This window comes from Cygnus atratus, chromosome 5 (assembly GCF_013377495.2).
Source record: "Cygnus atratus isolate AKBS03 ecotype Queensland, Australia chromosome 5, CAtr_DNAZoo_HiC_assembly, whole genome shotgun sequence".
Lineage (NCBI taxonomy): Eukaryota > Metazoa > Chordata > Aves > Anseriformes > Anatidae > Cygnus > Cygnus atratus.
Window position 1 is genome coordinate 39,198,380 of NC_066366.1, and position 101,524 is coordinate 39,299,903.

General features: G+C 39.9%; 1 protein-coding gene and 1 long non-coding RNA gene across 3 annotated transcripts in view; both read right to left on the reverse strand.

Annotated features, from left to right (window-relative positions):
* Positions 1-903: 903 nt before the first annotated feature.
* On the reverse strand, positions 904-62,751 carry BAZ1A (bromodomain adjacent to zinc finger domain 1A). Its single transcript, XM_035539455.2, has 27 exons — positions 62,612-62,751; positions 61,768-61,918; positions 54,504-54,782; positions 41,581-41,724; positions 37,700-37,801; positions 36,303-36,390; positions 35,448-35,582; positions 34,738-34,840; positions 32,083-32,249; positions 31,234-31,329; positions 29,318-29,456; positions 28,718-28,864; positions 25,744-25,839; positions 25,392-25,616; positions 24,602-24,767; positions 24,228-24,341; positions 22,927-23,051; positions 21,371-21,976; positions 18,433-18,596; positions 18,093-18,247; positions 15,335-15,483; positions 7,533-7,780; positions 7,204-7,430; positions 5,549-6,033; positions 4,392-4,537; positions 2,373-2,460; positions 904-1,904 (listed from the first exon to the last, which is right to left on the reverse strand). The coding sequence occupies exons 2-27, from the start codon at positions 61,878-61,880 to the stop codon at positions 1,714-1,716; spliced, it is 4,698 nt and encodes a 1,565-aa protein (XP_035395348.1). The 5' UTR covers positions 61,881-61,918; positions 62,612-62,751; the 3' UTR covers positions 904-1,713.
* Positions 62,752-91,287: 28,536 nt separating this feature from the next.
* The window catches only part of LOC118244584 (uncharacterized), a 14,708-nt gene continuing 4,471 nt past the window's right edge, over positions 91,288-101,524 (reverse strand). Inside the window, exons 3-6 of one of the 2 annotated variants that reach the window (XR_004777586.2) lie at positions 99,281-99,341; positions 98,612-98,722; positions 97,167-97,257; positions 91,288-91,859 (exon numbers count right to left, since the gene is read on the reverse strand). This is a non-coding gene — a long non-coding RNA (uncharacterized LOC118244584). The remainder of the gene's footprint in view (positions 91,860-97,166; positions 97,258-98,611; positions 98,723-99,280; positions 99,342-101,524) is intronic. The other variant, XR_004777587.2, reaches the window with a different exon arrangement.

The following is a 101,524-nucleotide window of genomic DNA, read 5'->3' on the forward strand; positions in this document are numbered from 1 at the left end:
AAGGAGCTTTCTGCTACTCACTTCCTTACAGTATTTGGCATTCTTTGTGGTCTGAAGGTCAAAAAAACCCTTTATGGAACAAGAAACATGTCTATGATCTGGACACAAGAGAGATGTCAGCTACATGCAAGGAGCAGCTCGTGTACAAACTCTGAAGCATTAACATGAATCTTTAAACAATAAACCCGCTATTCTCATTCTTAAGATTCCCCCACACACTTTTAAACTTCAAACTGGTCAGTCTCCTATCACCAACTGTTCCCCAGGCTCAAGGGAATGCCTGCTCTTGCCATCTCTAAGGCAAGGCAAGCAATATAGGCATAGAAAATCCACAGTTGCACGGCAAGTAATTGTGCAGGTCGGTAGTGTACACAAGTCTTCATGAGGATGCAATATAAGCTAGCACAGACATATGGAGAGAAAAGTTGCTGAAGCAGCAAACCTCATCTTTCAGTTTTTCCTGCCCTCTTCACCCCCAGACTTGTGCTCTACGCTGTTTCCTCAGAGTACGGCATACTCCCTGCAATGGAGGTACAGACCTGAAAGCCAACAACCTGATAAAGAGACCACTGCCAAGAATAGTAAGGATGCTTTACAGAAGCTGCTGGTCAGCCAAGAGCGGTGAGATTTTACACTGACAGAATAAAGATCCTAATTAAAGAACCATACTTACAGAACAATTTATACACACACTTGCATCACTCCTCACACACCAAACACTTGCATCGGTCAAAGACCAGATAGCACAGTGGCCGCAGCTCCTGAAAATGCTCGTCAGGGTACTTTGTGGTACTTGTGCCGAAACCAAGTTCTGCTGTATTCTCTCCAGCAACATGTCCTAGTAAATGAATGGGGAAGGTGGCAGAGCAGTGTAATCAAAAAGCAGATGTCAGAAGCTCAACATACTTTGAAAAATGTGTCATTTTATTTGTACACTTCGAAAGTTGTACATAGAAACTTATAATACAGTCCTGTAAATTTACTCATTGCTAGAACTGCCAAGTAGAGGGGAAGATATTTATTGATTGATCATCAAGAAGTTAGAGGGGAATAAACAAAAAACACAGAAAATTAAAAAAGTTATGGAACTTTTTTTTTTGTTTTTAATCCCCAGTACAAATTTTATAAATACAAAACAAATTCACAAATTACTTTGAATGCTAAATAAATATCTACTTAATAAACTCAGACTGAATACCTCCAGCCAGCACTGGTACAGTACTTAAAAGATATGCAATTGTACTCATTCATGTGTAGTGTTGAGAAGATATGCTCAAACAAGTTTTAAACATGCACAGTTTCTTCAACTGTGCTACAGCAGAAGATTTTATCTGAGTTGATAAAGCCCTCAATACCACAGCTCCTACAAAATCTAGAGGATGAAACAAGTCATTTGGTGCAGGAAAAAACAATGCATTTCTGGAAGATATTTGGACACATGAATGTATTAAAAATGTACAAAACCTCTGTAAACCAGTACTGTACCCAGTACATCTATCAAAATTATTAGACACTGAATAAAACTGTAGCAAAGGTAATCTTTCCTACGTTCTCCTGAGTGCTTAATATTACATTGAGAATATAGTGCAGGCCACACTTCAAGGTGGTTAAACAGTTGTTATTGCTTTATACAGGTATGATGACTGCATGATTTAACATTTCATTTTAATGAATTTAACAGATTCCCTCAAAAAATCCTTTGGAAGGCAGAGGTTAGATTCGTGACTTCTTTGCCACAGGAGCGGCATGGTCCACATTACCAGATGTGATAGGAAGTCCAAGCTTTTGAGCCTGAATGTGGAAGAAAGCCTGAAGTCTAGTTCCAGCTTTTGCTTCACTTGTGTTACGAGGGTTGTATTCAAAGCAGTTTGAAAACATCAGCTCAATGTCTTCAATGAACTCCGCTAGTAAATAAAAAGTAAATAAGTGAACTTAGGGTGTCTCATGTCATCAAATGGCAGTATAATAAAGGAGTATGACACCGCTGAATGAGTGCGGAGTTGCTACCCTAAAGATATTTTTACACATGCATCAAGTATATTACCATGTATTAGTGAAGAGCCACGTAAACATTTCTTAAATTCCTCTGATAATCAATGGAGAGAATACAGAACAAGGAACAACTGAAACTTTTCTAAGTATTTAATCAGTGTCACACACACTGACATCAAAGGCTTGAGAAATTACCTGGATTATCTCAGATGCTCATTTCTTACCATGTACTTTGGTAGTAAAAAGCATTTTTAAATAAGATTTGTTGAACATGAATCATGTTATTTCAAAAAAACAGATTTCAGATGCCAACACAGCTCTATTTTAGGATAATTTATTTTAAAGAGAGAAGAGGGTTTGTTACTTTTATTGATACTTACATGCAAGCTTGTATTCACATTTATTCACCTTTTCACGGATTATATTTAAGGCAATAGGTTTTTTGATGATATCATAGTAGTCTGGTACCTTTAAAAAAGAAGAATTTTATTCATACAAAAAACAACAGAAGCTTAAAATTCTACTTAGGTAAAAAAAGGAAGTCCTGCATTAGCAGAAAGCATTTTGGTTTTGTTTTTGAACAAACAGAGGAGTCCCAAGCAACAACCTACATTTCCTGAGATGAGTGTCAGTTTGTGGGTATTGCTTTTCCATTTTTGTACATCATTAAAGTAGCAGACCACAGCAAACATCAGCCAGCAACTTAACAAATAAATCTAATCCTAAATGCCCTGTGAACGACTGCAGGAAATAAAATTACATGAGCAGATAAGCATTAGGGTGTTACAGCTACTCTGATCAGTTGAGAGCAAAAGTTTTCCAAGATTTAAAGATGTTTCACTTTCCTGTAACGTAATATTAAAGGCTCCTTAATAACGAGTAATGGCCATTTTTACTCCACTGCTGTTCACCTTTTTGCAGTGTTCCTTGAAATTCCATTTAGTTATGTTGAAAGGAAGGTAGTGAACTTTCTGTAGCAAGCAGGATGCAGTGTGCAAGTACCAGAGATAGTGCCACTCAGAACAGTGTTTGTGTGATAAATGTTAGAGGAGAAAAAAGACTGCTTAACCGTTAAGGGTACTGATCACTTGGATGACAGGTTTTGAGGTCCAAGTAAGCACCAACGTATGGGTGCTTTCTTCTCACCCAGAGTAAGAGAAAAAGTGCTACTTTTTAAAAGCACAATCTGCTCTAAATATTGCTTTCTTGCAAGAAATACCCCTGTGCACCATTATACATGTTCAAAAACCAAAGTTCTTTATTATTGCCTGAAACTTTACTGTATCAAATACAACCTGCAAATGAACCTAGAAGAATTAGCAGAGAAACAGCATTAGATCAAATTCTTCATTCTTTTCACTTTCAAAGTGCTGTTTACATAAACAAAAAAAAAATGTAATTTTCTCTTTCTTGCATAATGAAGAAAATTTGGGACACTCAGGTATGGATTTTTCTTTCTGAACTGTACAGACTGTCCTTCAGTGATTTATTTGTGCAAACCTGAATGCACTGAACTCTCATAGTTTATTCTCAGGATCTGAATTAAGCTGAGTTCTCCATCCATCCTCCTTAAGAAGCTTCCTTGCATTCACCAGACTTAAGCTTCCCAAAGAAATTCCACTGCTCTAGTAGCCAGATGCTCGTCCTGAAATCATTCATTCAAAACTCCTCTCCTCCTCCTCTTCATTTACCACTGCTAATTTTAAAAAAGCACTTAAACACTGAGCTCTAACTCCTGCAAGACGACTATTACTGCTGTCTGTGCAGAGTTGCCAGAGTTGCTCCAGAGGGACTGAAGAGGACTGGCACTTTGTTACTGAAGAATAAATACAGCAGTGTCTTACAACTGACAAGCTAGTGCAGCCTGCAGAAAACCAGACATGCTTTGGGAACTTTTACTGAAACAAGTCTCTAAAGCAGTACTAAGGATACCTACTTTACCATCAGGCGTTTTATAATCTACATCAGGAGAAAATTAAATTAAGAACTCAGCTAAGAAGTCACCTTATTACTGCATCACAACTAACATCAGAATGAAGCTGTTCTTACCTTGTTATTTTATTGCAGATCTGTTCTGAAAATACCCTTGCTTAAATTGAAGATCAATTGAACTAATTAATAACCATACACTTACCTTTATCAGTCCACTGCTCTATTTTTTTTTTTCCATATCAAAGCATTTCAGTTATACACACTTGATGCCAAGCATATTTAAAATTTGCATAATACCACGTCATTTGGAAAACCTAGTTCTGGCACCAAATATTTGAGCTGAAGTGTGAGAATTCTCCCAAATCCCACTGTATTCTCCTGTTGGGTAGTACTATAAAGTCCAAGTTTTACTGACAACAAACAGGATTCTCTAATGTTATCATTCCCTCCACAGTTCTATCAGTTACCTGGATTTTGGAAACCAGTTTCATGAAAGGCCAGCTGTCATCATGTCGTACCAGTTCCACTACAAGTTGTTCAAAAGCTGAGAGTTCATGAACTCCCCCTTGACGTCCTGAACTTCTCCTGTTCAATGAGGTTTGAGGAGATGATTCTGGGGAGGAAAAAAACAAAAACATCCCGCCAGATGAAAATAAAAGCCTGACGTAAAAATCAAAAGAAAGTGAAACACCATTATCTTATTCTAAAAGAAAACAAACAAAAAACAGATAGTACAAGGTACAGATGGTTAGAAGATGCAACGTCAAGCAGAGTTTTCAGTTCCTGCCCTTTGAGCCCCTGTATCTTGTGAGCTGGAGGTAAGACAGATTTTTCTTTTTGCTTGGCTGTCTCATCCTACACCCTACTCACAGCCAGCATGGGTAGATTCCAAGAACAGCTACATTACACTGAGAAGAGAGAAAAAAGTCAAATTTTAAGCTACAAAAACCTGGAGAGAAACTAAAAGATAAGCAGATATTTTAATCCTTAGACTTCTGTCTAGCACAGTATCATATATTGATTTCAATTCTGTGTTACTGTTTTAATTGGGAAAAAAAATTTACTTAGTGTCCAGTAGCAGTTTCTGGTTCAACTGCTCATAATAAAGTTAACAGCTCCTGCTTTTGGATACCTGAGGTATTAAAACTACTAATGCCATAGTTTAAGGCCACAACTCATGCAGTTTGGCCTCAGGAATTAACAAGACTACAGTTTGTTATTAACCACTAAATGTCTCCTTTGCTACATAAAATGCTACCTTGCCTACATCTGTGTTCTTCACCTGTTCAACTCTTTTTAATAAAAGAAAACTCTAAAAGCTATAAGTAAACATCCGCATGGTTTAAGGCACATATATTTTCTATCTGCTTATTAGTGACTGTTCCATACTGCATGCAAATATGAAAATTCCAACATAGATATGGTAAATCACGTATTCTTTAGATGACTGAAATGTCTTTAAGGTTCCCTCCCATCACTGCAAAAAAAGGGAATGTTTTACTGGAAATGGCAAAGATGCTTTCAGCCACCATTTCTCACTAATTCTAGTCTTTGCTCTACCATGCAGATATTTTAACAAGCAAATGAACTTTGTTTTCATTCCAGATAAACAGATTTCTCTAACCTGTGGATTGTCGTTTCCTGCCTCTTCTCTTGGGTTCGCTAACAGGAAGAGAAAGCTTTGAGGCAGCAACTGGATACTTTCTAACCCGTTCATTTGAGTCTGCAGTATCAACAATTCTAAATCCGACAGAATTGGAAGGACTATTTTCCAGTGTGTTATCAGCACTCTTTCTTCCTCTTCGTCGTCTTCGAGGACTGAGCAATTCCACAAATACATCTGCTTGCAATGAACTTTGGCTCTGACGAGTGGTCCGACTACTCAGTCGTAAAGAAGGCTTCGTCACTGATGGAGGGGCCGATTTTACCTTTCTTAGACCCCTCCTGGTAACTCTAGATGAAGATCCAGTTTGCTTAGGTGTATTCTGCTGACTCCGAGAAGCGTATCTTGCCTGACGGTGGCTGTTCCGACTTGAGAAAGGATTGTTGAGTTTGGCTGCTCTCATTTTTAATGGAAACTTGACCTGTGGTCTTCCTTGCTTTGATGGGCTACAAGAAGTGAATAATTAGATTTATCCTCAAATTCTATTCCCCTCAGTTTTCTAATTCAGCATTTAAAAAAAAAAACGAACAAACATTCAAGGCTGGCAGGCAAGAGACTTTCGCTGATGCATTCACTCAACCACCAGTCTCTTAAATGCTGCTCTGAATTCTTTTAATCAAATATTATGTGCCGCACATACTTTAAGGAAATGCTCAGAATTTTGATCACTGTGGCAGCTTGTGCAATGCAGATGCGTTACCTGGAGCACCATCTATCAGTTTCTTGAAACTGCCTACTTAGTTCTCACAGCAGTTCTAGCTACCATGATTTCTGAACACTGTCAGCTACAGAAATAAATCACGGTTCTAAATAGCTAAATATAAATGTTACACTCTAGTCAAAGTTTATAACTTTTATAAATTCAAGCTTCTCCTGCCATTACAGAAAGATCCCAGAGACAAGTTTACTTATCAAGAAGATACAACTTCTGTCCTACTATTGAATCTCAATTTTTGGAGCTAGATATAGCTTTGCTTCAGTCAATTCAAACAATTGTACTGAACAGACAAAAAGCACTCTCAGATTAGAAGTTTCCTTGAGCATTTTATACTCCTGCTCTGTATCAAATCCACCACTTTCCTGAAATTATCACATTGGATTATTTATGCTTTGTTTTTTTTTTTTTTTTTTTTTTTTCCTTTCTCCTTTTCTTAAGTCTGCTATTGCAGAAGTCCTCAGTCCTTCTAACGTGACACGGGCTCGGATGAATGATCTTGCCTTCCCTACTGTTCTAATACTTACTGTGTGCATGCACCTAGTACCCCAAAATTCAAAATTGGATGAAAGCAACTCCATGTTTTCTCTGGAAAATCTTTACCGTTTGAAGTGCTCTCCACTGTACATTCAAGCAATAGTTGTACAGAACCCCAACCCTGATGGCCATCCCTCATCCACACACCTGATGGTGGAATTTTCGTTCTGAAAAGTGAGTCCAAGTCCAGTGGAGCTAACTTTTGTTAATTTTAAACCCCATTAGTAAGTGCCAAATTCATAACAAGCTTCCCTCCACCCCACCCCCTCACTGGATTTTCAAGACATGTGCTTACACGAACAATTACGCCACCTAATAATCAAGATATTTCAGTAGAAAACCACTTTAATGGGTGCCTGCTTACCTCATCTCTTCATCCTCTTGAGATTCATCATCTTCCTCTTGCTCTTCTTCATAATCCTCTTCTTCACTTTGTCTCACTTCATCATAGTTTGCATCTTCCTCCCCTTCTTCTAGTCGTTCAGCAGTCTCCTCATCACTTTCCACAGATGGTCTCTGTCTGGAGGACAGGCGTCTAGAGCGCTGCTTTGGTCGGCACTCTGGACAAAACCAGTCTCCTTCAGGAATGACCTACAAACAGAAGGAAAAGAGGAAAGCAAGCATTAGTAAGACACTTAGCTGTAAGAACTACTCAAATTTTATGTGAAAAGGAAGGTATTTTTCCTCAGATACCTTAAGCTTGGGCCTGATACAGTAAGTATGATAGCCTCGATCACAGCCATCACACAGCACCATGCTTTCCGCATCACCTTTCTTTCGACACACTTTACAGCGAGCATTGAGGATGGACTTGGACCAGATGACACTTCGATCCAACGTAGAGAGATGAAGGAAGACTTGGGACAAACTGGTAGAAGAAAGAAGTGACTCTCTCCAGCGATCCAAAACTGTTTTATAGGATCGTCCACCATCACTGGCATCTGCCATGAGAGAAGAAGAGAACAAAAAAACAGGATCAAACTTCTTTTTCAAACATATAGGTTGCTCCAGACGATGAAGTAAGGCTTGGTATTTTAAACAGATATGCAATAGCAAACTGGGATAATAATCTGTCTTATCTTTTCAGCACTCAAGTATTTCCTTATTAGTTTTCCAGCTGCTGAAGCTGTAGGATTTTATCTTTCACTATCAATTCAGCTGCAAACTTGCACATAAATAAGACAGAAAACTCTTACTCAGTTGTCAACCTGAAAACCTAATGATTTGCTTCAACTTCAAGAAGTCTTTCTGTATAATTTCTAAGATCAAAATCACACCTTTTCACAATGTTTTCACCTAAATGAACTGCTTGACACTGAACAGAGACTTTGTTGAGGGGGAAAAAAAACACACACCACAAACCACCACCAACCAACCAGCTCAAAGGGCTCTCACACCTTCCCTTGTCCTGTCCTGGTGTAGTTAGCAGAGTGTTTTGCAGCACTCTCCCTGTGCTTCAGTACCTTTATTCCTATCCTGCAGTCTGCCTTCACAGGAACTTGCACGTCAATGTGCTCATCCAGACTGGGTGACTGATCTGATAGAAAAATACCTGTTTTCTTGATATTTTATAAGCAATATAGCACATGGGAAGCTGTGGCACACACCTAGTAGCAAAACAAGTAAGACCCGGGATCCTCTTCAGGTTAGAAATAAATGGTGGGGAGAAGTCATATCACTTTTTCAAACAGGTTTCATTTTCAAGTCCAGGCTACTGAAGTGGTCACACAAATACACATGCAGAATAGCGAAAGGGATGGTACAGAACAGGAATGTGCAGCTGGGAGTTGCAGAAGCAAATGGGTTGTTTGAGGAGCTAAAGAAATGAGAAGGTGTAAGTTACACCCTGCAATGCTGCTGCTAAGTAGTAAGGAAATATGAGTATTGAAAACTATTTCTTGCATTTTAAAGCAAGAAGGTTTAAGAAAAATATAGCAGTACCTTAAATAAGATTTAATAATAGAAGTGTCCAAAGATATCCCTTCTAAAAGTGATATTCCAGTTATTACTGTGTGATCTCTAGCTGATTAATGATGCACCCAAGTATAAAATGCTACCTTGCCTGCTCTACTAGTCACAGTGGGCACAGGAATGGCCTGCAATCCTGCTGTCTGCCAAGTGATTTCTCCTCAGAAACAGGAAGAGAAAAACATCTAACAACAGATAAAATGAAAGAACAAAAATGAGACTAATTGCTCTCCTGGCAAGGCCTTTCTGCCTTCTCATCTACTGTCTGCCAGGATTTGCCAAATCTTGCACACATTTGCGTTAGCAGCAAGCAGCACAGGAGAAACAATGAGCAAAGGCAGAGGATAAACAGGCAGCACGGCTCCCTAAATAAAATTTAGCCACTCCTGAACTGCAAATACAAATAAATCTGTATTTCTCATCATTTCTATTACTTTGTCCTTAAAGTTTCCTTCCTCAAGTTCAGTCTCACTACATATAGTGCACAAGCTCCACTTCGCAGCGCTGCAGTACAGCTCTCAGTGTATTATTTAAAATTCAGTAGGAAGAAAATGACAACTTGTCAGGACACTATACTAGAACTTGAAACCCAATTCAGTTCTCAGTTCTGCCACAGATGACTACTGTAACTCCGGCAAAGATGATTCATCTTATCTGTATGTATAGTTTAGCAAGCATTTCTTTTGCTGACAATGGCAGCTTGAGCATTACCACCTTTATTTTTATTGGCAACTATTTGTACCCTAGATGGTTCACCAATGGAGCTCACCACACAACGCAACAAATATGTGCAGTACAAAACTGCAGTTGCAATACAGAAGGAAATCACTGACCACTACCTGCTTAAACATGCCCTAGCACTGAAAGAAAATGTGCCAAGTGACACCTGCTGTTTCAACCCCCAATTTGGGAAACACAAGTAACGCTTTCTTCTTCCATCCGTCATTTTTGTCATTTATATTGTTAACTCGGAGGGAAAAATGGCCTCTTCCTTTGTGTCTGAGAAGCTCTACATGGCTCAGTGGGATACCCCTCTGCCAGCTAAGCCCTCCAAGCCTTGCTACAATGCAAATGAAGTTGTTTGACAGATCTATGCACTCATCTATCAATAGCTAATTGAGTTCAGGGAAGGGTTTTCCATCTTAGTATTTCTAGAAAGGATATGCAGTTGCACAATGCTGCGAAGTTTAAAAAAAAAGGCATTAAAAAGAAGGGGGGGGAAGGATTATGTGAACATGCAGATTTCTGTCCCAAAGTGATAAAAAGAAAATACAGTTCTTTATCTCTGGGTGCAGATTTTTTTTTTTATTTTAAATCTTTGAGCCGTATTTGTTTTACTTCCAATAAAGCTTAAACCTTTTAAGCATTTATACTGCAATTCCTTCAGCATAAGGAACTGGCTACAGAATTAAAGTGAAAAAATAAATAAAAATTAAGTGCTCTCTAATTCTTAGCAATACGAGTAAACATTTAAAATTTACCATCTCTCTGACTAGTCTTGTCTTCCGCTCTCTTCCTCTTTTTATCCCCCCTGTGGCTTCTTTTATTATCTTCTGCATTACTTAACGTTAAATTCATACAGTTATTTCAAATACATTTTTGAAGTGTGGGGGATATTTTCAAATTAATTTTTATAATCCATATTTGCATAATCTAAAAATGTAACTAGAACAGTTGTTACCACGCATGCATACAGAAGAAGGTAGGCAGGGAAGGGTAAAGAATGCTGTGCGTGGAGTGATTGCATAGCCCAGGATTCACTTTGACTCCACTACGAGCAAAAGGCTTAGACCAAAGGCTTCGTACATTGACCCTCCCTTACCTTTATGTCCATCTCTGGTACGAATGGCTATAGAAGGACCTTACTGAACAAAGGTTTTTCTCTCAGCAAACATGTCTGGTCTGTGCTGCCATGAACATCCTAACACCGCAAAAATATACCTGCTTCATGGTCACAGCCCTCAAGGACTAAGAAAACTAGCTTGTCTGTCCACATGAAATGACCTAGTTATGATAGTTGGGTGAAGGAACCTTCCTGAATATCAGAATGAAGTTACTCTCCCAAGAAGAGACAGAGTAGACCTTTATATGATCCACATGCAAGGTACCTTCTTTGACTGCCTTTTCTGAAGAATAAACAAACAAATCACTGCTGGAAGATGACATGTTATCATGAGGAGGTCTAATTATAAACAGAAAGCAAAAACAACTTTGAGAGTAGAGGAAACAAAAATAATCTGAGTCTAGGAAAAAAGGAATGGAACGTAGATGAGCAAAAACCAGCAAAAAAGATGTATTTTTTATTTTTCTTTTTTTTTTTGTCCCACAAGTGCATGGCAAAAATCCACACTGTATATGACTGTACCTGAAAGATGTTTATTGACTGGAGTCCTGCACTAGTGCAGAAAGCAAGTATTTTTTCTTTGCTGCCTCACTGGACACCAGGGTGACCAAGTCACATCATCTTAAACCTCAGTTTTCACATCTATGTAATAGGAATGGTGAGACTTGCTTCTCCACTACAAAATATTTTGTAATGTAAGAAAAAGCAATTTATACTAAAAAAAGCAAAATCCACAACAAGAATTGTTTGTATTTCTTTCCTCTTTTTTTTTTTTTTTTTTTTTTTAAAACTAACACTTCAGTTTCCATCAAACAGCTTAAGTTTTAGGACAAAAAGTAGTAATGGCTTTATTACATGTTTCAATTCAGGATTTTGCAGGAAAAAACGTGTACTGCAAGCTATACCCTTACCCGCCTTTTTGAGATTCTCCTCAAACATTACTTTGGACTGAAGGAAGAAAAGTTTTCATGGCTGATTCGTAATGAAAGGATTTCTAAAAACACAATTCATAATAAAGAAATGCTTACATTACAATTCACGTCAGGTACTGTTAAATTTTATCACCAAACAACAGAAGATTATCAGTCATCTAGCAGTTCTGCAAGGCAGAGGGTGCTGTTTCTGGGGTTTCTATATCTCCGTTAGCTTTACTATCTTCTGTGTTAGCCTTTTCTTGCTCTTCAACTTTAATATTTTGTATGCACCTCAACTCTAAACTTATCAAAATCACCAGCAAGGCTCTTGGCAGCCTGATAGAGCCTTAGAACAAAAAAGGAGCAAAGAGGAGCAGCTGGTCCTTTTATTACTGTGCTGGGTCCCTTTGTCTGCTCTGCACCCTGGAGGCCACCGGGATAAACTTGCCAGTGACTGCAGTGAATTTCACTACGCTGTCTTTAGTAGTGCAAGCTGTAAATAGAGTGAAAACTAAAAATTGTTAAGTATGGCTCCAATCCCTAATGGGAACAGAGCACACTGTGAAAAGGGGCAGGGGGGATGGGGGAAAGGCAATGCTACAGCGAGGGCAACAACTGAAATAACGGAGACAAAGTAAGGTCTAGGTTGGTTTAAAGCAGAAATGCAATAGTACTCATTTTATCAAATGTGCTCCCCTATCCTGCTACCAAAACAGACCTCTTGCAGACTTGGCATGTTCTTACTTCAGTGGTAATTAAGTCATCTAAAAAAAGATGGGTTTCTCAGGTTTAATATTAAAAACAGATATACAGGCATTTTCTCTAGGGCAAAGTTTCAGTAAGCAGTTGGAATAACTATTAAAAAAATGTTAGAAAAATTGAGCGTACAGACAATAATCCATGTAAGAGCAAGACAATAAGAAGCCTACAAACCATGTGGTTACAAACTAAAAACTAACTTCTGTCCTCGTAGTTATCTTGGCTGTTTCCTAGCGGGGTCAATGAAAGACAGTATCACAGTTCTGTGACAGAGTCAGTCCCAGAGTAAGCAGCTGTATCCACTTTTTATTAGGATGTTTAGTAACACACCTAATGTCACCTTATCTAGGAGAAGAGAGAGCTTGGCCTGTTACATACAAGCAAGTTGCATGCTAAGAAACAGCATTTGCTTTGGTGACATACAAAGTCATTGGTTCCACATAGGGAGTTTAAGCTGAATAGAAGACTTTGCAAATTTTATAATATTTTCTTTTTGTTGTTTTGTTTGTTTTAAACAAATCTGAAACACTGAAGGGCTATATCCAGAAAGGGCTGCATCCACATCTGCTGCTTGACCTCTGGAGTACCTACATTTGCCAGAGACCTCTCTAGTACACAGGTTTCCTCGACTCTGCAGTTTTGCCTTCTGGTCACGTCCAAAAGCTCCCAAATCAGAGCACCCTTCACCTAACTAACTGCCTAGAAGTCAGAAAATTCAGCAAGAAATAGTAGTGTGTTTTAAGCCTTCTTTACTACAGAGCTGTTCAAAGCCGTATCTCCTCAGATCTTGTTTTCATTCAGACTCATCTCCTGGTAAGAGCAGGCTATTAATGCAACCAAAAATATGAGACGCTTGGCACCAAAGGTAGAACAAAGAAAAGGGAACCTGACACTGCAGCTTAATGGGTATGGCAGGTATGGCAGTAAGCCAGCATAGAGCCCGGGATCCCTTCCCACTCCCTGAACTGTGCAGGTTACCCTATACATTACAGTAATCTCAAAGCAGAAGAAATCCCCAGGCAGTATGGTAATATAAATAAAGAGGAGATTTGAGACATGTAGACCATATAAGATTGTTTTCCCTATATACTTTTTTCTGTCACACAGTACAGTATACAGCCTCTAAAGGAAAAGAGGATTACTGAGTTAAAAACAAACAAGAAACTACATCGTCATCAAAAGGTCAGACAAAAACCATGAACCATCATTAGACTATGGCAGAGTTGGGACTACTGAAAAAACAATGCATGAGGATTAAAGTATTGTAAGTTTTTTTGTAGGGACACTTTTCTTTCAGCCCTTTTCATCTAACTCACGATGTCAAATCTATAACCTCCTAATAGCCATTTTTTCCCCTTAAGTGCAGACTTGCACTTAAAGTAAACTTAAGTGAACACAGTAAACTTGCAACTGTCAGCAAAATGCTGTTGCCAAAATACTCAGAGACAGTTTGGAAATGGAGGCTTATACTGCACAATGTATTTACAAATAGCACATGCAGAATGAACATGACAAATGCTAGATGTGCTGTCAATTAACTGCACCACATGCACGGTGTAAGTCCGGTCATAGGGCAGAAAATAAACTACACCATGCCTGGCTTAGAAAGAGAAGACATTTGAATTGACCAAACACTTAACCCAGTAAAACTTTTAAACAGCTGTAGTTTTAGCTACTCCTATGCTTTACCCTTTCATCTCAATCATGTGCTGCATCTTCTTCTTCTAGAGGTAACTGCACCAATAAAAAAAAGCTTGCAGAAGGGACCCCTGCCTGTGTGTCAGATTGTCCGGCGTAAGTCTAGCTCAAACTCATCTTCAGTGGCAAGTGATATTAAGACAGACTCCATGTAGGGGCAGCAGAGATGCAGAAAGTTTTAGGTCGACTGTGCCATGGAGCAATAATGTGAAGTGAAAATGCAGGTTTCATTGTATGAATGTCTTGAACTGCTGCAACAAAAACTGCTGAAGCCGACAGATTTTGTATGCAATCATTAGCAAAGGGAGAATACCATGTGTAATAACAGCTCGTGCTCTGGAATATCCACGTTATGCACTGCACTGGTAACCCTGCTACACTCCCACTACAACGACAGCCAGTCCAGCTGGGGCACAAAGCACAGCTCCTCAGTGTGACATGAGGATGGGAAGCTTGCTGGGACAACTGCCTCAGGAAGGATACGTATCTTCAAGCAAACCTCCAGTATTGAACTGCAAAAGGACTCAGGTAAGGGACCTGAGTGATTAATCACCAGAAAACAGAGCCACAGTATGTGCTTTGGATTCTGTCTCTCACCACTAGAGTACGTCAGAGGGATTCAAGGAAGGAATGTGTGCTAAAGTCAAGCTGTAAGCATGCTTTAATTCTTCTGCAACCCTTTTTTTCCAAGTTTTACAGCACAAAATAAAACCTAAGGACTGGAAAGTTTGCGATGTAAATCATTACTACATTTTATTGTAAATATTCTATTATTGCTAAACAGGTGATCCAGATAAACCAGGACTATTTTTTTCACAGAAATGGTATAAAAAGGAGTGTAAATTTTACAACCTAAAGACGTGCAAAACTCATAGTACAGTTCTGTGATATATTACCTTCAACAGCAGTACTGAATTATGGACTATTCACCCAGAAAGCTCACTCTCTGCTGCCTAAAGGTGCAGCTTATCTCCCAGTGCATCAGTGTAACTGTGAGACCATGTAAACAAGATCACTGAAGTGATCCAAGTTAAATAGGTATGTATTTAAGTAACAACGTATTTTACGCTAATTTTTATGTTCCTTTTTTTTTTAAAACATTTTTCTTTCTGCACATCCTGAACTACAAATATCTCCTCGTGATCTAATGTGTGTTGATTTTTTTTTTTAAACAATGGTACCTAGCAATAGGTTAGCTGTTTTTTCTTTTCCCCAACCTCTCTCTCTAAAACATTTAGTCTCACAAAAGAAGCAAAGACTAAAGAAATCTGACACAAAACCGGAGACATGCAGTTTCAAACCTGAAAGCTTACCAAGAGGTGCTTTGAGAAACCTGCGCTCAATTCCTTGTTCTATCTGGAGCAGTGCAGACGCCAAGTGGTGGACCACATTATTAACTGGCTGAGGAGTACTTGTACTTGTTGATGCAGCACTTGGAGCTTCGGTTTTTAATCCGACAAGTCTAAAATAAAAGCATATTAAGCACATTTTAACATATTTTGAATTCAACACCATGGATATCTGCATGCATCTGTATTCACAGGAGGTTTTTTTCCCTCCACTTAATTTATATGCATAGAATACAGACATGAACAGATACTGCTCAGGTGTGATTAGTCATCCCAGTTCTCAAGTTTGCTAATTAGTCCAGTCAATTGAGATAAATCATCCTTAGGTAAACAAAGATATCTAAATTTCAGGAAACATGGATGCTTGATTTTGCTACAGTTAAGATTTTCAGAAGATTCCACCAGATAATTCCACCAGAAAATGAGAGATTCCTATAAAGAGCAGTTTTAATAATTCTTCCAATAAAAATAAATGAAATAAAACCGCAAAATAATTTTAGAACGTTACATTGAAAAGTCTTAATTTATATTCTCATCTTTTAAGAACTTTTTTAAAATACTAACTCTTCCTGTAAGTTAAAAAGAAAAAATCCCACAGCAATAAAAGAATCATGTTTACATACATAGCAAGTCACTTAAAAATATTTCCAATCTTTTCATTATACAAAGTATCTCTTCAAAAGTTTAGTATAAACAAATGAGCAAACTACATAATTTCAATGATAAAGACGAAAATAAACTAAGCCAGTATTTCAAGTATATGGTTTCTCCTAAGGATTAATATTAGGAGCTTGAGCCTCAGAATATAAGGCACCCAAGATCCTGGCCTCAGCAACTGTGCTGAATAAAACAAAACACGCTGACTTGACAGGGATGTGCTGTGGGTGTTTAAGTTTAAACATTTTATTTTTCATTTATTTTCTTTTAAATTCTCAACCAAGAATTAAGGTAGGTTTGCAATAAAACAGTCTTTGGTCAAAGAAGGCAGCTAAGTAATCATTTCAAAGTGCAGTTAATCTTCTCAACCACAAGAATAAGTATAGTGTAGGAGAGCAACTCAAACTAATGAAATAAAATTCAATTTCTACTTGGGGTTTATCAAAAAATAACTAATTAACACCGTCTGGATTGTGCTTTATTCTGGTGAATGTGCAATGCTTTTGGTTGTCCCTCTTCTTTTTTCACACTTAAAAGCTGTTCATTATATTTTGCAGTCACACATTCAGAGAGCCTGAAAGCAGACAGAAAAAAAAGCTGCATGCTTATTTACATTTCACTAGTCAAACCCCACAGTCTTAATGAGATGTCACTTACTCTGGGTGGATAAAAAGCCCAGCATCAAAAAGAATCTGTCATATGATTGCAGAATCCCATAGTCTGTTTTAATATTCAAGACTTTAATATTAGAGTGGCAACACTTCAGAAACTTTGATGGAATCTGTATCAAGCGCTAAAAATGAAGCAACAAGCTTCTGCCACTGAACTGAGAGCCAGCAATAGAAGCAAGTACCCAGGGTAACTGGAGACAGTCAAATTTTAGCTTCTTGATAAATGAAAACAGTGGCATATTTTTATGTTACAGTTCTCAGGAAGCAAATATCTATAGATTGTGTCATTCATATAACGGAGATGACCCTACGTGTTTTGCATAGAACTGGAGAACTCAGATTCAAAGGAGAGTCTGACAGAAAAGTACTTATTCAGCAAACTGCAATAAAAGGAGAAAAAACAGAACCTTAAAAACTAAATTCCCACACTCAGTATAGTATTCAAGAGTCTATCCAGGAATACTGCCTTCATAAAATAAAAATTTAATTGCAAAAAACCTCACAGAATACATAAGCAAACAGTACATTAGTACTAGAATTGCTTCCAGTGAATCTTCTTTCCCTGCAATATTTTAACATTCACATCCTTTCAAGACACAAGATAATATGTATTATGTAAATTAAGGTATAAGTTTATTTCTGACAAGTATGCAACTTCTGAGAATTAAATATTTACAAGTTTTCACAGAAAAACTTTAGTCACTATGGTTTGATTTACAAACGCTGATTTGGTGAAAGTCTCCCATCTCTCTCAAAAGTTTGTTTAGAAAAAAAGAAAACGCTTTTGTAGTTCCAACGATTTTTTGAGGTTTCATCCCTTTTTTTTTTTAATCTAGGCTGCAGTTTGCTCTATAAAAGGATCATCATTATGAAATTTTAAGGTCGTATTGCAGTTTTGCCACAGTGCCAAAGGCTAATGCAGACCATGGCCTGTTGCACTGATGGTTCTTACCGTGACTCACGGAGAGGTACATAATACATGACTATTACCAACGTTCCTTTTAAACACTCCTACTCTTTCCACAAAGCTTTTATTCTGGTGGTTTTCTCATTTTCCAGAATATTTCTTCCCTGCATTTTAAGTGATTTTTAAATTTGGCACATGTGATTTCATTCTAAAAAGGACATTCACTTTGAGCAGCACAGTACCTGAATGGTAGCACTTGTCAAGCTGGCCTGCAGCTGTCTTTGTTTTATCTGGTAATAGAACTGCGCCATTTACAAGATATAAACCAATGCTAGAATATCACATTTTACAACTCAAAACTTAAAACTTATCTTTTCAAAAATATCAACTCATAGAAATTAAGAGTAAAAACGGTTTGAAGGTGGAAAACCAGAGTACTGTTACAGAACTCACAGAGAAGAGTCATTATTTAAATAGCCGTTCTTACCGGTCTTTCACAATAAACTTATCTTGATCATCAGTTTCCATTTCTTCAGATTCTTCATTCACAGCTTTAATTATACCATTTTCTTTGTTTTCATCATTTAAGAATTCATACCGCCCATGTTCTAAGGCTGCTCTCCAAGACTGTCTGTCTATAACCTGAAGCAAACATACAAATTCTAAGTTTCTGAAGAATCAAAGGCCACAAACTTCTAGTGCCAATTACTGTCTACACTTAATTATATTACATTGTCAGTGAAACCCACAGCATGCAAGAGTTCTCATTTAGGTTACAGACTTGACGGCACCACTGTGCTCCTAGGTGCTCTACAGTTCACAAATACCTTAATAGCCCCCAGTGTTCCTTGGTAGATCCTGTCTTCAATGTCCAAAAGGAAGTCTCTAAGTCTCAGTTCAAGCTGCTTTTCTGCAGAGATGTGGGATGCATCATGAGCATTCTGCATCCTTCCACGTCCTGAAGGAGGTCTAACATCACTTTGAGGTTTGTCTGTAATAATACCAAATAACCATTAGCGAACTTTGCTCCTTCTAATAGCTGGCAGTGGAGGGAGCAATAGGTTGTACAAGGCAGAAAAATCTAAACAACGGTTCAGAACTCCCTTCCTATAGCAACAGTTGTCAATACCAACATCTCCATGCCAACTAAAGCATCTGATCCAGCCAAGCAGAGTATCCTTTTAAGAGAAGACCTGAAGACTAGCATCTGTGCATCCCAACACACGGGATAAGAAATTCTTATCAATTTAAAAGACATTGTTTTGCATTTATCTACTACTTTTATCTACCATGCATGTTTATCAACAACTCTGCTATGAATGCAAGAGGAAAAATCACAAGACAAAGAATAAAGTCACACTTCTGGTATTTTTTTGTATTGCACTATCCTTACTTTGCAGGACAAGCAGAACTCACTTTTCCTTTGTGCATGGATCTTTATCGTAACATTTAAAACATGCACGTGCAATTGTCAAGTCACAGAAACCAACAGAACAAGGTATAGTCCCTTTTTAAAAAATTACTTTGAAACCAAACAGATAAGATGCCACAGGAATGCACTAGACTAACTGTGCCCTCTAATTAGAAGAAAGTGGAGCTAAAAAAAGGAACAAGCCAACAAGATGTATTACGAAAAAAGGAAGAGCCAAACAGCTGATGATGTACTGTCAAATGAAAAGGCCTCTTCAGTGGAGAACCAAACATTTATGCAACAGTTCAGAAGCCACAGGAAAGAGCTCAAAGTATGCACACATCTTAAATTACTGTTTGTAAATCTGCATAGGTGGCAAACATCTCTTCACACGATTTACCTTAAATCCTCCAAATGTAGTGATGAGGAGAACATTCAAGAACTCAGAGGTATTTAATCAAAAGTTACCTTAGAGCTGCTGTTGAGGAAGTACAGGACAAGTTTCTAAGACACTCAAGTGCAGAAATAATTCCCTGTAACTGAACGTAATTATGCAAATATTCTGAAAATGGATACTAGCACACTCCGATGCCTGGATGTGGGAAACATCCTTTTTGGTTTAAGGGAAAAATCAGAAAAGAAACGTCTTTTCTTGAGCAGAACTAATACAGCCGCAATTGGCTTGCAAATAATTGATATGGAAAAGTAATTCCAGCATCCATTTTCTTTCATGCTTTTTCTTTTCTTGTTTTTGTGAGTGGGAAGTGGAAAAAAGAAGAATGGTAGTCTAGAGAATCGCAGAATAGTTCTCAGTTACTTGAATCTGCAAATCATGTGAGTTCAGGAACTTAGGCAGCAGCTCAATTCCATTGTAGTAAAGCTCCCTTTAAAGGAAAGCTACATCTGCTTATTATTTCTTATCACATTAAACAGGAAGCATTGGTATTGGGCCACTGCATTTTAATTTTCTTGTTTTACTACAATTTGAAGTTCAAAGATATATACATTAAGTTAATGCTATTCTAAAATTCTAGCATCAACAGAGAAGAAAAATTTGTGATTGTGGAAATCAAGTTGCTTCAGGACAGAGCAACACACAAAAATGTATATAAAGGATCTTCAACTAGAAAAATAAGGAAAACTCCCCCAAACACACACACATACATGTGCATAGTATAAAGTCAGATTTTCTCACCAAAACCCAGGAAAATAGCTATAAGACCTCCAAATAAAGCTTCATTACTATGCAGGAACTCTGTGCTGTGCTAGCTTCCACCAGAAGAACGGTAGATCAGTTATGGATTTATTAGTACCTGTACCCAAAGTGTCAGTGGCATGTACAATCCAGCAAAAACAGAATTCAGTTCTGCTGTAAATAATTCTCCCTTGCCCATGTAGAGATAACAAAACTATTGTGAAGATTTTTGTGTTACAGTACAAAACAAAGTGACATGTCTTGAACATTACCCTCAGGAGTTTACTTTTGGTAACATCCTCTACCCATCACCATTCTACAAATAAACCAGGTGCAAGCTTACATATGCAGGATTTTTATCAGCAATTGGAGCAATAAATGGAAAAATACTTGGCCAAGAGAAAACGGGGGGTGGGACGACACAAAGTCCTAACTTTAGCATGGTTTTACATTTCTACTCTTTGAAACCCATAAGAACATTACCGTTCTGCATATGCCTCCTCCTCTTGTAATAAGTATTTGCCAAAGGAGAGAGGGAGAAAAAAAACACAGCCCAACACAGAATCCACAGCATTAATGTTAAGTGACATAACAACCAACACAGCTGCAGTTTTTTTCCTCCCCAAATGTTTTAGTATGACCCTGCAATAATGCTATCTTTCCCTTGTTCACAATACCCAGTCCAGCAAAGGCCTTTGAATAATTTCATACATTGCTATGAAAGAACGTGTCCCACCTACTCAAAAATCAATGTGACAATAAATCGCCTCCCTTTGTGAAGTTTCCTTCTCCAGTGTCACACCTTGACTCTCACCACATTGGAAACAAGGACATCAGATGATCAATCTATGACTTAACCTTTAACAGATATTTATCTCTATCCCCCAGTAATCTTTTCCCAAAGCTCAAATTGCTTCCTCATGATGAAAATATTGCCTGTTTTTTTAAGCATAAAGTATCACAAAATTAATTCTCAATTAGTAAAAAACAAACCAAAACAAAAAACACACCATATTTTCCATAGAGCAAAACAACGCTTAAGAAATAAAAATTATTCTTAGGAATTAATTATAATTAGATGAGAGTTAAGAGGTTTCTAGTATAAAATATACGAATTACAACTGCGGAAGCAAATTAAAATCAGGAACCTTTCCTTTACCTGGAATATGGAATTTTTCCACAGGAAAACTGCTTAGTTGTTCATATATTCTATTTTTCTCCTGTAAAAGAGTTTCTTTTAAGGCACTCTCCCTATGTCCTCGGGAATTGAGAGCCTCCAGAAGTTGGTCCAGTTGTTCCCGAGAACTGTAAAAGCACCAACGGTTTGGTTTATATACTGGCCTTGGCACCTCTACAACAACACTGGTGTGTGAATCTTGGTCAATATTGGAGGTAGATTCAGAGGATTTCAAAGACTCTCCAGTTTTACTGAATACCTGAGGTTCATTTGTGCAAGACTGTACACTATTCTGAAAGGAAGAGGTTCGAGGCAACAACATGTCTTCTGTGAGACCAGAATAGTCTTCTTCTATAAACAATCCAGGAACAGAGGGGAAAATCCAGTAGCGTCGGTACATACGGTCACGACCTAAGGGGGTAATATTTGTGCAGGCTGTTGCATTCTGAATCTTTTCTAGTAGTTCCTTCTCTTTCTTTTGTTGCTCCTGTTTTAAAGCTTCTTCGTCTTCAGCAGTAAGTGGTTCACTCTTTTCAGAAGTCTCTTCTTGTCTTGTAAATTCTTTATATCCATTTTGCCCTCTCCTTCCTAAAAGTTAAAGGAAAAAAGAGTGGTAGCAACATGCTTAGATTTATTTTAGCTAACAAAATAATTTATAAGGGTTGGTTTAATTTATCTCCCTTCACAACTATCTAAACTTACACTGTCAAGAACTATCGGCTTAGTCAGGAAACAACTCCAGCTTTATTAAAGAGAAATAAGTGATTAACCCACTTCCCCAATAAAAAAAGGAAGCCATCTTTACTGTATTTTCTCTCATTTACCAAGATTGAGATTTTTAGTATTATAAAAAAAACTCTAAGAACTTAAAAGAATGTCATAAAACTGTCTTATCACAATAAAGTAAAACTCTAGCAATTGAATTCAAACTCTCTTTTGGACTTTATTTACTATACTCAAAATAATGAACTTAAATTCCCAGAAAACCTCAAGCAAAAATAGAAGTCATCAACAATTCATCTTCCTCTGATGAAACCTATGTCTAGTTACAAGCATTAGGCTATGGCAATTACTGTACCAGAGCTTCTATTAACATACTGCTTAGGAAGCCTGGGAATAAGTCTGATTTCATTCTTATACAAAAGGCATACTGCTTCATTAACAAAAGCAAACTAAATACAACCACTCAATGTAACATTTTCTTTTAGAAACATGTTGTTTTTGAAGATTTCTAACAAGAAGAATAAAAAAACACATCGTATCTTATTAGATGAGATTCTTTCAAAGTCACTGAGGTACATTACTTGTAACTGTAATTGTCTGTCAGGCAAGTATACAAGACAAGATGCAGGAGAGGAAAAGAACATACAGCTGGCAGCTAGATCTACATCAGGCCAGCTAAACTCACTTAATAGCCCACTATGATCATGATCTTTTTTTTTCTTTAAAAAGTTAAGATTGATGTTTACTGAAAGTTTAAACAAGAACTGCCCAGTTGTGTGCATGCATTCACACAAACACACGTGCACACGTATTACCTCTTCTTCCTTTTTTGTTTGGTCCCAGCTCTTCTTCATCTTCTGTCACTGTGTCTACATCTTGCTCTTTACGTTCAGTTTCCTTGCTCTCTGTACTAGTATCAAGGTCTTCCCGTTCCTCCTCCCTGAGGCAATTAAAAAAAAAGGTGACAGGCTGAGCAACCACATATTAAAAGCTGAATGGAACGAAAAGAATACACGATATAACATGGCATCTTTAACACAAACAGTATTTTCCTCTCAGAAGTACTTAAGCTTGTCACAGATCTATAACACTGCATTCTTTCTTTAAAAAAATGAACAGTCATAAAATATATTAAGAAACACCGAAAGAAACTCACTGAACTGAAACTGGGAAGTTCCATATTAAAGACTAAAAACAGCTCTTCGGTATTCACTCTTTCATTTAAAGAGCATTACTGTAATCAGACCCTGTTTCGCGTTTTCCTAAGGTACTTCTACTACGCCACATTATATTTTATCTTTAGTCATTAAAAATATACAGATTCCCTCATCAAAATATATACCACTTTATAAAGTGTTTATTACACATTTTTCTCCCTAATCCAACACCAACAAAACTACATGCAACCATTACAGGATAACATTTTACACAAAAACACACACCAATTATAGCTTCAGAAACATAGCACAGATCTGTCTTTGGCCCATGCTAACCTCTTGCAAGCAGAGTTATTTACCTAACTACCTTCCTCAAGCAGGTAAGGATACAGTTTTATGTACACACTTTTTTTTCCTGGAATCAAGACAGTTGCATATACATGAATCTTACCTTCTGAAATCATGCAGTTTTAATAACAGGAAAAAAAAACCTATTTTTATGGAAATCACCCGGGATAGCACAGCATTTTTTTTAAATGCTACTAAATTTGATTTATAAACAGTTATGCAGGGTCAGTATTTAGTTCAGATCAGACCAATTCTTCAAATTAAAAAACAAACTAGAATGGTTTATTATTAGGATATTCATAGATACGAAGCGAGTAAGACAAGTAGTGCAAAAAATACATATTAGATTTTGCAAGTTCCTCCTATCAGTAGGTAAAGTTGTCAAGCTTTCAACAAAATTATACATATAGTGAAAAATAATTTTAAAAATAATATTGCTTTCATAAAGTAATTCTAAAACACCAGGAAGAAAAAACACTAAGGGCTATATACTTTAATGAAAATATACATTTATATATGAACAAGTCAGTAAAACTACATAGGCAAGATCTGGCCATGTGACTGAAAAGTGCTATATCATAATTTATCACAGTAATATCACATTATCATACCCAACAGATACTTCTGTGGCAGGATTTTTTTGCTCTTCTTCCTTCAGCTTTTCTTGTTTCTCTTTCATTTTTAACTCTTGTTCTTTTAACCTTTCTTCTTTCCTCTTACGTATCCTAGTAGTATAAAAAACAGAAAATCAGTTGCGATCAATCTAGTATCTGATCTGGCTACATCTTTTTCCTTTACTATATCATCTAAAAATAACAGTAAAGTGGAAAAGCACAATCCTAAGCACAATGAAATTTCACTGCTCTCTAGGGTCTCAAGAAACCAGTATAGAATACAAACACTTAGTTTTTTTATATGCCTTTTGCAACTGAAGATTAGTCTAATTTGTGTCAACAAGGTTTAGATTCCTGTATCCCAGTTCTACCTTGCCGCTGCTGCCTCTCGTTCTTTGCGATGCTGTTCTGCCTTTAATTCTCTGAACTCCTGTTTTGCCTGCCGTAATACATCAACAGAGTCCTCAATGAAATCTCGAGTAGAGACGAGAGTCAGAAGTTTCCCACAGAGGGCGTGAAGGATCTTCATCTTTTCTCCTAATAAAATTCAGACCAATGTTTACATTTCATTATGAAACTGATAAATAATCCTTACTCCTATACACTTCAGACAGAAGTATATAAAAACACTCCCTCAAAGAAGCGAGTAGTCAGAAGTCAAACTCTTGTAGTATAATAGCTGCACTTGCAAAGAGGCTTTTCTTGAAATGGCAAAAATATCATCTTTGCTCAGAAATGTAAGTCTTAACTTTTATTTTATCAACTCCTATAGCATGGAAAAGAACTAAAATGCAATATTGCTTTCAAACTAGAGATAAAAGGAACAGTAGATAATCATTTTTCTCCATTCACAAATAAACAAAACCCAAAATAGAAAGAATGGCAACAGGGGATTGAATCAAACGCTCAGGTGCTTCTATCACATAGAGCCCCTTATGACAAATAAAACTAACCTTTTTTATAGGATTATAAAAAGGTTCTCAGACATAATGAGATGCTATCTATGCGATCGCTGATCTGGTGAGACCTACACGACCCCCAGAGATCCCTTCAGACCTAAAATATTCTATTACTTAGTTAACTGACCACTGTTGATCTGAAGTTACAAAAAAAGCTGATCACTTGACAAGCAGCCTAATCATCCCTAACATTTTATCTTACCTGGCAACAAGTCATACACTGAGGTACTTGAAAGTTTCTTCAAGAGACCAGGATTACTTAATCGCAGCTCCATACAAGCATCATCAGTAGCATCAAACCCTCCTCGTTTCTGGTAGCGGTATTTTGCATTGGCTGATGTTACATCGGCACCTGATGCTAGAATGTGAAGTCTGAGAATCTCAGAAAGAGTGCAGCTATCAAGATCCAAGTTTTTCAAATTGCAGCCTATAGTTGAGAAGAATGAACAGTTATTTTATATAGACATTTAAATGTATACAAAAATAAAAATGTGCTTTAAAATACAGAGTAAAACAAGAACAGTAACAAAACAAGAAGTGAAACCCACACATACCCTGATGTAACTGGGGCCATGCAGCTGCCAAAGTTGCAACTGCAGACAGTGCAGATTTTGTGGGGTCTGCATCTTCATCCAAAGCCTCTGTTAAATCTTTAAGGAAATAAACACTTTATTCTAGTGCAAGTTAAAACTTGTACTGTGGAAGGGAGGAAAGCAAGCCATTTTTTAAAGTTGCAGACAAAGCGAAAAGAGGCCCGATATTTACAAAAGCATGAATATATTCAAAAATCAATTCAACATCCAAATTAGAAGTAACATATCTTTAAATGCAACTAAAAACCCAACTAATAACTAAGGACATGCACCACATGCTACACACTATTCTCCCAGTAGTATATATGTAAGCTGCTAAAGCAACCACAATGCACGAGACATGCACAATGGCAATATAAAAGGCAGTGAAGAAATGAAGCAGGAAACACACTTGAAAGCAAAAAAAAAGCAAAATGCAAACACCTCCACTTTGTTCCTTCAAATGAACTGTTACTTCTTATCATTTAAGTTTTAAGAAAGACCATCCAAGCCAATTACCATCCAAGCCAATTAGACATTTTGATGCTGGTTATCACCATTCACTCTACATTTTTAATATGCAACTTATAGATAACCTCACTGTTTCGCACAAATATGATTACCAAGACTTTAAAAACAAACAACATTTCGCCAAAAGCAGCAGCTGCAGTTAATAAGTAGCATCACGTATTAGCAAACTGACAAGGAAAGCAGGGGAACTAGAAAGCAGAAACAGCAAAATTCCTGTCTTTTAGACAGAAATTTCCTTTGCACTTACAGGTATTTCTCCAGAGGGCTGGCAGATTTGTTTTCAGCGTTATATGCTGTTTCAACAATTTCACTTTATTCAGTAACTACTTAATGATTTGGACCTATGTCACCAATTGACCAAAGAGCCACAAATCCAAACTAAGACCACATAAAAAGCAAGTCCACAACTGAGTCTTGAATGGTGATTAATGTTGTTTGAAACCTGTTACCAAGACATCGCAAAATGAATCTCTCCATTTCTCCCTTCCACCTTACCCATCTTATAACACTGTTTTAGAAGGTACTATACACCTAAATCCTGCACCCATGATGTTTTCTGTCATGGAAGCACTGCCTGCACAGAACTTAAGTGAGCAAACATTCATGCTGACTACTAACAGTTTGGTTAGCCAGAACTACAGAGGCGAAAACATCTTATTCTTTTACATGAAAGAAGCTTCTAAACAAGAATTACAAAAAATGAAAGTTCAAAGGTTTAAAGTAAAAGTAGAAGATAGAGTGCCCTGCCCACAACTCTGCCAAACTAAAAATGACACTGCATGTTTTTGCAATTGCCAGCCCCATGTAGTAAAATCAAACAAGTTTATTGGATTTTCTTCTACTCATTCCTGTGAACAATATGGAATTTAATCAACTATTCTACAATTACCTCATAATTGAATCTTTGCTTATATTGCCCAACTTGTGCTCCCAGTATTTAGAAGAAATTTATATAATTACTATTGAATTTAGCAGTTGTAGAGCAAAATTCTTAACTCTGCATTTAATCTGTAACTTTACCCAATTAACAAGAGCTCTTCCTGAATACAGCATCCATAAAGGTATTTTATAGATTGGACATAAGTACAAAAGTATTGCACAGTTTTCAAGGGAGGAATTAAAGGAATCATCAAATCAAGCATGAAATGTTCTTATATTCCCACCTAACTCTAATGACATAAGACTAGCAGGAAGGATCTTCTCTTTTTTTAGAGCTTCTCTTTTTTTTTTTTTTTTTTTAAACTATACGCCAAGTTTGACAGTCCATAAACACAAGATCTACTGGACAACAGCAGTGTGGCAATAGCTGTCATCCCTTTCTACCAAGCACTGCATGGAGCAAAAGAACTGGGAAAAGTCTGAGACCTTAGATTCAAAACACAGAAGGTACATGCTGCAGTAACATATTGAATATTTTCCAGGGTCCAATTCTGGTGCTTCCTTCTACCTCCTCAACCATATTAACACATTGTTTGATAGACCATCATCTTTGATATGTTTGATAGATAGGATGAGCATAACGAAGAGTTAAGATCAGTTCCCTGATCCACAGCAAGGCTTTAAATAGCTGAACTAAAACAAGCAAGGGAGAAGCACCTTGCAAGGGCATAATCAGAATAAATCTGTGTTATTGACAAACCCTTGGAAAGCACCCTGGGTAGCATCAATAGAGTACAACGCTCTGCAGAATGAACCTTAGAGCATTCACAGACTACTGGCTGAATCACTGACCTGGCCCAACACAACACAGAAACAGCTTAAGGATGCAGACATAAAATGTTGTTTACTACATACATTTGGAATAAATTCTGTGCTTCCTTCTGATTAATGTTTATAGTATACTGAATTCCTGTAAAAACATGTGCAACTTTCAGCCTTACCATGAAGCCTAAAGACAGAGTGACATTGGAAATCTACAAACATGTATTTCATCACTGTAACTTTACACTTGGATGTCTTGAAGGATGATGGATATTGAAATCTCCATTATACATTAAAAACTTCCCAGCACAAATAATTACCTAGGAAAAAAATGTCTGTATCTAAAGACCTTTGAAAAGATTTATGTAAATGACTCTTTTTCCTGACCCTCAGGAGAAACATCTAGCAGTGCTGAAGGAGGAACAGCAGGAGGACAAAGGTGAACACAAAAGTTTCCTTCACCTCCAAAGCGTAAGCAGTGCTGTTAAATGCTTATTATGCTTTACTGGACACAACTGAAGTAATAATGAGCTTGCTTTTTCTATATTTTCCTCCATGCCCAGTTCAAATCTTTAATTTCAGATAAGTGAAAAAACAAGACCATTTATATACAATATCCATGCATAATAAGACGAGGTTAAACAAGGAAATGACACAAATCATGCAGTTTAAAGTTAATTCAAGTGAAATTTCATTTTTTCAGCAGTAAAATTAAGGATCTGACCTTTGGTCTCAGCATCAGCTATTTGATCTTTGGCCACTTCTTCCTCCTCTTCGGCCATTGCCTGAAAGATGGCAGTCAGGAAGAAAAACAGCAATTCACATAGTGGGCCTTCAGTGTCATTTCCTACAAGAGCTTCCTCTAAAACTTCTGTGAATAAAGTTTAAGAAGCGTCACTTTTGCCACAAAGCTGGAAAACAATTACGTACTGAAGAATGTAAACATTTTTTTAATCTTTCCTTCAGGTATGACAATCAAGTTACTTTTCCATAATTTACTGCAAATATTCCTAAGGCGATGCTATCAGAAAAAGTGCTGACCGAACGAGGTTATTTTCTTAATATACAACTGCAAGAATGAAGTACCAGGAGACATTTATAATGAGTAGATTAACAGCTTCTAATTGAAGTTAATTTTCTTTTTATAAACACTGCAGAAATTGACTGTGAGGAGAAAAATTGATTGATACGCATGTGTAAGCACTGCTTTATCAAAGCTGCATGAACAGCTTTGTACTAGTGGTATAAGGCTGCACCTAAAATGGTCAGTAGGAGAAAGGACACCACAGAATTGGGGCACTTGGCCACATAAATGACAACTTGCCTAAAGTCACTCCTTCAGGAAATTCATCTTGAAGATCAAAAAGTTCACCAAAAGCATACAAAAACTCCAAAACCATCAGAGCATCACCAAAGATCTCAGGAGGAAGTCTTGTCTTCACTGGCATCGGAACAGGAAGTTCCTGCAATCCAAAAGGAACAACTTAATATTTTATCTGGTTCCTGCAGAATACACAGGGTGATTAAAAACAGTCTGTGATTCTAAGGAATATATCTGTTGGACTTTTTTTTTTGTTTGTTTACATTTTACTGGAAATAGTTCTGCAAGACAACCTATTACCATGGTAACATCTGTGTAACATTTGTAACAAAAAACAGAACAGCATGCAACTTGGACATAAATCTTTTGTAGATACGTAAGTTATTTAACTTCACAAACAAGTAATTTTTTTATCATTGTTTAGAGGAACTCAAATCCACAAGTTAAGAACAGTGTGTATAGACATATTTCCTTTAAACTTGCAATATTCCATACGAGTTTGACTTTAAAGTTTTATGGAATTGTCCAGACAAGCAAAAATAAACATATTCTGAAAAAGCTACTCATCACTGCTTGCAAAGACAAGCTAACAAAAACCCAACACATACATATCAAACACACCCATCTAATACTAGGATACGCAAGGTCATGCCCAATGACTGCATGTTCTGGTATTTGTCTTTTTGCATCGGTAAGGCAGTTATGATACCTGAAGACACTTCAAACGGAGTTGATAAAACCATGTAACAGGACCACTTAAAAGATACTACCAAGAACTCACAGACAGTGTCTAACTCTTTGACCTTCAAGTTACTATCTTGATGCAACTTTTCAAGGTTTGTCTTCACATAACGGTTCTCAGTAAACAGAGAGAAACACTTTCCAGAAAGCATGACTTCTTTCCACAAAAGTGGTAGTTCACGAATATGAATGAGAACAATACTTGATATTACGCTTTCAGAAGAACACACCAAGCATTTCATCTGTCTCCTGAGAAGGGTATTTTTTGAGAAGCAGTCTGTGGATAGAACTGTCTTATTGCTTCCTCAGCCAGGCTCATCTTTATATTCTTCTCAGTTTTCACTTGAAACAGCAGCACTGTTTTGCACAGCTTCCTCTCATTATGACAAACTCCTTCACTTTTTTTCAGTTTCTTCTTTTTCTATACACTAGCTAAGTTTTCACTCCTCTTCAAAGGCCTATTACAACTCAAACTGCAAACATATTCAATATGTTTCATATATTCATATATTCTTCCCAACACATGCTATCATTTCAATTAATTTACTACTTTTCTACTATTACTTGTCCTCTTTGCTTCTATCATCTTTCCCTACGTATCTCAAACTCACCCTTGTGTTTTTGACAATTTTGCCTCCTTTTGCTATCTCCTGCCAAAATTTATCATACAAAGTGTATGTAAACGTATAATAGCAGACAATCTTCTGTTACGCAGAACCACATTACTCTTGTTTAGAACGTTACCTTTGGGAGGTAAATTCTTTTTACTTCCTATAGGTTTCCAGTATTATCCAGAAAGATTCATTAAGTAAGCATATCTCTAGAGTTTAAATCAAGAGTGTACTACAGGTAGTAATGAACTAACATCCTTTTTCTTTTCCATCCAAAAATGTGGTTTCTTCATTACATAAATCTTTAAGTAACTCAGGCTTACTCTAGGTGAACTCATGTTGCATAAATTTAAACAAAAAAATATTAGAAATATATCTGTTCCACAATAAGACTAAGAACAGCCTATTAAGTTTTTCTGGAGTGTGACAACGCAGATACACACCATCCTTGTAGCATCACCATTGGGAAACATAACCACAGCTGATAACCATCTACCTCTGTATAAAAGAATCTGGCTTGCGGTCCCGAAGAAGCACGAGTTTCAGGTATTCCAAATTCAATCATACCTTAAGATCATCACACTCCATATCCTCTCTAGGCTTACTCCACTGTTTAAGGTATTCCACATATCTTCTTTTTTCTTCACGCAGCTTTTCTCTTTCCTGAAAAAAGTCAGAATTGTATTAAGATACAGTTGGATCGCCCTACTACAATTTTTAAAACTACGCCATTTACTGTTTCAATCACACTGAAAAATAAAATTAAACTGTATTTCATTAAAATGAAATAATCTGTTCACTTATTTTGTATAAGATTATATTAACAAAATGTTTTAAAGTGAACTTCAGTAATGCTTTGTTAAACTTTTTTCATTTGTTTGATATTAGAAGGAGGCCAACTGAAGGAAAAAAAACATCTAAAATAAGAGTATTCACAAATGTTGCCAAAAAAAGACCATCAAAATATATACTGATGTGGCTGTGGCAGAATATAGTGGCATAAACAATTTATTCACATTTAAAGTGACAGAAACTTATTTAGCAATTTCAATCCAAAGAGAAACCACGAGGAAATCCACATCTAATATGCTGTGAATCTGACACAGTATGGTGTCTCTAAACTGAAGACAGCCATCAAATCAAACACTATCATGCAAAATTGAAAAAAATCAAAATATTTCTGAAGTATGTACAAAGTAACTTTCCCTAGTTTGTAACATTAGTTCACAAAAAAGTTTATCTAGAAATGCAGTTCCCTGGTATGTCTTACAAATATCCATTCTTCTAAAGCTGCATTTCTAGGAACTCAAAAACAGTTAATGGAAAATAACTAGAAGCAGATAGCAACTAAGAAACAAATAAGTTAGAAAGCCACTATGCTGTTCCTATATGAAACATATACTGCAAATGCATTACTTTTTCCTTTTCGATTTTGAGTCTCTCTTTCTCTTCTTTCTTCTTCATCCTTTCTTCTTCGACAATCTTCTTTAATTCCTCTCTCTTTTTCTCCTTATCTTCTTTCTCTCTTTTCCTGGCTTCTATAGCATTTGCCTTCTCTCGTTTTAATCTAGCTTTTTCAAAAGCTATGCAGGAAAGAAAAGTTATTTACAAAGTGTTAATTTTATTTAGCTGTGCTTAAATAGACTGTTATAATTACCACATGAAAAAGATATTGTTTTGAAGACTGAATTGTTTCTATACAACCAGAAATTCAATCACTTGAAAGTTCTTTAGAGAATCAGAATTTTAGGGCTTAAGTATTATACATGTTTTACAAGGTTGTCACCACTGTAATAAAGTCAACTTTCTCTGTTCTTAATGAGTATACAGATGTTTATTACTTATTTTTTTCTATCAAAAAAACAAAGATGACAACAGATTCCAACTGCGTATAATTACAGCAGTATATTTAATAATGTCTGCTTAATAAAACCATGTCATAAGTAGGAATGACATATAACCATGAAATACTTGTGATAATAAAACACTTTAAAGTGGTTTTTAAATATTTAATATAATTATTACTGAAAAGTCAATACATTTCAAATCTAGTTAGTACTTGAGTGTTTTTTGTGCCAGTTTTACTTCTGTTACACAGCTTAAGCTGAACTTCAGTTGTTAATAAATGTTATTGCCTGAGGAGATCCAGATTTTCTTGTAGCTGACTGCAGGAAAACAGCAGGACACATACTTCCACTTTCTGTGGACAGACAGTATCTGTAAACTGCCACAGGCTAACAAATAAAAAGGGATCAGCAGGCTTACCATTTTAATTGAATAAGCAAGATGGCTAGAATCACAAGTGAAGAAAATGAGAAAAGATTCTTACTTTAACGCAGAGTGTAACACCAGAAAAGTTTCCAATTCAGTTTTCGTGTGAAATTCTGAAAATAGGCTAGATCGTTTTTACAGCAAGGTGTGGGACATAACAGTAGTGACTCTCACCCAGAAAATAAAAGCAATGATGCTCATTCCCTGCAGTCTTCTACATAACAAGAAGGTTGATTTTCCAAGGTACTTGGTATTTTGCTACACCTTTTCACATTACTAAAGCGCTATAAGCAGCTCTTTTTAAGACTTCATGAATCTTACTAATTACCATTCCAATTAAGTATTATTTACAGGTAAAAATGTTTAGTTTAATATTCAGTTACATTAACAGTGCATTTGAAAGTGTACGTTTAAGCTTATTTTACAAATGGGATCATACTTTTCAAGAAACTGGTATAATGTCATACCTGTTTCAACAAGAAAAGATGCAGTTCTTAAAAAAAGAGTTTATAGAGTCATGGGACAACAGTAGGCTGAAAATGAACACACACAAGCGTGACAACATGGTTTTTAAGATTTTTTTTCCATTTGATTCCTTCATTATTTTGTGTCCCCAACAAAGATGAGAAAGCTTTTTACCAAGTTTGAATATCAACCTGCTCAAGAGCTTTTTAGCCAGGTGGCAGAAAACATTAAGAATACATTTAGATCTCCGTGCCAGGCAACTTATTACAAGACTGGTTGCTCTTTCATTGTTTGAAACCATATGTTCTAAGAGCTTTGGGTTCTAGCATGCAATCAGATAAATGTAAAATTAAGCCAAAGCATATCTTAACTAGCCTTCCAGAAGCTGTAGTGAGTGCCACACAAGAAAGGAAGCAGCCTTGATGGTGTTCCATTATGACCTTATTCCATGCGATCAGCTTCAGCACATAAGAAATAAATGCCAGTTGTGCAAAGATGTGGACAAAAGACTGCAGAACCCCTTAAACCCTAGCATCCTCATCTCCTCAGCAGGAAAGGCCCTGATCAGCCACATGCAGCTTCGCAGTTAGTCCAGTTAAAAGCAAATATTGGACTACATAATTTCCCAAGGTCCCTTCCATATTAAAATATTGTATGGCAGTGGAAATAAAAGAGAAACCACAAGTTCACTGGACTATGTCCACAGATGAAAGCCTTATGAAGGCAAATTGTGCTTATAATTCAAAAGACCATCTCTTTGTTTGGGCAAGGAGACGGTCTTTACCATGTCTCCACAAGAGGACATGCCAGTTTACCTAGTTAAACCCACAGAACAGCTATGTGGGTCCTCTTATTGCATTTGAAACCAAGTTTAAATAGATCAGAAACATCAAAATTAAGCCAAGAAATACTTCTGAAGTGATTTGTGCTCTTTTAATTAGAAAAGTGTTGGTAGTTTTTCTATTTACAGATCTTCCTCAAATCACGTATCAGTTTGCGTTAAAAGCCTGTGCTTTGATACACATTCAGCAGATAAAATTTGGATTCTGAAGATATGTATAAACTTCTGCAAAACTTTATTTTGCTCCTTACTTCTCTAAGATAGAGACCAACATAGCCGGACTGCAAGCCTCATCCCCTTCCACAGTTTAGTCAAATAAATAGACTCAGGGAACAATTCTAACCACTGAGGTACCCCTTGCAATACAACTGCAGCAGTACATTCTTATTACTTTCCCCCCTTGAAAGGCGCAATCCAAAAATACTCTAATTATGGCCAGCTCTCAGACCTGCAAGAACAGGTTCTACCAGTCACAAGACTAAACCTCAACTTACCCATGGCTTGCATATCTTCTTTTTGCCTTTGGAATCTCGTCTTTTCCTTTGTTATTTTATTTTTGTTTCCTTGGGTATTTTGTTTAGCTGCAATATTGTCCTCCTGATAGAGGGTTGGGAGGGGGGAGTGGGAAGAAAGAACATAACATGTACAGTGAAATGACCTACAACAAATATTCCCATTTTTTCCATCTACTCTCTAAAACAAAACTGTAACCATTTCTCAAATACACTGACTATTCGGAGATCCTGTCTTGTAACAGAAAAAGAAAACTTTCATCCATCTTTCTTTTTAAATAAAAAGATTAGAGCATTGAGCTTTGATGTGTTTAATTACAGGCAACTGACGAAATTGTATCTGAGAGTATGAATTCTGTTTTTTAGCAGATTATTTATTAATCATTCCCAGAAGGGACAGGTACTCCATATGCCTTCACAACACACTGAAAAGCTAATTTATTGGTGGGATCGCAGAAGTAAGAATGACAAGAATGAGAAGATAAATACAAAGTTTGATCTCTCTCACAAGGTTAAATTCAAAGCAAGCTACTTCAATAACAATTATGCAATATTTCCCAATTTATCCTCAAAGAAAAAAACAGTGTCAATCTTGAATTCCAACTGTTCTGAAAGTTCACAAAGAAAATGGAAAAACTGAAGTCTACACTGATTTGTCTTGATCTGAAGTTTAAAATTTTGTCATTACTTACATGACTAATGGACGCCCTCTTTGGAGGTCTCCCTCGCCGTCTGCTTGCAGGACTGAAGATAAATGTGGGTGGATCATCAGGAAAGAAGTAAGAGAAATGTTGTTCTGCTAGATTATATTTTGCAATTGATGTTGCCTTAGTAAGAGAGGTGAAAACAGATATTCACTGTGAGACTGTTACCTTTTCATAAATATAATTAATGAATCATTCATTCAAAAGGACTGTAAAAGTAACTAGATTCACAAGTGGTTATCTTAGCATAAGAAATAAAACTCTGCAATAGTATAAATGTAGAGTTAATCCATCAAGAGTATAATAATGTAACAAGCACACATTTGAAAAACAGAATTTGACCTAATTTGAGACTTAGTTCAGTCTACAATATTTCCAAAGATAAAAGCATCACAACAGAATAATATTAGTGTCCTGTATCAAAACTGAAATAGCTAGTTTTACGTGACTCAGAAATACTAGCTGCATACCTTGATGAATGTAAATAGACTAAGTAAAAAAAAAATACATTCTTTAATTTTTGTATTTTTGTTAATGTAGGTAAGAGCTGCCATTTTTATTCAGGATCTTTTCTAAACTGGTAATTAATGAAGATCTTAGAGAACTAACTTCTGCCTGGTGTACAGGAAACTACTATCTTGTTTACACGCAAAAGTTAACAAAAACCCATTTCTAGAAAAAAATACAGTATTCTTCATTTTGGAAAAATACTAACAACGTATTATACTTATAATAGGTTAAATTCAATGTAGTTTAAAAACTGAGTAACAAGTAGAGAAGTGCAAGAAAGGACAAAAGATTAAGGTCAGTATTCTATCACATAAACCATTCCATCTTATTTACCTTAGTTTTAATGACTCCATCATGTGGTTCACAGTGTTGTTTCAGAAAAAGTTTAAGTCTATCACGAGAAAAGAGATGTTTCCTCCGGCTGTTTTAGGAAATAGAGTTAATATTATCAAGTAACAATGCAATCATTGTTTAAATGAAGCTGACAACATGTGCAAGAACTGATGTAACCAATCATATGATTAAGCTTTTTGCCATTTTCTTAATTATAAACTACACCCTTACTATTTATGTATATTTAAGCACAAATATGCATCCCTAATTTCTGTTTTGAAAATCCTAGTATGTCCTCTGTCTTACACATACACACACCTCCACAGCCTATTCAACCTCATTAGATCCTCTGCAAACATTCCATACAATCGGTGGGATTTATAATATCAAAATAAAAGGAAAATCCCATTGCTTTAGATGAGAGTACAAAACAAAGATTAAGAAAAAAGAGCACAAATGCAGTATTCACAACTCACAAACGACAAGGTAAGGCACGAAAGTCTCAAGCCAGCAAATGTGAGAGGTGAATTCTCAGTTTGGTCAAACTGTATAACTCCTCTCTAGAGGGAAAGTGGGCATTCTAAATGCTTCCTGGAATGTCAGGGAATCTGCACTACTTCATAGAAAAGAGAAAACCAACCAGGAGTTGCTGAGTTTATAGAAACCATCTGGCTGGAAGTACCGTGTTACCATAAAGTTCAGCAAGCGCTTAAGCGCACGGAAGAATATAGACGATTACCTGAACAAGGACTAATTACATCAAGTGACTTGCCCATTACACGGGAATAATACATGAAAAAAATAATCCTGATTTACGCTGGAATAAAATTACTTGAAATCCATGATATTTTTTTCAGAGCATCCAGATTATAGAGTTTTAATGCACAATCTACTCTTAAAAAAAAGTAAGATTTTTGTTTCCAACGAAGTTCAACGAAAAGTTATTTTTAAAAGAAGGTCTTTGCAGCTTTCTATCTTATAATAGTAGAACAGTCATTGATAATGCCACCTTCAACACTTCAAACCAGTATCATTGTAACACAAAAAGATTTCACAATGCCAATATTTAATAAGTGTTACACAGTAGAATTCTCAAACTTGTTCACCTACTTCAGTCACAACAGTAGGGACAGGTAATATTAGCAATAGCAGGTCTCATCCTTATGCCAGTGAAAGCACAGAATTGAAAAGAATTGGTTTATGCATTAAAACTAGTAAAGCTTGGAACCCTTAACACAGAAATCTCATGAAACACAGTAGTTTGTTCCAGTGTCTCTAATTAATAATTCTAATGTATTATCATAAAATGCCATTTTACATCAAAAACGTCTTCTCAGTGATACAACTCACATAGTTGTTGTAGAGAACCATTTTAACTTTCATATACTAATTTTTACCTTAGCTGAGATGCTTTAACAATAACAGATTCATACAGTTCTTTTTTAATAGGCTGGACTTTGTATTTGAACAAAGAAGGATCAATTATGGCTTTCTTCTTCCTACAAAATGTTAAAGAAAAGTTAAGTAAGTTAGCTACAATCACAAAATATTCATTTTTATTCTACATGTTATATGTATTTGTATACATACACAGCAGACCACTCCAGAATACCCAACCAGATTTAACAGAGACCATTAGTACCAAACTGGACCTGTTCACTCCTGCCAACTTTTCTGCTACTTGTTTTAACTCAAAGTCAGTAGAATCGCCAGAAACAGGAAAGAGAAAGTTTTGTGGACTGTACAGATGATTTGTTGGGATGATCAATTTTGCTCTTCAGGATGTCAAACCCATCTCTTCATACTTCTCAGAGGTTATTTTGAACCACTGGCAGATACAAATCATATCAATCCTTTGATTGTTTTGGCATCAAACCACTTGACCCTGCTGTATTATATTCAGACAGCATAACCTTAAGGTAGCCATTACCACAAAACTACTGAGACAGACTAAAACATATTCAGTCCAGGACGTGACTGTCTCGATATCCAGTCTGAGTCTGGTTGGAGCTACCTATATGCTGCAGTAGTCATGGAACTACAAACGTTGCAAGGGAAAATACTAAGGGTTAGAGGATCAGGAATGCATCTAAAACAAATGCTGTCATCCTTTTGGAAACAAGGTAGGGGAGTTTCTTCTTCTCTTTGACTAAAAGAGCATTTGGTAATGCAGAAAGCTCACTTGGAGAACACCAGCTACATGACACAGTTTGTTCTATTTGGAACTCTATTTTCTGGAATCTGACAAAACCTTCAACATGCAAAACCAGCCACTTGAAGACTGATAGCAACACGCTGGTTATACCACTCTGGGGACAAGACAACTGCAGTTAGAAACAAAATCCTGACTTCGAACATTTTGGTGAAGGCTTTAAGCTGCCTTAGAGCCAGTACTTCAGTTTTTCCTTACAGTAGGTGGTAGACTTAGACCTACCATCACTATTATTAGATTCGGGATGAAAGAACAAAAGAGAGAAAGAAAATAAGAATTGAAGATGAAACAAGATTAATGCTACTGAAGATACTGTATAGCTTTATTGACAAGCCATAACTATACCTTTTAACATATTCTTTTCATAATTTTTTCCCCAAATAAGGGCAGAAAACTAGGATGAAGATCATAAAAGAAAAAAAAAATCAGAATGCTGAGGTTCCATTGGCATTATTTCCAAAAAACTCAGTTACCTCTGTTTACATTCCCAAATTTGGGAAAACAATTAACCATTCCCCAAAATAAAGATAATATAACCACTTCAGATTGAATAAACAACCAAATTCACTGCCACAAACTAGCTGGCAAGCCAGTAAGATTTTCTTCTTCTAATATTTCTGATGTTGTTGATGGTTCATGTTACCCATAGTCCTTCCAGAGGGAACGCCATGAATTAAGTGCAGCTGATATTGTATATAATCACCAGCACAAGCCCCTTGATCTCCTGTCTGCTGCTGACAGGAAAGCAAGAGTTCAGCCTTACCATTAGCACACTGTGACAGAAGTCTAGCAGTTTGAGGTATGAACACAGCTATTGTATCACCACCACTAATCTCCTTTGTATCAGAGGATTCCAGGCCATAGCATCAACAATTTAAGAGCTAAGAGGGCTGCTACCTTTTGCTTTGTAACTCAGGCCTTGCAAGGCAGCCTGTTTTTCTAAGTACAAGAGTGAGACTGTTCTGGCCTCTTTCTCCCCATACAACCTAAGCTTTTACTGCAGAACACACAAAAAAAAAAGCCACCAGGAAATTCCCCCGTTTCTCCCCCCGAATACTTGACTATTTTTGCCCCAAGCAAACGCGAGTCGGGTCAGAGAAAGGTTGGGATCTCTAATGACATCTATTTTCAGTTAAGATTCTCTAGCCTTACAGATTCTTTAGGAAAAATATTTGCAGATGGCCCATCAATCTGTGCTGTGCTCCCCTCCCCTCCCCCCCCCCCCCCCCAAATACACCCAGCATCTGCTGCACCATTGTTTGGAGGCACTGCAGCTTTGCATGGAAGGTGGCTCTCAAAACCTGGGGATTTGTCTGCAAATGGAGGCTGAACCACAGTCCGAGTACATTGAACTGACATTGGTCCCAAGGCTAACAGCATCCATATTCTCCACATCCAAGATTCCCCTCAAACAACAAGATACAGTCTCACAAGGATTAGATCTGCTAAACCACATCATCAGTAAGGGTTAGATGCTAATATACAAGATCTGACAACAAGGCTCTACTTTCAGATATTATTTGCCAAACCTGCAAAACCTATTTTCTAAGTTGCATATAACCAGAAACTAATCAAAATGCTAATGCATTTGTTATTAAAATACTAGCTCAAAACTTTTCAGTAGGCATTTTAAAGCTGTAAGATGTTTACACTTTAAACTCATAGCATACTTTTTTTTTTTTTAAGAAAAAAAGATATGGCACAGAGCAGTGCCTCAAATATGTATTCTCACAATGTCTCTTGCTAAGAGAAAAATTGTTTTTTCCTCCCTTCTCTGCATTGCCAAAATAAGTAATCAGGTGGGGAAAACCAAAGACTGAGAGCACAAGCTTACTAACAACTCTGCACGCATTAAAATGACAGCAATAAAGTGATCAGTCCTGCAGTCAGCTCTGTGCGTGCCTGCAATATTCTGACAACCTCCTTTCAAATGTCACATGCCTTGTGGAAGAGAAAATGCGTTAATTTTCTCAAAGATGTAGGACCTCTTCATAAACAACTTGAACAATGCCTTCAAATAACAGGAGAGAATTAAGAATACATATAAATTAAAAAGTTATCCCACACTACTTTCTTAGCCAAGTGAGGAATTACACCTTAGTTATTCAAGGCATGTCAGGCCATGGAAGTCTTAATGCAGCAATCAATAACAGATTAACTTCTGCATCCATGTGGTATCTCGAAGTCTGTAACAGTTTGGGTGAAACCTGTGTATTGCTAGATACAAGACTGGGGCCCCTTTCAAACACTCCTCTTTCATCAACATTGTGCTTGTGAAGCCCAGAAATCTTTCCTCTCACAGTGCCATGATCAGCTAGACATGAACTCAGTTACTGGTCAGTAAAGGGATATTCCAGTTTTAACACTCCCATCATAGGCCAGAAGCTCTCTTAGTCAATGTTACTAAGCTACTGCAGCATATACACAATTCCTTGATACAAGATGCATGCTTTTTCATTGCACCTAAAATTATAATCAAATCAATGAAATACAATGGTACAATATTTACACACACAAAAAAAAGAAGAAAGCTTTATAGACTTTTATATTTTGGACAAACACACGAAGACTATGAAAAGACTTTTCACAGTTATAAAAAAAATCACGTCCTCTAAGGCAATCTCAATATTGAGTCCCATTATGGAATATTTACAGATAAAGTAATACATCATGCTAAGTAGTACCACACTGTAGAACTGCAGAATATAACCGCATTTTCCAGAATATAACAGCACAGGTTCTGTACCACAGAGAGGACCAGTGACAGGCATACATGGCTCTTCTACCATCTTTCAACACAAACACTATCATTCCAAACTGATTAACAACAATTATTCTGTAGGTACTCAATTTCTCATAATACACAGCTCCCTGGCTGATTATACGTGGCATAACTGGCATGACAGTGTAAGGCACCTGCAAATGTTCAGCTTGTCACTTGCAAGCTGCCTGAATACTCACGATCCATACAAATGGAGCAATTTGTTTCAATCAGACCCTGCCACATCTGCTTTAATCTCATTTCCACCCAACCCTCATGCTTTTTACTGTAAAAGTATCATTTACCCATTTTGTGCAGAACTATCATGCATTTCTGAATCATCACTGTCGCTGATGACAATGGTGTCTCCGTCAGCACTGCTGACATGGCCGTTCGCCATGCCGTTGTGATGCACTGGAGCAATGACTTCCAAAATCTTGCACTGCAACCTGAAATAAAAACACAGACATTTAGTACTGCTGAAATCTTTCACTAATGGAGGAAGTTGAAAGTTATAGCAGCTGTTATTTTAAGACTACACCTGTAACCGAACATTATATTATCTACTGAATAAATGTTTAAGAGTCTTGCACTGAAATACTAGGTAAAATATTCATTTCATAAGTTCCATCTAACAAACAAATAAACTCATCTGCTTACACAGCTGCCACCTTCACTAACCAGTACAAATTTCAAGTCATTGGCAGAATTGAGTAAACTTAGCGCCAAAATGAAGCTCAAATCAAGTTTGAAAAAATATATTAAAAGTTAATGTGTTACTTTACAACCAGATACCACCAAGTCTTTTATATTTATCTTTGTAACAATTAAAGAAAAGCAAAAGACTTTTTAAATACCAAAATGTTTTTACTTGTAAGAAAGAGATCATGATCTACCGTTGTTGATGACCTAAATAAACAAGGCTGAAATGATCATTATGCATCTAATCTTAATAATGGCCCATTTATCTGCTGACACATATTAAGGCTCCATCTGGCATGCACACAATTGACAAGACAAGTCTATCCCTTTGCCATCCTGAATGTTAGTTATAAAAAAGAGACAGAATTAACTATATATCAAAAAGTATAATTAATCGACACTTAATGCTGGATAACTACCATAGCTGATTCTTAACCACTTTCACCCTTTCCTGGAGTTCTGTGGTTCTTATTTTTTAGTTTCATCTCCTAAAGCCTTGTCTGCTTCATGAAAATTAACCGTTGCAGTCAATGGATACTGTCATATACTACCACTAAAAGCTCAAAAGGTCGGGGAGGAAGAAAACAATGATTCTCTTCTTCTAGGCACCAAACACTACCCCTTGAAATGAATAGGGAAGAACACATGAAGCACAGGACTTGAATTAGCTTGGCGTCATGCCTAAATTTAAAAGACACAACAAACTAAGCTAAACTAAAAGAAAAAAAAAGTCTGCAACATACAAACTCTAAGGGCCCTTCTATCTAAACTGAACTAACCACTTGCAGAAAGGAAAAAATGTGAAATTATTAAAATATTTCTTCAAACCAGCGCTTCTTTCTGAAAGTGAATAGCACTGTCCAAAAACCTGCACACAGAGGAAAAATACATATGGGCAGAGGGAGAAAAGTTGAAAACATTAAAGTACCCTAAGTCACATTCACTTGTTAATTTAGCAAGGACCAGTAAAGCAGTTAGTGCCTGCAGGTGTTCTCCCCAAACCTCTATCCAACAGAGGGAGAGCTCTGAGATGCTCCAAAAGGGTATGTCATCAAATAAATAAAATCTATTAACATCCTTATGTATTCCTAGAGTAAAGACAACAATATGTTTAATTATCCATGGGGACACCAGAGTTGTCTTCGTGTACAGTCAGCTTGAGTCCATCAGACTTATTAACCCCAGGCACTCTGCCATTTAAATGCAGCTGGCCCCATTTCCAAAGCTAGCTGGTTTTGGTCTGGAAGACACATTTTCCTGATGAGCAGAGCTCAAGTTAATTAACTGTGCAAATCTAAACAGGCTCCACATAAAGAACCAAGAACCAAGTGCACCCGACTACGTAGCACAGACAGATCCTAGTGGCTGTTCACAACATAAGTTCAGGTCTAAGGGGGCTTAAGCACCCAGCACCAGACACTGCCTGACTCCTAAAAGAAAAGCCAATCCCATCAAACACCCTGTTCATTACAGTATCTTGTTTTTCCAATATTTAGAATATGACAGCCCCCTCCCACCAATTCATACTGAATAACATGGAGTTGAATGGATGGCAGAATGTATATCTGGCTGTTTTTTAAAAACAAAAAAAAATTACCAGATTAAAAAAAATTTATTAGTAAAACTATTTCTTCCACGTTAGGAAATATTTTTCCTAGAGAGTTCAGTACAATTTGCTCAGTTCAATTTTAAAACACATAATGACTTTCTAATGGAAAAACAATCAAAAGCGTCAATGTTTAAGGCTACTTACACTTGTCCACTTTTCTAAGTTGTTTACTATTTGAACACCACTAGAGGGAGCGCATATACACTGAATTTGCAATCACACTAAAAACAGCCACATGAAAGCTTAATCACAACCTACACTACCCAGTGCCATGAAAGGACAAAGAGTCTGAAACACACATACACGAATCAATCATCCTGGACAAAGGAGATTTGAATATTTAGTCACAGAGTATTTTACCAACCATTTTAATTCACCTGTTTATCCATCAAACAGCCTTGTAATTTACAGGGTATCACATCTTCTCTGAATAAAGAAATTATACATTCTATATGCTTGATTCAGTAAGTAGTAAAATACCCCAAACAGCTGCTTTTTATTGTTATTATTAAGCAGGGAGAATACTAATGGAATAAGCTAGCACAGAAAGCAAGTGACTCTGCTTCCTCTATACCTTCATTCAAATTATTACCTAAAATCTTTGGGGAAAGGAATCAAATGAAACACACAGTACTCAACTCAATAAAAGCATAATCCAATGAAATTTAATGGCTAATGATAGACAGTAGATTAAAGAAAGCAATGCAACCATTCCTTCCAGCACTAAAGAAACAATCTACGAATGAAGACTTATTTTAACCTTGTTACAGTCAATTCATGGCTAGCTGCAGCCAAATTCCCTGGACAAAGACGCTCCACTTGTAATGGGAATGAAGGTCTGCTGCTTCAAGAACTTGAAACATTCCTAGAGTTCATTTATAACACTTATTTTATATCATAATGCATATAGAAGAGCAGAGCTGAAAGCTGAAGCAAGACATCCAGGTGAAGTACACTAACTTAAATACTTTCTAAAAAGGATACCTTAAGATCTTTAGAGAGCTTATGTCAAAGTCAAACAGATCAGATTAGATCTCCTCTTGCTGAAAAACACACACAGGAAAAAAAACACCTGAAACAGTGCAGTTTACTTATGTTCAGTACGCCTGTTTCTAAAAGTTACATGATGATAAGCTCATGTTCTAGCCAGAGACATTACAAGTTGGTCTCAAATCCAGCTACCTGCCATCACAGACAAGCACTTTATGAGACCATTGATTGATCAGATTGTAATTCATCAGATTAATCAATTAATCAGATGTAATTTTAAGAGCTTCTTATGAATTTCTAAAATAGATGCCTTCAGTACCTTGCATTATTCAGAGTAAAAACCTTTTTGCAACTTCCCAACCTATTTTGTAACATGTCCAGTTTCAACTCACTTGTTGCCACATAACAATCTTTAGATCAGCCTTCAGTTGCTTGCTCCAATGTATTTGAAAAAAGAATCTTATTCAAGTCAAGGGAAAGATTACGGGAAATAAAGAGTATTGCCAAATTAAGAACTGGGAACCTCATCCTAGAAATACAGCAGCATTAAATTTTTTTTTTGTATATACACACACCACTCAGTCAAGTAGCACTTTCTTCAGAATAGCAATAAATACTGTAAAAAACTTACTGTCACACTAAGTGAATCCCAAACGTATTCAGAGTCTGAACAGATAAAATGAGAATAGAGCCATCATGAACTTTTACACAAGAGTCCCAACAAGTCTAGCTCAGAGAATGACAGACAAAATCTAGACCAGAAGATCTCGAAAACAACTACTCTACACTCAAACAGTTTTGCATTCTCTTTCTGCACTACAGGCTGATATCAACAACAGCATATAGGTCCCAAAGATGGCCTTCATGCTCACAACTTTAGTTTTTGCTCGTCTCTGAAAACAAGCTGAGGTCTCTTTAGATAGGTCAAATAGATGTTACAGGAAAGAGGAAAGGTTCCAATAAATGCTTGGCCTAGATGATTAATTTTTTTTAAAGGAAGAAAAGAAGAAACAACACAGGAGCCCAACAGTTTTAAATAAAAAGCTAGAAGATGGATCACTAATGGTTTTTTTATTATTATTATTTTTTATTTTTAAATACCAACACACATCTGTCTCTGAGAAAAAAAAAGATCTATTGATTTCCGTGAACTTCAGGTAAGGCTAGTCAGCTGCACAAGTAGAAGAACATAACAGACCCTAACAATCTAAGAGTTCTAGAGACCTCAGAGAACACAATATTCAACACTTCCATGCTGTAAAACATAATCTATCTACATACAGAGGTAACGAGAATTTGCTGCAAAACAAAGGAATTTTAAGCATACACTTCATAGAATGGTTTGGGTTGGAACAAACCTTGAAGATCTAGTTCCAAATCCCCTGCCATGGGCAGGGCACCTGCCACCAGATCAGGTTGCTCAAAGCCCCATCCAGCCTGGCCTTGAACACTACAAGGGATGGGGCATCCACAGCTTCTCCGAGCAACCTGTTCCAATGCCTCACCACCCTCATAGGGAAGAATTTCTTTCTTGTATCTAATCTAAATCTACCCTCTCTTAGCTTAAAGCCATTACCCCTTGTCCTGTCACCACATGCCCTTGTAAAAAGTCCCTTTCCAGCTTTATTGTAGGCCCCCTTTAAAGCCTACTGGAAGGCTGCTATAAGGCCTCCCCAGAGCCTTCTCTTCTCCAGGCTGAAGAACCCCAACCCCCCAGTCTCTCTTCATAGGAGAGGTGCTCCAGCCCTCTGATCATCTTCAAGGCCCTCCTGTGGGCTCACTCCAACAGGTCCATGTCCTTGTTATGCTGGGGCCCCAGAAAACAGTACCCCAGGTTGGCCCTCACAAGAGCAAAGTAGAGGGGGAAAATCTCTTCCCTCAACCTGCTGGCCACACTTTTTTTGATGCAACTCAGGATACGGTTGGCTTTCCGGGCTGCAAGTGCACACCAACTGCTCATATTGAGCTTGTCATCAACCAACACCTCATCAACCAACCTGAGGTCCTTCTCCTCAGGGCTGTTCTCAATCCATTCTCTGCTCAGCCTTTATCTGTGCTTGGGATTGCCCTGATCCGTGTGCAGAGCCTTTTGCCTGGTCTTGCTGAAACTCATGAGGCTCACCCATGCCCAGCTCTCAAGGTCTCTCTGGATGGTATCCCATCCCTCCAGCGTGTCAATTGCACCACAGAGCTTGGTGTTCGCAGCAAACTTGCTAAAGGTACACTTGATCCCACCGCCCATACAGCCGACAAAGTCACAACACCAACCCTTGAGGAATGCCACTCATCACTGGTGTCCACGTGGAGATTGAGCTGTTGACTGCAACTCTGAGTGCAACCATCCAACCAATTCCTTATCCACTGAGTGGTCCATCTGTCAAACCCACTTTTCTCTACACTGGAGAGGCGTATGTCATGCGAAACAGTGTGCGAAGTACTTGACAAGGCCAGGTAGATGACATCAGTTGCTCTTCCCTTACCCACCAATGTTGTAACCCCATCACAGAAGGCCCCTGAATTTCTCACACATGACTCACCCTTAGTGAAGTCACGTTGGCTGTCACCAATCACTTCCTTATTTTCCATATGCCTCAGCATAGTTTCCAGGAGGATCTGCTCCATGATGTGCACTTAAAGCTGTACAGCTACAAAACTGTATTATATTTTTTGAATTCCATATAAACTCCTCTGTAGTCATATTGTTCTGACACTGAGACAGATGTTTGGTGCCTATGGAGGCACAACAGGCAAGAGATACCTACTGGAGCCTGTGGCGCAAGGCATGGTTACTCCAGAAGCAAAACTCCATCAGTTTCTCTGAAGAATGATTCTGGGATGTATTTTGAAGAGCAACTTGACACAACTAGCAGAAAACCTTAAGGTAGGACTGAACCTTGTCATTCCCAGAAGAATGGCAAGGATGTGGCTGACTGAAGGTATACAAAACCAAATTGCATCTTCAGCCTCTGACTACTGCTCCAGGAAATGCAGAGATGACTTAACACTTTGACAATGCCAGAAGAGGGAAATCTTCCCTTGCCATTACACCTTCCAGCCACATGTTTACCGTGGTGCTTGCTTTTTGTAGCTCTGGCATTCAGTATAATTTATTAATTACCATTAAATTGAATTCACTTAACTGACCAAAAATAAAATAAACCTAATCCAACATGAAGAGCTGAGTAAGTGTTTCATCAGCTACTTCCAGTGGCTCACTGAAGGATCTGATGAGAATCAGAGTTTTTTCTGAACTCAAAGGCATGTACACAAGCCATTATTACTTCAGGAACAAGCAGGTATTTCCACTCAACTCTGCTGAAGCAGTGGAAGAACACAATTTGAAGAGGAGAAAGAAAAGCTGCATTCCCCTAGGTAGCTGGCCAGTAACAGACATCACAGGATGTCAAGCTTAAACCTTGACCCTGCAGCTATATGCAGCTTCACTTACTCGAAGTTCTTCCCAAATGCTCAGTAGGCCTTCATGTGAAACCAAAGTTTGCAGTTACAAGATCGATAGGAGACAGACCATTTCTTACTGCCCAGCAAGTGTTCTGCACAACAGCTTTTGATCTATTTGATACTACATGTTGCTGTGATACAAATAATGGTCTGACACTCTGCTATGTCCCCATTTCAAGTCAAAAACCAAGACCACTCTTGAAGGCCTAGGTGAGTAATAAAGGTGCCTCTTGAATGTGTTACAATAAATGGACAAAAAATCCCCTTTGAATACAGGACATTTATTTCCTGGATGCAGAGCTCTGTTTCAAACTGGGGGGGGGGGGGGGGGGGGGGGGGGGGTGGCGGGGGAGTACTTTGATGCCTACGTTTAACAAAGAAAACAACAATTAATAAGTCAGGAGCAAAAGGAAATTCACTTTTTAAAAACATACCCCTAAATGAAAGTACAGCTAGTGTTTCAAATAACAGAATTATAAAAGCATTTTTTCCAATACAGCAACACCACTTTGCCTGCCCAACATTCGCTTCACAGTATTGCACTGATTAAAAAATAAAAGTGAGAAAACAACCAAAACCCATACCTTAAAATTATACAGTTATATTAGTAGGGAGCGTGCACAGAAATGAGAGCTAACAGAAACTGGCAACAAAAGTAGTTTTAACACCCTTTTGATAACTTGTAAGAAATGAGTTGCAGGTTCTCTCCCACATATCATCATCTCAGCTTCCATTAGTCAGCTACAAATATATTTATTAGTCAACAAATACAAAGATATTTATATGCCAAAGGACTTAAGGGCATCAGAAAGTGAATTCCTTAAACATGATTTTTCCAGTCCAGAAGTTGAGTGATCCTTAGATGGCAATGCTAGAAGTATGCAAACTATATTTGCTTTATGAATAAGTAAGCATATTTGACAGTACTGGAGAGCAGCTATTTCATAATCTTCACATTAACTTTGCTACTGGAACTCAAATTCAGCTTTTTTAATTGAGCAGGAAACTTTCTTTGCATGCAGAAGTTTCTTAAATCTTTCCAATACAAAAATGCACTATAACTTTCTGATTCTACAGACATTAACTCCAGTGCCTCTGCATCCAGACAGCTTTGAAAACTATATATCAAAGTAGAAAATATATCAGTGGACTAGCAATCGAATTAAATTCAGGTAACTCATTACAACCTGAAGGCTTTGGAAGGCACTTTGCCTTTTACTTCTTGGTGGGCTTACCAACTTGTCCTAGCTCTCAGCAGTCAATTACATATATAACCACGTATAATAGCCAGTTGTCAGGTCAAATGAAAAAGTTCGAAAGTTAGTTATAATCACCTTCTACCATGCTAACCCCATATCAACTAGGCATAGTAATGGTGGAAACATGCTACCATGCATCCCAGTTAAGACTTACAGAGAAGAAAACGGTATGCAAGTTTTTAATTGTCCAAACACAGTGGTTAATCCATGATGAACAGGCCCAAAGCATTAGGACACTAGCCAAACAATCAATGAGTTTAAAAAGTTTCACTGCAGACAAGGTTGTTCCATGATTATCTACATTTCCTGTAGCTTAGCAGCGGCCAACACCAGATCATTCAGAGCAGAGACGGTATATCAGCCTATACCTCAGATGTAGCAATCTTCCTAACAGAGAACATCTATCTACTAGTTCTGTAAATTGTGTTCATTTTACAAATGCTACAATCTCTTAAAGCATTCTGGTATGGCTTCCTTACAGACACCAAGCAAGTATTCTTCTGCAGTGGTGTCATCTAGTGGTCACATTAAGTGAAAAAATGCATTCCCTTTTTATATCTTTCACATTCTATATGATTTTTTTTCCTTCTTATTCACTACCTCTAAGCAACCTATTTCAGTCTGCGGGTAGTCAACTTTTTAATTAGGTTCCATACTAACTGCTGGACGACAACTGGTTGTCCCTCAACCCCAGCAGGGAAGGGAGGGCATCATCCCCTAAGCTTTTTTTTTTTTTTTTTTTTTTTTTGGGGGGGGGGGGGGGGGCAGGGGGAGGTAATCAAAGAGTTAGTAAAGTAGTCCAACCTCAAATCTCAGATCTCTTTACTGCTCCAGCCAGACTGCAAACTTACAGATTAGTTAACTAATTATCACACTGCTCACTTGTTTACCCTAATAAAGAAAGCCATTATTTCTTTTAATACCATTAAATCTCAGAACACTGATGATAAATCGCATCTGGTTGTTTACACATGCTTTAAATCTAGTTTTTCCCCTGACAAATTAAAAAACACTGCTGACCTCAAGCAGAAAAAAACAGGTCCTACAGCTGAGAGAATCACAACTGTAGGTTTTATTTGGTTGCTATTCTGTCTACTAAGGCATTCACTGATGTTATTTCAGGTAGGCTTTCCCATACCACAGAAACTGACTTCAGATTCTAAAATACTGTAAATCACTTTAACAAATTTTAAGCACTAATAATACAACATGGTACTAAGACAACAACAAATGAACAGATTGCTGCAAGATATGCCATTTTCTGTGGAAAAACAGAACAGACAGACTAGTACATATGGGTCTTAAGCTCCAGTTCTGATGCGCAATAGGAGGCAATTACAGTGACATGATCAACGTTTATCCTTCTGCTTCAATAGTGTGAGCTAAAACATTAACTGCTTATTTTAAATCTTAAGGGACAATGGTTAACACGAAATATTACTGTTACCCTCCCCTCTCAATAAAATATAGAATAATTTCTGTGTCATTATCAATAAAATGCTTTCCATAAACAGTAATTTGACATTATAAGTTAACAGTATTTAATGACAGCTGTTTTCAATGCGTTGGCAACTCTAAAAATTTGCACTTAATTTGAAATTTTCAGTCTATATTATATGATGTTTTCTGACTGATATTTCAAAAAAAAAGTATTTTAGGAAAGGAGTACTAGGAAAATGTTACACAACTCTTACAGTTCTTTACCTTTGAATCTGAGCACCTCCTTTTTAAAGCATGACACAGCTGCCACTTTGGAGGAAAGTCAGCCCACGTTTCGCCAGCAAAGCTGAACACATATATACAGACACACAGTAGCCATTTTTAATCCATACATCACCATTTAAAGAGTTAAAGAGCAAGGAGAATTACCTCCTTGTTGCTTCTACTAGATTACCAAGTTGCATGCATCACTTACACTGACTGCCTGACCAAGCCACACCATAGGAATTGGGGCTCTCTGCAATTTCTTGTTCTGGTCGATAAGGACTGTTAAGGCACCAGACACACCAAAATAACAGGAAGGACAAAATATCTAGCAAACTCTCCAAGTTCCTCCTACCAGACCTCAGCAACAAGGCAGAAGCAGCCAAATTCAAAATGGAGCAGTGCAACAGAAGGCTAGAAACTGTGAGAGCCTGAAAGAGACCAGAAATGTCACTGGGGCATGAGATTCTGTAACAACCAAAACACGCAGGTAGAATACAAGAACCACAAGTCTCAAAAGTTGTCTTCTGCCTACCTTCTCGACAAAGCGTCTGTCTTCTTACCCTTCCAGATCACCTGTCCATTACTTACTGTCCTATAGACTGCTTCTTGTACTCAAAATAAAAAATATGTACATTAAGCCAAAACACTAACTCTTCTCATCTTTGGGTTCCTGTCCATTAATTTTGTTCAACATCTAGAAAACCACATCAAAGTCATCCATCCTACAAGAATATTACACGTGCAAAGTTAGGAATTATAAAATATTAATACTTAAATTGCTTGAGCAGCCTTTATTTACCCTTGGTTACACAAGCATCATGGTATGAGTTTCACATTAAATGATGCATGGAGCTCAGATAATAAACAAACAATCTCTGTGTAGAAAGATTCATACCTAAATGCAGTGGAACTGTTTACAACAACACTATGAAAATGAGTTCTCATGATCTGCCTAACTCTGTTGGTCTGATGCTACTTCACTGTAGATGGACTGTGACCATTTTTGCCAGAAAAGACCATGAAAACGTAGCTAGTCAGGACAGACACCAATCACTTTGTTGAACAGCAGTGCTATTTACAAGTAATGAGTTGGTATACTTAAGCCCCAACAGTCCTTCAAAATACAGGTCAAAGTCAACTGCTAACTGGGCAGAAGAATAACTACGTCTCACCTCCTCCCACTTTATATTCTTTAATTATTTATCTCCAAGCATGAAAATCCCTCTGCAGTACCATGTTATTTGCACTGTTTCCTGAAGTTAGTATTAAAGACCTGAAGTAGCTCCCTGCTATACATTTAGCTAGAATATCAGTGGCATACAGTCAGCTATGGAGAATTTTTCATGCTTCATTTCAACAGGTACACTTCATGCTCATGCAGTTTAAAGCATACAATTTCTAGCAGGTTAGTTTCTGATGGAAGTAAATTTTATCTGAACCTCCAGTATTTTGAATGATTACCTAGCCTACGCCAAAGGCTGAAGAAATTTAGCTTAGACCTTATTAATAAATTGCTCTGTGAAACTAGAACATAAACACAAAGTTGTTAGATATGTATCTCTACACAATTTTGAATAACCAAGAAGACTGAAGTAAAGGCTGATAGAAAAAATAAAGATAGCTCTATCTTCATGAGATAGACTGATATCACAGCTTTATCTGAACAGAATTCAGCCCAGATGGTAAGTAGAAGCCATTTTGTTAGGACAAACTTAAAACATGATTCATGATGGTGCGCAAGGAAAAGTGAAACAGATTCTGAATTTCGTAAGATGAATAAACAAGAAAGATGTGTATTTATGGCACATAAGCCTACTTTTCATGTAAGCTTTAAAAAGCAAAGATACACAGTCGTAAGTATTTTAGCTAAGAGTTTAGAATAGCCATTAAAGATGAGAAAGTTGTTCTTGGGAAAAAAAAAGTTTGATATTCTCAAGTATTCTTTTCGTTAATAGTTTGGAAATTGACAGTAGGCATTGCATTAAGCTATTGAAAACCAACAGCTGAACTACACTTACATTTCTTAATATTCAGGTTCCTGGTAAAATAAAATCTTATTCACAAAGCAAAATTAGTACAATGCTAAGGGTGACATGGGTCTATCCACTAGACAAGCATAAAATGAGAAAGATAGAAACAGACTTTGGATTTAGGTTTTCTATACTGGAAGCAACAACTCTACCGAAGCTGTTCTTGTCTAGGCTTTGCAGACTGAGACTTTACTGGTTGAAAGGAATAGAACAGGGAAGAGATGGAAAGCTTTTATATTAAGTCCCATCCCATATCAAGTACGTACCCATACAAATTTCCTTACAAATTATCTCCTGCAACACAAACAGATTTCTCCTTCTGATGTAGTACAAAATTTGCCCTTAATAAGATCTAGATCAGCCACTAAGAAAACCCATACAGAACAGAGATATACTCCGATGACCACACTGAATCAGCCCACTCCTACCACCCAATACATACAAGGTTATTATGAATCCCATATTGCCCAGGTTATGCCCTGTCTGCTCTGCACTGTAAACTGGCACCTTCCTCCTGGCCAAACAAGAACAGGTGAACCCACAAAGGCTTTAATGCACATTCTGCAGGTATCTCCAAGTTCAGCACATTTAAGTCTTTCCACTTCATATCTCAGTTACATGAAACTGCAGACTCATTAGACAAAACAAAGACCTTTTCTAACCCTCTCCCAGAAGCTGCTTAAAGAAAGACTCAGGCTACCTAGGCGTTGTAAGACAACTTACTTATACTACAGAGCATATGTACTAATGATATGAAAAAGCATCTGAAGCTGAATATTCTTCCAAATTTTATCAGTTTAAGATAACAATAAAAATGCTTACAATATATAAATCAGTGTAAGTATAGCATTAACCCTGAGGGAAGCAGAATTGCAGATAATCTCCTATTACAAACATTTTACAGTTAATTCCTAACTTTTCTGAGAATATACTTACAATTTTAGTTACCACCTAGAAATCAAAAAACCCAACTCTAATCAATTCTTTAAGCTTTCTATAGTTTAGCCACTCTGGATACGCAATACACCACTTGATTAATTGTATCTGGATGATTCCATCAAAACTTCCATATGAATTCTAACTCACAGCTTCCCCTAGTTCCTAATTAGATCTCATTCTAGGAGCAGCCCACCTTTTTTGCACAGACGAGCCGAGAGACTGCCGTTCGTTTGCAAATCCACCACTGGGACTGAAAGACTGCTGCGTCAAGTCCTGAGAGAACCCTCCTGCCTCCACACCTTCTAAGCTAAGGAATGAGAAACCAAGCCCAGCAATACAACCCTACTCTTAATTAAAGCAGTTAGGAGCAGTAACAGTATCGCTAGCTTAAGTATCACACCTGACTTCTGTTGTGTTTGATGAAGTTTATTTTCCTGGTTTTTGGCTTAAAAGTACACATACACAAAAGGGTGCACACCAACCCAAAAGAAACACAGATACATATATTTCAATACACACACACACACACTTACCTTGCGCCATTATTTCTAACTACTTCCACCATTTCACCAACAAAATACCGATCCTTGACATAAGCAAAGATTTCATCACAGATCTCATGAAGTCGTGAGCGATGGGTAAGTGTGGCCAAGTAGAGAACTGGAATGATGAGTGCCTCTGGAAAACTCTGTAGATTATGTCTGGCTTTCTTCTCTGACTCCAGTGCTTCCTGATACGTGAGTCCTGGTTTACCTGTGACAGCACAGCTCCATACGAGGCTGTTACACAGAATGGTGCGTTCAAAAAAGTCACTGAAAAGAAGGGGGATAGGGGGGAGAGAAAGAAAATAATTACATTCTAACATCACGTTCAGTATGGTCACAATTAATACAGCAGCAACTTTCTCTTACGAGCTTGAAGTTCAAAAATAGCTCTACTCCTATACAGGTTGCAGACACAATCAAAGGTTATTTATCACTTCTTAAGCCAAGGTTTGGTAAATTGTTACTGTAAAACCAAGGTCTCCTCTCACTACAGACTACAGTCAGAGAGCATCAAGACCTACAAGTGCTGTAAACACGCACATTCACATGAAGTAGCCTTATGCACAAGAATAATCACACTGAGTTTAATGTGTCATATCCTCATTGCATCCCCTGTATTTCCTCACATATTTGCAGGAGGAGGGTCTAAAGTTGTATAAACACAGAACAACCTTAGGATCACAGAAACATGTTGAAACTTGAGTAAGTTTCAAATTTGGAGTGCCCTAGCTCACAAATGAAAAGATGGAGAGGTAAAAAAAATTAATGTCAAGTACGTCTCTAAATAGTTTTTATTCCTTCACTGTTTGTACTGCTCTTAGAAAAAGCACTGAACTATTTTTTTTCATGCAGATTCTTCTCCTCCCTTGTTCCATCAGCAAATATTTATTCTCTTCCTTCCCTGTATTTCCAATTAATGTTAAAATTACAGCATTGTTATTGCTTACTTACTGGTTATTACACTGGGATTGAGAAAGAAGGGCTTTCATTAGTCAATAGCTGTCAATTTTTGACAGCTATCAGAAACAGTGATTTTTTAAAACACTTTCTAGATGATATAGATAAGGTAGCTACTCACAGAACCACGTTAATACATATCACATACTATGGATCAGTGATCTGACAGCAGAGCAATGTTTCAGTGTGCCCCAGTTCAGACATTTATTTGCCTTCTTTTCCAACTCTTACCAGACTAGTATTTGTAGGTATGCAACGTGACAATTTTTTTTTTTTTTTTGCCTTGTACCAGTTTAACATAGCTGTTTCGAGGCAGACACACAATACCTACAGAGTGTTGCACGCTACTTGAGACCCTTACACTGAAGTTTCATTTCTTTAAGAAAAGCTACACAGTGCAACGTTGCCATTTTTATAGGGATGGAACTGCTCAAATCATTTCTCCTAACATGGTTAAAGAGCTGTACAGTTCACACTTCAAGTTTATTGCAGGCTCCCTGCAAACTCAAGCCGACAAACGTGCACCAGTTACATTGACGATGATATTCACTGCAGCTGGACAGACGCAACAATAACATTTTGAAAATGGAAATTCCAGATTAAGGACAACAGAGGGTCCTGGCTCAGATAATCCTTTCTGTGCGAGCCTCTGAGTGAGAGAAAGATGCTTTAAGAAGAACATCAGCTGTGACAAGAAGGGAATTAGGACAGAAAAGGAAATACACATTATATGAATAATAACTAACAACTACAAAGTTACAGAATTTTTATATCATTTGTGTCTAACTCATACATCTGACAACACCTGTAATAATGAATAATTTCAATTTGCCTACTCTAAACAAGAAACGGAGAACAAAGGAGAGAGAGGAGATGGATTGTTCTTCAATACATGAAGAACGGTTGGCTGTCAGTCATTCTGTCTGTGGATAGGCCAGAATATTGCCTTTTTGCTGCCAACCATATTGAATACAAACAGGTATTAGCAGAAAATAAACAAACGAGTATCAATAAAGCACAGAACAGTTAGTTAAACATTTAAAAAAACAAGTTAGATAAGGAGGAATTGACAGATTTTTAAGAAAAGGTAACAGAATAAACACCACACAATTCCTTCAGGTCTGTTTCTGCCCTGCATCTCACTACTTCTGTATGAGATTGAAAATAATTGAAGTAGCCTTGCTGACCTCAGTGGATGAAGTTATATATTTACTCAAATCTTTGTACTGCTGTCTCTCTACATACATTTCTCACTTACCAAAGAGGTTCTCAGCAATTACCTTTAGCCAGGAAGCACGAAAGCAATCTAAGACTTATTCAAAAACCCATCAGCACACAGTTTTCAAAAATTACCAAGGAAAAGAGAACGTGCACACAGAGGCAGGGAGAGACAGAGGCAGACGGTGCCTTTAAGGGCTGGTGCTGCCCTCTGCGAGGGGACACTGGGCACTCGGGCTATTTAAAGCAGCAACACTGAACTTCCTAAAAAAAAAATCCACACACACACACACACAAAAAACACCCTCTGAAGTCTCTTTACTCATGATTACCTCAAACACAAAATTCTAAGATTACTTGAACTGAAACATATTTGAGGAAAACATTTTTCCATTTGCATACAATGCTTTGTGTATCTAGTTTCATTGCAGATCATTTCCTCTTTTGTTTTGTGTGGATTTTTCCCCCCGTAAAGTCACAGGGAAGAAAAAATTGTACCAAAAAAAAATTTGCTTTCAGTTTTGAAGGCGTTATTTGTCTGTAGCTAGTCATTACACAGAGCACATCAAAACCATCTGTGGCTTAGTCTGTTAACACAGTTTTATTGCAATGTTTTAATGATCTCACTTTAACTCGGTTTGAGAACGAGGAAGAAAAAAAGAAATCACAACAGCACGGCAGCAGATTTTATTTGTAGCACTCCTCCTTTCCCTGTCTCTGCGGTACGTTTCGGTTATCACGAGTAAGATTTCCAGAGCGCGCACACAGCAGCTACCAAAACAACAGCCCAGCAGCAGCAGCGCTGTACTTTCTCCTCCCAGAAAGAGCAGCCATACACTTGATCATATTCCACACTCGATTCAAATTCACAAAACCAAGTGCATCTGCTGCCACGTCATACCTAAAGCCTTATCGACGTCCTTATCTAGGGATTACAGCCTGTGGGGCTTTCTCGCTGTTTCAAGACCCATGCAACTCCCTACAACACGGTTCTCACGAGACACGAGGGCTTGTGCAAGCGCTCAAAGCTCACCCACACGGCCCCACCAGGCCAGAGGTGCCCATGTTGCACCCAGCTGCAGGCCATCGAGTAATTAATGCTGACTTCTCAGCTGGGCATCTTTTTACATGTATGTTATAGAGTTCGTTTGCCATGCAAGGTAAGCTAAACTGCAAAATGATCAGCAAATCATTGAGCAGTTTAGTGCCGCTGCTTGGTAAGTATTTGAAAGGGCGCAGTTCATTAGTAGAAGAAAATAATTCTGGAGATAGATTACTTGCAGTTTCTCTGCTGACTGCACTTGCGATGGATATAAAAATAAAGAAATCAATCAAGCCTAGCAGCAAGAGATGGCTTGCGCCCGAACTAACCAAGTATTGCCACCGAGTCTAAGTTCTACTGTATTTTTAGTATTTCAAGCACGTGCTTGTCTAAAGCCAGTTACTTTCATTCATTTTTTTTTTAGCGTATGTTAAAAAGAAGTCAGGGGAGGGCTTGATCTTGTTTAAACAGAAGAACTATATGCTGGAGAATGTAAAAAAGGAGAAAGTTTTGTTATGTGAGATCTAAGAGAGAGAAAAGCAAAAAATTCTATTTAATGGCTAATATGTAGACATCATAATTTTTAATCCTGAAGCCCCTATCAAAGTGTAACATACAATCTACATAGGCTATGGGATATGTAATCTACATAGGCTATTAGGATATTCACAGCAAACAAACTTTGCCATCCAGTCCATGGCAAACAGGAGCGTTCATGTACTCTACCTGTTTCCAGAAGTGGCCAACAGTACATACTACAAAGTAACATACAAACCAAAATCTAAGAAAAAGACACTTACTCCTTAAGGTTTACAGATTAATTACACATCAAGAAACATACTTCCAATTTATGGGCTTATCTTCAACAAAATAGATAAGTCCACCTAATTAAACTAAGGGTACTTTAAAAAGCCTTTAAAAGAGACCTCTTTCTGACTTTAACTTATAATCCCACAGGTCAATCTATAAATAACTTTTTAGTAGGTTTTTAAGATACGCAACTCCTTCCACCCACCAAGTCCCTATGTTTTAGACTGAGAAACATTCCTTCAATGGCCTCTTAAATGGGGAAAAATAAATCAGACTGTCTTCATGAGCAACACTTCCCATAGTTTCCTAGACAAGGTGAAAAAGACTGGCAACTACATCCCACTGTTTTATTGTGCACCCCCTTACTTGCTTTTCCATCTACTACTCTTCCAGCTCGAGACACTCTTTTGTTGATCTATCCCCAGATCCACCTCCCAATCAGGACAACAATTAAGCATTAAAAACATCGATTCCCTCAGCTCCTCATAACACAACTGAAGTTTGCCACCTCACTGTGCCCCCTTTTAAAGGATTACAAAATTATGTGATAGTATTTCAGATCAGAAAGGAAATGCATTCTTAACAGGAAAGTCACTTTACAAAACACTAGTCTTGCCAAATTCTCCTTGCATTAGTATGAGTTCTTATGGAGAGAAGAAGAATACAATGTGTGATTCGTACTCATCTCTACTAGTGCTGCTGTGAGCATGAAAGAAGCTTTACAATGTTCTAAATTTGTACTCTTAAAAAAAAAACAGCTTAAGTGGTAGCGGTTTGTAGTAATTAAAAGCGTACATATATATTTGAGGAGGTGGGGGTGAATTCAGGTTACCGTGCATATCGATACAGCCTGTTTGATCTAGTCAGATTCTGCAATTTTTAAATTCCCCCTTCAAAAAAAATCCAGTTATGGCAAAAGTAGATGCAGAGAGGACTGATTTGGACAACAGTTTTCTTTCATGAAAGAACTAATACAATTTTTTAAAAGTGGGCCCTCCCTATCATTAGCCTAATTGCCCTTGTTTAGACAAAGAAAAGGGAAGTGCTCTCAGAGGACAGTAACTATTTGAAGCATCGCTTTGCTAGTAGGAAGAGTTGCAACCAGGAGGACAGATCAGCATCTGTAAAACTTGCCAAAAGGTGACCCAATGTTCTTCAGCAGATTAGATTATTGCGGGTTGTTTGTGGTGTAAACAAATACAGTCGTGCCAGAAGAACATGCCACGTAAAAAAATACTAAGCTTGTCAATCAAACCACCAATTTTATCCAAGGTAGAAAAGCACCAAAGACCAGGAAAAATATAAAAGTGAAAGAGAAAAAAACAAGCAGGGATGAAGTTTCTGCAGGAAAGGCAACAGTATTTTCCCAAATACCATATTCTAGCCCTGACCTCTGAGCTAACCACCCACTGACATTTCTAGGGATAGCCTGTGTGAACACAAGTCTAAATTCATCCCTTAATTCATGAACTTGGGTTACATACGGAATTTGGTCTTTCGGCTTTTTCTTAATGGCACCATCCTCGCAGCGTAAATAAGCCTGTTTTAAAAAAGATACCTTTCATGCTAAAATTTATTCAAAACTATATATACCTGAAGCACATTTCAGAGGTGTCAACAAACACAAGAGTCATCTGATTACGTGATAATAATAATTGTAACCAGAAAAGCAGCTTTCAAAATATTAGCAGCTGGGGGAGGGGGACTTAATTCCTACAGAAACACGAGGCTGTCAGCTCTCGCTTGTTACCTTCTCACACGCCCTATAATGAAAACACTCAGCAGAAAATTCCCAACGAAATGTTCAACGCCCCTCTCCCCCCACACACATAGCACATTGCCCAGGAAACAGCGAGGCATTACCCTCCGGAGTTACCTAATCCAACTTCTTCAAGATTTTATTAGGTGAAGTGTATTTGAGTCGGAAAAACAAGCCTAAACATGAAAAAGATCTAGGTGTGCTCTCATTTCATATGCTGCAAATGAAAAGTATTTCAGATACGATCTCATTAGTCTACACGTCTTTTTTTATTTTTTATTATATATATCAAATGAGCTTGGATTTGGGGGACTTTTTGTAGGTGGGGACGGTGCTGGATGAGGCTGTAGGGTCCGGAGACACACATGCAGCAGCTTTAGAAAACCGTCTAAGTACTTTCCGTCCATTGTTCTTGCAAGCACTCAAGTACGTGACACTAACTTAGGGACTACCCATGCCTTTTCTCCACCGCGCCGTGTTAACGACGCTGTCACAATTTCCATCGGTCTTTTCACCGACGGGTAAAAAAAAAAGGAAAAAAAGAGAGGGCCGTGACAGGACAGGGCAGCCTGACCAGCGGCGGGGACAGGTGTCCCTCTCGGCCGCGCCGCTCGCCTCCCTGGGGCCGGTTTCCAGCCCCGGGCGCTCCCCGCGCTGTGAGGACGCCCGGCCCGGCCCGGCTCGGCGCGGGGACCCGCGGACAGGTGCAGCGCCCCGCGGCCCTCCCGGGGCGGCCGAGCCACTTCCAGCCGGGCCGGGCAACGGCTCCCGGGCCCGCGGCCGGCGGAGGGCGGGGCGAGCGCGGCCATGGGCGGCGCGGCGGCGGCGGCTCTGACACCCCGGCCCGGGGGAGGCCGCCGGGAACAAGGGGTTAAGCGCGGCGGCCAGGGGCCGGCCGGGAGCCGGGCCGGGCCGGGCGCTCCCACAACAATGGTGCCCGCCGGGCCCCGCACGCCGGGGCGGCCGCCGCCGTTGTGCAGCCCGGGCTCGGCCCGGCGGCCGTTGGCGGCGCGTCCCGGCCTAGCGACATGCGGCGGGGCAGGGGCCGGGGCTCGCACCGCCCGCCGCCTCAACTTTCACTTCCTCGCGGGGGTGTGCAGGAGCCGGCGCCCCCTGCCCCGCGGCGGCGGCAGCAGCAGGAGGAGGAGGAGGGGGCCGGCGGGATCCCCCCGCCAGGAGGGGAAGGCGGGCAGGGATTCCCCCTGCCCAGGCCGGGAGATCCGCCCTCTCCCCCCACCCCTCGGCGGGGCACGGGCTCGGCGCCAGCACCCCCCCCCCCCGCCGCCACCACCACCAGCACCGCCGCCACCTCCCCTCCGCCCCGCCGGGCTCCCCGCGGCGCTGCCGGGGAATCCCCCGGCCGCCTCCCCGCCCAGGTGTCAGCCGTTGGGGGCTCCAACCGCTCCTGCCCCGCGCCGCCGGCGGAAGGGCGCGGGGGGATCCGGGGGAAAGGGGCCGCGGCTTACTCGTAGTCCCTGAAGATCTCGTTGGTGACCCTGCAGTGGAAAACGCGCTCGTCCGGCCGCAGGTCGGCGGGGGGCTTCTCCCTCACGAAGGGCTTGCGGTGCAGCAGCGGCATCGCCCCGCTCCGTCGTCTCCTTCCTGCCCCGGGACCCGCTTCGAACCGGAGGGAAAAAAAACACGGAGGGAAGGCGGGCAGTGAGTGCGGGCGGGCGGCGGCGCCCCCGGCCCGGGGAGGAGGGAGCGGGCCCGGCGTGTCCCTCCCCCCGGGGGGGCCGGGGAAGGAGCGGCGGAGCGCGGCGGCACGGCACGGCGGGCTCGGGCGGCGCGGCGGCGGCAGCCTTTTGTGTGCCTGACACGCCGCTGCCTGCCTGGGACTGCGCGGGGAGCGAACGGCGGCTCCTTCCTCCCCCGCCTCCTCCCGCAGCCTCACAATGGGGCCATGACGCCGAGCGCCGGGCGGGGGCGGCGCCCCCCCGGCCCACCCCGCCCCGGCTGCGGCCCCGGCCGCACACAACGTGCTCGGCGCGGGGATACCCCGGCCCCGGCCGCCGCCGCCGCGCTTTGTCTCCGCCGCCCCCCCGCCGCCCCCGGGTCACCCCTTCCCCGCCTCTGAGCCGCGCACGCCGGCCCGGACACCAACTTCCACTCCTCCTCCTCCTGCCCGCAGCGACCGCTTATCGCCCTCCTTCGCTTCCTGCCGGCCCGCTGCCCTAGCGGGGTCCTCGCCCCCCCGCCCCCCCCGGCACGGCTCGGCTCGGCTCGGCTCGGCACGGCTCGGGGGGCTCCCCGCCCTCCGGCCCCGTCGCCGCGGGGGGCTCGGGGCTCCGCTCCCCCCCTGCCGCCTACCTGGTGCTGCCCCGAGCCGCCCCGGGGTGCGAAACGCGGCGCCCTCCGCTCGTCCCTTCTCGCTGCCCCCCCCCCGCCCCAGCTCCCGGGAAGTTTTTGATCTACTTCTCCGAGCCCTCAATCAGGAAGAGCGGCGGGGAGGAGCCTTCCACTTCTCTCCCCTACATCTTTATTGGCCGCTCGGTGCCTTCCAGCGTGTGTCACACAGGAAGACAGCGAGCTACATTATTAATTAATGGCTGAGAGGGCTCATCCTCCATTTTCGAATTATCAGCCTGCGATCTGCGGCGCGCCGAGCGGGGGGGGGAGGCCCGGCCGGCCGGGCTGCGCTGAGGCGACGGCACCCCGGGCACCGGCAACCGGGCACCGGAGCCCGCTGCCCCCGCCGCCGGGCCGGGCTGCGGATACCGAGGGGCTCCCCCGAGCCCGGCCCGGCCCCGGGAGCGCCCCGCCAGCGGCTCCCCGCCGGCCGGCCCGGGGCGGCGAGGGCAGGGTTTTTTGCCCTCGGCCAGGTTGCGAACGTGTCAGATGGGGCCCTGCCCGCCGCTGCCTTGCCTCCCCCCCCTCCGGTTAATCGCCAACGTCAGGATATTGTTCTGCCAGTGAACTGATTTTTCACCGCTTTTATTATTTCTTACCCCGGCGCGCTCACCGTGCCGTGGGTGATTAAGAGTGGGATGCTAATCTAATTGTGTTCTCTTAAGTGCCAGCCGGCTTAAAGACATAAAAACACAGAAGGAGGTCCCCATCCATCGCAGTTCAACAGTGCAAGGTCCAGAGCGTACATGAAAACGTACTGCACAATTGTAAAAACCCCACAGGACGACTTAGGTGACTGGTATCTGAAGGCTGACACAAAGATACAAGTTTACAACCTCAAATTCTGTTCGGGCAAATAAAGATCCTGTGCTGTTTCCTGCACCTGTGCATAGGTTGTTTTTCATTAGCACTGCAAGTAAAAGCAACGAGCAGCACTGCGGCAGCCCGGATGACTAAAACCTAGAAGAATGTTTACACTCGAATTCGTGAATTACTTTGTTTAAGAAGTGATCAGGTCTTAATCAAAAGCACCGAGAAATGCCAGTGCTCCCTTCTAGTTCGGTTTACAAAATCTGAAGGTTGAGCTACAAAACAGGTTACTTCTGAGTCCTACCAACTTATTTTCATTTGCCAGTTGGCTTCACTTTCAGTTTTTAATTAATTTCTACCAAAGGGCACGAGTGCAACTTCAGTTAATGCACTTTTAATGCCTCCAACATTTCATAAATTTTAGGTTTGCATCAAAACCGTACAGTTTGCCACGGTTATTACATTTAGTGTTGGCAACTCTTACGATTACAGTGAGATTTTGCAACACTTAGCTTTGTTTTAAGCTCTGGCTCTTCAGCAGATGTGATTAAATTGGAGCCTCAGCTTCCCCTACAAATAATTACATTTCTAAATCTCAAGTTTGAGAGAAGAGCCTGAATATGTGATCTCAAAAGGTTCACAAATTAGAAGGGAAATAAAAGTCTTGAGTTTATAATTTTTGTGAATCTCATTCTTTCTAAGCCAGTATCATGATATTTGGGAGCTTGGGTGTGTGTGTGTGTGCGCGTGGATTGTCAGCACAGCATTATTTCAGAATTAGTTGGTATCCATGAAAAATGCATGAGTTGATAGAACTGTGACATCAAAAGCAAATCCCCTTTTCCTTTTTGCTCTCTCTTGCCCTTTTTCTCTTTTCTTCTCACCTTTTCCTCCCTCTCTTGTTCTTCCCCCCTCATTATTCCCTCAGTGATTTTTCCAGTGAACAGATCCTCACTAAGTAATAGGGCTGCGCTAGGGTTTGATATTCTTAGGATACAGAGGAGCAGTTCAGTTTTCACCTCTGAATCCAGCTCTGTTCTTTAAAAACCACTAATTCAGACTCTGATTCTGCTCCCAGTAAGGTCAGAAGGAACTAGGATAATTTTTTACAACACAGGATAACATCTACTAGGGGGACATTGAGATTTCAGTGGAAATTAATTCTGAGAAATCTGAAAAATGTTCCTTTCATGAGAATATTTCTTGTGTTTTTACACTGTATTCAATTTTTGTACTGATTTGGGTTGGATTTTTGTTAGGACATCACTGAAAGTATAGTTTTGATTCAAGACACAAGAACAGGGTTGTTGATGTGGATTTTACCACAGAAGGGCAAAAAAATAAGTTGGTTTGTTTTTAAAAGATGTTGTTGTACACTAACAGCTATACTAGATGGAGTTCCTTTGCCAGTGAGTGAGGTTGCAGTTCTCATTCATAGAACTTTAAAAATAGTTGTACCGGGAAGATAAAATCTTACAAAACACTTGGTCTCCATGCTTTACAGCAGTAGGACAATTTCCTAGGGACAGTGCTGGCAAATCCCCCAGCTGGTCCTTCAAAGCTCCCCACAATTTTGCTAGTTTTTTATTTATTTTCATTTGCTATATCAGAGATTTGTTTTTCTCCTCGTCCTATTCTATTTCTTCCTGTCCTTAAGCCACCAAGAACTGATTTACACAGAGATACTCCAAAATACCTGTTCCCATCAACCGTTACCAAATAGTTCCATATGTGACTCTTGTTATTCTGGAACAAGTGCAACACATGGAATTATTTTAGTATAGTCTTGCCACTTTAAAATGACACCTGACTTTATATTGGAGTAACTAATATTTAGCCAAATCATATACTTGGAACCATGCAAAAATAAAACTTTGACCCAACCTGTTTTACCTGTAGTATCACACAACTCAGAGAGTTTTATCCTCAGAGTCTGTTTAGCCACTTGCTTTGTAATAATTTAGTTTGGAATTTTTTAGCACATCACTTATAGTTTTGATTCATTTTGTTCATCTTTTTTTGTTCATTTTCTTCCCAAAAGTTGCCACTTTGTTCTTTCAGGTTTTGGCTGAAGCCAGAAAAAAAAAAATAAAAATTAATTGGACTCTCTTCTTCATATGGAATTTCACTGGACTTCGAAAGAGACTCTAGGTTCTCAACTCTATTTTTTGTAAAAAACGTGGTTGAAAAGATGAACTTGAACAATGAACATATTTGTTGAAGTGATATATTACTAGTGAGTTGTTCAGTCAAACAACAGTTATAACATCAACAATCTCTATATTTTTCTGCATTGACAAGTGTGTAAAAAAGAAGAAAACTGTAACATATACTTGAGCATCATCTCAGTTTTAATGCACTGAATAGATTTTCTTGGGATAGCAGCACCCTTTTTCTTTCCAAATGCAGTTTTGGAAATCTTTCCATAACACAAGCAAACCATAGATCACTTTTTTTAAAGCTTAAGGCACCCAGCAAAAATACCTTATTTATCTGATTGTGCATTTTACAACGTACTGATACAGCTTTTTTCACCTTTTGCCCTTTCTCCACCACCTTGCTGAGCATTTACTCTTTTGATCATATATCTTTATTTAGACTTTAAACTATGTGAGGAAAGACAATGTGCTGGTTTTATCAATACACTCCAGCTGTAACAGTAACATTTGGTCTATTGTCTTTTGCTGGCTGTAAGGAACTATGCTCAGTTTTTAATAACTTACTCGCTTATAAATAACATACTTCAGTCAAAAAAGGAAGAGATACGCAGATGATTCTTTACAACAGATCTCATTTTTCTTTCATTCTAGCTCAGTTGCATTTCAACAAACTTTTAAAGCAGTTCTGTAATCACAAGGAGAGTAGGTTCCTTATTCTGCAGCTACTGGTTGCATTCAACGTGAGACACAAATAAAGGAGGAGATAAAGAATCAATCCCTATGGTCAGTGACTTTTTGGTATAGTCACTTTTTTTTTTTTTTTAGTTCCATAATAGTCTTAACACAGACATCACACTTGTTATAACAGAATAGAGGGCAATAAGTCATGACCAGAGTCTGCTCTGCCTGTTGCCAAGTTTTGATACCGTAATATACACCAGGGCCCATCTCTCACCACAGCCCTCTGGGAGCAATGAGGTGTTTCTTACCAGAATTGTTCTACAGAAAGTTATTCCGTGTTATTTTCATTTCTTCACAGCTTAGTAGGATTTAGACATATAGCTCTCACTGCTTTTAGTGGATATTGCCTGCTTAATTCCCTTGCAGCTCCAGAAGTGAGGGGATACATTCCTTTAATCATATCCTATTTTTTTCCTTCTCAGAGAGGGCTATAAAAGGTATTTAGGCTGATAACCTTATAGTAGTGGGGAGGAACTCTGACCTCATCTGCTTTGCAGCAATGACCGTGTATGATTGGCCTCTGACCTGATTACAAAATGATAAAATGATGTTGTGAAATCAGTACTCATTTCCTAATAGTGTCTCTGAAACCAGCTTAAACTCTTGAGAGGATTGGTACTACATTTTCTTAGTTACAGTTGTAATCCACAGGATACAGAGTATTGACACTACTGTAATTTTCTCACACTAAAATATGCTGAATTTCTCATTGCTAACCGATATTTAGAATAATTGATGACTGATGAATGATTCTGAATGAAAGATGGCTGAATTTGCTATCTTTTGCCATATATGCACATTGTCACTACTACAGTGATGTATGGCATTTTAGAATAGATTGAAATACCTTGCATCAACCTGTTTGAAACCTGGACCTTAATCAACAAGATATTCTTCGTGCAGTCAGATTTAAGATTAAGAACTCAAGCACTGCATAATACTAACCTACGACTTACTAAGTTCACATTGACTTTATTTTAATTAACTATATTCAACACCTCTCTGCCCAGTTGATGAGCAGAATCCATAATTTCAAGGATGTTGATTTACTTTATGGTTTTGCTATGACTGCAGTCCCAATATTTTTTTTTTCTTTTCGGTTACACTGAGATTGGACAAATTTGTTTGCTTATCGAAAGAGCTCCCATGCAGTGCAGGTGCTGCCTAGTAGCACATGAAGAGAAGTTGGCCCAGTAGCTGTTCTGAGTCATTTAGTCCAGGATTACAGTGATGAGCCAATCAGAAGCATAAAATTCTGCTCAAATACACACCATATTGGGTTTCCATCGAGCCATTCATTTGACAAATGTAATGACTCGTGACTATGACTAGTATTCTGACTTACCCATTTCATACAGGGTGCTTTGGCCTACATCTTATTTTCCTCTGTCTTGCTACTCATCTCTCATAGAGGGCTTCTGGAGGGCTGAGGCACAGAGACTGACTATGTAGGCACTATCTTGATGGCAGATGCCAAATAAGAGTGGAGTGGAAGAAGCCAGTAGCTGCTTGAGTCTCATCCTGTCTAGAGGGGGACCCTGGATGTCTCCCTACATGGCGTCACATGGGCTAGTCCTGGGCACAGGCCCTGGTCACAGGCCCTGGGCACCATTTCAGCCCAGGTGGATGAGGGCAGGACTAAAGCAGTGCCCTGTCCTGGGTACAAAATAACCGGCAATTTTTACTTCATGCTTTTGCAGGACACTGCTGGAACCTCTCTGTTTTTCCTTAACTGCTTGTGTTAGCAGGGTGCTGGCAGCGTCATCCAGGCCTGGTGTGCGGAGTCCTAATGCTGCAGGGGAGGTCACTGTGCTATGTCACAGCCACAAAATACATTCCTTAGGAGAACACTATCTGCAAAGGAGATCCTCTGGAAGGAGAGCTCCTTCGGCACAGCCTCCATGATGACCTTCCCTCCTCCCACAGATGTGGGGTCAGGAGTGTATTAGATGTACACCACTGCCACATGATGCCCCTGTTTCGGCCTCAAGCACAAGAGGAGTTGAGATACTGATGGAATTTCTACATTTCTTAAAATTCAGGCACTTGAAAATATGTTTATTTTATATAAATCATGTGGAAAAAAAAAAAGGTAAATCCAGTGCATGCTTTGGTCTTGCTGGCTTTGGAAGACTTAGAACAGCTGGCAAGTTACTAGGATTGTTACTGTATTACTGTTATTGTGCTGCTAAGCTTTCAGAGCAAGGAATAAAGTTTAAACCTTTTCATTATCAGTCCCAATTTAGTGCAACAATTGATAGGAAATTGCTAAAGATTCAGTAGTTTATGCATTAGGCATTGAAAATTATTTCAGTAGCAATTTCCAGTCATCTAGGGAGCTCCTAAACAAAAAGCAAAGACGGGACTTCACAATCTTAAAACCAGATTCAGACATGGAAGTTATAGTAGTTGAGACCTAATTCAGTAGAAACCTACAGTGCAGACACAATACAGTGTTGTAAAAATGCTTCTACCTGTACAGTTTGTTGTTCTATAGGGACACCTTCTAGTGATGCAGTTTATGCATCTCTAAATGTACCCATGTTTAAGGTTGAATTGAGATAAATATTTCAGTCCAAAATACTTTTTAAAGTTTGCAACCTAGTTATCACAATTACAAAATGTCATCAAAAATTGAACATTAATAAATAAATAAATAAAAAGGTTTACAGACAAGGACATTAAAATTTAAACAGGCATAACAACAATCCCCTTGTCCCCCAGGAAACAGAAAGTGACTTTTAACTACAAGCCTCCTTTAAGGAGAACCAACAGGTCACCTACAGCTCTGCCTGGTCCCTAATGGATGCAACTGGTTAGACTCCCCTCTTCCACCCCTTAAAAAACCTTTCAGTTACAGGTAGCACCACTTACTTATCTGACCGAAACACAATTAATAATGAGAAAAAGGAGAAAGTGTTGCAAGGTGCTTCTTTCTTATCTAGGCAAGTGTCCCCACTAAAGCCAGTACCAAGGAGAAAGCTTTTCTCGTACTGTGAATTTTGATGGATAGAGCACTGGAACAGGCGGGTAGCAGTTTAGATGCCAGACCTCATGAAAATTCAAAATATCAGATTATGCCAAAGACGTTTCTACCAATCAGATCAGTTTATAAACGCCTATCCCTTCTCATTACTGCCCTCAACTACCTTGATTTTTGGTGTGAGTGGGTGTGTTGTGCATCTGTGACAAAGCTAAAGTTTAGTGAGAGAATTTCCTGCTTCCTATATGGGTTTTTAACCATGCAAGGCATATGCATGACCTCAATTCTCAATTTCTTGCCTGTTGTGCAACTGAGAATTTAGCAGCAAAAGGAGTTACAACCTCAGCATTATCTAGTACTTGTGCATATTGCATGTACATATGCTTGGATAAAAATGCTTAACAGCTGACATAAGTTGAAATAAAACACTTCTTTTTTTTCTTCTTTCCACAAATAATACTTCATTCACACAGTATTAAAGAATCTTCTGGCAGGAGGACAATTTGTCGTAAAAATCAGGAGGATTGGAAAAGGTATGCCAGGAAACAAAGCTCAGTTTTGTGTAAATGGCGAAATTCTCAATGAGTTCCACAACCGTCTGCGATTAAAACTGATTTCTGAAGCCAACAAATATGAAATCCTTTTAATGTTCACATAAAACGTTGCTATGAAAAGCTTTAACTTTTTAAACTACTTTTCAAAAGCGAATAGAAGTAGTGCTCTTCCAGCTAGCGAAACCCGGTCAGCAACACAAAGGAGTAAATAACTCCCGAGCACTTTTCCTCGCCACAGCCCGGCTGTGTCTCGGCGCTGGGCAGGCGACACCAACCCAGGCGTGGATGAGCTCTGCGGGTGTCAGTGGTGCTAACTGTGGGCTTTGGGAGGCAGAGACCTTCAGGAATTACACGTTTTGTCTCAGCGGTTGCGATGGGTATTAAGCAGCTCGGAGGCACTTATAAATCAGCGGGATTTTCATAACTGAGGTACCGCCTCGGTGCCTACACGCGGGCGGCTCCCCACCTCAGCAAGGCAAGGACGGACATTTTCTCCCCCTGCCTCGGCCGGGGACAGGGACATGCGTGCCCAGGACCGACGGGACCCCGGTTCCCTCAAGCCGCCAGCCCGGGGCACACCAGCTCAACGCCCCATGTCAGGCTCCCTCCCGCCTCAGCAGGGCCGGGAGCCGGGGCCCACAGCACAGCACGGCACGGCACGGCACGGCACGGCACGCCGCTCCGGGCGGCAGGGGGGCCTGGCCGGGGCTCCCCCTGGCGGCGGCAGCGCCGGGCGAGGATGGCGGCGTGGTTCCTTCAGCGGGCCGCCCCTCGTGCCCCCCTGCCGGCACCGCCGTGCTCCCGTGCGGGTGGCTGGGTCGGTGGGTGGAGAGAAACCCGCAGCGACCCGTGCAGGATTAAGCCCCCCGCCGGCTGCTCGCTGCGGCCGGTTGGCAGCGTGTCTGCGCGGTTTATTTAAGATAAGGCGGCTAGTTAAAGCTTAACCCGCGCAGGCCGAGGAGGCGAGCGTCGGCGGGAGGAAGCGCTTCAGAGAAATGCTCCGCCGCCGGCCCGGACCTGCCTCCCGGGGCTGCGCGGCAGCGGGAAGCGGGAAGAGGCCGCCCTCAGCGCGGCCGCGAGGCCGGCGTCGCTCGCCAAATGGCGGCCGGGGGCTGTGGGGCGCCCTGAGCGGGCTCCCCCGCCGCGCTCCCTCTCGTGCCGTGCCCGGTGCCTGTGAAGCCTCTCGGAAATAAGGGGTCCTTCTGCCGGGAGACAGGCCATTAGCCCCTCCAAGGGGGCTGGACAGCACAGTGCTGCTCCGAGTTGGGAGCTTGTGCCTTCGGTTAAACCGGAATTAACATACACAGAAAGCCTTTCGTACTGCTGTGGTGTACAGACCCGGTGTACGAGACAGTCCTTTGAAAAATTCAACCTGTCCCTTCTATTTTTTGAACTATCACTTCATAAGTATTTGTGGTGTAATAAAAGCTCCTGTAAATTGTTTCCCATCATTTGGGAATGCAGGAGGGAGCATTTCTGAATTTTTTTCTAAACACAGTCTTCTCCTAAACCCTAATCGTAGATATATGGTGAGCCATGCATGTAGACAAGGCCATGAACTAGTTTAACTAGAGTTATTTTGGCATCAGTTTAGCTGCTGTGGTGTGAACCGTCATGTGGACATACTGAGAAACAAGGTGTAAACATCATATTAGCACATTAACACGGGGTTTTAAGTGTGTTTAGTTAAGTAGGTGTAAAAAGTGATCTAGATGAGCCAGAACAAGCTTTGTGGGTAGACTAGTTTTAGCATTATTTGGAATTAAGTTCCTTTTGTCTGGAGTGCCAGTTTGGCAACATAGGAACTCAGCCTAATTCTGTATCAGATGACTGCTGTAAGTATATGCTTGTTCCACCACCCGGAGATTTACCTTGAAGTATCTGAAATATGTGACATAATATGCTTTCCTCCTATAGTAGCAGTCAAGCTAAAAATCCAGCCCTATCACCTGACTTAACATGCTATTTTCTTTACACTCAAATTTAATTTATTTATTCATTTCAGATGGTGAAAGTCAACAGCCATGTATTTCAAGACATACATATTTTCCCCTCATAAAAGCATGTTCCAAAGCCTATGCAAAAAGTCTGTGAGAAGAAAAGCTCATTTGTGTGCTTCAACTTTTAAAAAAATACAAAGGTATGAACAGTAAGAAGGCAAAGTATCCATAAGGAGGGAATGTTACACCCATAAGTTCAATCATATTAAAATTACTCTTCAGTTCATTATAAAACCTGATGATTTTGTCCTAAAAAAATAATACAGGCTAAGGTTGGCGGCTTCACATCAGGGATGAATATGATTACAGTTTTTCTAAAAGAGAAGGTGAATACACACACACGCAGCCTTAGCAGGATTTTTAAACATTTGGTAGTGTTCGATATGTCAAAACACTTGAGCAGCTGTAAGGGCAGAGCCCAAAGGCCTACATGTAAGGATGCAGCTTCTAGGGAGGGCAATTAGGGTAAAGTGAAAAATGCTTACATGAGTCCTATTATAGTTGCTATTTAAGTAACCCTATCTGAACTTAACCATTGTACTAAAAAATATTCAAGTCTTGCAGGTTACTTATGCTTATGCTACCCGAAAACAAAATCTATCAGTTGAGCCAGACCTTGGCACTACTCCAATAGTTCAAAACAGCTCTGGAGCCAGCTTAACTGCCCTAACCATAAATATTTTCACATCTCCAGGAACACCTCTGCAGGGCACAGACCCATTGAGACAACCTACACTTCACTATTTCTGAACTCTGACTCCCAGAACACATGCAAAGAAACAAATGGCATGGGCTGCATGTACCTGCTCTGCTGTGATTCTCTGCCTGGGGAGCACTCCCCCTGGGCTAGGAGTCACGGATTAATTCTTCAAACAACAAAACAAACCCCAGGATACTTAAAATGTTCACCATCACCATTTCTTTCTTTCTTTTTTCTTTTAATGACATCTGTGGAGATAGAAGGATAGACTCAGCAATAAGAAACTATTATTTTTTAATGTCAACAGATAGGATTAAGACATGTTTGCTTTTCCTTGGTCTCCACTGAATGAACCCAGGTACCGATTTAGAATTCCTGTTGCTTGCTTTACACAAACATGCTCTCAAGCTTCTGTCTGGTGAGAAAATAATGAGAATTTGTACAGCAATAAAAGAGAGTCAACATTTCACCATGCTGAAAACTGTTCATCATCAACATCAAAAGGTTTTAATCTGTTGACGGTCATACACTTGATCTATACAGCCTGCTGCCCTACTGACTCTTCTCTCAGGCTAAGTGAAGGGTGCCCTGGGATATGTGTCTTTGTACACTGAGAGCTCTGGAAACATTGAAACAACAACTATGCAAGGCAATGGGTTGAATAGGAAGGCCTGAGCAAGAAGTAGTCTTGGCAGTACGTGTGATTTTCCCAGGTTGATGTGAATGAATTAAGAGTAAAGGCACCGCCTGCAGGAGTCAAAACAAAACAAAACAAAAAAGCCAAAACAAAACAGAACAAAAAAACAACCCTCTGTCTAGCAGTTGCCTAGAGCAAAGGGACGGAAATTTTGTTTTTGTGTTCCTGTTGCCTAGAGTCATGTAAAACCTTTGCCCTTTTACAACTAGCTACAAATCCTGGGGCTGACTGGGTATTACACTGTGTGAGAAGGAACAAGAAAGAAAAGAGAAAGAGCCCTTTGGGGCATTGAATGGACCTAAGGGCCAACCATGGGATTTGGGCAAAAGAAATTGCTTACTGTCTGTTTATTTACAAGGACTATAGAGGAAGGGACAGAGCCAGTATTATCCCTTTGTCCTCCTGATAGACGCCCTAACTCAAAGACTCAAATAATAACTTCTAAGCCAGGAAGAAAACGCTTTTTTTCCCCTTTTATGACAATCAGATGTTTAGTGGGAGGAACTCTCAATGTGCATCTAAGAGATAGGTAATGCCAGTTACAAGGAAAAAGGAACATTGCACCCTCAAACTAAATTAGCTTGGTTGCCAGTACAGTAAGCAGCCTGAACATTGCAGAGATAGGTTCATAATCACTTGAAATACACTAGGTAACACACAAAAAAAAACTTATCTAGAGACACCATAAACTTACAGGCTTTGCTTAGGAAAATGAAGTGGTAGGGAAGGTTCCCCAGATGTGGGCTATTCTCTTCCAGGTTTACCTGAGAAGGGAACAGAACAAGGACATCTGAAAGAGATGCTGATTTCAGCTGGTTTAAAGCTGCTTCACTGGCGTAAGTGATTATCATGTCCTCTGTTCCTGCAGGTGCATGAAACCCTGTTTCAAAGAAGGATTTTCATCAGCACCATATTTTGAACAGTCAGGCAGCAATGGTGAAAATGATGAAAACATGACAGCCAAAAAATTAAAAAGGCAACGCAGATTCCTGTTTGAAAGTACTCTTTTCATCATTTCAGAACTCACCTCCTGATTTGCTCCATCTCCTTATCACTTTCTGTGAACTTTGTCTCGTGAAAAGATAAGAAAAAGATTATGTACCAAATGATTCAGCTGGGTCCCTATTCTGACAGTCTGCAAGGGAAGTAAGTGGTATGCAAATATTAACTGTACAAGGTGAATTTCACCTTGTTTTTCATAACCCAATTTTAAAAGATGTTTCTACAAGATATTCCATGTAAGATTTATAACGTTTCTGTTACCATGTTCCTTTTCAGTTTGTTTTTTCTTTTTTCTTTTTTTTTACATCTTCGAACACATTAGTTTCCTAGAATTTCTATTCCAGAATAGTATAGATTATTATGAAAAATAAATTGCTAGTATTACTTTAAAGTGCATTCTTATTCATGAACACAGCTCAGTGTTGGCCTGTCATATCCAGTTTTACAGTAGTAATGCACATCAAAAGTTAGCTTGCTCTGATGTTAAAAAACTTTTCAGGGGAGAAAGAAGTCACAGCTCATTGCGATATTTATAGGATTTAAGAATGCTTTTAAGTATCTTGTAATAGCAGATGCCATCGAGTACTCTGTCATAAGTGGTTTTCTTATTCATAACAAGTAATGCATATTATGATATGTTTCAAGCAAGGCCCACATTAAATTTTGTGGGAAAAATAAAGACCACATCTGTCTTATTGTCTGAATTCCATTTGGGTTTTGTTAATGCCACATTGTATTTTTATTTTTGTTTTGAATGCAGCTCTCACGTGTGGTTTCTAGCCATCAGTTTGGTAGTCTAATGTACGATGGATTTTAATGGATTGTCTACGAAGCTCCAACACAAGTATCGAAGGCATGCTGAATGGTGTTACCCTGGGGTGGAAAAAAGATTTGTTACAACAGGACCGACCTTTCGATAGCTTGGACAAGAAGTCCATGAAATGAGATTCCTGCTCTTCCAAGTGTTGGCCTCTTTCTCCCTTTCAAAGCCATTTCCTCCCACCTCTATTACTCAGCCTCTCCCCAGGATTGTCTTCTCGTACCCCAGGGTACATTCTTGTGGCTTGCTGCCCCAGCAAACAGGGAGATGCTACAGCATATCCTGGCTTGGGGTAGAGGAGCAAGAGGGAATTGGAGGACCTCTAGGAGCTCAGAAGGTCTGGGACACCCGTTCTAGGATCTAAACAAGCTGCACTGTTCAGTACCTCTGCTCCAGACGGATCCATGATATGGAACTAAGAGCTGGCAATGCACTGGAAAGACAGATTTAGGACTTGCTGACCTGTAAGTAATAGGATCAAGTCACAACACCATGAGTCTTCCTAGAACAGGACCAGGCCACATTCTAGCAAAAATTGACAAATTCGACCAGACTTAAAGTCTCATTCTGGCTTCTCCAAGCTAGAAAGCTCCACTCCCTTGGAAACGACAGTGGCTCCCAATGCTTCATGTGTAAGGCTCCCAGCACTACCACAAGAAGCTGTTACCTTCCTTCAGACAAGCCATTTCTGTATGCCCCAGTCCTGCTTACTGCCTCTGACCTTACCTTTGCTGCCAACCCTGACCCCTTCCAATGTCTGCTCTTAATCATTCAGTTATAAACATCCCTTTAACATGTATTTGCAGCTGTCAACTTGCATGTCTTCTAGAGTGGCTGTGGTCATTGATTATTCAAAGTTGTATTGTAGTTGGCAAGTAAGAAGTTGTTTCACAGCTGTTTAAGAATGTCCAAGGTAATAACTTTGGAACTTCGGGGCATGTAGATGAAAATATTTACACTCATTGTTAAATAGGTTAAAAAGTAGGTCATTCCTTTTATTTATTTATTTCTTCTCTTTCCTCTGCCATTTAACACATTGTGTGAGGATTTTCCTTTTAGAAGTTGCATAGCTGCCTTAATCAGCACTTCTCGCCCTTGTCATAAAAACCAAAGAAGCTGGATTGGGAGCTTCTGACATGCTCGTAGTTCCTCTAGTCCAAATTCCATCTTAAGCACTGTTGGTATGATTCCTGCTGGGAAGCTTCTGCTGGTTTCTGTTTTTTCCCTTTTGTTTGTTTGTTTGTTCCACATAAAAGTGGAACTATATTTTTATGTGGAACTATATTTTCTGACTGGAAAGCATCGATAAAAGCAAGCCAAGCATGTTTAAAAGTATTATCTAAAATGCATAATTGAAAGATAAGTCTCCACATGGTGTGCCTCGACAAGTTCCTTGAGTCGCTCTGGCCATATTGAAGGACAGAATTAACACCCATAGTGTTTTTTTGCTGTAATCCTAGCTGCCTGGTTGTAACGACCGCAATCCTCCCACAGCCTCAGAACCCAGCAGTGTGTCCCTTTTCCTGTCAACACAGCATTTCTTTAAAGAATGCTGTTGACCAAAGGCATACCTGTAGAGAAGATGAGACTTTTATTTCGTATCTATCTTCTTAAAAAAACAATCATCTGCTGAGGTGATGAGAATTTGGGGAATTCTGTATTATAAATACCCAGATGTTTAGTACATCCATGGCTTGCTTGTAGACAAAGTCAGCACTCAGTAGACTTCAGCATATAGCAAGAAATATAAACAGGAAATGTTTAATTCTGTCCCAGTGAATTATATACCAGACACAGAGACTGTGGATTCTTAGGATTATTTCTGCAAAGTCGAGTGTTCAGATCCTGTAGCATTCCTAAATGCCCGAAGTGAAGTACGGGCTAAAAGAAGATTCTGATGGCAAAAGAAATCTTTACATTGCTGGTAGCCTACAGTTTTCAGTTATTGTCTTTAATTATTCTGAATTGTATCATATTAGCTATGGCTTATTCAGGTGTTCTCAAGGGCAATGAGTGTTTTGTTTGAGCAAAGTGTAAGGGTTACTGAAAGAGTGATTCCCAGCAAGTAATAATTCAGTACAGAAATGTAGATTTAATTCAGAGGAAACTATTTTTAAGATGTGTCAACACAGACAAAGCAGACTTTGGTTGGTATAAGCTAGTTATTAATGGCTTTCTGATGTTAGGCATGGTATAGGTCTGAATGTGATTAAGTTAGCAGGAATTCTGCCATCCTTCAGTGACAATGACGTTGAGTCCTGAATTGAAAAATAGGAACATCATAACAAGGGAGGAGCTACTCTGAATAATTCAGCTAAAACATTAGAAAATGTCAGGGTAAACGGAAAGAGCAGACCTCAGCATGGGTGATTTAAAAGAACTGTAGTTGTTAAGATCTAATTATTATGCAGAAAATGGGAAGATTAAAAAATACCTAATATTGCAGTTTACCACTGTCAGCCTTTTGAGTGCTTTATTTCTAGGTGATGGCATGATTAACATCTTAACTATGAAGGCAGCTCCGATTCTTTGTAATACTGCTTCAGATGTTAGTAGCACTATCAGCAATAGCAGAATCCCTAGACATAGTTTTCACTACATTAACACAGGAATAATTTGTTTCTCAACGGTTATTTTGAAACATATTGATTTTTCAGCCTACACATGTTTTTACTTGTTTGTGATCTTATCTCATTCAAATTTCAGATCCGCACAATTCACCGCGAAGATACAGAATGCAAAACTACCGCCCAGCTTGGCTTTAGACAAACAAATGCAACCCCACACAAACAAAGGGATTTGTATCTAAGCATTATTTGCCTGTGTTCTTAATATTTCAGTACTCTGTGGAAGAAAGCAAGTTGGGTAACAAGCTGTTTTGACTTCACATCCAGTATACTTTCAGGTTTCTCTAGTCTACAAAGCCAAGAATCCAGTCTAAAGATGCCACAGAGCTTCAGCATGTTTAAGGCAAGACAATGCCTTAAACATGCCCTTTTTTTTTTTTTTCAATCTTTGTTGCCATACTTTGGAATAAAATAAGTTTTGCTATAGATAAAAAAGGAGACATGTCTGAGACATTACCCAAATACCCAAGTCTTCTGTGCCTATTCCATGTATGATTTATGCTTGGAAGAACGAACCTTGGGTTGGAACTGGTTAGATTTGCTTTTTCTGCTGAAACGAGCACTGAGCTTGAAGCATTTCATTGGAAATACCTTGCTTCAATGAGCTTTCAGCAGTTAAAGCTGAAGCCAAGTTCCCCAAAATGGGGCACTGCACTGTCCAGGTCTCCAGTCTCCAACCCAGTAGCAAATGGTTTATGGGGACTCGGCACCAAAATCATCCATCTTGCTAGTGGCTGACATGACTTCCTCAAAGAGCAATTTGTGACTTTTCCAGGAAAAGCTCAAGCCTCACAAGTGTGGACATTGCCATATGACTGTTGTTCTTGCTGTCATGTAGGAAACGGGGTCAGCTTTGTAGAGGGCTGCCTGTTGACTGCTCTGGGTTATTAAACTGGCAGCTTGAAAGCAAGCCTCCCGCAGACCCAGAGATCTCCTCCTGAGAGTCAGCAAGCCTCAACTGCTGCCCTGTAAATGACTGCACTTTCTAGGGAAGTAAAACTCTGCTTGATTCCTTGTCTTTTCGTGCAGCTTCAATTTGGAAAGTCTTGTTAGTCCCCATCAGTACCAGGGAGGACAGGACCTGACATTTCAAATAACTTTTGTTTGTCCCCAGCAGGACTTGATACTTCTTGCCCAAGTTATGCAAGGCTGTCCTACCCTACGTGTGACAGAGCTATTTGGCAAGATCTGCCATTGTCTTTCTTTACAGACAGGGCCACTCTTTCAGTCCCGACTGACTGGAAAGTGTTTGCCAGTTTGTGTGTGTTTTATTTTAATTTCCTCCGCACAGATCTGGAGAGTGCCTGCCTATAAATATGTGCTTATAGGGTGCTTGGGGAACCACTGTTTTCTCCAGGGACTAGATTGTGTTTTCAAGTCATATCTCACCATGGAAACAGATGGCTAATGAAGGATCTGAATTGGATTTCTCTGTGTCAACATCTCAGTCATTCATTGAACCAGGTGGCAAATCCTCATTACAAGATAAAGGTTACAGTAAAAGCAGGACCCCAAAAGCACAGGTTTCACAGGTTAATAGAGATAAGCAATCTGTGACATCTTTTCCAAATCAAAATAATGGGCAGTGGTACCTTCCATAAGGAAATTTTCAGGTCTTTCTACAGGAAGCTTTACAGTCAATCTGAATGCAGCTCAGACTGACCTGTGAATTAACATTCGTATATTAAAAAAGGGACCAGAACATGCAACTAAATTCTAATTCAACCTTTGCAACTGAATGCCAGACATCATTGAATGATTTTCAAAATGTTATTCAAAGCAATGAAATGTATATTTTAAAGTGAGCTTAATCTTGCCCAGATTTTGCATGAAATCATTTGGAAATGTATGCTTTTGCAATTTTTTACTACACCTTAATCTGTTACAGTACTCAGGAAAGCTGTTGAAAATTACAGGCTACGATCCTACAAAGAAACATCACCATTAAGTTTAATAGAACTACCAGCATGCTATTAACTGCTGCTAATTAACAAGGATTAATAAATAAATGTTTTCTTAACATTAAAAGCCTTTGCTGAACCAATGCAAAACTGCATCAACATTAACAATAAATATGTTCAGATTTTTCAGGATGTTATCAAAATTATAATGAATTTCTGAATATACAAATCAATCAAAGCAACCAATAAAAAAACTGGGGGATTTGGGAAAGATGACATGGAAATGCGTAGAATTGCTGCAATGGATGTAAAAGATTTGCCATAGAACATCTCTTTATAGTCTTGATCAGAACAAGAGACAAAGAGTGTTCCCAAAAGATCCACCATGTGTTTGACAGCCCTTAGTGAAGACTGAAGAAAGACTTTTGAAATCTCACTTTGTCCAGGCAGAGCACACACTTTCTATCAGCTTTAGTAAACCTTGTAATAAATAACATGTCTTCTTGTATTATTTTACAGATGACTAAAGGAACTTAATCTATAATAGCAGTTTACAATACTGTCATTCCTGGATGGGAATTACTAATTGCTCAGTACTGCTAATATATGTTAGCTAACTGGAAAGTATTGTGGGGACTAGAGAGAAAGTTGGTAGAGAAATAACTGTATTATCTTTTGCTTTGCTTAGCTCTTTTCTCTCTTCTGTATGAAACAATAGTGGCAGAATGTCATTCCTTATCCTCATTACTCTGTGAAAATATTATTTTGTGTCTGATTCTCATTCAGGACAATTTGTACCTCTGTCATGATGCTGGTCCAGTAAAAGGGCAGTAGGAGCATTGTGCCAGAAGGTAAGGGGAAAAAGAAAAAAAAAAGCTGTAGAAGGGCTATCTAAGTGAAAATGTTTGAAAGTCAAAGGGAGGGCACATGTTTGACTTCACAAAAGAAAATGCTGGTTTCTGTTGCAATGTTGGTTACACAATCACATAAGGTTTTATTTTTAAAAGCGAGTAAAAAATTATAGTGCATCAGCTCCTCAACTGGTGTAAATCAACATGGTTTTATTGACTTTGATGGAGCTATGTCGATTTATACCAGATGAGGATTTGGCCCACTGTATGGAGATATTTTTACTTCTCTTCTCACTCTATCAGTTAAGGAAAGGGTAATAATCAGCAAGCTGGAAGCAATTATGTGTGTGTGAGGAGGGGGTAGTTTCATAATAGCTAACTTGATATTATTTCCTGTAAAACGCATCAGGAGAATAGAGCCTGGAGCCTGCTGACCAGTTCGTTTTGTAAAGAAATATTTGTTCAAATCTGTTTATAATAATTTGTCAAGCGACGGACAAGCAGGGCTCGAGCACTTGCCTTGCACTGACAGCAGAGGCGGCAGCGCCGCTGCTCACCCAGGCAGCGAGTGGCAGCTGAAGAGAAAGACCCAGGAGAAATTCAGGTTTCATTCGCACCCATGTAAATCTGGACAAATTCTACCAAAATCAGTGGAAATATTCTCTATTTACATCAGTGTGCCTAAAAGAAAATTTTGGCAGAGATTTCAAGTAAGCATTTATAAGCTGTTTCTGGCAGCAAATAAGAACGGGGGAGGGGAAGATTATTCATTGCAGATGCTTTGTGAGATTAACAGAGGCTTTCTGGTGACAATAATGCCTACTAAGATAGGCACTCTTCGAGAATGCTTTTAAAAATGTGATTTGAGGGAGTTTTCTGTCATGCTTTAATTCTTAGAGCATTTCTTGGTGGCAAAAAGTGCTAACCAAAACCTCAAGTGCAATGGTCTAAATCGGCCTCTTGACCCTGGCTGGGCAAATCAGCCCCCACCTGTGATACTGAGTGGGCTGAAGTGGTTTATGCAAGATAAGATTTCTAAGAAATCACTTTGGATAGAAGTATTTTGAAAGGTTTAGTTTTCATTATTGTAAAGGAGCCACACATTGACAACGGAGTTGAAGACAAAATAAAACGCAATTAAAATAAATTGAAGAACATGTAAAATTATTTTTAAATATAATATTTAAAATATATTTATCTATTTATTTTAAAATATATTTAAATCTAATGCAGATTATTCTTTAGAACATTCCTTAGAATAATCTGAACAATTCAGTACCGACACTAATACTATTAACACTATTCCAACCAGCTGTTGGAATAAAGCTTAGTCATCAGTTAGCACTCAGGGATACTTTAAACATTTTTGTAATGTTTTTGACTTACAAACATCAATGAAACTGCTTCACCCCCTGTTAGAGCAGATGTAGCGACACGAGGCTGAAGGTGCTCAGTTACCGTGCCTTGTATCCATCTGGCCACCTCTAACTGATCTGCAGGGAAAACGATCCCCCAAAATGGCACGTAGGTGAACCCTCAAGCCCGAGCGGGTAACTCTGGAAGGGTTCACGAAGGTGGTGCTCAGCCAAGCCACGGGGAACCCTGGCAAAGGCCTCTGCCCTGCGGCCAGCTGCCTTTGCAGGCCAGGGCCGGGGGGCGGCCCAGGGGCTGCTGCTGAGCGCAACCGCGACTCCTCTGCGTCATGGGGCCTGCGGCAATAAGTTAACTCCATGGGGAAGGGGTGATTCTGCTTATTTGGGGTTCCTTTGTTTTTAGTACCTTGGTTACAACCTCTTTAAAGCCAACGTACCATGGCCTCCACCAGTTCATCAGGGCCAGATGATGGGTTGCTGACATTGAATTTAAATCCCCTTTCTGGTAGTGAATATATAACTTTCAGTACGAGCTGCTAGCTTTTTCCTCTGTGTGTTGTCACAGTGCATCTTTCATTGCTTTCTTTAGTCAGCTTTCCAACCACTCATGGAAAGTCACGGGTTGTTTCTGCCCACTGCTTCACATCCATGTGCTGTCCTGCACTGGAAGAGACAACTGCAGGGTCACTATCATCTTTTCTGGGGAGAACAGAGAATTGAAAAGCGGGTGCAATTTTGTAACCCATACTGCCTCGACTGAATTTCTAATGTTATACAGATTGTGTAAAAGAATCATTCTATTTTTTATAAATACATGCACCCAGATCCTTTTTGCTATTAAATGTATTGCGCAAAACATAACCGTATTCCTAGAATCAATACCACAAGATTGATTCAAACTAAGAGTAATTTAGAAAGGATGAGAAAACTTTGAGTACAACACACAAGCAAAATAAAGGCAGGCTCTTTTTAGTACTTTTCTGCTTAGCCTTTAGGCTGTTACAGAGAAAGGCAAGATACAAAGATCACCTTTAAATCTAGTGTATACTGTGAAGATGATGTCCCAGCTAACTGTAATGTGGACAGAGATTATGACTGAAGTCAGGAATACACAGAAGATTAAATCCTAAACCACAACCCTGTCTTCACAGAAAAAAAAGTATTAAGGGAACAAAATAGATTGACATACCTAAACCAAAGCACTTCTAAATAAGGCATCTGTCAGATTTTTCCATGAGATGTAGGCAGTTAAAGATTTGTTGTGACAGAATTTGAGATGGTTGCATTTTAGTTTTGCTCAGCTTTCAGGGTAAAGTGCTCTAAAGCCTGAAAATGAATTTCAGGGACAAGCTGAGCAGTAGCCAGGAAAATGATTAATATTGCAGTAACTACCAGTTCAGACACGTCAGCTAATCTTTAATGTGAGAAAACATGGGACGGGGTCATCATTAAATTAAGTGAAGTTTACGTGTATGAATGAATTTGAGCTTGGTGTCCAGCTACACGCAGGATTAGATATTAGTGCAATATCTGATCTGTACATGCTGCTGGATTTAGTGCTTAGCACAGCAGAACCTCAGGCTGCAAGCACAGTTTCTCATAGGAAATATCTGTGGGTTACAATGCATCATTGTTTGGCCTTGATCAGGAACCACGATAATCCTACCACCAGACAGAGCTCAAGTCTGCTGAGAGATCCCCGAGAGGAAGCTTGCAGCGCCCACAGGACCAGGCGCTCATTGCTCGCTGTGTTATTCATCCGAGGACCAGGGCATAGGACAGAAGAGATCCAACTACACCCTGTACCAGCTGCAACCCCCAGACAGGTAGGAATCAGGTAAAAGCCAACAAACTACGACCAATGAGTTCCCTTCCATGCACTCCAGCCTGATCTCAGAAGAAATATTAACCATATTGCTGCTGTCTAAAACAGAGCTCAGATATTCTCATAGACTGATGGTCTGGAAGCCTCCTAAGGCTCCTAAGGATTTTTTTTGTTTGAATTATTTGTTTTTTGATGTTGTTTTGTTTGTTTGTATGTGTCTTTCTTTGCTTGTTTCACTACACACGTTGGAAAATAAATCCTTGGAAGCAAGAGCCACCCATCACTTTTTGATCATCATGTTCCCACAGATATTATGATGACTGGGCTGGAAGGGCTCTCTGAAGGCCATCTAATCCAATCCCCTTGCTAAGGCAGGTTGGAACAGCCCAGGTCAGGTTGCTGGGATATCTTCACTCACAAAACCGCTTTCTAGTGTGAAGCCTGTATCTGACTGCTGCAAGGTTTTACAAAAAGAATTAGTGTGGTACTTGCAGCTCCTCGGGGAAGAAATGAGAAGAGGAATGAAAGTAACAGAATGACTTTTAAAAGGCTGTTACTCAGGCTGGCTCTCAATTTAGTATCAGTTTAGTGTAACTGTTAATTAAAAAAAAAACTTAATTTGATTACTCTGTGTAGTCCTGAAATTTAAGAAGCTAGTGTCAAGGCCCACAGAGCCAGAGACCAGCTACGGTCTAATTACTAGTATGGAATTTTTTAATTACTACAGATAAGAGTATTGGGGGAAAACTGTCATGATTCAGAAGTCAGAAACCACATCCTCCCTATTTTCTAGCCATCCCACTCAGCTGCTGAGAGGGAGTGCTGAGAGTGTGGAGGCTACGTGGAGGCAAATAACCACATCCCCAGTCTGCTGTCATCCTCAGACAGCAGAATTTCCGATGTGCCCTCTGCTTAACAAAGAGAAGTGATGAAAACAAAGAGGATGTAAGTAACTTCGTCATTAACAGGTGTCTTCACAATAATTTCTCAGAGTTGTCCTGGGCCTACAGGCAAAATTTCCATCAGCTTTTTGGCAAAATTCTGTCATGCCACCACTTAAAAAACTTAAAATGAATCAGCTGAAGGCATGAAGACAACATGAACAATTCAAGACATCTTAAAGCCTACATAAAGGCTCTCATTCAGGAGCAAAGTGCCTGCAGAGCTCTGATAGCACTCCCCTTCTGAATGTCACTTTTGCTGAAAAATGTCTAAGATACCTCAGTCATAGAAGTTTACTATCTCTTTTGCCATGTAGCAGAGCACTATTCACACATTTGTGAGGGACATCCTCATCATTTACACCTACCTGTCATAACACAGGCTTTTTTTATTACTGGCTTATGATAAAGCACTGTGCTGTGAACTGGAAGATAGGAGGTGTGGTACCTGGTGTGTTCACCACAGCAAGGTGGCTGGGTTGGTGCATTAAACTGACGAGCTACCTTTAGCTGAGGGAATTTGGCAGAGTTTTTGGTTCATTATAAGCAGATCCTAAGCATCAAACTAAGGCCACTTGATTTCTGAATGGAAACCTCCACTGGGGGCTGAAAGCATTTTAAGGTCTCTGACAGATGGGCTCTGTTGGCTTGAACAGCAGCAATCTTTAACATTTTAATGCTACGCTGCTGTCTTCCAGTGCCACCTGTCCCATCAGCAGGGGCACCAGGAACAGCTGAAGATGAAGATGAAGATGAAGATGAGATGAGATGAGATGAGATGAGGTTAAGGGTGGCTCCACCATGGAGTCTGGCCTGGGGACCAGGGGACACCAAGCCTCCACTCTGGCCACCACTGGTGTAGAGACAGAGACCTGGATCCAGCGGGGAGATGGAGGAGGTGAGAAGTGGGCGACACAAAGCTGTCGCTGCTAAATCTGACTGAGTCCAACTGTGATGTCCCATACAGCTTTCCCAAAATCTTAATTCAGGCAACTTGTTCACACGCATAATGACGTGACCACTGAGAAAATTTTGCTTAAAGCAAAGCACAAGAGAGCACTGATGCGGTGCATGCAGCAAGCAGAATAGCTTTAAAAGCCCTTTCACAGCTTTGATCTGTGGCTGTCCCTGAAAGGTTTTGGGGTTGCAGTAACCCCGTTTTGCCCTGCCAACAGCAATCCCTACAGGGAGACAAACATGGGTCCCATCCACTCCCACTTGCAACACCCCCCTCACGTCTGGGCCTACTTGCCAAGTTTTGTGCACCTCTGTGTCTGGCACCTATGCAAACTAAGCAATCTGTATCTAATTTAGATGTGGTCATAAATATGGCTTTTGAAAATAAGGGCTTTAGGGATGGGCTGAGCCCAGGCCTTGCTGAGAGAGAAGCTGCAAGTGCCAGGTGAGAGCATGTGAGGGTGGGGAGGGGGAACGAGGCCTTCTTGCTGATCATCCCAGAGAGAACACGTTTTTGTGAAAAAGAACAAGTAACAGCTGATGGGCTGCGAGCACTACAGTGGAAGGATGAACTGGAAAGAGCAGCAGGAGGAGTGTTAGCAACCATCCTGTGCTGCTTCTGCAGTGGGTGCTGCCAGGCTCTGAAGTCCTCCATTATCAGAGCCCTACTGCTGCCAACCAGCTCTGGTCCCCTTGTCCTCCTATGCCACCTCTCCCTCCTTACGGGACTCCTAGGGCCTTAAAACTGCACTGCAGAGTACAGGCAGGCCGCCCACCAGCTGTGAATTGCCCTGCTCCTTGCGACAGGAGCAGAAACCACAGCCCACACCAGCCAGCTTGCTTGCAGCAGTTTTTCCCCATTTTTTTTTTTTTCAGAGCAAGTCTTGCTGCTGCCTCTTTCTCCTGCTTTTCCCTCTCACCTTGCCCCTCTCCCAGCTCCCAGGAGCTGGCGGGGATCCAGTGGCACAGCGGAGCTGCCAGGCATATCCAGGTGAACCAGTCTGGGCAGAAAGCGATTCCAGTCTGTTGACCTCTGTACTCCAGCTCCTCCTGACAAAGCGAGGGGTAATGGGATTCACGTGCTCTTCTGAAAACCTTGCAGGAAGAGTGACAGTGAGAGCACGGCTGGGAGAGGTGGGATGGCTCCACAAGGCCGGGGAGAGGAAGGCACAGGGCTGGGCTCTTCAGGACTGAAAGCAACGTAAGGAGAAAGGCCAAGCTGAATAGGTCATCATGAGGTTGTAGGAAAGGCTCTGAGCAGTGGTATGGCTACTTTCCCCACCAGGCAAACACCAGCGTTGGCTGCTCTGGTGATGCTGAGAAGTTCACACGTCATTTCTCCTGAGCTGTGATCACAGCAGTGAGGTGAGCCTTGTGGGCTGGGGTTAGTTGAGGTTGAGAGCACGGATATCATCCACACATCCAGGATGCTTGCCTGCTCTGCTCTGTGCCAGCATCCTTCCCTACCACTAAGGCATGCACAGGGACATAACTAGTTTGTGACCAGCTCTGTGTCCTTTCCACTCCCTTCATGCCCTTGCAGCCACATACAGAAAGGACAAAGGAATAAGCCCAAGTCTGGACACCATAGGACTGTAGTTACAGGACCATAAACCAAAACCAATCCATACCACTGAAAGGCTGGTAGCTCTGAGTCAAATGGTCTGCTTATGAGTCTCAGTGAAATACCCCCTTTTAGTTACTAAATAAAAACTCATCCCTGTTGTTTGTGAGAGCTGAGCCATATGTACAGTTATGATGAAATATGGGTGCTGCAACTAACTTCTGTTAATTCAGAGCATGAATATCAACTCGAACTGATGAGTGGTAAGAGGAGAAAATAAGAAAACATGTAAGAACATCCTTCTATTACCAGTGAGCTTTCAGGGTGGCATCAACTGTTCTGAATACTCAATTTGAGCAAAATAGTTGACCAGAAAACAAAACAAAATAAAGACAAACACAAAGACAAAAGACGAAGAACAAGAAGGGCAGACCACAGTGGCTCAAGACAAAGGAACACTGTGTTGGATTGTGTCATATATGTACTGTGAAAGAGGATCAATCTGAAAGGGACTGGAAAATTTCACAGAAATTGTCCTGTCATCTATTTGAGTAAATACAAATTCTCATGCTACCCTCAATTGTGCTGTTGCTGAGTGCAAAGCCCTCTCAGAACTAAGCACGTCATTTTAAGGTTCCTCTCACCTACAGGAAAGCCTGAGGAGGATGGGAAGGAAGAAAATAGCCATAAAAGGTGTTTTGGGCTTTCTTTGGCTTTAGTGGGTAGCAGAGACCCTGGAATAACTGCTAACTAGTTCATATTTAGCTATTCTGCAAGTTAAAGTATTTTTTTCACCAGAGCAAACAAAATAATACAGGTACGGGAGAACTTCAAAGGTAGTTTAAAGACCTTTTTTTTTTCTCCCTCAGCCCACACCTTTGGCTGTAGCTCAGGATCTGAATATCTGTGCATAAGTAGGCTTAAAGATCCATCTTTAGACATCTCAGTGCCCTGAGCTGGGGGTGGGGAGCCACATATTCAGCTGATAAGAACTGAAGGAAATTCACTGGAGTCTTCTTACAGGCATGGAGTTACACCAGCAGGCATTGAACCAGCTCACTCCCCTCTACTTTTATCTAACAGTTTCCTTGCTCAGCACCTTCTGATGGTTCATGGTGGGTCTTTGAAAGGAAACACAAATTGAACAAGCTTCATGATGCACAGAGATGCTTCAGCTCACGTGGTTACCCACCAAGAAGGGATAGGTGGCCTGGAGCAACCTCTGTGCCGGTGCCAGCCTTCCTCTGGCAATGGGGCACGCAGGCCTCCAGCTCCTGCGCAGGCCTCCGAGGCTCTGGTTCCAAGGAGGCAGGCAGTGTGCCTCCTGCAGAGGCTCACCAGCATCAAAGGTGAGCCACGGAGGACAACGTGAGCTAAAAATCTCTGCTGGTGCTCAGCAGGTAGCAGAAAGCAGGAGCCAGGGGAGCTGAGGCTGGGAAACAGCCCCACACAGCAGGGCCAGCCACAGCTGGGCATGGGCCAGGAGGATGCAGGATTGTGCCACGGGGTAGAAGAGCTGAGAAAGTAACAGCAAGGAGCCAGGACAGTGCAGTGGCAGCAGGAGGCGGCCTGGAAGTAGGAACTGGGAAGAGGAGATGACCATCCCCCAAGGTTGCATGAACAAAAAAGGAACTACATCTGAAAGGCCGCTCTCCGGCTGAAACCCACGGCCGTGCACCCACGAGTAACACGGCAGAGGTAGCACTGAAAGTCAGCGTAACACCTGCACGACTGAATGTCAGTAGCAGCCGAAAGAGGGAATTTCACTCTGAAAAATGCATAGCTGTGAAATCCATAGACAAAACTGATGTCTGCTTCCATTAGTACCAAAACAGCAGTTTGACCTAAATAGCAATTTTTGTTTGGCATTGAAAGACAAACAGGAATAAAGTCCAACACATGAGTCATTAAAAAATTAAAAAAAGCCCAACAACATGCACTCTACTCCACAATCAGCCCCTTCCTGAGAGAGGGCCAAAAGCTGTACATAGTTTGGAGTCTTTTCTCCTATAGCAAATCTTAGTGCAGCTTCAGAAATTTTGGCTGACACCTTTATGACACTGAAATAGAGGGAGTCAGTCTACAAAAGGCAGATTTTAACTAGGCGGTGGAGCTCCTTGGTAATTCCAGTAAGTGCCTCAGAATTACAGACTCGCAGTATTGCAACACCATATGTTGTACTTACATGTGCCATATCTGTGATTATAAAATCCCTGAATTCTTCCTATGACCCAGTCATTGCCTGGTGCTGCTTTGGATTTTTGCTGACGACCTTCTGGGTGACTGCCCCGGCAGGAAAAGAGCTGACAACGAGCTACCAGTCATTGGTCCAGCTTTTCTACAATGCTCAAGTGTGAAAGGATCAGTGAGGAGGTCCAAGACGCTCCTGTGAGGTTACTATTACCAGCACAGACTTCTGATACAGATACCCTGACTACGCATACATAGCAGAGTGTGCTGCTAAGTTCAAGTAATCATATTCCCTACTTGTCACAGTTCGTAACTGGGATGTACTGACCACTCAAAATGCTTTCAGAATTACCAAGAGAATTTACCAGTTCATGCACACCTTCCGCTTGCACACCTTAAGCAGGACTGAAAGAAAATACACAGGCACCCAATATCTCTTGTATAGAATAGTGCTCCCCAACACCTAGGACTTGTTAGTGGGCAAGCACCCTTCGTTTCATTTGATTTCTAAGCTGCTCAGCCTCCTGTTTTTATAGCTTTCCATTTAACTAACTACTAAAAATGTTATTTTTTTCTTTACTTCTTTATTCGAGCAGCTGAAAGTGAAGCAGGCAGCTCCACCCAAATTCTTCTTTTCATTATACCAATATCCTTGCTAGGTTTATCCATGTATCAGCTTGTTATCTGTTTTCTACTGTTTTAAATGCTTTGCCAGGAAGCTGTCAGTGATGTTCCTCTCCCCTCCTCCCTCCATTGGGGACTATTTGTCTTTTTAATGTCATTTTAAAATAGAGACTATTTCTTTTAACGGCGATGTGCATATTTTCATGCTTACAATTATAAGTCAATTAACGCATTGACCACAAAAGTGCATTCACCAATACTACAGACCATGTGCGTGCAATTACCTCATGTTCACGATCACAATAACGACACATAATTCAATGCCCCATCTGTAAGATAGGAAATAATATTTCCTTTCTTCTACCTTTGTCCATGTACATAGTAGACTCTTGAGGATAAGCAGAGTCTCATTTTGTTTGTGTATATATATATATATAAGTTCACACACACACATACACAATACACATGCACACAATGCTGCAAACAATCAGACCCTGATCTGGGGCTGCTATAAACTCTGGTAGAACATTTTGCTTCAGATTTTGGCACGATACCTCCTGCTGACTTTCCCCCTTCTTGCTATTTCTAGCCCAGGCTGACAGTTTTGGTTAGCTGCTTTCCATGCTCCAGCAAACCTGGGGAAGCAAAGCGAAGCAGAAACACTGGAGGACAGAAGGAGAGCCTTCCCTCTCTCCCACGTGTCCCCGGGGCCCTCGGTGGGGTTTGGGGCAGGTAGTGGAGAAGCAGAGCCCTCACAACCATTTTCACACAAAAAGAGGGCAGATGAGGTAGAGCCCAGGAGGACTCTGCTGCATCCCGTGATGGCAAATGAAAAATGTTTTCCTGTTCTTTCTGTCACAGAAGGTGGAGGGAGAGGGACCTCCCAAGAGGAACGAATGAAAACAATTCATGAGATACGGCCTGTGGGTAAAGAACTACCACAGCTGCAGGAGAGGCTAGGATGTTGTGCAGGTCACGCAGAGGAGAGTGGGGGGAATACAAAATGCTAGAAAAGACTTACAGCAAGTAGGCAACTTCTGGGCTTGGGTGTTTAAGAACTATTTGTTGGCAATCCTGAGGTAAGTGGGGAATGACTCCAACATATGCTAATGTAGGGGATTCCTACATTACAAGCCCCAAGGGACTCCTGAGATGATGAACTCCAAGCCTTCAGCAAACTGCTTCTTCATTCCTGTCAGAACAGACTCATCTCTAGGGTCACACAAACATTTATTTATTTTTTTATATATATATTTTTAAATACTGTAAGCTGCACTGAGTTGCAGGAATTTAATATATATATATTTAAGCATGATGTTCCATCTCTCTCTCTTCCCCAAAACACTGTGCCACATGAATCTGTTCTCAAACGAGTGGATGTACCGACATTTGCAGAAATTTAACGTGCATTAGTTGGCCAAACAGCATTGCCCTCCTTCTCCACTTATTTCTACAAATACATGCCCCTCTACTGCAGAGGGTTTGTCACAGCCCAAGGGTGAATTTTGAGAGACCATTTGTTAAAATGCTGGCAATGAGGCACAGCATTGTCTGTGCTGAGCTCCCACATTTCCAAGGCGGGGAGTCAGAGCCTGGGTCTGCCATGGTACCTCCGAAGTGGGATGGGGCTGGGTCTGACCATTTCTTTGGAGGCCCTGATGGGAATTCCTGGAGAGTGCGAAGCAGTCCTTTAGAAAAGCTTCCATCATTATTCCAGGCCGCATTGGCCTGGAGAAGCTGCTCCGCTAAAGTGACTGGCTAAGAGTGCTGTTACTGTCTTCCAGTGACAGAGACAAGAGGCAGGCAATGCCACACTCGGGTGGCACTTCTGCTTGCCTCCGGCTGCTTGCCTCCGGCTGCTCTCCTCCGGGAGCCTGGGGGAGAAGACAGCTGGAAAGAGACAAGAGACAGAAGAAACTGAAGAAAGAGAAAAGGAGAGAACACAGATGCAGAAGAATTTAGGAGCTGGACTTTTTTCATGCTTGTCCCACTGTCAAGTTATCCCATCCAATACCCCTTCCAATACCACACACTGGGAAGAAGCATACATGGAAAACAGCTCACCTTTGACAGCTAGGCTGTCCACAGCAGACTTTTGATGTTTTTCTTTAAAAAGACATCATGTCAAGCAAATATTTTGCAATGTTTTCTGTCTGCAAAGTTGTTTTACCATTCTTACACCTTGACAGTTTTTGCCTTGTTACACTGGGTCCCAAACACCTTCTTTGGTTTACTGAAGTAGTTCTCAATGGATTTAAACTTCAGATAGCTTGTCCTGCAGAAGCCAGAGCACTACATGGAGAGTTATGCTGCTGTGGAAGAGTGGAGCTGCTCTCAGTGTGTGCCAGAAACTCCTGGTGATTACAAGAAGCACTGCAGATGCACAGCTCCCTCTGATTAGTTTGTCCTAATTCAGCCCTACAAACATGAATTTCCATGATTTATGAGTTGCTCATGACCCACAGGGTTTTGGCGTCACAGCTGGGGTAGCTGCTCCATCAGGTCATACACAACAGTGTCTTTTTCAGGAAGATGTAGCACACCGCCACGTAGCCTAAGAGCTGTTCACAGCAGCAAGCAATTTCTGGGCCGGCAGCTTGCAACAGCCACAGTGCCATCTGTGGTAGCTGTCACCCAACTGCCCTGTGCACAAACCCAAAAATCTGGATACCAGTGGGGGTTTGTTTCTCTCACTTCCCCTCTTCCTGATGCCAGCAGCCAGCTAACAGCAAGAAGAGCGCAAAGGATGAGGGCACTAGGAAAGAACTATTGATGTATTTTCAGCGCTGTGGTGTGGTTAATCTGGGCTTCCTTTTCAATGTTGTCTTGTAAAGAAAAGGGTCAGAAAGTTATCTGAGAGAAGTACTTGATGTTTTGCTTTGCTTTCCAGCTCTTCTAAATCAGGTCGGTTTACAAAGAACACCCTGGCTGTGTAGCACATTTTATATGACAATCTCAAAGCAGTTGATACTCAGTTAATTCACAACCTTGCTTTGATTTTGGATTTGTTATTCCCATTTTCACTGTAGACACTGAGGCAGAGAAAAGTTCAATTGTCTCTCAAGCAGCATGCAGTACAACAATAGCAGAACCCAGAACAGGGACTCGGCATGCTGGATGTACCCCTGGCAGCTTCCTAGAGCCAAACAAGCAAAAGCAGAGCCAAGGCAATGCAGGCATTCTTAGGAAAATTTCCCCTGATGACCCAGGTTGCCCAGGTGTACACAGGGAAGACAGATTTTCCCACTTATCACACAGGGTTTTGCAAACCTCCTCACATCTTACTTTTGCTTCTCGGGTGTAAGGGAATCTATAACAGGACCAAAAGGAGACAGATAACAAGTTGGAAAAGGGACAAATTCAATTAACACCTTCTTTCACACACTAGTTGTTTCTAGCTTGTCATGCTTGTCATGCTCGTCTAGCATAACACCCTTAAGAACAGTCCTATGAGCTTTGGCCCTATGAAGCCAAGTTAAGAAGAAATGTCTGAAGGGACAGGGAACCAAACCAAACCGAATTACCACTACCTTTTCTCTGCAAACACGTGGATGTGTGGTTTTAAATCAAGGACCTGTTAAGGGCAGCAGAGGAAGACAGACATTTCAACAACTTCAACTCACCTCTGACTTTCTCCTGATGTCTAAAAAAGACGTGGGGAGCTTCCCCATTGCACCCTCTGTTGCATCTGAGCTCCAGATGCGTGCATGCTATTTCCAGAGTCAGAGGATACAGATGTCATTAAATATGCTGGTGATCTGCTCGAGTCTATTGAAATTTTTTTAATCTGAGATCAACACCCAAAAAAGTATTTGAAGACTCAGCATGAAGAGGGGAAACAACTGCAATGAAAGCTATAGTTCCCGTATTACCAAAACAAGGTGCAGGGCACAGATTATAGCCAGGATTGTGAACCAAAAGTCCAATTGATAGGGGACAGATCTTGCAGAACCTCTGAAACAAGTAAGAAACTTTCCAATATGGTGTTTTCTCCTCACGTGGTAGTAGGGTTATACAGTAGGTTTTAAAGTCCCAGCCAGTCTTCCTTTTATAGTAGCCTATTTATACACTCTAGATTCAGTCACAGCTTCCACTGTACTGTACTGATTACTATAGTGCTCATTTCCTCATTCTGAATTGCACACGCATTTCTTTTCCCATTTGTTATTCTCTCCTTGCTTGCTAGATTTATTAGCCTTGCATTACCTCCATCCTGCTGCTTAGTCTCTTCTAGGTTCTCTTTCTAGGGGCATTTGTGGCAAATAAGTTGGCAATTAAGTAATCATCAGTTTAGTTTCTGTACTTTAATAAAATAAACATTTTAAGCAAAGCCTCTTCACTCTTAAATGCATGAAGAATAGATGCAATGGCGTTTTGGGGCAGTGATTCAGTATCGCTCAAGTTAAAATATCCTCCTCCATGTCAAATAAACCACTAAAAATATAATTTCTTAATACTTACTGTCCGTTATCTGGTATCATTTACTTACTGTGTTACTGTGTGTCTAATGGCCACTGTTCTGTTTTGCTTACAGGATATATTATAAAGTTTCCTGACCTGTAAATCATTTGAAGACTGAAATCCAATTTAAAGTTTTCCTATTTGCACTAGACATAAGCTGTGTAGCAAACTTTTAGATGCTAACAATACTTCTGAATTCACAATGCACTTAGTCCAAAAACTCCTGAAGTTAATATTTCTGCACTTGATTGCCAATGTTTGCTAAAAACTGAAACATTCTTCAGCTGACTAAAAGCTTCACATCCTTATAACGTAAAATCTAAATATAAATGTGGTGGGCGTATGTGGATCTTTTCTCTCTGAGGAGGCTCTGTTACGAATTTCCAATGTTTTATGCCACCACCAAGCCTCCGCTAAGCCGTGACACCTGTTCAGAATTTTCAGCTTCTTAAACTGAAAATAAGCTGAAGCTTATTATACTTCCTATAATACCCAGAAGAACTGCAGGACATGGAACAGAGCTCTGCAGTCCTGGACTTGTGGTATTAATTCTCAATGCCTCCTAGGTGTCTTTCAGTGTTTTACATTAATAGCCACCTTAAGGATGACTAACTAAACAGATAGACTTGCTTCTCTTAACTAATGCCAGTAAATGCTTGGGTTAGCAGGCAGACCAGGGAAAGAAAACCTACAAATTCCATAGAAGGAACACTACAGATAATATGGGGAAATGGCCTATGCTGAAACAAAACAGAAAAACTTAACGTACTGCAGCTTTTAAGTAACTATGTTGAATGCAATGCTATCAATCATATTAATAATGATTTGCTATTCTTAGATTTGATATATTCAACAAACATTAGCAGTACACAATGCTAGTGAACAAAAATTCTTTTGGCATCAGTCTATAGTCACTTTCTAATACTTCTACCAAAAATAAACTGTATCTCCTAGTTAAAAGCCAATATATTCTTCTGAGGCACAATGCCTCCACAAGAAATCCTGTTTCAGAAGACTCTCAATTACAAACCACAGATACCACTCAAATTAATAACAATAACAATTTTGACCTGATTTGTTCACACACATCAATCAGGATTCATTTTAGACTCAAAATATATGACATTACAAGGTTATTAGTAAGTTTTTCCAGGTACTAGAGAATACTGTATAGATATATTTGTTCAAGTGCTTCTTTGTCAATATCCTTTTCCACATTTACATCATAGTTTAGCTGCACCTCTACTACCCATTGGCTAAATTGTATATCCATATGAAACAATGAAAACAGATCCTTAAATTAACACAATTCTGAGAAGCATAACAGGATTTTCAAGACCGATACAACATTAAGAAAGCAAGACATAATAAGAGAGATTAGTCATTCCAAATTAGGCAGCACCGATAAACTCATTTCTGGAAATAATATTTAACTTGAATAGGAGAGAATACAGATAACTTTTTAAAATCATCTCAGTTGGTAATGTAGGTATTTTGCCAGTATGCTACAACTGCTTCTCTATATGCGTTTGTATAAGCCTCAAGCATCCTGATTTCAGGGATCATTTTGACATAAGTAGTGAGGGAGTAGCTAACTGTACCATGGAACAATCACAGGTACTTTCTTGTTTTACACCCAGGGAATATTGTAGTAAGAGTACAAAGGGCTTCTCATCTGTTGTGTAACTACTGTCTGCTCCAACAAAAGGTCAAATGACACCCCTGCTGCTCCTAGGGCTGAGGATCTATTTCATCCATCAGCACACAGGCAACAAGTGATTGCATGTCTATAAAGCAGACTATTGTGGCCAGCAAGCCACTTTATAAGTAACCTTGTCATGTATTATCAGTGTTTTGTTTCCTAAGTAAAGCCAGCCCGCATAATTTGTATAGGCATCATACACATAACAACTGCAATCTACCGATAACCTATGGCAGAATGGACACAGGGCAGAGGTTGGTCCCTTGGAAATGGTTACTACTCAGAGAACAGCAGCGATAGCACAGGAAGTTCAGCATCATTTAAAGCTGTGTTGTCATTCTGTTTGTTTCCAACTGCAATATAAAGTAATGTTTCTGATCCAATCATAATCACTTGGCTAGTTGGGAGACTACATCTCTCCCTAATCTGTTCTCCTAACAGCTCATACCGGCAATATTGTGTATAATTTTCAATGCTGACAGCAGGTCAGAAGACGGGATATCCTCAGGAATCCCTTCTTTAATATATTATTTTCTCCCACTGGCTTAGCAAAACAGTTTGTCATGTTTTAAGGCAATGTGCAAATGCAGAGGTAAATAGAGAAAACAATTTTTTGCTTCTAACTAGAAGTTTATAAATACATCTGTACTTCTGAGGGTCTACTCCTATACCTGGAAATAATGAATACAATCATTACAAAACTTACTCACATAATATGGCTTCAATAATGTTTTGTCGTCGTTGTTTTTTTATAACCTCACAATTAAAGTCTTGTTAATAATGCAATTATTAACACGGAGCCCATTGATATAAACTGGGTTTTCCATTTAATGGGTAGGAACAATCAAAGTACAGAAGATCATTGGTGGTCAACCTGGAAATAAAATCGAGAATCCTACAGGTTTTAAATCTATGCCCTAAATTACATACCCTTTCTGATGGCAATGTTGGCAAGCAGCTAACCTCCAGCACAGAACTGCTTTTCCATAGAAAGTGACAAAATGTGTTGGATAAAACTGACTGAGGGAACTTACCCGAAGCTTTGAGAGCAAATCTTTAAGGTTTGGAACTGTCACTAATAAGGACCCTCTTTTCTTTACATTACAAGCAATAAACTCCCAAGCTCTGAAACACATTTAAAAGTAGGTCATCAGTTTTGAGGAAAAGAAACACATTTGATATACAACAAATCTAACACTTCTACAGTTCAAGCATCGGAAGTAGTCTAAGCTTAAAGACTTGCTGTACATGCCTTTGGCCACTGTTCACATCTCAGCAAATAACTTTGCAGGAATAAAATCAAGCTTTGTATTAAATACAGAGGGAATATATGGTCTTATAATGTTAGTTTTTGTAACTTTTTCACTCTGATACGTACATGCATGTCATTTTGTACTTGTGTACCCTCACTTTGGACTACAATTAAACATCAACACTTGGTCCCTTTAAACTTTTGAAGAAAATCCAGTCCCCTCGCACACTGTTTTATTAAGCAGCTCTTTACATGCTTTGCAGTCGTGACAAAAGTCTCTTAAGACATTAGCAATAGCAGTATCTAAATATAGCCCCCAGCATTCCTTTTTTTCCTGATTTTGCAAGTCAGATCATTTCTCACAGCACTGCAGTTTAGACTAAAAAGAATTTAATTTCCAGCATTCTTCAAATGTCATTTTTCTTCATGGTACCAGTGCAACATTAAGCCACTACACCTGAGTTCTTGAAGAATCAGATGAATTCTTGGTCATGTGCCTGGAAACAAATCTGCTGGCAATCTGAAACACCCACTACCCTTCACCTATCCATTCTGTCTCTCTGGCTGACGTTACTGCTTGGTGTCAAGGGCAGTAGAACAAGCCTTAAACTGCTAGCAATGTCACACTGTTGGCTGGGCTGGCAGAGACACAGACATGCTTTCCTTTTTACTGCCCATACTAAAAGAAGAGTAACTTTGTCAGGTAAAATTATTAATGTTTTAAATGGACACTGCTAGATTAACAAAAGCTCATCTGTGAGCGTCTAGTACCTGAAAGAGAAACAACCTTAACCACGCATTTGTTTGCTGCCACATCCTTATGAAGATACAATAGAAATATCATTATGTTTTGCAGTGCATCCATATTAATGCTCTGACATCCACAAGGCAGAGTGATCTGTCTTCTTTCTGAAGATTAAGCTTTATGCTGATAGAGTAATTTCAGACCCTTTAACAGCAAGGTACTATTTTAACAGATCAGTGCAAGGATCCAGGGCAAGATTTGGGTAAACAAAGGAGCAGTGTTTAGTGGGTTTAATGACAAACAACTGCCCTAGCACCTTAGCACTTAAAAAAAACCAGTTGAGTAAAGGCAGTTTGAAACAATTTCCTTATGTAATTTATGTATGTGACTTCAAAAAGCACAACCTTAAGGTTTTCCATAATTCACAAGGTTACACACACATTGCCAAAGAAATAGATTACTTGTTTGGACACATAGCTTACCTGGCCTGTTCCAGTCTGTCGAGAAAATATTCAAAGACATTATTCATTACAACAACAAACATCAGCCTACTGAAGAAGTGAAGCCTGAGTACAGATGTCTGCATGAACCACCTGAAGGAGAAAAATTTCACAAGGCATAAATTAATTTAAGAGACAAATAAAGCCTTTGAGTAGACATGAAGCCTGTCAACATAATACAGCACCTGCTACCACCATTTTGGACTTGTCACAAAAAGGGGTATTTCACTGAGTTAACAGTAGATAAAAACTGAAGTAAATAACCAGAATAAACTTAAAAAAAATAGACTTCTTTCCTCTAATTAAAATACTTGATTCATTACATTAAATGAAATAAGCTGTATCCAACTTTTGCCCTAGTACAGCACGTGCCATAAAAGAGGAGATGATGTATGTGACGGCTGATACTTTTAATTTATCTATGTAACACCACAAATAGTTATTGATTATAGTGAAGGAGTTAAGCTAGCTAAAGGTTTTTTGAGGATACTAACAGGCTCCTCACAGGCTCAGTGGCTTACTAAAGGATCGTAGCTAGAAAAGACACTACAGATGTAGGTTTGACAACTAAATTCTCATTACCAGTATTGGGACTGGGAATGCTGGAAAGGCAAAATGCTGACTGGCACTGGAGGACAGCAAGTACTTTACCTTCCCAAACGACTGCGTCCCCAGACAGCATAGGAGCTGGCTTGATTTCATTTACTTTCACCTACCAAAAAGGATATTAGCACATCATTTCATTTTCAAACAGGTGAGATTATAGCGACAGGAGAATATGAATGCTCATTAACACTCTGACAAGATGTGTTTGATTTCCTCTTAAACATGGAGAAATGCATCACATCCTAAATCTGAGGAGAAACATAAATCGGAACATCTTTTTTTGAGGGGATAAAGGAAAGAATGCTAATCTGCATATTGCTTGCATTCCACAAAATTTTTTGAAAGTGCATCTATGTATGTTGACAGTGTAGAGAAAATACAAATTCCAGTCTTTCCTGTGTGACCTATTACTAGGCTGTGCAGAGAATATACTAACATGATGGATTTAATGTTTCACATTTTGAGAATTCCTTCCAGTGTTGGGAAGATGTAAAAGGGAATCTTTGATTCTGACAGGAAAGCTGAGTGCTTGTATAGAAGATAAAACATTTGCCTGTTGAAAAACGTTTTGCCCACTTAACAATATACAAGTACTTGTTGGGAGGGTAAAATATACATCACTCTTCATAAAGCACATGCAAAGCATGCTATTCTGATTGACCAAAGAAACAGATGCTACCACCCCTGCAACTGGTAGGGGTTCCAGAGGGCGAAGTGATGACTAATTGTCACAGTTTATGATCCCAGCTGATGCTATCAGAGTGCATTACAGCAATTGCAATTATAGCCAAATATTTTAATATCAGTAATAGCAGAAACAAGGTTCTACTGTTCAGAAAAAAAAATCAGCATCACAGCGTTTAATCTCTGCGAGCTATATTCCATGTTCCATGGGTCCTGTAAGAGTGCTCCAACTCAGAAAAAAAAAAAAAAAAAAAAAAAAAAAAGCTCTCTTTCCTTAAACGCATCACCATGCCAAGTTGGTCACAACTGCCTGCAGTGAGCAGAAGGGAACCAAATGCATTATTGTACCTTATCCAGAACTGGCAGGCTAGTGTTTGAAGGTTGTACTTCCTTGAGAAATATGGACAGTTTAGTAGTCAGAATGACTGGTCAAATGGCTACTTTCACCTCTAGTGTGTGGACATCTGAATTCCTTATCCACTAGTTCACTATACTTAGAGCTTTTTAATACAATTAAAAATTGTCATCATTTATCTTAAAACAGTGCACTATAAACTGCAGGAGGACCAGATGATCTTGGAGGTCTTTTCCAACCTTAATGATTCTGTGATTCTAAAAAGAAGCTGGAACATCTAGGCAGCAGAGAAACAAGACGGATCACTCCGGTTGATGTCACCACCAGCAGTCCTAAAGAGGGTAGGTTCTAGCTGTGAACTCATGTCCTCTGCATAAGCCACTGCTAACTGCAGATAAAAATGACAGACTATGAACTGAGGTGGTAGAGGTATTATAGATAAAGGCTTCACTACTGCCCTGCTACATGGGCAACTGCTTCCTGCAGTGGGGCAGGACAGACAGCAAGGGAGAAAACATGCTTCAGCAAGACCTGTCAGAGCTCACTTATCAGAACCTGCATTACTCCATGATTTTTAGTGCACCTAGGCTGTAAGCAGGGTTCAGATCACAATTTTCAAGGCTAAGGAGACATTTTACTTTACTCTTTTATTTTCAAGGGGAGGAAACAACAAAACCACTAAATTTATGTACAAAACACCTGAGCAGCAGCCATTTAATCCAAACACAAGTGACTGACAGATTATTCACAAACGGATCTTTAAAATAACAACCTGGAGGAGGAAAAGTTATATATATACACAGCACAAGAAGTTATATTAGTACTGAAATTTCTTAATGCCCTACTAATGGTAGTCCTCGTATTTTAAGCATCAATTCAGAAAAACAAACTGCTAGGAAATTTTGAACATGTGTTGTTACCTCCTTTACTTCAAAAACACTTAAACTTTGAATTAAAATAAGACTGCATTTACAGAGTAGGTGACTGTGCTGATTAAACTGATTTCAGCAGCCCCTTCTCCCTAAACACATCCTTGTTCCTACGAAGGAATGTTGGACCACATGAGTGGCTGCACCACGAGCCAGACCCAGATACAACTGCAGCTGAAACACTGTTTTTTTGCAGGGTTCCCTTTCAGCTGGACCAATTCCCTGATCTGCTTGGCTATGTGCTGGCACAACAGAGTGGGCAGCAAATGATTTTAAATCTGTTGAACTCTTTTATTTTCTGCCCAGCATCTAAACATTTGC

Excerpts from the sequence above, each read along its gene's own strand:
- BAZ1A (XM_035539455.2), bottom strand. The coding sequence starts at position 61,880 with ATGCCGCTGCTGCACCGCAAGCCCTTCGTGAGGGAGAAGCCCCCCGCC. Across the intron at positions 35,583-36,302 it reads ATGGAGTCATTAAAACTAAG|GCAACATCAATTGCAAAATA; the intron begins GTAAATAAGATG and ends TCTCTTACTAAG. Across the intron at positions 31,330-32,082 it reads TCAAAATCGAAAAGGAAAAA|GAAAGAGAAAAGCTGCGTGA; the intron begins GTAATGCATTTG and ends GACTTTTTTCAG.